At 39.1% G+C, this 119,316-nt stretch overlaps 10 protein-coding genes across 10 annotated transcripts; 7 read left to right on the forward strand and 3 right to left on the reverse strand.

Annotated features, from left to right (window-relative positions):
• Nucleotides 1-7,853: 7,853 nt before the first annotated feature.
• Nucleotides 7,854-10,926, forward strand: grk1b (G protein-coupled receptor kinase 1 b). Its single transcript, XM_085363634.1, has 7 exons — nucleotides 7,854-8,552; nucleotides 9,021-9,148; nucleotides 9,324-9,481; nucleotides 9,734-9,817; nucleotides 10,118-10,242; nucleotides 10,331-10,532; nucleotides 10,643-10,926. The coding sequence occupies exons 1-7, from the start codon at nucleotides 7,854-7,856 to the stop codon at nucleotides 10,924-10,926; spliced, it is 1,680 nt and encodes a 559-aa protein (XP_085219760.1).
• A 4,292-nt stretch (nucleotides 10,927-15,218) lies between these two features.
• LOC146624047 (claudin-15-like) lies at nucleotides 15,219-19,073 on the forward strand. The gene is made up of 5 exons (XM_085363635.1): nucleotides 15,219-15,441; nucleotides 17,714-17,878; nucleotides 18,578-18,659; nucleotides 18,774-18,884; nucleotides 18,980-19,073. Exons 1-5 carry the CDS (start codon nucleotides 15,225-15,227, stop codon nucleotides 19,071-19,073), a joined length of 669 nt encoding a protein of 222 aa, XP_085219761.1. The 5' UTR covers nucleotides 15,219-15,224.
• A 995-nt stretch (nucleotides 19,074-20,068) lies between these two features.
• On the reverse strand, nucleotides 20,069-29,427 carry LOC146624048 (thialysine N-epsilon-acetyltransferase-like). Its single transcript, XM_085363636.1, has 6 exons — nucleotides 29,311-29,427; nucleotides 29,099-29,150; nucleotides 25,241-25,324; nucleotides 24,662-24,763; nucleotides 21,572-21,612; nucleotides 20,069-21,403 (listed from the first exon to the last, which is right to left on the reverse strand). Exons 1-6 carry the CDS (start codon nucleotides 29,371-29,373, stop codon nucleotides 21,224-21,226), a joined length of 522 nt encoding a protein of 173 aa, XP_085219762.1. The 5' UTR covers nucleotides 29,374-29,427; the 3' UTR covers nucleotides 20,069-21,223.
• A 2,029-nt stretch (nucleotides 29,428-31,456) lies between these two features.
• Nucleotides 31,457-41,129, reverse strand: taf6 (TAF6 RNA polymerase II, TATA box binding protein (TBP)-associated factor). The gene is made up of 15 exons (XM_085363638.1): nucleotides 40,944-41,129; nucleotides 38,835-38,992; nucleotides 38,616-38,702; nucleotides 38,350-38,503; nucleotides 38,208-38,264; nucleotides 37,993-38,112; nucleotides 37,753-37,874; nucleotides 35,378-35,455; nucleotides 35,171-35,272; nucleotides 34,876-35,058; nucleotides 33,788-33,862; nucleotides 33,577-33,702; nucleotides 33,281-33,454; nucleotides 32,182-32,373; nucleotides 31,457-31,933 (listed from the first exon to the last, which is right to left on the reverse strand). Exons 2-15 carry the CDS (start codon nucleotides 38,988-38,990, stop codon nucleotides 31,643-31,645), a joined length of 1,917 nt encoding a protein of 638 aa, XP_085219764.1. The 5' UTR covers nucleotides 38,991-38,992; nucleotides 40,944-41,129; the 3' UTR covers nucleotides 31,457-31,642.
• A 271-nt stretch (nucleotides 41,130-41,400) lies between these two features.
• On the forward strand, nucleotides 41,401-44,882 carry mrps31 (mitochondrial ribosomal protein S31). The gene is made up of 7 exons (XM_085363639.1): nucleotides 41,401-41,558; nucleotides 42,163-42,597; nucleotides 43,238-43,390; nucleotides 43,502-43,645; nucleotides 43,742-43,818; nucleotides 44,229-44,369; nucleotides 44,462-44,882. The coding sequence occupies exons 1-7, from the start codon at nucleotides 41,455-41,457 to the stop codon at nucleotides 44,695-44,697; spliced, it is 1,290 nt and encodes a 429-aa protein (XP_085219765.1). The 5' UTR covers nucleotides 41,401-41,454; the 3' UTR covers nucleotides 44,698-44,882.
• A 1,468-nt stretch (nucleotides 44,883-46,350) lies between these two features.
• LOC146624051 (forkhead box protein O1-A-like) lies at nucleotides 46,351-62,159 on the forward strand. The gene is made up of 4 exons (XM_085363640.1): nucleotides 46,351-47,090; nucleotides 58,929-59,120; nucleotides 59,238-60,407; nucleotides 60,534-62,159. The coding sequence occupies exons 1-3, from the start codon at nucleotides 46,491-46,493 to the stop codon at nucleotides 60,393-60,395; spliced, it is 1,950 nt and encodes a 649-aa protein (XP_085219766.1). The 5' UTR covers nucleotides 46,351-46,490; the 3' UTR covers nucleotides 60,396-60,407; nucleotides 60,534-62,159.
• Nucleotides 62,160-74,708: 12,549 nt separating this feature from the next.
• LOC146624052 (uncharacterized) lies at nucleotides 74,709-76,918 on the reverse strand. Its single transcript, XM_085363641.1, has 3 exons — nucleotides 76,846-76,918; nucleotides 74,891-75,238; nucleotides 74,709-74,815 (listed from the first exon to the last, which is right to left on the reverse strand). Exons 1-3 carry the CDS (start codon nucleotides 76,916-76,918, stop codon nucleotides 74,709-74,711), a joined length of 528 nt encoding a protein of 175 aa, XP_085219767.1.
• A 3,278-nt stretch (nucleotides 76,919-80,196) lies between these two features.
• thy1 (Thy-1 cell surface antigen) lies at nucleotides 80,197-81,422 on the forward strand. Its single transcript, XM_085363642.1, has 4 exons — nucleotides 80,197-80,210; nucleotides 80,727-80,770; nucleotides 80,856-81,179; nucleotides 81,316-81,422. Exons 1-4 carry the CDS (start codon nucleotides 80,197-80,199, stop codon nucleotides 81,420-81,422), a joined length of 489 nt encoding a protein of 162 aa, XP_085219768.1.
• Nucleotides 81,423-84,568: 3,146 nt separating this feature from the next.
• On the forward strand, nucleotides 84,569-93,196 carry f11r.1 (F11 receptor, tandem duplicate 1). The gene is made up of 10 exons (XM_085363643.1): nucleotides 84,569-84,961; nucleotides 88,973-89,032; nucleotides 89,378-89,494; nucleotides 90,059-90,208; nucleotides 90,302-90,504; nucleotides 90,595-90,697; nucleotides 90,816-90,923; nucleotides 91,086-91,098; nucleotides 91,230-91,287; nucleotides 91,652-93,196. Exons 1-10 carry the CDS (start codon nucleotides 84,910-84,912, stop codon nucleotides 91,685-91,687), a joined length of 900 nt encoding a protein of 299 aa, XP_085219769.1. The 5' UTR covers nucleotides 84,569-84,909; the 3' UTR covers nucleotides 91,688-93,196.
• Nucleotides 93,197-95,190: 1,994 nt separating this feature from the next.
• Nucleotides 95,191-114,633, forward strand: ubash3ba (ubiquitin associated and SH3 domain containing Ba). Its single transcript, XM_085364442.1, has 14 exons — nucleotides 95,191-95,877; nucleotides 108,496-108,549; nucleotides 108,798-108,984; nucleotides 109,811-110,009; nucleotides 110,712-110,881; nucleotides 110,997-111,205; nucleotides 111,295-111,439; nucleotides 111,592-111,712; nucleotides 111,810-111,932; nucleotides 112,081-112,173; nucleotides 112,477-112,621; nucleotides 112,715-112,821; nucleotides 113,092-113,201; nucleotides 113,310-114,633. The coding sequence occupies exons 1-14, from the start codon at nucleotides 95,750-95,752 to the stop codon at nucleotides 113,445-113,447; spliced, it is 1,929 nt and encodes a 642-aa protein (XP_085220568.1). The 5' UTR covers nucleotides 95,191-95,749; the 3' UTR covers nucleotides 113,448-114,633.
• The last annotated feature ends 4,683 nt before the right edge of the window (nucleotides 114,634-119,316 follow it).

Raw genomic sequence — 119,316 nt, forward strand, 5'->3', positions numbered from 1 at the left:
GGTTTATCATACTATAGTATGTCAGATACACCAAACTGAAAGCTGTTTCCCTGAACAGCTACCCTGAGGTACCCCTGAGCAAGGTACCGTCCCTACACACTGCTCCCTGGGCGCCCAGTGGCTGCCCACTGCTTCACTGAGTGAATAGGTTAAATGCAGAGAGGAATTTCCCCACGGGGATCAATAAAGTATAAAAAAAAAACAACTACAAGAAAGGTTTCCATCCATTCTAAATGTACTCTATATTTCCAAAAGTACTTGCTTGTCTGCCTTCACATGCATATAAACTTGAGTGGCATCCCATTGTTAATCTATAGGTTCTATAGGGTTTAATAAGATGTGCCCCACTCTTTGCAGGCATAACAGCTTCAAGTCTTTCTTTCACAAGGTTTAGGAGTGTGTTTATGGGAATTTTTCTGGGAGCATGAAATTATCCAAAATGTCTTGTGAAAGAGTTCCTTTCACTAAAACTAAGGGGCTGAGCCCAACTCCTGAAAAACAATCCTACACCATAATCTCCCCTCCACCAAACTTTACACTCGGCATAATGCATTCTGACAAGTACCGTTCTTATTGCAAACGCTAAACACAGACCTATCCATCAGATTGCTAGACGAAGAAGCATGATTAATCACTCCAGAGAACACATCTCCACTGCTCTAGAGGCCTTTGGCGGCATGCTTTACACCACTGCATCTGAAACGTTGCATTGTGCTTGGTGATATAGCTGCTTCACTATATCACCAGATCTCTTAGATCAGGGGTGTCAAACTCAAACACACATTGGGCCAAAATTCAAAACTGGAACAAAGTCGCGGGCTAACGTTAATATTTATTGAAATATATTTATTCCTCCAGATATGAGAATGAATCTTTTCTTATGGACTCAAACAAGTTTTGCTGAAAATGTGAATATGGAACAAGCAAAGCTTAATACTAAACAATATATATATATATTAGCTGTATAATACCAGTAGGCCAGCTCTAATAGTAATTTGTTATGGCTTTGCGGGCCAAATGTAATTAGGCTGCGGGCCAAATTTGGCCCGCGGGCCAGAGTTTGACACCTATGTCTTAGATCAAGAGATCTTTTGCTTTTAGCCATACCAAGGTCGAGGCTGGTTCATAGGGGCGATCGAGCATTTGCAGTTGTAGCGCCTAAGCTGTGCAATAGTTTACCCCTACACGTCAGACAGGCTCCTACTGTCAATCTTTTTAAATCTTATCTTAATTTGTATTTACTGGCTTTTAATACAGCATCGGAGTTATTTGTTAATTCATATTTGATGTTTGGTATCAATATTATAGGTTATTTTACTAGGTATTTTTTATTCTTGTACAGCACTTTGGTCAACGTTCCTGTTGTAATTAAATGTGCTATATAAATAAATAAATACGGTACTAATGGAAACAGACTCCATGAAGCTCTCTATGCACTGTTCTTGAGCTCATCTGAAGGTTACATAAAGTTTGAAGGTCTGTAGTGATTGACTCTTCAGATAGTTAGTGACTTCTACACAGTATGCACCTCAGCATTCACTGATCCTGCACTGTGATTTTACATGGCCTACCACTTTGTGGCTGAGTTGATGTTTATGCCGATCACATCCACTTTGTTATACCACTAACAGTTGACTGTGGAATATTTAGTAGTGAGGAAATTTTACAACTGGACTTGTTGGACATGTGGCATCCTGTCATGGTATCCCCGCTGGAATTCACTGAGGTCCTGAGAGTGACCCATTTTTTTTAACAAATGCTTTCAGGAGCAGTCTGCACGCCTACGTGACTGATGGAAGGGATTGGAACTCCTGAATTCAATGATTTGGATGGCTGAGTGAACACTTTAGGCAACATATTTAATGACATTAAAGGATGTAAATCCTCTTTTGACTTATATGTTTACATTTTAGAATTTTTGCAGCAAACACAGATTTACCTTTCTGTTAAGGACACTGACCTCACTGTAAAATGTGTGTCATTGAGTTAAAGTTAGAAACACCAGGTAACCAGGGCAGCTCCGCTGAGCTCAATTAGAGATTACTGCGTGAGATAGAACAGTGACTTCCACTGCTGTTTTTAATCACATCTCTGTTTAATCAGATGAAGAACACTTACTGCTCAGCTGCGTGAGGATCACGAATATTCTAACAGCTCCAAAGTGTGTGCACTGCAAATATAATGAGATCTTAACACAAAATTAATTAAATGGTCTTAGTGTAGTATTGAATATTGAATATATAGTAGTTGATCAAATTGTCTCGTGACAGGACAATGGAAGATTGAGCATAAAACCCGGATAAGACGGATGTTTTTCCAGACGATTATCATTTCTGTGACATCAACTTTGATTTCACAGATGAAAACATAGTGGTCAGATCCTCTAGACTGTCACGGTCTTTGGACTAATTTGATTAACCTCCCCGTCTGGGTCGGTGAGTTTGTTTGTTTTTCATCACAGAGCTGGATTAGACGTGACAGTAAAAACGGTTTCACCTCAAACCCTTTTAAATAGGATTTGTGCCGAGGGCGTTTTGATGCACACAGTGAGACTTAAAACAGCCAAACAGGCCCAGAATTTCTGTTATTACTGTTATTTCTTTATCGAGCCACTATATAGTCGTACAGAACTAGTGCTGTGGTGACTGCACTATGCCACCACATCAGATCGTGAACTGTAAAAATTCCTCTCTGCTTATCTCATCAAATAAAGGGATAAAGGGCCATTCCCATATAATGCAAAAAATTAACAATTAAAAAATTAAGCTTTTGGAAGGCTGAATGCATTTATTTGTTCTTGGCACAAAGATCAATAGGATAACAGTTTTTATATTGATATTAAATACTTTTGTAATAAAAGAAATGCAACTGCTTGCAGTCCCATAATGTAGTGAATGTGTAGTTAAGTCAACATTACAAGAATAGTATTACAACACACTAACTTTTCTGCTCAATCAAAGGCGATATTCCCAACAGCTACACTGTGCAAGCAACTCATTTATTTATTCTGTCCTCTTTAGGTGATCTAAATCCTTCTTCTCCATTTCCTCAACAACCTGCCAAATCCTATCACCTGCCATGTGCCCACATAATCTCTTTCTCACCTGTTCGAGCGCATTAAAATGCTTCTGCAAAGATCTGAATTCACATACATAATGAGTATAAATCCCGCTTACTGATGAAGCTAAGGTCATACAGAAATAACATTCCTCAAAGTTTGTACTAACAAATGCTGCGGTGTTTTGCTCTCGCATACACCCCGAGGAGATAATCCATTTTATTTCTCTCCAGCCTGCTTCTTCTGCCAATCAATACACCGTGTTGTTGTTGTGAAATTTGTAATGATGCTATTCACTAATTCTCATTGGTATGATTCACATATGAAAATGTACCTTGGACAAGGAAAACAGGACAGTTATAAATAACAATATAGTCTGAAATGCTCACCCCAATACTCACCAGTGGCTTCTGCCAAGTTGCTCACTCCAATAATGTCAGGGTGTAATCCTCACCAGGAAGGAGGATTTCAGGTGCAAAGTAAACCTTAACCTGAAACACTGACCTGTCCAACACATCACACAGTGACGAGAGGAGGAGAGAGCAGGTTTATTCAAGACACCGACAGGCCAGAGCTGTACATTAGTGCTTATATTCTAATTAATAGAAGGCAAACAGGTAAAATAGTAGGAAAATATAAGTTGGATGGCGTTCAATTGGATTTAATTTGTTGGCCTCAAGCTCTGATTTAATTTGCTGCTTTAAAACAAGGTAAGTTGGAGTTCATCATGTACCTAGGTATAAAGTAAAATCTTTTTTTTAATTAACCATTGTGCATTTTTTGATTGTGACAATAGCCTAATGAGATTTGTTCAACTGTCACATGATACATTAAAATTACTTTCTTCCAGTTTTTTTCTTCTACAAGCTAAGTTGCGGCGTACATCTGTGTCGTTTCAAGAAATTTACCAGGTAAGCACCAAATATTTGTAACATCAATTCAACTTTTGACCAAATTTGAAATACTGTCATGACTTCCTCTCCCGTCTCTGAGTTATCGTGTTAATACATTTGCTTTTGCAGTACATTAAAAAGTCAGTGCTGGTGACACTGAAGCATAAAAATAATTAAAACCTGAAAAGTAATTATAAATAGCACTGAAAGAGCTACATTCAAAATTAAATGGGCCAGAAATATTATTCAGTGGCTGTACAGAATCATCAGATAAAAGTTTGTATTGGCACCATCGGGGTTTCTTCCTCATATGCATAGCTACATACATTTACTTAACAGAACTGTTTAAGAGCAAGGAGGTCATGCATAAGTAAATCCCCTGTATCAACAACCAAGATTAAGGAGGCAGACATCTGATACACCCGGGGCTTAGCCCTAAAGGGTAGTATGTGGGATTGGGATTGGGATTGGGGGGGTTAGAAATGACAAAGATTAATAGGCTCTGTTTTGAGTTTTGTTCAATAGGGAAAAATATATATCACATGTGCAGGACACCTTAAACTACGTAGTTTTTTAATTAAGCAGCAAGGCAGAACAAGGTCAGGGCTGTATCAAGACACGAGGACTACACACCAATTCAACCAGACCCAGAACTGATCCGGAATTAAAACAGGACTACAACAGTTCAAAATCAGGACTACCTAGGACTTAACCAAGACAGAATCAGAAACAGAACTAGATGATAGTAGCACTAAAAATCATCATAGACCTGCACTACACTTATTGTTTAATTCTACCAAAGTCCACTATTTAGATTGAGAAAAGTTTATATAATTATTTAGCCTTGTTGTGCAAACAAGCCTGCAAAACTTAATAAATATAGAATTTGAAAAATAACAAACCTAAAAAGAAACACTAGGTATGAGATACATGAGTACCTATGATACGGTGATACTTTTGGTAAACAACCATTTGACTAACATGTGTGTCTCACCTGCTCTTGTTCCCACTCAGTTCTGTCCTCATTCTCCTCTCTCTGTTTCTCTCTTTTGATGTTGTACAGTAAAAAAAATGTTTTTTGTTTTCCATAAAGTGTATGTAAGTATCTGGTTTAAACTGTGACTATACTGCTGTATACTGAAATTTCTCTTGTTTTGCATAGGAATATACTGAACAACATACAAAGCATAATATATAAAATAACATCTACCAGAGTTATTTATTTGAAAGAAGCACCTCATGTCCATTCTTGTATATCAGTGCATTACTGAAACCGATTTATTTAGCCGTGGAGGGTAACAACTGAAAATATGAAATAAACACACATGTAAGCTAAGACTTTCTAAAGAAACAGCATTGTTGTTGTTCGGCTTTTCATTTCGCCATTTGTTGATTCACTTGAAGAGCAAGTAACGTAATATGGGTCAAGTGATCAGTTTGATATCAATCTTTTGTGATGCACCGTCATATTTACATTATTTGTACAGTACGAATGATTTTCTTTGGTACCTGGTCAAACTTTTGTTTTATACAGTTGTCAGCCAGGCATCTAACTATGAAAAAATTACACCCCAAAAGACCCCGGGCTTCTGAAAAAGCAACCCGGGCTTAAGCCCAGTAAGCCCCCCCCCGCTCCGCCACTGCTGTAGAGTAAATACATCTAATGCATTTAGAGCTCAATTTATTAACAAGCTGATATTACTGATTGATGTTAGTTATCTGCCGCCGATGTACTGTTATCAGCATTTATGATAGCCGTTAAATAAAAAATAATAAAGGAAGAAAGGCCCTGCGACAGACTGGCGACCTGTCCAGGGTGTACCCCGCCTCTCGCCCTATGACTGCTGGGATAGGCTCCAGCACCCCCCCCCCCCCCCGTGACCCTGGAAAGGATAGGCGAAAGCAAATGGATGGATGGATGAAAGGAAGAAAGGGAAGAAGAAACATGCTTCAACCGTGTTATGAGTGTTGATGTTTTATAGTTTGTCCACCAGAGGGCATAAATGTTTGCACCGCCACAAACATAAGAATGAGTTAATCTGAGCAGCCAGTCAGAGCATATATGAGTAAATAAATAAGAACCCATACCAAATGTTAGCAAAATCTGTTTTTGCTTCATGTGTGTGAAAGAAAACCGGTGTAGAAAATTGGATTTTTAAATCACCAAATATCTGTGTCGTTCTCAAAACTCTTATTTCAGTTGGGCATAGATTTATTCATTGATAGAGTAAAAAATCTATTGAATGTTTGGAATAATAATGTCATACTTTTAATATGACATTTTAATATCTGCATCCATAAAGCATATTTTGCAGTTCATGTTACCCCTAACATAAATCTACACCATCTACATCACTCTATAATATATAGAGATTTATGTCTATATAAAATGCAGGTCCCCGAAATCCTTTGCCTGTGTGACTGTATCGTCATGCAGCTGTAGCGCCCCAAGTTTAGCACTGTCAGAAGTCCTCATCATTCACTTTTGTCATTTGAACAGCAGGGAGCAGCATATAACAGCATTTTAATATTTTCACCATCAATGATTCTTACCTACATACAACATACCTAAATTGATATAGAAACAGATAATACATTTTTAGGATCATTGTTTAGCGTTTACTTAAATTTAAGATGGCACACAGCTACTCCGACACTACCCCGGCAGCTTACAAAGGAATAAGATAACTTATTCTGATTCGCTTCAACCTTATCGTGATGAGTTAGGACGAGAACAACAAAATGCTGAAGCATTAAGTGGTAGTAAAAAGAAACAGCTGACTAAACACTGAAAAACTAATTAGGTTAACTGGCAACAGGTCAGTAACTTGATTGGATATAAAAAGTACATCTTAGGCAGAGTTTTTCAGAAGTAAATATGGGCATAGGTTCCAAGATTTGCAAGAGACTACAGATTGTGTATCAATTTCAGAATAATGTTCGTCAATGAAAAATTGTGAAGATTCAAAATCTAGAGATATGTCTGTATGCCAGGAACAAGGCCAAAAACAAATATTGGATTACTGTGATCTGCAGGCCCATAGCAGCATAGCATTAAAAAAAGGCATTACCACTGACTGGGTTTAGAAACACTTTCAGAAATCACTGTCTGTGAACACACTTCAAGTTAAAGCTCCATCACTCAAAAAAGAAGCCATTTGTGAACATGATCCAGAAAAGTAACCTTCTTCTCTGAGCCAATGCTCATTTAAAATGGACCAAGGAAAATGCAAAACTGTTCTGTGGTCAGAGAAATTTAAATTTGAAATGATCTTTTGGAAAACATGGATGTCACATTCTCTGGTGTGAACAGGGGAGGCACCATCCAGCTTGTATTCAGCTCTCAGTTTAAAGGCGAGCACTTCTGATGGTCTGGGGTGCATTAGTGCTTATGGAATTAACAGCTTGAAAATGTGGAAAGGCACCACAAATGCTTCCATCCAAACGGTGTCCTTTCAGGGGAAGGTCTTGCATATTTCAGTAGGACAGTCCTAAACTGCATACTGCATCTATTACAGCGTTACAATAGAGGTGTGCCATCAAATCTATATCTGCCTCAGTTTTGTTTTCTTAAACTGTACATTTTCTCAGTTTAAACATTTGATGTTTTATTTGGTCTATTGTGAATGCATATTGGTTTATGAATGTATGAAAATCATTGCATTGTTTTATTTGTATTTTAAACATTGTTGCAACTTGCAATATGGGTTCTATTTTTTGTTAGAATATTTATTTAAAATTGTGCAGAATTGTAATATAGTCTAGTGAATGATATGAGAGTTTTCAAGACAGTGTTACAAAAGAGACTGATCTTCATTAGCTACCCCTTTAATGTAGTAAAATCTTATTATCAGCACTTTTAATGACATTTTTGGTTTCATTTGCCAGACAAAGGTGTAGCCATGGACATCGGTGGCTTGGAGACTGTAGTGGCAAACTCTGCCTATGTGTCAGCCCGTGGCAGCATGGATGGAACTTCAGCAGCTGCGCTGCGTGACAAAAAGATGCGTGCCAGACTGAAACTCCCACATATCAGAAATTGTGAACACATGAAAGCAACACTAGACACCACCTTTGACAGCATGTGTGTCAAGCAACCCATCGGCAAGCGTCTCTTCCAGCAATATCTGGAGAGTGATGCAACCCATAAAAATGCTGGAGAGCTGTGGAAAGACATTGAAGAATATGTCGTGTGCCAAGAGAAGGACAGACTGCAGAAGGCTCCAGTGATAGTCAATAAATACTATCAATCAGCTTCAAAGAATTTTTGCACTTTCCTAGAGGAAAAGGCCATCATTCGAGTTAAAGAAGACCTCAAGAATGTCCGTGGTGACTTATTTAAGGAGAGTGAACAACAGCTGCTCAAGCACTTGGAAAAAGCGGCCGTGGATGGCTTTAAGAACAGCATGTACTTCCTGCGTTTTGCTCAATTAAAATGGATGGAGAGCCAGCCGTTTGATGAAGAGTGGTTCATGGACTTCCGGGTACTGGGTAAAGGAGGTTTTGGCGAAGTGTTTGCTTGTCAGGCAAAGGCAACAGGCAAAATGTATGCGAACAAGAAGCTAGACAAAAAGAGGCTGAAGAAACGCAAAGGCTATGAGGTAAAATGCTAAGACTTCACAAAGCGGCTCATTATTTCAAGAAAGCATTCAGAGTTGTAATGAACATATACAGCTAAACAGTTGTTTTCAGCAATGGTTGATTTGCTCTCAGCACAGGCTGCACATGCACATAGCTTTATGTACTTTACCTGCAATGTGTCAAGAAATCAGAATCCGAAAGTTAACCTTCAAAGCGTCCTTTGAAGTGTACAAAAGCCATTATGAATAGTATTTGTTGCTTCTTAGGTTTCCTGCAGTAGTAAGACAGAATGTCATATACGGAGAAAAAAGGGCAATGAATCTCTCTGGCTTACATGGACCTGTGTATAACAACCTATTATTAATTTATAGAAGTAAAATAATACAAATTATCTGTTTGGCTTGACATTAGATGTAGGGCCTCCTGACATTGCACATTCTTGGTTTTGTTGCGTTAATCATGTTTGCTAATGTTTAATTTCTCTTTAGGGAGCAATTGTGGAGAAGCGCATCCTTGCAAAAGTTCACAGTCGGTTCATTGTGACGCTGGCTTATGCCTTCCAGACCAAGACAGACCTTTGCCTGGTTATGACCATCATGAATGGTGGTGATTTAAGGTGCTAGATCAAAATCAGTTACAGCAAAAATATGCACACATCAACCTAAACACTATGACTTGCTAGACTATGACGTGCTAGTTCCTGTAGTTAACACGGGTGAAGGATCCACTCCCCTCATCTCGACAAATAAGTTTGTAAAAAAAAAAAGTCAATATTATTTCCTTTCTTGCAGGTTTCACATGTACAACGTCGATGAAAAAAATCCTGGTTTTGATGAGAAGAGAGCATGTTTCTATACAGCTCAGATCATCTGTGGGCTGGAACACCTTCATCAGCACAGAATCGTATACAGAGATCTGAAGCCAGAAAATGTACTTCTTGATGATGCAGGTAAGGAATTAAGACTGTAACACTTAATCTGTTTTCCATTTGTCTGTTTATATTGTCAGTTCACTGCCAAAATCTTTTAGTCTCTGTCCAAACCTGTCCTGAGATTAAAAAACAAAACAACAAAAAAAACAACCCTAAAGAGAAATCACATGCAGGTAGCGCCCAATCACAAAGCCCTAAATGACCAGTAGGTAAATGATGTCCAAACTTGTGTCCATATGCTACTGCTGTAATCAAAGCCTTTTTACTTAGGACATGTCCGCCTGTCAGATTTGGGTCTGGCTGTTGAACTTCCACCAGGAAAAGATACAACTTCTGGATATGCTGGGACTCCAGGTAAGTCATTTAACTCCTGTTATACCTGAAGATAAAGTTGCACTTATCAGCCTCCTTAGATAAACCTTTGATATCAATTTTAAAATCTTATGTTCCCTTGTTCTCGGGTTTGTGCATTCACAAACTTGGGTGAATGCCCATCTGCCCACATAAGCCTTTCAGGGCTGAGGGGTAAAAACTATCATATTGGAGAAAAACGTGTAGCCTTCAGGTTAATGCTGCCAGCTCAAACCTCTTTACCAACACGTAGATTGCATTTCTGGACTATTGTGTGTGAAACTGTGTTACATGTTAATACAGGTTTCATGGCACCAGAGCTGCTTCAGAAGAAGCAGTATGATTACTCTGTGGACTACTTTACTCTGGGAGTCACGGTGTATGAGATGATTGCTGCCAAAGGACCTTTTAGAGTACGAGGAGAAAAGGTGCTTTACATACATCCTCTCTTCTCCTGCTTGTCCTTCTTGACGGTTCTCTGTGCCTAATAAAATGTATATAATGTTGTTTCTTCAGGTCGAGAATGAAGAGGTAGCTCGCAGAATTCTAAATGATCCAGTTTCTTACACACCAAAATTCAGCAAAGAATGCAAAGACATCTGCGAGGGCCTGATGGAGAAGGACCCGAGTAAACGACTGGGCTTCAAAAATAACGAGTGCGCAGAGCTCAAGAATCAACCATTTTTCAAAGACATTAACTGGGGACGTCTAGAAGCAGGTGATGAAAAAATATCATCGACAAGCGCACGTATTTCCTAATTACATGTCTATTGAAAACGATGCAACAAAAAGATGCTCATTTGTTTATCTCTTGTGTTTCATCTAAAGGAATGCTACCTCCACCATTTGTCCCCGATCCTAAAATGGTCTATGCCAAAGATATTGATGATGTGGGTGCCTTCAGCACAATCAAAGGTGTGGTCCTGGATGACAAGGACGCTGAGTTCTACAATGACTTTGCGTCCGGCAACGTCCCAATACCCTGGCAGGAGGAAATGATTGAGACTGGTGTGTTTGGAGAGCTGAATATCTGGGGAGAGAAGGGGAAGTTGCCCAATGACCTTGACCCTAATTATGTGGAAGCCAAAGGGGGGGGATGTGTAATGCTTTGAATTTAGATGGATGCAAAACAGATATACTTCTAATTTTTAAGATCAGTCATTTGTACAACAATCTGTTGTTGATGTATTTAATTTATATTGTATTGTTATTATTTATGTAGAATTTGCATGCAAATATTTTATCTACTTATGATGTAATATCTATAGTATTTATAGAATATATAGAAAAGTACAGCATGGTGAAATAACACATAGCTGAAATATAAAGTTGTCAAAACATATGTTGCACTAATTGCATTGGTAAGATTTTTATTCAGTAATTATAGAAAAGCTAACTGTATAGAAATCACATGCAATGTAATCTGTATTGACACTGTAGTAATATGTTTTTATTCTTTATGTATTTATTATTAAGAAACAGGATTTAAGTAATTATTACAGGAAACATTTTAGATAGAAGAGTTAAAAGCAATCAATAAAACCTTCGGAAGGGCAAGAGTTGGTTCTTTTCATTTGTAACTTTCTGGCCTGCATTTGAATTTATATGAATATACATGGTGATAAAATATATAGCAAATGTCCAGCTTGTGCTTATGACAAAATGTGGAAGAGCCAAAAAAATTACTTTGTTTGCCAATGTGAATGCAACACCAAATCTTGTCTTTGGACTGTGGGAGGGAAGCCAGAGCATCCAGAGTGAACCCATCTAGTCAGAGGTAGAAGGTGCAAACTCCACATAGAAAGGCCCCAGCCTGCAATCAAACCCAGGACCTTCCTCCTCTAAGGTTACATTGTTAACCAACACAACAGTACTGACGAGACCAAATCAGCAGATTAAATTTCATTGCACGTTTACCAGCTGCAGCAAAACTGTGTTGACATTTCACTGATTATTTATTCACTTCTACAAAGAGGCGGCTTGTTCTTACTGAGAAAAGAAAGACAAGGATTTTCTAGAATAGTTGAAAAAAGTGAATGACTCACTGTTGGTCAGAACAGTATGTTATTGAAGGACATTTATCTTGTTTGTCTCGAGTTGAACACGTTTCTTACTGATACTGACCTTAATTACACCATTCTGCGTAATTATTGAAATAAATTATTAACCATCTGATAATGATGAAAATCATGACATGATGACGTGTTCCCCGAACAAACCTGCAATAAATCTGTTTTCTTTTTGATGTTTTAATCAAACCCTACAGCAACAGATTATCAATTATTTTATCTACATTTCTGAAACTCAAATGCTTTTTTCCTGTTGCATTTACCTTGATTAACGCAGGATACGAATAATTGATTTTCCTTCTAATGAAAATCCATGCTTATCCATCCAATTAACCAAACTCGCATGTTTTCGGTCAAGAGGACACCGATGAAGATGAAGAAGAAAAAAACAAAACACAAAACAGAGAGAGAACATGCAAAAGCTAACAGTTAATGCAGCTTACCATTTATTGAGGACAAGTAACTATCAAAAATGTAAAAAAAACAAAACAATTGTTTGTGAACAATTCAATATAAAAGAGAAAGACCAGAAGTACTCAGAGAGTGCAGATCTCCACTAGAGCCGCTCATTGTCTGGGCAGTACTTTTAAGGCAATAGTACTGTATTTGTATCTCAGTTTTTCTTTGTTCTTTATAAACTATTTAACTATGTTACTTTAAAATTTCACAACTGGAACATTCTATTCTTTTGTACAAAATTAAAAACTATGGTATTGAGAAGGTATATTTTAAAAACCGCTGCCATAACTTTCCTTTCTAATTAAGCCTCGTGAAAAGTTCTTGTTTCATTAAAAAACAAAAACAAACAAACAAACAAACAGGTATGTTCTGCTTTTGATTACTTCAACTATGTGATATTTTACAAGATAATTGGAAATTCATGTATTATTAATTGTTGTTCTATCTTGCAATGTAATGCTCCTGAAATGGATTGCGTGTTACCTTAACATGCAAATTTTCCACAATTTTTGCTATAAGTTTTGGAATATACGTATTTCAGAGGCAATTTAACCTTGTACAGAGAAAGAAATTTAAAATCAATCACCCTGTAACTTTAATTTTACATAGCAAATGTTGCTTGACAGGACGATGAACCTACCACTATGTTGGAAGTTTTGTGCTGTCATAAGTTTAGCAATTAATCAACAAACAAGTGCACCCACACGCAGACACACATGCTGTCTGGTTATGGTGATTGCCTGTGGAAAAAAAAAAAAATGTGCGAGAGAGAAAGAGAAAGAGAGGGATGGGGAAATGTCGAGTACCGTACTAGTAAAACCAGTACTGACGCAGTTACTTCATCAAATTTCTGCTACCTTCAACCTGACCGAGGTTTAAATATGCTGCATTGTTAAATGGCTTTTGCTGAATTTACTACATTACCAAACCACATATGAATCATCCTCTAAAATTGAAACAGGGGATATTTTCAAAAGTTTTCTTCAGTTAAGTAATATTTTCAATTATGAAAGTCATTTAAATAGACAATCAAAGAAAATCAGATAGTCTCAAGCGAATTTTGTGCAGAAGCTACTGTTACAGTCACATCTTCTATGCAAAATTTCTTTATAAATGAATTTACTTCCTTACCTACTAGTTTACTTGAAGCAAAGCAAACCGTTTCAGAGCAGATTCATCCATATGTCAGTATATTACTAATAGTAGATGGTGGCTGGCGCGGCTAGCTATGGAGAAGCATGGAACAATCTGTGCAATGCAGCTTATTAATTACAGGTCAATTAATCATTAGATAACCACAATGTACCAGATATAAATCACCACACACCCATACACAAGTCAGAAACAATGACTATGCTTTGATTTTTGCTATATTTAGATGTAAAATAATCATCCAGAAATAAAGTTAAGGAATGTCTCGTTTACACCTTATCAGTAGTTTTGTCATTAACTGAATGGTTGTGCTGCTCCTCATTGACTACTTCTTTATGACATTTGGAGCAGAGTTGAAAGCCAGGGGTACAAAAGCGTGGCACATATCCAGTAATTACAGCTGAAACGTGAAAGGGATATGCAACGCTTGCAGTAAATTAACTTGCTATAACTAGGTGAAATTTAACACCTTCACTTAAAATCGTTGAAATAATAAAAATAAAATTGTATCTTGAATTATTTTGTCTTGAATAAGAAAATGAAGGGATTAGAGTTAGGGTTGATTTTAAACATCAAGTCCGGCTACTTGTCTAATTCAGTTCAATTTTCCCTTTAAGCAAAGAGGTCAGTGCGGACACAAGTAAATCAGTATTTAAATTTATAGAGAGGAGGGCAGGGAGATAAAAGATTAACAAAACATTAAAAGTGTAATTCCTCTTCAGTACTGTAAGTATATGACAGTACTTTGAACTATGCTTTTGATTGCTGGCAGCAAAAGAGAATTCCCATTTGATAAGATACAGACTTTAAGGGGTGATTTGAAGTTTCTTAGAAACTAAGAATTGCTTGAGTCAAAGATGGTAAACACATCACCATTCATTCTGAGGGACAGTCGGGGAGATTTGCACGTGCAAAAAATTAATTTAAAACAAACATACATTTCATATATATTGTACAGTATAGATAAATTCTGGACTTTTTTACATTTCCATACATTTTTTCTCATGTGTAGACACTAATGAATTACAAGGTTGAGTTGTAGCAGTCAGGCCTTTGTGCAGATTCTTTTAGGTGACAGCTCTGCACTTTTTCAAGCTAATCTTTCAACAGAACAGACATTGTTGGATCGATATGCTGTATCACTTAAAAAAAGTATTTACAAATGTTAGGAATTTAAACAGGTCTTTTTTCCTGCTGCAAAATTGTTAATGTTTAACTAGTGCCGCAAAAAGATACTTTTCTGTCCTTTATAAATCACCTAAGCAGCTTCAAGTGTTTGCTTTACTGTTAATTCAGCATTTCCCCCCTAAGTATTTGCCCATGGAACTTGAAATAGCCTCATTAAAATTGAAAGTTACCAACTCCTCAGAAACAGGACACAGACAGAAAGACAAGATTCAGAGATTAACAAAAAACTGGAACTGCTGCAAAACATTCTTAATAATACAAACAGTTAATGTTTTATGAACATGCTCCTTGTTTACTCACATTTCTATGGCAACTTGCCTACCATGTGTAATGTCATGTATTTTGGGCGGGATTAGCACACTTATATTGTAGCTACAGGCTATAAAGCAATGCGGATATTAGTCCAGGTACCAGTGCATGAGGAAAAAAAATCCTGAGTCAGTTCTCACATTCCCAAAATGTGTATCAGATACTGAAGTCGCAACTAGAGCTCCTCCAATTATTATTACTTCTACTAATTATTAATAAAAATTACTGCCAAGATGAACACGCTCATTGAAGTCGTAGCACTTTTTCTAGGTTTTGTTAGTTGGATATTGACTCTTATAACACTAGAAGATCAGCACTGGAGGGAATCCAGTCAAGACGGCAGTGTTATATTAACTTCTAATCTCTATGAGAACCTATGGATGTCTTGTGCAAGTGATTCAACGGGGAACTATAACTGTCGTGACTTTCCATCCCTTTTTGCTCTTCCAGGTAAGTAAAGTTTTAATTTTTTACATAATATTTTTTTCATCTTCCAAAATACGCCGTTTACAATAATTTAATTAGGTAACTAATATAAAAGTACTTGGGATTATATGCATAGCTTGCATATTCTCATATATGTATTTTTATTCTCTTGATGATTTAGCAAATTTTACAGTCATACTGAAAGAAATGCTTTAAACTTAATATGAAATAATAATCAAATAATCTTCATAAAAGCCAAAAATAAATAAATAAATACAATATCTGCCACAGGCTGTAATCTGAAGGGGTGACAGAAAAAATAAACAGCATCTGTTCAATCTAAACAAACCTTTTGCCAAATTTCTCATGTAAGTTTATTTTTGTCATGTGTGTAAACGCAATGTTCAAAACCATTTTAGGGTTGGTGGTACTTCACTCCATTACAGAACGAGTAAAACTTTTTTTTAGCAATGCTCAGAGATAACATGTTCATTTTAGGCAATTTAGTTTAAAACTGTTTGGAAGAGAGTACATTTTGAAGTTAAATGCTTCTTTTATTCATTACCAAATGCTGGGATCCTAAAAGACTAATAATGAATCTGTCTGATTTGCAGACAGGCAAGCAGACTCGACTTAGGGTCATAATGCAACTATGCATCCTCATCACCTATTACCACAGCTGTTACCATCATCCCTTGTAGAGAGAGTGAAATGAGGAGCCAAAGCATGGCTTGAATCCCATCAATAAATAGTTAATAACATTGGCACAGGACTTAAAGCAAATGGCAAAAGGTGACATGTAGCTTTAAATCTATAGACATTGGTAAGCACCTCTCTGTGGCCCCGTAAGTTGGGTAACATTTTGAGTCTTTGAAAAGTTTGAATAGAACTCAGAATAAAGGGAATGTTGAGTGGGTGAGCTGGAATTAATTATTAATTTGTACTTTTTGTAGTATCTTAGCAGGAAAATTTTCTGACACATTGAGGCTCAGTGGCTAACAACTTCAAGATTGTGTGGGAACATAGTTTGGAGATGAACGTTTACGTCTATTTTTCGTTATAAACCCAATAGTGGAAGCTTTTGCTTCATTTCTGGGCTTTCACAGTTGGATAATGATCAGGGTCGCCCTTCCAAATCGATACTGGAAGGAATTTACAGTTGATGGTAATGTTATCTCACCCCATCAACAATGAAAACCTCTGGATGTCCTGCGCAACTGACTCTACAGGAGTTAATTATTGCCGTGATTTCCCATCTTTGCTTGGTATGTGGTCAACACATAAATGTTCTTGTTTTGTTTTTTAGTTTTATTAAGTTAAGTACTTATTAATTAATCAATTAAGGATTCATCTGGCTTAGCTACTCAAGCCCAAGACTTTCCAAGTAAGATTTTATCTGAAACCATCTTAAACTATGTTGTAAAAATCAGCTCTTATAACAGAGGACTTTAAAAAAATCCTTAATAACAAATAATTAAACAGTCTTTACAACGGTAAAAAAGGTTGATCCTTTTTATGAATGTTTTCATCAACATTTTACTTGTTCAGGGTGTGTCGGTTGTTTACTTGTCTGGAAATTTCTACTGTACTAAGTACTGGTGAACAGAGTAACTGCAATAGAAAATCCAGAAAAAAACAAATGCAATAAAAACTTTGACTGAATTATAATTAATCAATGCCCATTTAGCAATTAGCATCTACTTTGGTTTGTATTTCTTAAGTTACTGTTTAAGAATCAAGTTATGCGAAGTGACATATAAATATTCACCATATCAAAGTGATCCAAAGAGAAAGAGTTTTGTAGTACTCAAACAGTTATCAGTCTTGCCTACAATCCTGAGGCACACATTTCTATACTATGTATTCTGGTTGATTGGTACTAAAAAAAGACCCAAGATGGGCTGTACAGCCCGGTCACAAGATCTGCCTAGACCTGAAAGGATAAACATTTCCTGTTCTCTGAAACAACAGATACTTTTACAATTTGCTGACTATTTTATCAGTTGTGAAATGTGGAATAATTTGAAAATATTTGTGGTCTGCCTGAACTTAATCAACTCATATCATTGTGTCTGTCCTGTGAGATTCAAGGTGGAGCCTCTCACTGAAATGTGAAACAAATGAAAATCTGAGGGCAAGAATTTTTTATATGAAGCTTAATAGAAACAAACAAAAAAAGTTTTTTCTAAAGTTCTTACCAACTTACTGCTTAAATCTTTGTTACTTATTTAGATATAACCATACGGTACACAAACGTATAAATCAATATGTTATTCTGTCTTTTATTTGCACACAGGCTACATTCAGGCCTCTCGAGCACTGATGATTGCTTCAATTGTGTTTGGGTCGTTTGGCCTGGTGGCTACGCTTGTAGGAATGAAGTGCTCGAAAATAGGTGGAGAAAACTATGTTCTAAAGGGGAAGATTGCTGCAGTTGGAGGAGTGTTTTTTTTACTGCAAGGTAAAGACTTGGGGGTGGATGAAAGATCTATGAAAAAAAGGAATGAAAAAAAAACTTTCATTTAAAACAAGCATTTTAGTGTTTACATGTGAAATTTTTGCCTGATTATTTGAACCAGACTTACAATTTGAGAAATGCAACCTAGCCTCCATAAAGTCATGTGACAGATTTAAGACAGTTCACACTCCCAAATGAATGTTTGCACAGAACACCTGGTTAAATATAAGCATGCCTGGTTCGATTTCTACTTTTCACAAGACATGCTATCATATCACCATTATATAATGGTTTACTAGTTCAAAAGGTTATCCTTACGCTAACAAACCTGCTGATATAGGACCGTCATTAATAAGAGTTTATGCATTTCAACAGCACTATTGGTTACCCCATTTAAAAAAACAGTGTGTGAACCCAGTTATAGGATCATCTCATTGACCAAAAAGTATTTTCCCCTGTATTTGAAAAAGCTATATTTGATATATACATTTTTCATTTAACAACATATTTTTAATTTACATAATTAATATGATTTACTGAACTACAACTTGTAAAGTTTTTAAAAAGGAATATAAAAAATCTTATGCAACATTTAGATAGCATTTTTGTTGCACAACTGGCCTAATGTTTTTAAACTTGACTTTTTTTTAATAAAGATATGTGCACTACTCTGTGAATTTAACTTGTTTTTGCATTTTGTAGGGCTTTGCACCATGATTGCCGTGTCTTGGTACGCAGCAAACATCACCCAGCAGTTCTTTGACATTCTTTACCAAGGGACAAAGTAAGTCAATATAATCTGCATCAGCTGAAAGCACATAACATAGATTAAAAATTGTTAATATTAAATAAATATCACAATCAAAATGTCATATAAATAAATCTTATTGTCTTGCAGGTATGAGCTTGGAGAGGCGCTTTATATTGGCTGGGCTTCAGGCACGCTTGCCATTTGTGGAGGCTCGTGCCTGCTGTGTTCCTGCGGAATTATGACTGACAGTGAAAAAATGTAACTGTTGCTGAAAAGTTTAATTCGCCAGATATTATACATATAACAGGTGTATAATTAATATAATAAAATTAAACGTGCCTTTTGTATTTTAGACCGTATCCACTCCAACCATCCTCCAGAGGACACGTGCGATCAACTGTGGCACCCTCTCAGTCTGTCAACTATGACAGAAACGCATATGTCTAAGAAGTTAATGTGTAGACGGAAAAGTAAGAATCTTTTCAGAATCTTTCTGAAAGAGACAATGAGTAAAAAAAATAAATCTGGTATTATTCTGTCCCTCCTGTTATTTCTAAGGCATGTTTTTTATAAGTTTGTTATATGGCGGGTCATAATCATTCGTTCTGTAATTAACTGTTGCAACATGTCAGAAAATATGTTTATTCCTGATCTTGTCTGGGCAAAGCCTGCCATCTAGTGGGTTGACAGGGTAGCACCATGTTAGAGCGCAAGCAGTGGTTTTCTCCCAGCGCTCGACAGGGAAGGTCCATTTGGCTGTGTCTCTGTAAATTCCTGCATCTGACGCCCTTGAAAAGGCATAATCTGTAAGTGTGGCAAAACGGTTTATTGTTCCCACTTATTAGTACCTTGTTCAGCAAAGTAATGAGCTTCTTGTGTGTTTAGCGAGTTTGTTACATTACTAGCACAAGCTAGCTGTTAGCCCTTTGTTTAGCCTGCTAACATGAAGCATACCAGCATGTGGTGTTAGCTGTATCTCTTACCATCTCTGTATCTCTTGATTGTGTAGTGACTGTTTACATAAGTCAACAATATTTAATGTAATCTTTGTGTATTTGTATGGAGAGTGAATACACTGTATTCTGTTTCTGTTATTACAGTTTTACAAAAAAGGAAAATAAGGATCAGTAAAGCTCCGAAGAATGGCACGCGGTCTCCTGAGTGTTTACTGAAGCCATTTTATGTTTAGCTCACTGCATAAGCTGGATAGAGACATTCAGCTGAGGGCAGAAGAGGTATCATTTATAGGGGACATAATGAAAACTGTGACAGTATAATATCAATTACGGTCATAGGTTCCAGGACAAAATCTGTTACAGTAAGTAAATTTTGATGCAAAAGTCACACTTCCAACTAAGCACACAGTTGGTATATTTTGTTTTCTAATGGTCCCATACACGTGTGGTTTCAGCCAGTGCGGTTTTTGTTTGTTTTGGGTTTTTTATTTTTTCTGCAGGAGCCACTTGAGTAAAAAGAATGAAACAATCATAAGCACAGAGTATATTTACATGTCACTTTGTTGATTTTATACATTTCTCAAGATTTTTGCATGGTTTTTTACTATATATTTACCAGTTATTTACCATTTCACAGTAATCGAATGCCCTAAATTATGAGAATGTTAACACGTTTATGATTTCTGCTAGTGATGCTCAGCGGTGTTTAGCACAGGTGACATTGTTGTTGTCATTATTAACTACTTTGCACAGTCAAATAAAAAAGGACATTCACAGAACTTGCTTGCACAGCAGCTTTTCATTTGAATGTTTAAATCAACAACAACAACAACAAAAAAAAGCTCAGAGCTCAAATCTTGTCATATAACCCACTTAACAACAGTACTTTCTCAGGGCCCACTTTATTCTTTAATGCCCATTTTAGTTTGGTGACACATTGTGTTTTACATTCTCACATAATACAGATTCAACACTTTAAAAATGCCATCTTCCAGGAACAAAAAATCACCTTTGGAGTATCTCACAGTTGCAACCTGCTGGAAAGCTGTGATGTCACATCTGGGATTTGGTTTACCCAATGAGAGTCAAGAAACATTTTGCTGATTGGTGATAAATAATTTAAATGTAAGGAAGAGTTTAAAATATAACATTTAAAGCATAAAGTCATGTACAGCACTTTAAAAATTCGCATTCTTAACATTCTTAAAAGCCTCATTCTTAACAGGTTGTTTTAATATCTCTTCCTTTTCATTACTTAATTGGTCACAGTAGCTGCATCACTGTAAGAGTGAAAGTAATACACTGGGTTTTCAGTTCCTCAGAAACGTACATGAAAACATAAAAATGTACCGAACCACTGATTTATGCTACTCAGTGTTTTATTTAGCAGGGGTCTGTGTTTATGGGACTTTGAGCGATACTATTTCAAGTCTATAGAAGAAGAAATCAAAAGGGATAGCCGTATCACATCAAAAATACTAAATTCATATGTATTTCACATCCTTCGCCCCCTGTAAATTAATTTGTTAAATCAAGGACACACACAAGATATAATTAAGGCTGTTTTATGGAGAAAAATACCAAAAACGTTTTAAAACAAGCACCATTTTGCACAGAAGGGTAAAGAGCATAGTTTTCTTGTCAATCTTTAGGTGCTTCATTTGCTAAATTGTCCAGGTTCTGTCCATCAAAGCGGATAGCGTGCCAGCCTTCAGTGACAGTGAGGTCCTGAGCTCCTTTAGCAGCATAAAAGTCTCGAGAGGGAGTGTTCCAATTTAGCACAGACAACTGCAGCCGCACACACTGCTTCTTTTTCCCAATCTGAACAAATAAAAAAATTGTCCTGCTCTTAATCATGCACTATTACCTCGCTATAACACAAAACAGCTGATATTAACCAAAACAGAAGAAAAAAATCAAAAGCGTCCAAATGCAACAAATCAAATTAAAAAAAATAGGTTTTCCATACAACAACAAAAACAGTCTTACCTCTGCAACTTTGCTCAATAAGGCTGTACCAATGCCATTTCCTACAGGGGAAACCATTATAAACATGATAAAGTAACAAATACATCTAGATTGAGATATGTATATATATATATATATATATATATATATATATATATAGAGCTATATATATATATATATATATATATATATATATTAGGGGTGCAACGATATTCGTATCGATATTGAACCGTTCGATACAGTGCTTTCGGTTCGGTACGCGTATGTATCGAACAATACAACATTTGTAATTTATTTTATCAACTTTCCTTCTGACGATGCTGTCTGTGTTGAGCGCTCAGTGAATCTGCGTTCGACTACTCCGCCTAGGCTGCACTGTCGAGCGCAGATCCACTGAGCGCTCAACACAGACAGCATAGTCAGAAGGAAGAGCGCAGGGCAAGCTAGCAAGACAGAAGTTGCAACATGGACCTCCCCCACCCTCATTCAGATCTGGCGTTTGGAATTATTTTGGTTTTCATGTGACGTATGACCCTGAAGGTAAGCGAGTCATGGACTAAAGTAAAACAGTATGTTGGATGTGCCATGCAATGCTCAATTCCATGGGTGGGAACTAGTGTGTTAGCGCAGTTAGCTCGTTAACGTGTTGGCCGTCTAGCCCCATGCACGGGGCGATCGGCGGTAGCTCGTTAACGGAGATTTGCCGTGTTGTGGCGTAGGGCTGCTCAATTAATCGAATTTTAATCACGATTACGATCTGGGCTTTCAACGATCATTAAAAATGACTGAGCCGATTATTAGCCCCTCCCTCATTTATCCGCGACACCTTAAAGGCCGGTCCGTGAAAATATTGTCGGGCATAAACCGTCCGTGGCGCAAAAAAGGTTGGAGACCGCTGATTAAGAGGACCCGAGGGAAGCTCGGAAAGCTAAGCAGAAGTTATTTGGAGAGGAGAGTGACTGCTGTTGGTTGAAAAGAGAGGTAAAAAAACTTCAGTGGTGTTGCACACTATTTTATATTATTTTTTAAAGTCATTGTTAACCCTTTAAATCCGGTCAGAGCAGCACGCTCCGTGTTGTGTAACTATTTTTAAATCCCTGTAGAACCTGAACCGTGTAAGCTAGCGCAATAATTTGTTTTGCATATGAAACTGGAGGAGTTGTACTTACAACTTATGCCATCAGCTTGTCCTCGGTCACGGTTTCCTTCCACATATAGCTTTGCAAAAACTGCATAAAAAGCGCTTGCAGGAACAAAAACATAATACTCCAGAAACACGCTTTGCCGATCCATCAGCTGTTCGTAACACTTCCCACAGTGAAATGATGCACCTGCTGTTTTCTTTGCAAATTTGCATCATAGGATTGTTTTTTGTTTTTCCTGCAGTATATAAAAACTGTATCTCCAAAATAAAACTATGAAGACACTCAAAATAAATTTCCTGTTGTTGTAAACTATTTTTTGCAACTTTATTGTATTTAAAGTTTTGAGGGATAAACCTCTTAAATTTCTCCAAGTAGAAATATATGTAAACAAAACAAAAGCGATTTTCAATTTTTTTTGTAGTTTATTGCACTTTTTTGCAATTTATGTAATTACTATGGACTTAATGCATACATATTATTAAAATATGGGCTATAACAGTTGTATTGATGTATAGCAACTTGAAATGCTCCCACAAATGGCACTACAACATGTAAAAAAAATAATATAAGCTCTGGTGGACTTGGTTCTATAGTAGGTCTTAAAGGGTTAAATAAATATCGTCAAATAATCGTGATCTCAATTTCAGTGAAAATAATCGTGATTATCATTTTTGCCATAATCGAGCAGCCCTATTGTGGCGTTAAGGTCATTTCAACGAGATTAACCTGAAAGCACTAGTGGGAACACAACGAATATGACTGCACATTTACGCCGACATCATCCTAGTGCAAAGACAAAAACAACAAGCATGCATGCTACAAACTTTAGCCGAGTCATTTAGACAGCTGTTAGCACATGATTCTCCTTATGCTGCTGAGAATATAGCCCAGAAGAAGCGGATAGTATAGCTTTTATTTTGGAAAGAGACATTTCTCTGTAATAAACTCTCTTTTCCAAAGATGAGTGATTCATCAATCAGATACAGGGCTTGCAATATCGCTAGCCCGACGTCCTGGGGCTAGCGATTTTTCCAGTCGGGCTACCAAAATCTATCTCTGCCCTGCCCGTCGGGCTATTGTAGGAAGGAAAGATATATGTCAATGCTTTTGCATTCTTTCGGAAATGTAGCTGGGTAATTATGTCATTGGCATCGGTGAGCCCCTGTCAATATGTGACATATTGAAATCGCGTTTGAATTTGCGCTTGTTTTTTTGCTTTCACTTTGCAATCGCGTGAACTGTGTATAGAGAGCGACAGCACTGATTGGTGAGTGATGATAATTTGTGCACCAATTCCTCTGACATAATCTTATCAATCGTTAGCTTACTATGCAAACATGACAAGTGAAATCTCCCGCAGCAAGCTTAAACATGTGAGAGGTTGATCGCGCAGAGAATCGCTGAGCTTATGTGAGTGCCTGTGTAAAAGCAGCAGGATATATATTTTAGTTCTGCTGAGCCAAATACTGTAAGACGGGTCAGGGTGAAGAAGTGACAGCCAAAGAAAAGCTTACCACAAAACGGAAAAGTTATGACAAATCAGACTATAAAGCAAAAAGAAAGTGCAGCTTTATGGTTTCATGGACAAAATAATTTCTGTGGCTGCAATATGACGAGCTAAATAACCAGGGGTGCACATAAGTGGTCCGCAGGTGCGCATTCGCTGTCAAAATAAAAAACACGCACAAGGGTTAGGGTTAAATTTAAAAACTGTACTTTTGAGTTAAAATATATATTTATAATTTTAATAAATGACAAATTAAAAAGGCATGAACATTTTATTTTGTATCGAAAAAATATCGAACCGTGACACCAAAGTATCGAACCGAACCGTGAATTTTGTATCGTTGCACCCCTAATATATAAGTGTATATATATATATATATATATATATATATATATATATATATATACACACACACACATACATACATACACACACACACACACACAAAAAATATTGTACCTCTGAATTTTGGCATCACATACAGGTCCTCCAAATATACTGCCCGTCCCTTCCATGTACTGTAAGTGTAAAAGTAAAGGGCGTACCCGATAACTGTGAATCCTATATGAACAAAAAGAGGCAAATATTTCAAAGGGAAGTAAACATTACGACAAATATCATGGAAAAACCTCTCTCTTCCTTATACTAAACTACACTTTTATGTGGACTGCTAATGTAAAAGACCGCTATTGCTAATAAGGACTAAAGATATTAAATTTAAACTAAAATAATCTAATGCTGACTGTGCAGCTGTGGTGACGTGAGCTGGGAAGTTCCTAATTACTTAGCAGCATTGCTTTGTCTGAGCAAGGTTTATGTTTGTTTCTAACACGTGAAAGAACAATGCTTATCTTAATTTTAGGAAGAATAGCCTCATGTGCCACTGTTGATTTATGAGGTAACACTTGTTCAGTCACAATTTGTCAGACATGTATATCTAAACAGCAAGGCCAGAAGCCTTTTATTATACTGATAAGATCAAGTGTGGCAGACAAGGAAGACTACAATAAAAACAAAAGGCCATGATTGAACATTTACCCTCATTAGACTTATGCTCTTCTGGTACTTCTGCAACGAGGCATTCAAAGAGGGGGTTCTGGCAGAAACCATCGCGCTCTAACTCTAAATTGCACAAGAAAAAGTTATTCATATAGACATGTTTAATCTCTATTTTAACAGCAATAAAAAGCTCTCAAACAAGAAGAAACATCAAAAACATACATTTGAGAAACTGAATTCTCTTTAAAATTGTCTCTTCATTAATAGTAAGTAGTGACAATAACATTTTCTGAGTAGGAGAAGCATCAGGGTCTCTATTAAGCCAGTTGTGAATGACAGTCCTCTACTGTAAATTTTTCCAAAGGTATTAGCAGGCTTTTACTTAAAAGGATGCTTTTGTGTCAAGCTTGGGATCACAGTGTGTCGTCAACTTCTGAGCACAATAGAAAAACACAAGATATCAAAACAATCTGGTTGTATTTGTTTTTTAAAGACACTTAGTAATCCAGCTATCTTTATCTTATAATAAAAGAGAGATTGGATGTATTTCAAAAGAAGCTGCATGACAGTTGATAGGGAAAAGTACACGAAGAATTGCAGTTGACCGTATACACCTATATCTAAGGGACCTAATCCTAATCTTATTCAGTTAATCATTGTTGGACTAATTACCACTCGTTCTCACTGAGCTGCAGTTATTGTTTCAGCTAATAACTGCATCTAATATATGAATTTTATAGTTATATATAAATTCATCCTTCAAGGCAGCACATTTTAAATACCAACTTAACTAAAGGTAAAGAAGCTCATTTCTTTATTTTTTTTACATTATTTAACAGCAAAAAAAGAAGAAAAAAAAGAATGTTGTACCCATGAATAAATACTGTTTAGTGTGTTATTACATCTTCTAACGAACTAATGTTTTCTGGAAGATTAATTCCAAGTTCAATTCTAAACCTGGAATTCATCAGCTAAAAATACATCAGAACAGGCATCAGGTTTGGTGAAGCCACCATGCTGCCCGGCCATCTTGAATACAGTGACTGGCCAGGAAATTCTTTGAGGCCAGCCTCTGTTTATCAGAGGGAAAGTGTTCTTTTTAGGACACTCTAACCTAACGTTAGCTGGTAGAATGTTAGTTTTTTTTGTTTGTTTGTTTGTTTTTAGATGTTCACCTGCTGTGGAGGCAAGTTTCAAAATCAAGATATGATGGATCATACCTATAGTTTTTTCATCAGAGAAAGGAAAGAGACACCACTACAGCAGCATCAACTGCTCTACAACTCAACTCTCACTGTCATCGGACAAATGTTTCACTCACTCATTGACTCATCTTAAACTCCTTTCACCAAGTTCTACAACCTTCTCCAGCATAAATAAATGTGGAAACATATTGACAGTTGAGGTAACAACAGAGATGAACTACAGCAGAACTACAGCAAGAGTTGTTTGTCCTACAGCGACCACCATAGCTAGGATTTTTCACTTGAACTGAGCAGCATATGAAAACAACTCAACTGATGAAGTCTGCTATCTATTGACATCAGGGCCCTGTGCTTCGTACGTCGCTTACTACATCCAAGATCAAATGAAACATCCAAGACCAAATCATCGCGCTAACTCTGAGCTCGCTATTCCGGTTCCCCGAACACACCTGTTGTTGACGATTAGTATAGCTGGATGAAGTAATGTGAGATCACTGGGTGGCCCAACAGGGGCTACGCATCGATAGTAGAAACATTGATCGGCAACCCTTTGATTGGTCGGCGAAAATGTCGAAGGAGCGCGCTCGGTATTTTTCGGCAGCAGAGCAAGAACTCTTGAGTGAGGGATTTCAGGAGTTTCAGAGTTTAATTAAAACGCAAGGGAACACTGCAAAGGCTGCAAAAGCAAGGAGAGAGGGCTGGCAGAAAGTTGCTGACAAATCAAACTCGTAAGTAATTCAATAATAATAATAATAATGGAGTGGATTTATATAGCGCTTTTCAAGGCACCCAAAGCGCTTTACAATGCCACTATTCATTCACTCTCACATTCACACACTGGTGGAGGCAGCTACGGTTGTAGCCACAGCTGCCCTGGGGCAGACTGACAGAAGCCAGGCTGCCATATTGCGCCATCGGCCCCTCTGGCCAACACCAGTAGGCGGTAGGGTAGATTTATCATATCACACCATATTATCCAATATTATATTACATTATATTATATTATAATATGTTATATTATATCCCCTTTCACATTAGAGCCACAACAGGACCCACTAGAACATGGGAACAAGTAAAAGTGAAATATAAGAATATTCTACAGAATGGTAATATTTATCACTTATATTGCTTTTAGTCTCTTGGAAAGAGACCCTGGAATACTCTGTTTGTTTGTTCATAACAGCAACCAAGAAAAGGGCAGAGCAAAAACAAAGACAGGTGGTGGTCCTGCACCCCCTCGTCAACAAGTTGGTTAAGTGAATAATACCCTCACGGGAAAATCGATATCTCTCTATGAGCACACTGTCGCGCTGAGCTAAAGGATCCTGTCTGTCCCGCAATATACGCTGAATTCTGAGGACTCTCCTTATCAATCTTGCACCGTCCGCAATGGGTTGCTCGCGTAAACGGACAGGACATGGCTGCGACAGACTTCCCAAATCCACCTTCGCTTTTATAGCCGTGGTCTCTCATCTTGATTACACGAAGTAATTTACAATTACTACTCTGAAATATGAATTACATCTGTAATAATCACATACATGTAATAGAATGTTAATAGTACATTTCCCTTTTTTAGGGAATGACCTGTATGTATCTGTGTGAAATCAATAAAAGGATCAAGTGCTGCATTATCTTTAGTTACATTGATGTTATTTATTTATGGTGAAACAGTGGTGGAATATCGCTGTTGCTTTCGTATGAATGACGCGGACATACCTGCGTGGCCACGATCTAATCCTGTTTACATAAAGTAAACCTGCTCCCCAGCAGGTTTACGCTTACGGCTCTGTTGCTATGACAGCAAGTCCCGGATGGGCTTCGGGGAACCGAACGATCCAGGATCACGCGAAATCGTCAACAATCTCATCCAGCTAACTCACTTAGCGCGGTACGAAGAACAGGCCCCTAGTGGTTAGCTGTACCTTTAAAACATTAAATTCTGCCAGGTTCTATGTCATTAATCTCTCTGGCTTCATGAGAAAAGTAAAATGGGACACAGACACTGTGAAAATAATTAAATTCACCCAAGTTATTTGTGCTGGAAAGGTCTGTTTGGAGCTGGGAATGTTTATACCTTATTCCATTTCTTTCATATAACATAAACATGACTTGTGACAGTTACTGTCATTTGCATTATTGTTGTGTGTCCCTAAACTGTTGAGGCAACAAATGAAAATAAAAGTTTTCTCTACAACAATCTCAGAAAACCTTCTTTCATATTCTGCCATAAACAATTTAACTGTTCTCTCTCTTTTTGTTATTTGTGTTGTTTGATGTGTGGACATACTGCAAATCGATTTCCCATTGGGGGCAATGAAGTTACCACTGACTATATAATTATAAAAAGAATAAATACACAACTTTGATATTTATGTTTAATGATTTTAAAGTGCTTACTTTTTAATAGTGGGGTTTATAATGATGATTGAGTATGACAATCTGATTGTTGGGAGTTTAACCCTTGCTAGTTACTTATTAAGTGTAAACATGGCTGCACTCGATTTAAGGACTGTGGTCTGACTGCCAGTCATTATATAACAAAATTATATAACAATGGTTCATCATATTATACATATGCTTTTGCAGTCGGTTTAAAAAGTCATCATTAAAAGTTATACAGAAAAAAACGGTATGCTTTTAGACAAATAAATCTTTACTTTCCGTAACATTTAACTAATGGGAGAATTACCTTCATGCGAAATCTTCACTTGGTCAGGCATCTTTTCATAAATCGCCAAATCCTGAAAAATGCCGTTTTACCGTTATGTCAACTGAGAAACACACTCTGGAGAATTATTAGGAAACAAAATCTAACATTTCAGATATTGAGCTAACGTTTAACAGAGCCCTATCAAAGTACTGCGAAGTGGGAAAAACAGAGATAAGTTAACTATAATTCACCATTATCATCCTCGATATGTCTTTGCAGTCTTCCTTCGCAGCACGCCGTATTTTGAAATTCATGTCTACAGTAATTGCAGAGTTTCAGGGTTTTTTTTTTGCCAGTTTTCAGCTCTAAAAAAGCTACGCGGTAAAAAAAAAAAAAAAAAGTCTGTACACGCCTTGATACTTCCGCCTTCAAAATAAAGGTCAAAATAATTTTGGAACTTTAAAAAATGTATTATTTATTTATTGATTGATTGATTGATTTTTATTATTATTACCGTTTTGTATGCCTTTCGATTTGGATAAGGCAATAAGTCTTTATATGAGCCCCATTTTACAACTACCAACAACAAAATTTCGCACAATTAGGAGCACTTACGTGCATTTAAAATAGTACAAGTACAAAAATATCCGCCTGCTCCTTTTCAAACAAACCGCACACAAAGACAGTAAAAAGTAAACCTCCAAAGTTGCAGTAAGTGTTGAACCACATAAATGAGCAAATTGCTTAAATATGAACAAATTTCATAAGTTCGTACTTATACTTTTGTTTGTTTGTTTTTAGGGTGCTTAGTCATTTTTCTTGAATATCATTTTTAAAAAGTTAAACTACTGGTTTTTCTTGTTCTTTAGTTGACAGATATTGGATTTTTAACCTGTCAACTTATATGACACGTCAGAACACAACAGGCTTTATGGGGCCCTAAAAAAACAAACAAACAAAAAAAAAAACCCTAAAATTAAAAGTTTGTGAAAACAGCTAATGGGAGTGAGCTCCCACTATTTTTTCTATATACACTGAGCCCCCTTTAAAGGCTCAACAAAAAGGTTATGGATAACCCATGGACAATTACAACCATTCAGCCATACATGGCTTTCCAACTAAAACAACAAATGTTAATGTTCTTATTTTATTTATGGTACAGTTAAAAGCTTCAAGAAATTTAAATATTGAAATTTTTTCTCCTATTGTGATAATAGTCACCCGAAGTGACAAGTGAGCTCAGTCAAAAACATAAAAAAAAAAAAACAACCCCAAAAACAAACAAAAAAAGATTATGTATATGTACACGTGAATCACAACCCTCATCACACAACACAGGAGACTAGCTGTGTGAAAGTAATAGAAAGATATGAAAAGTGTCCAGTATTTAAACTACTGTATTTGCTTGTGTATGTGGTTCAGCTCTTAAATTTACTGAAAGAATTCCAATAGGTGCAGCTTTTACTTTGGGGGTGAACTGCCTCAACGTTTCATTTTCACTGTATTTGAAAACTTTAACAGCTGCAAAAGAATTGTACTTCTTTCACCGTTTTTACTTTCAAAGGTCTAATAAAAGTAAAACAACGCAGTTGTGGCCTCTATTTTTCTTTATTGACTTAAGCAAAGAAAAGCCTTTAAAATTCATATTTACCACAAAGTAACACTATATGTCATCTCTATAAATATTGCAGTATATAAAACAAAAGGCATTATTCTGCAGTTTTCACTTGCTGACAGAAATCATTCTGCATTCAGTGACCTTTCGCTCAACATTTCAAATGCAGGATTGAATCTTTTTTTAAAAACTTTTTTATGGGTACTTTGAATTCAAACTAAGTTTTGTTGAGGCTGAGTCTTTTTTTGCAGGTTATCTTATAACCTTTGGGCTTAAAGCTGCCTTTCATTACACATTAGACCCATTTACACACAACAATGTAGCAGCAAACTTGATTTATACAAATTCATACATATTTTCCTCAAATTTAATGCAAGTTTGGAGTTATATATTTAAATTTCATCTGAAAATATAAAGAGTACAAAAAAATTGGCAAGCTGTAATTAAAATAGCCAAGTTTTTATGTGACTAGAGCAGAATCCCTCTACTGTAGCATTTCTGTTGTTTGTCCTCACTGTACTGCACCTTTTTCATTTATTGCACTGACTTGGTGCCCATGTGGATTGTTTTGCAAGCTCAGATATTGGATGTTGGCAGCAATTTACAAACTCTGAGAGCCATCCATACCAAAAATGACAATACCAAAGAATCACTTAAAATGACAACAGAAATGTAAAAATCACATACAGTTGAAAGATTTCATAAAAAATCATTTATTTTAGGGTAAAAAAGAAACATGAAATCAATTTGAATATAAGCTGAAACAGTGAAGATGTCACAGATTGGTCGGTTTTCATCGGGCATCAACATATTTACCTCTGGTCACATTTTCTCTCAATCAGTCAAGAGTTCAGATATTGCCCCCTCATATCACCTCAGAGGTTGCCCCATTAAGTTCAGCCCAAACAAATCTCCTTGTGTGCTCAGGTGCTCCAACTTGATAGGAATCTCCACTACTCATACAAGTCTCAGTGTGGCGACTGTGTGCTTGCTCCAGGAGACTCGGACCGTTCCAGCTTCATCCCTCCATCTAGTGAACTTGAGGAGATTGAGGTGGGTAGCACAGAGCTCTTAGTCTCCAAAGACGACGAGGCAGACGAGGGAAGAGACACGACTATGTACTTCTGCAGAGGTCGTGAAGCTGTCAGTCCAGGGCCACTGCCAGGCTCCAGTTTTACCAAAGGCTGCAAGGTAGATGTAGCACTGGGAACAGTACTAGTTACTGGTGAAGCTGACTGTGAAGAGCTGAGAGTTATGACCTGACGATAGACAAAAAACATGCAAGCAGTTGTAGATTTTATTAGAAGTCACAATCATCAACAGCAATCTTTATTCAGTAAGTTTTGTCACTGCGTTTCCATTTTGTAACACTAAGCATTTATAAAATGTCAAATCTGGCACATTATCATGCCAATATGAAGGTCAAGTATATGAGAAAGGCTTTGTGCCTTTATGGAAAAACAGTTTATAAAGATTTCCTGTAGTGGTGGTAAAAAACTAAAATCACCTGCTGAGTTGAGGCAGCTCCTGCACTGGTTGCCATAACAATGTACTTAGTAGCTGGAGGAGATGGCTGTGATGGGGTACCAGGTCGTGGCGACATCAGTGTGAGGGAGCTTGGGACCTTAATGATGCTGGGAGTGCGAGGACCTGATGACCCACTTAGCCCGCTTTGTGAGACTGAAAGGGTGGGACGCGGCTGAAAGAAAGTGTCATTGTTCATTATTAAACGAAGGCAAACGTACTAGTTACCAATAGCACTTGTAATAATCTTAATATGCCATTTTAATTTTGAATTCTCTTATTACAGATAAGTATTTTTAAATATACATTCATTTACATTTTAACAGCCACGTAAATGGAGTGGTGAAAATCTTCATTCTATTACCTCAGACGTCTGTCAAAGCTTAAGCCTTTTTTTCCCCAGGCATGACTTGGAAACTGCCATTATGCTTTTATAACCTCACCCTTGGTTTACTCTAACTCCCTTTTAATAAAGGTTAGCCAGGGAACTCTGGTGCAACTGGTGCAAAATGCTGCCGCACGGATTTTAACTGGTGAAAGAAAATTTGAGCATTTTACTCCAGTTCTGGCCTCCTTACACTGGCTTCCAATTGAATTTAGAATCCATTTTAAAACCCTTTTACTGTTTTTTTTTAATCCTTAAATGGTCTGGCGCCCGTATATGTGTCCAACCTGCCGAAGCCCTATGTCCCCCCTCGTTCACGCCGGTTAGCCTGAGCAGCTGTTGCTCTCAGTCTTGGCTGAAACTTAGAGGAGACTGAGCATTCTCTATTGTTGCCCCGAAGCTTTGGAATCATCTTCCTCTTCACATCAGGCAATCTTCTTCAGTGGTGGTCTTTAAATCCAGAATCAAAACTTATTTTCATTCCCTCACTTTTGAATTAGCGGGTAACTGACACTGTTATTTTGTTGTTAATTGTAAATTAAAAATAATAATAATTATTCATATAGTTTTACTTATATACTTTTAGTATTTCTGCTGTACAGCACTTTGGTCGGCCGTGTGTTGTTTTTAAATTGCTATATAAATAAATGATGGTATGGTATAGGATACTTTGGTGATAACTGGGTGTAAGTTATACCTGAGTGATTGTTAATGTCGTTCTGTTGACTTGCTGAGCTTGCAGTGCTGCTTGAGTCCTGGCCTTCATTACATGGGAGCAAAGCATGGGTCCGAGATAACCATATTCTGTGCGATACTGCTCCACGTTGTCAGGCGGAGATCGCAATTTGGCAATAACACTGGCACAATGTTTCTTTGTAAAAAGGAGAAGGGAAAACAAAACACTTTAATAACAATCTCAGGGTTTATGTAATCTGTTTGGACTGCTCTAGTTTACAAACTAATGTATGAGACTCAGAAAAGTTCATATATTACCAGTAGGAGGCTTTGAACATGTTCAGCTCCTATCTTATCGATATTAGAGATCACAGGTCCTTCCATCACTGCTTTGATCCGAGCACCTTCTACAGCAAGCCGAGGAATTATCAATGTCTTTATCACCTACAGAGGATAAAAGATAAAAACAGCAGGTTGGTTTCACTGCAACAGACAGAACAAGAAGAAGAGGAAACAAAACCCCACTCACATCTGGTCCCAGTTCTGCAAGTCCAGCGATGCAGCCGTACCGTGTCGTCCACTGCGTTTTATCATCCAGCCAACTCTGGAAGAAGAAAAAAAAGTGGATTCATGTGTTTTGCTGTGTTTTCCTACTTGGTGTTTGACTGCCTGTTCTGAATCAGTCCAAAAAAGCTACAAAGCCTCCCTGTGAATCACATGAGAATTTTCAACTGTTGTGTCCTGGACTAGAGGATACATTTGTGAGGTAAAGGTTTATTATCGAACTGTTACTACGTAAGAATGCAAAGCACAAAGAAAAGCTTCAGAGCGCTTCAGTCGCAACAGGAGATTACCAAGTTCACACCTGCTTAAACAACGCTCACAAAACAGGGCCAGTAAGATTCCATCAGACTAAAGAGCAAAAGGGTAGATACACTCTTAAACAACATTAAAATACAACTAGAATTTGTTTGTTTTTTTACAAATTGGCAATGACATATTTGGTTACTGATTATTATTATTAATAATTTTAAGACATACTTGCACAACACAGCTTGATGCATACCTGCATTTTTACACTGTCATCAATTAGATTTTGAGAAACTGTGAAGCTATTTAGTTTAACTTCTGACAGACAAATTAACACCGCCTACACTACACCATGTGCACTTCACAGTACTATTTGGGAAAATGAAAGAGAAAAAGAACAGAGATAAATGGAATGGTTGCTGAAAGAAGAGAATTATTTTGTCATTTTAAAAGTATTACAGCCAAAATTATGAAATACATCCAGAGAGCCTGTTTAATACTTGATAGAGAGTTAAACAAATTTATACTCTGCATGATTCCCTCCATCCCCCCTTTTCCACATATCCAATTTAGTCTCTTATGAAGTCTATTCCAGCCATCATAAGATACAAGTTGGTGCTCATTCTGGACAGGTTGCAAATCTCTCGTAAGGATAAGAGAGCAACAGACACCCATTCACACCTATAGCCAATTTATTACTGCCAATCACCCTAACCCTAACTGCTCTGTGCATTTCACTATATATATAAAATATCAAAACATCTTCAATATGGGAACAACATATTTATTACCAAAGAAAAACTTCACCTTGGTAAAAGTCTTGGTAATACGAGACTGAATGTTGTTGGTTGTTGTACTGAAGGTTTTACAACTTTGGGCCATAAGACGAGCAGCAAAGTCCCGTAAAGCCCAGTGGTTGTCAACATCCGGTCGCAAACACAGCTGCTTACTCACAATACAGGTTACCACAGCCGGGATGAGCTCATGGAGCTGTAGATGGAGAGAAAAAGAGAAAAAAAAAATTGAATATCACATTGAAAGTATGTTTTGGGTTACAAGCTTCATAAAATAATACAACATTGTATTTGTTTCCATCACTTACGTATTTTTCCAGATACAGGGTGGGGTTGTCCATCAGAGCTTTGACCATCCGCATCAGATAAATCAGGAGAGCCAAGTTGTTTTGCACCACGTTTACACGCACCTTTGAAGAGAGCCTAAGGTCAGCACTTTGAACACAAATATGCTCAGGGCTTTTTTGTGAGGTAAAGAAATGGTTGAGAAGACAAGATGTTGGAAATGTGCTTACGCCCTCAGAAATAAATGTGCTGAATCTTGGAAGCATCTGATAAAGTCCAGGATCGGTAGCAATACTCTGTAAGGCTTCCTGTGCGAAATATATACAAACATTTTTAAAAAGAGAAGTCAGGTGACAAACTGGCCTGAAATAACTTTTTGATAGTATGACAGAATTAGACTGCACTACTATTTTACTTTATAACAACAACAACCCGTTTTAGAATAAGTAACACAAACAACTAAATAAAAAAAAAAAAATCCCAGATGACATTTTTTTTTAATGCTTTTAGAAATCCATGACTCTGTAGGACTCAACTATCACCATGTTAGTAGTTTAATGTGGGGCCACAGTCTGTACACACACACACACACACACACACACACACACACACAAAGTGCACAGAGGCTGCGCCATTAGATTTTCTAGGCATCCAAAACAGCAGCACATGTTTCTGTGCTTACCATTAAAAGCTTCACTGGGAAAAGTTAGCTTTAGTCCTTCATCAAACCACCTGATCAACAAGCTCCAACATGAAGAAAAGAGAGCTCTGTAGTAGGGCTGGGCCATATTATACCGTTCACGGTAATACCGGTATAATGTTAGGCAACGATAGGAAAATGAAATATCGCGATAGAATGGGAGTAAAACGCGCATGCGCAGTGCCTTTGTTTTCATACGCACATGGCCGATTGTTGAGGAACCAGAATTGGTTTGTAAAAATGGTGCAACTTCCGTGATGTGGAACTGGTTTGGTGTTTGTCCGTCAGATACACAACAAAGCACATTTTTTTGCAGAACATGCAAGCGGCCGTTGTTATTGTCGTATTTGTCGGACTAAGATGCTCTTAAATCTGGGAGTAATCTGGGTCCCAAACTCCGTATATTTGACTTCAGGTCAAACAACACTGCAGCATCACTGAGAGTTGAAAACTGTCTAAATTATTTCATCTTTAATAAAACGATCAGCATTGCTGCTTTACCAGGTGTAACTATGAAGTTTAACTTCCAGGCATCCATGAAAACAAAAGTTATTACATTTAACGGAGTTAGAAGCTAGCAGGAAGCTAGCGGAAGTTAGCTCGCTAGTTTCGCTAGTTACCTAAGCATGATATAGCACGTTCTGACTGAGAGATTTCTGAAAAAATTCAAACGTACAGCTCTGCTATCACTTCCAACATAAATGAAGACAGGAAACTAAACAGCAGTGATGTTTGTAGGGTTACTGAAGTTGGGCTAGCTGGTATATAATGATGTGCTACGTGATCGCTAGCGACACAGCTATGTTAGCATAACATAACAGTGAAGCTGGAGGACGAACACTAACACTTTTCCACTTATAAAAGTTAACGTGAAGGTTCCTCATGGTTAGAGACAAATGCAATCGCATGGCAGGATGCTGTAAACGGACCAAACTTCAGTCAGGAGAACAACTGAGATAATCCATCCACAATACGAGGTTAGTCATTAATATACTGCAACAACATGGGAATAGATCAGCTGCCAGAGAATTCAACATTAATGAATCAATGGTACAGAAGTGGAGGAAGCAAGAAGAATGAGTTTAATAAAGTTTGATTTATCTGACTGCTTTGTTTCGCTTAATGTGCCTTATAATCCCGTGCACCTTATGGTCCGAAAAATGCGTACTGCACACTGCAGTTTAATGTTGCAAAGCACCTCTTTTTAACTTCAGTGGATATTATACATGGTTATGCTCAGGATATGTCAGCCCATTTCTACTGGAAATGCCTTTGGGTTAAACTTTCAGCAAGGAATTTGCATTTGCACTGATACATTTTTATAAAGCTTTAATGTACATAAAAACCAGCTTCTTGTTTACGTGAAAATAAATGGAAGGTTGTCTTTTTGCGCTAGTAATGTTGTGGAGTTGTATTTTGTCTCGCATCAATTATATCGTCAGTTATATCGTTATCGCAAATTTTCAAATATATATCGTGATAAATATTTTTGGCCATATCGCCCTGCTCTACTCTGTAGCTGCTCCATCCACCGCTGTCAGTTTTGGACAGCGAATTGTAAATAAACTCGAATGTGTGCAGATGACCTGTTAACTTAGTCTGGCATGAAGAATTAGGCAGTTTGCTGAAAGCTGACAGCAGAGAATGTGGATATGTTCGCTTTTCTTCTTTGCAATCGCCAGATACTCATTTAAACTCACTTAAACTCAGACAGAACTCTTTTTTTTGGCCTTCCAAGAAAAAACAGTGAAGGGCATTTTGTTTTATGCACAAGTTTAAGTTATATTATATTTTTATATATATATTTATTGTATAATACATTTGTAGTTTTCATTAATAAAACAAAACCATTACTAAAATGTTCAATAATACAAAATACTAATATAAAGTAGAGGCAGAACTTACAGCTCTCTTAGCTTCACAGGATCCAACACATGCTTCTGTGATTTCCTTGTAGTAGAGCTGCTGTTCAACAGAAAGCTCATGAGTGCTGCGTGGTTTCAACCTTATTAGACCCTTTTCCTTTCCTGAACAAGACGGATACAGATAAACATTATCAACAAGCATTGTGAAGGCAAAACTGAAATGAACTAAAGCAGGGAAATGTAAGAGAAAAAAAAGTTAAATAGAAAACAAGACACTGACCTTTACCGTCAGGAGTTGTTGTGCCCTGACCCTTGCCTTGAATCGTACCTTCCTCCTCCTGACCAGGTTTGACTACTTTGAGAGGCTCTGTAGATTCAACTTTCTGTTGCTCTTTTGTTGCTAAAAAGGAAACAAAATATATCTAATGTGTCTACGTTTCTTCTCCAGATATTTAACTTTGTACTTTAATAGAAAAAAATCTGGTCAGAGCTAACCTGGTGGTGGATTTTCTGGAATAGCTGGTTGCATCCCCTCAATACTTAACCAGTGAGCTGGTGATGAACAAACAAGCACAGAGTACAAGTTAAATATACTACTGGACAAAAATATACAAAAAAAAATTGACTCTCTGAATACCTTTAAGAGACACATCTAGTGGGACTCTGGGAAGAGGCGTGTTTATAATGTCACTGAGGTCAACTTCCTTTTCCTCGTAGAAATGAAGCTCTCTTCCACCGCCACTCGCAAAACGAAAAGGGATAAACTCTTGCGACTGGAAGCCATACAGGGGCTGTACCGAAAGGAATTAATTGAGACTTGCTTGCCTTCCAACTGCATCCATCAAATCACTTAATAAGCCAGCAAAAAGTACTTAATTTAAAAACACACAAGTTCTCACTTACTTCCACATTTTTTAATTTGAGAGCATTGTCTATATCGCTGGTGGTTAATTTACGTCTCTTCCCATGGTGCATAAATTTCAAAGCATCCTATGTAAAAGGAGAAAAAAAACCACCAAAGAGGATTTAAATATAAATCTGGATTTTCCAGTAACTCTTTTTTGAGCATTTTTCTTCCACATAAATAAAAGGCAATATTTTCTCTGATAATTCATACTTTACCTGTGCAATTTCTTTTATTCTGTAGCTGACCTCTTCACTTAGAGCTACACAGCTGTCCTCCTGTAACTGCCCCACTCCCACAGACTCTGCCATGGCCTTCATTGACTCTGTAGGCAGGACGACCGAACAGTGCTTCTGCCGACGTTCTTCCGCCATGGCTGACATAAGAAAGCACACAGGTCTGTAAATATAACCTCTCGTAGACACACACACAAAGTCAAGATCACACTTAGAACTAAAACACAAAATTCTAATAGTTCATAGCCAATTGTAGATACTCAAATGGACTTAAAGTAACAATCACAGTGTGATACTATGTTGTTGACAGAGTTCTGATTATAAATAGCTTATAATCAAGTCTTAAAAGCTTCCTTTGAAGGCAAGTGGACTTGTTCTTGTAGGGTCTTGGGAGACATTTCAGCTCTCATTGAAAAGGCTTCTTCAGTTCTAAAGGCTGATGAGGATTCCCAGGTATTTAACTTCTAATGTGTTGCCACCTTGAAGGTGGTCCTGAATGTCACTGACCCACTCTGTCTTCGTGTCATCAGGGTCACAAGTTTCAGGGTGTGACACACTAAGGTCACATGCCATGCTGTGAATTCTCTGTAACATGTCAGCTAAGCCTGCCCATCATGTGAGCCATTAAGATGACATGGGTCAAGGTGTGAGTGCGAATTGATCTCAAGAATGCATTATAGCTGACTGTTATATAGTCCACCACCTCAGTTGCTATAGGTGCACATAGGAAGCATCCTTTACTCATATTTCAAACTTTGTGGCTTCTCTATCCAAAATGTGAACATTAGTATCTTCAAAAGAGTGTACTTTTTCCTTTAAGTGCAGGTGTACAGCTGAGTCTTGTTCTGATAACCCAGCTCCCTTACATTGGTTTTATGTGTGATTACTGTGGCTATTGTTGGGCCTGAAGTATATTGGGAATGTTAGAGGTGCTTAGTGAATATTCCTCAGAATACCTGCACAGATCTAAGTACAATGTTCTTTCCTCTTTGTTTACATACCCACCAAACCAGGACATTTAGGCTAAATTCACTTACTATAGATATTTCCTTTTGTAGATCATTTTTGTAGTGCTTTTAGTTTCCGAGACTCAATGCAATAACTACACAGATTGTCCCATTGCGTTTCACCATAAAAAAAACCCTCACAGCTACACATCTCCAAGGAGACCCTCATCCAAAACCCTTTTCATTAATGATGGGCAGTCCCTACGACAAAACCATTAAGGTGGATAATCACACAAAAGGAACCCCTTCAAGACACTGCATACAATAACGGCTTATTATATAGTAGAGATGTGCAACAATGACCCAAACACTGATCTAAAATCTCGTCTGGTGATTGGCAGGGGTTATAAGAGAATCTCAAATACATGAAAAACTATTTGGAGGTTTGCTGAAACAACAGTAACTTTCTGGTCAGCAACAAATGTTAAAGCACAACAAAACTTATTCATAATAGATCCTGTGGTAGCAACAGCATATTTGCTGTCAGACACATTCTCTAAGTTTCGCATGTATTTGTTAACGTAAATGCAACGATAACAGACCGAACAAAACCTCAACAGGAGAGAAGTCGTGTTTTAAAACTACACCAATTACGTCTTTGGAGCTTGTTCTTAAGATGATATACAACGTTATCATGAAAACAAGTCCACGGTATTTCACAGGACTGGAGGTATTGCAAAGCTAGCGCGTTGTAATTACACCCATCAAATAAAATCTAAAATCTTAAATAAAAAGACTGTGAAACTTAATGTGGAGGCGAAGACTACACATTTAATATAATGTTAAGTGATTTAAAGATTGTCCAAGTTCCTCTTTTCCAAATACTTTGTAGGTAAACAAACACACTGAGCTCCAAGGAGCGGGTTTGTTCACACTGACGGAACAACAGCGAACTACAACATGTAACACACAAGCCACACTTTATATATATTCACTGGAACCTAAGATCAGTGAAAAATAAAGAAATTATGGTAACTTTACGCTTCTGAATAAATATATACTTATTTCACACTAACTTGCGGTAAGCTAATTTTTAAGCATGTTAGCTTGCATGCTAATAACTTAGCTTCCGTTGACGTTTTACCTGTGTGAAGTTGCTTTCTCCTCTCTGAATATAAGCAGGAACTTATGCGAATAAAAACAATCAATGTTTACAAAAATGCTGATTTTGCGAAGCTATTTCTTCTCTCTGAATATCCATCTCTTGATGCAAATAAGAAACTAATTCGCGGACTGCAGCTGAGACCTCAGTTCGTGAATGAGCGGTTGTGTTTCGTCGCCATTTTGACTCACGTTCCGGTTGCGGTCTCGCGAGACTATACTACTGACAGTAACCGCCTAAAGTTTATTTAAAAATCAAATCAACTAAAATGTTAAAGAAATTAATTAAATTTACTTTAATATTGAGATTGCCAATGTTACAAATAAATCCAGACTAAATTAAAACTCGGCACTCTTACGTTGAAGAGCAAACATCGAGTCTTTGCACATCCTGGAACGGAACTGTCATTCTCTTAAAGTTTACAGGGGTGACCTTATGTGGTAACAACGGAGGTAAACGACAGGAGCGTGGAAGGACATCACAACAAGCCACAATGTACAGAATTATATTTCGGACTTTGTTGGCGCCTCGAAGTTCTTCAGTCAATGTCTACGACTCGTGTGTTTTAGCAGCTAAATGTGACAAGACGGTTTTCAGGTGAGGTAACCATGTGACTGTTAGCTGTGATTGAACGGGCCACACTGTGAAACAGAGTAACTAATGACCGTGAGACTCAGCTGCCGAGCTTCTTAATGTCAAAGAACAGGTTGCCACAGTACAAACGAAATATGCTGAGTTTTGCTTGTTTCGTTAAACAAGAGTAGCATGTGGCTAGCAACTAGCTTATTCTAGCCTAAAGAGGGGGATGGACGTCTTGACTGACAGCTCTTCAGGCGGTTGTTTCCATGGTAATGTGTATGTGAAGTTAATCGCACGGACCTGAAAAAAAAGTTTGATTCACGTATAGATGCGCAGACTAATATGTATATTATATAAGATATATGCAAAGCATCACAAGTTGTCATGTTGTCTTTAAGCGGTATGCTTGTAAATGGTGTAGATTAAAACTGCATGGAATTGCATACAAATCTATAATGTATAATAATGTTATTTTTTCCAGACACTGTTGCCCCCTCCTTTGCATTTATTACGTTCAATATTGATGATATTGTGTTAATGTAATAATTATCAAAAGTCTGAATCGTGACCTTTTCAGATTTGGCTCCTTCTGATGCACAAATCTGTTTATCTCTCGACACAGGGTTACAAATAAATGTGGGGTAAAAACCTTCAGCACAAGTTCAAGCTCGCTCTGTGAAAAGAAGAATAACCAAGACCAGAAAACACAGGCAGTTAAAGAGGGTGACCAAGCGGAGGTGGTCGAATTGAAGGAGGAGCCAGCGGTGTTAAAGGCAGATGATGGAGACGCCACACAGCAGCAGACAGATGTTAAAACTGAACAGGTTGCATCAAAGCAGCCAGCGAAAACGAAGAATGATGCAGCTAAGAGTGGGAAGGAGAGTCTCCTGAATCTTCTTGGAGCCATGAAAGTAGAAGTCACCAACAAAAGGAAGCTCAAAAACCTGAAGGCAAAGCAAAGTTATGAGTCTGTTACACAATATAAGCCGAAGGCGGCACCTATGGAGAGCACCATCAGTATGTATCAGAAGGCTACAGGGGATGATTCATCACAGAGGTGAGAGAAGTTGGAGAAGGGTTGTATTGCCTTATTGAAGTTTTTTGTGTTATTCACACCATTGGCCAATAAAGTTGTAAGATGACAACAGCAGTCACTCCACATGATTCTCTTTCAAGTTTATTTCATCTATAGTTACTTACATCACATGGAAAGTACTGGGCTACCTAGATGTTAGACCTACACAAGCTGCTCAACTATGGAAACCTATGCCATCCAGCACCCAGCACACAGTTTTTGTGCTGATTGTAATGGTTTAGTCTGTGCTATGCACTGTGCGCCTCAGTACTTGGTGACTCAGCTCATGGCTAAGTTGCTGTAGTTCCAAAATGTTTCTCCCTTGCAACAATACCACATACAGCTGAGTGTGGAATCTCTAGAAGGGAAGAAACTCCACTAATGTGACTTGTTGCATATTATTACAGCTACTTGATTTCAATGAACTCCTTAGAATGACTCATTCATTCACAAATGTTTGTAAAGGTATACTGCATGGATCAGTGGTTGATTGGAGATGAAAACACCTGAATTCAGAGTAGCCCAATACTTATGTCCATACAATTAAAAACCAAACCTTAGGAGCTATACTTTTGTCACATTTCATTCACTCATTTTGTGCCCCCCTGGGTTGTGTTTTTAGTGAGACTTTGGATCCTGATCTGGTTGCTGCAGCATCTTCTGCTGCCTCCACTCTGCCTAACCACAGCCAGGCTGAATCTGAGCTGCTCAGGCAGCTGAGGCAGCACGAGGCAATCGCTGAGGCTCAGAAGAAAGGCGACATTAACAACCTCGGGTATGTCCCCAATAACTGTAGTTAATGAGATTGTTACTCTCCCCCCCCCCCCCCGTTTTTCTTTTCTGAAAAGCTTATTTAACAAAAAATAATCAAACAATATTTTCTCAGAGTGATTATCGCTGAAATGAAAGTAGGCAAGAATCCTAACCGGCAGAATGCCTGGCCAGCCGATCAGATCCGGTTTGATGACGACGGGCGAGGATATACACATTACAGAGGAATCACTTCCGAGCTGTCCAGTGTTCGGAAACGGTAATATTTTTATCAGCTCTTCACACTAATTTTGTTGTGTTTTTTTTTGTTGTTGTTTTTAATGGATCTTGTGTCTAATGTCTTTCTTTTTTTAAGGAGGAATTTGTTGCTAGGGAAAAGACTTAACATCTTCACCTCCTCTGCTGATGAAGATGGAATTGAACCAGCAGCAGGTATTGATGGATTTAGATTTTCTTTTCTTTCTTTTTTTTCAATTTGAAGCTTACTGTTCATTTCATATGTTTGCTCACAGAGGCCACTTTTTGGTGTTACTTGTCTCATTGTTAACGCCTAAAAATAAACATTTTTAAAGTTTGTCTTCAAAATGTATGCACCACACCAGAAGATCACTGACTTAACAGTGGTCTTCCTCATGAAGACTTCTAGTAAGCAAGTCATGAGTGACAGTTGATTTTTCAAGCTTAAACTGATGAAACATGACACAGTATCAAACATGTTAAGCATGGTGCTTTAATAATGCTTGTCAAGACTGTGATGCTTTTAATGCCTGTCACTCCGTAAACATATTTCATGTCACATTGCAAAATCTTTTGCTTTTAACGTCATTGTATCATATTTTCAGCTAAGCCGACTCTGTGGGACATGGACTTTGCAAATCAGTTGTCTCTATCGACCAATCAGATGCTTCGAAATGGGTTTGAGGAAATGATCCAGTGGACCAAAGAAGGGAAACTATGGCAGTACCCAGTAAACAATGAAGCTGGTGAGTAACGAAGGTTGACTTCATTATTTTTAAAAGAGGGGAAAATACATTTTTCTGAGAGAGAAACTGACTGTTCATTCTTGCTGTGTTAGGCCTCGAAGAGGAAGCCAAGGTCCCATTCCATGAGCACATCTTCTTAGAGAAGCACTTGGAGGAGGGCTTCCCTCGTGAGGGGCCAGTGCGTCACTTCATGGAGCTAGTAGTGACCGGCCTGTCCAGAAACCCCTATCTGACTGTGCAGCAGAAGAAGGAGCATATATCCTGGTTCAGGGACTACTTCCATCAAAAAGAGGAAGTGCTTAAGGAGGCTGATGTTTACCTTGAATAAACTTAACACGGTTTAATATGTCTGCATTTGCTCTTTGTGGTCACATAAAACCAACACTTTAAAGCGAGACTTTGCCACCGTGATCATTACTCATACAGTTTATGCGGCAGTCAAAACCTTCCTGGTTTCTTGACTCTTGTAGGAGAGAACTTAGTGGAGATATTGGATGTCATGCTATTGAGAAAAATGCCCTGAAAGGAAGTGAAATGTTGCTGCACACATAGTCAATGCAATATTTTTGTGATTCACAAGTGGTATTAAGTGATGTAAATAAAATGGTTGTGTTGATTTATTCTTGTTACACTGAAATATTGTTATAAAAGGTCATTAGAGTAACTTACTTTAAAAACAAGTAACACTTTAGCTGAATGGATTGTTAATGACCTTTGTGTGACAAAGAAAATGTGCAGATGAAAATATTTTTGTATTCTTTAAGTGTCACAGGTCATACAAACACCTTGCAGTCATGAGTGATTGTGTTTTCCCAGACCGGTTGCAAGAACTATAACCTGTGAGCGGTATTGAGGATCTGAGATCAAGTTTACAGTAGAAAACACATTCAGACCGTGAACCCTGTACCCCTTCTCAGAGGAAGTGCTTTTAAAGTTAAACAACCTGTTTAACAACGTGCCACACGGATCCTTTCTGGTCTAAAAACACCCTGCTCGATCTATTGTCTGAGAAAGTGGAAACTGACAGGTTGATGTTTCAAAGTGCCCCACTTCCACATTTTGTTCACTTTTCCTTAAACAGAGTGATTGGCATGATAAGATGTTGGCAACACTTCCTGGTTTCTGTTTGTCTGGGCCATACAGTGCAGTAGGGGGGAGAGACACTCATGTAGAGTTGTTAAGGCTTGGCCACTAGATGGCGCTACTGAACGTTGTGGTTGTGCATTACATTAGGATTCCCCACAGTTTTAAAGATGGCATCCAGATACTTCAACTAAAAAAAGTTTAGGAGTACATTAACATTTTTTGCTATATTTGTATGGAAGTAATAAAAAAAAAACCTGTACAAATGGCCCTAATATATTTCTTTTTTTAAGCTTAGGGCAGTGTTTTGAATCAGCTGAGCCCCCCCTCAGAACGTTTTGAAACTAAAAACATGCCCTCTCAGCTTGTATGGTGCATTCAAGTCCCGCCAAAATGTGTTTGAATGACAAGCGAACTGAAAGAGATAGCTGACTAACCAACCCTTTCACTACATATTTTTAAAACTGGTATTGAGTAACGACAACTTTTTATTTTTGTCGAGATGACTGTCACTCATAGCACCAAGCACAGAAAATCGTGGAATAAGATTTTAAACTCAAGTGCACCAACAAATACATAGATACGATGCTATGAGAAAGTGTGCCCAAACTATTAACTGTAGCATCAAATAGGCAGTTAAATCACCCTTGATGTGGATTTGCAAATTTGAGGGTCCATTTGGCGTGATTTGTCAACAGGACAGCACTTGAACGCACCTTCAAGTTGCAAAGCTCGGAGGATGGAGCCTGTGAGTAAGCCGTGAAGGCAGCACCGGAGTGTGGTACTGTCTACCACTTGTTAGAGCGGCAGACTTGAGAGTTGCTGCTAACTGACACAGTATGGTGTGAACTTCAGTTTTAGATATCTCTTTATTTTACATTACAAACGACTCTTTCTCTTTTAGGGTTTGTTTTCGGTCTTGATGACTCATTATTAGCCTCTCGATGTTTATGTCACCGTTTTATATTTTTTACTAACAATTTGGCGAATTCTTTTTAAGTGAACATCTATGTGACAGAGGATCGGTGTTACCCTGACATGGCTGAGTTACTGCCACAACAGCCGCAGCCGGGCGATATAGACCCGGACTTCGAGCCTCTCTCTCGCCCGCGGTCCTGCACCTGGCCGCTGCCCCGGCCGGAGCTCATCGACCCGGCCAGCTCCAACACATCCTCCCCAGCACCGTCTGTGCAGCAGGAGCCAGCAGCAAACGCCGAGTTCATCAGAAACCTCGACCTGGTGGAGGAGGACTATAAAGAATACTCAGAGCAGAAGCCGCTTTGCAATGCTTTTCAGTGCCGGGATAGCAACTGTGTGCATCATTACCCCCACCAACATCATCATCAACACCATCATCATCAGCTCCAACAGCAGCACCAGGTCCCGGGTCCACAGCTGTCGTCCCAGCAACAGGTGCCAAATCCTGGGGTCCCACCTTTGGGTGGACCCGGGCAAAGGAAGAGCAGCTCGTCCCGGCGAAACGCCTGGGGGAACATGTCCTACGCAGACCTGATCACCAAAGCCATAGACAGCTCACCTGAGAAGCGGCTGACCCTTTCTCAGATTTACGACTGGATGGTTAAGAGCGTGCCTTACTTCAAAGACAAAGGAGACAGCACCAGCTCCGCGGGCTGGAAGGTGAGTGTGTGCGTGCACGTGAACATTCGCTGTCAGTAGGATGTGTGCGCGTGAGCTGAGATGCATATATGCGCTGTAACCATCTTTACCACCACAGCACAGCAAGCAGCACCAATGAAAAAAGAGCCGCCAGCAGCAAAGCTGGACAAAATCATGATACCAAGAAAAGTTAGGGAGTGACATTTGAACGTGCTAGACTTTATATGCAGACAGTGGAAACTTGCACAAAACATATCAAGGCCACATCCTCATTAGCGTCTTATTGCACCGATTGCCACTGTAAGGCGTTTTGCACAATCTGCTGAGCAGGAAATGCAAAGGTTTGATGTGCAATTAATTGCCTTTGTAGTTAAAAAAAAAAAAAAACCCAGCCCTGTTTCACTCGCATTTAGAGACGTCGTGGCAGGATATTTACACCTTAAATTCTTAAACCTGTGATTTTATTTTATCTAGAAAACTTGGTTTGCTTCAGGAAAGTGACAGTATTCACTTTCACTGTGTGCACATAGTGCAACGCATTTGGTTTAGTATATTCACTCAGCACTCACATTTGTGCTATGCAAAGCAACCCATCGCATTTTTTAAATATGATTATAACTTTTAATTCAGGATTTATTAGCAGTTAAGTAATAACAGGAGTAACCCATTCCTTTTCTCTTTTAACACCATGGTGGGATTTCAAACCTGTCCGATGGTGGTTAGCTTTTAGAGGGGCTGCTGACTTCTGGCTTCTGAGTAACCTTTGAAGTTTTGGAGTGGTTTCCTCTGTCAGTGGTAGCACATGCCTCTCTGCTTTGTCACTGAGGACACATGCAGCTCTAAAGCAGCAGAGGACAAACCAGCTGGTCTGACTGTAAACATCCCATAGATGCCACCAAGACTGCTTTTCTCTATATAAAGCAGAAACAAACTTCAGGTTTGTTTGAGAAAAACACCTGACTGAGCGATGTGAAATTGGGTTTTGACTGAGGATAAAGATGTGTAGGTATGCTCTGTGGATTCCCCCACCCCCACCCGCAAACACACCTATGTGGGAGCCAACCTGTATTATCACAAAACACATTGACTTGCGCAGCATTTCCACAGTCATGGAAACCCTGCTACCTCCCTGAAAACTGCAATTTGAATGTGCAGACCTGGAAATATTAAGTACAGGGGACGAGCTGTGAAAACATTTGCCTAATGCCTGCACAAACATGCTGATCCGGCCAGTGAGGATGTCACTCCACTCGTGATGGACAGAAGCCCGCAGACAAAGCCAAAGGTGGACCAACAGAAGACGCCAATTAAAGCCCGCACACGCCCAACAAAACGTACTCTGCTTGAGTTTTCAGTGTCGCAGCCTTTTCTGTAACCCCCTGCATTCTCTTGAGAGGTGATTTGAAAGTTGTCAGGAAATGCCTTTGGGAAACCTCAGTCATATATAGCTCCCATTGTTTTAACCCCCCACCACCACCCTACTTGAAAAGCTTTGTCACAGATTATTATATATACAGACTTTGTTAAACCTACTTCTTTTAAAAATCTGCACACTCTTGAATGTACAGGCACTGACGAATCGGCCTGTTTTTGTTTGAAATAACTGGAAGCTACATAAACAGCTCAATCAGTGCTGGGGAGTGTTTTCGAGGGGAAGGGACTGGCAGAAGGGGATGCTGGGAACTACGTCAAACATCCTCCATTCCTGAGTTGTGTGCTCATATCTTTGTGTCCCTGTCTTCTAGAGTTTCCTTAGCGGATGCTACGGCCTGGAGAAAGGGATCGCTGCTCTTCATCCTATCTCTTTCTTCTGCTCTCTCTCTCTCTCTTTGGGTTTCTGCTCACAGGGTTTGTGCTTGTTCAATAGGACCTTGAGATTTCTTTTACTAAAGGCCTTTGCTTTTTTTGTTTTGGGGGGGGGGGGGGGGGGGGGGTCTTTAAGACACAAATTCGGGAGATAAATAATTGTATTGGTGCACTTTGGCTTTATGAAGAATGTCTTTCCCTTCCTTAGTCATAGAGATAAAGAGAAAGAACAAAGAGAAAGGTTCTGTTACCCTTCAGCGAGGCAGCGAACGCTTCTCAGTTCTCTATCAAGAGCAAAAGCTCATGATCATTCACATATTTTACGTATAATCAACACATCTTTGCTTCAGCCTCGCCATTCCTGAATGCTGGCATGCCCACCAGGCCTTGGAACTGCCGGCTTATAGTTATTTTTACACTTTCCTGTTAAAAAAACACGGCGGTTCCCCCACAATGAACTATGATGCATTTCCTGCCCGGTGGATGGAAAACAGTGCCATGTGTTAACATCCCCACCCTGCAAAACATGAGGGTCAGGGCAGGGGGGAAAAAAGAGGATGAATCAATAAGAGATCATATACACAGCATTTGTGTGAATCCAAGTCTATGCAAAATCACTTTTATATCATTTCAACATTTGTGCCACTTAAAAACGTAATTGCTGGTCTACTTGTTATGATTGTGCTTTTTGACATTTTTATTAACAAAGCAGTTTCGTCTCTTGCTGTAGTGATGCACAAAGATAAGCCAGGGATCTAATAGTGGGTGGAGGGCATTGCGCTTGATTGTAGCAGTACACCTAAAAAAGTATAGATAGGTGGAGCGCAGGGCAAGGGGAAAGGCACTGCCTCAGCAGCTTTCTGTCTACTGTATGTCATGGAGATTCTTTTGGTTTCCCCTCTAAATATTGTGTGGCAGCTCAGTGATCATGATGCCTTTGGGACAACAGAGGGCCCCTCCGTTAACTCGGGGAGGACTGGTTTCCCCTGGGATACTGGTGGGTCTGTGAGTAGCAGTGAACAGCTTGCAACGTACTTTTAGCGTTTTACTGGCAGTGCCACTGTTTTTCTCAATGAACTGTGACATTAGATAATGGAACAGGAAGTGACGCTCTTGAGTTTAACTGCCGCTGAAGTTCCGAGGTGTCACCCAAAAACATGTTGATTACAAAAAAGCGTTTCCCCCCCTCCGTTTTTTGAAGTTTTTGAAAACATTGCCCTGCAAATGAAAGAATATTTCGTTGGGTTGCTTTGGTGATAGCCTGCAGAGTTGAGTCTAGTGACTGTCTCCTGTGAAGAGGTTTATCGCACTATGTTATCTAGCGCGGGGGTCAAAAGGTCACCAAGCCTACAGATCTGCAATGTGTTGATTTGCCTGTCTCACGCCTGATGTATGCATATGACCATTCTGGAAACCAGTGACAAACAAGACTGAAGGTTTCAGGATGAGCCAAATGGCACAGTGGTAAAGGTCATCGTCCCTCAACTTACAGCCGATAAGAGCCAATAGCGGGACTGGAGTGATGGCAAAACCCAAACCAAAGTTCTTGGCAGGTTTTGCGGTGACCCATACACTTGCTTGAGTGCTATAACAAGATTTGTTCGATTTGTTTCCCAGTTTGAGTAGTGAATCTCCTTTTTCCAGCTTCTGTGACTAGAACTGTCCTGAATGAAAAGCTAGAGCCACGTTAATTTAAGACATTTTTTTAGACATTATAAATTTAAATCTCTTCCCCACTGGCTTCAGTTTTTAACCAAGTTTGTAATATTCTCCATTAGTGGATCACATAGTAAGGCCACAAAAATGTCTGTGTAGTAAAACCTTTTTACATTTATTGTAGAGATTAAAACAAAAAGAAATGGAAATTTTCATCCAGAACAAACATTGGTTGGTTTTGTCCACGACAGAATCTACTGGATGGGTTGCTATGAGAGATTTGACTCTGTGAGTGATAACAGGAGGTTTACATTTGTGGTTTTGAGTGAAATGTTTATTGAACTATTGGATGGAAATGCTGTGGTCAGCGGGCATTCACAGTTCTGCAGTTAAGAAAAAACATCCCTGATGGCCCCAAATATTATTTCTTCATATACAAACATTAAAGATTAAAATGTTGCTAAACACTGAGATATGAAACCTGGAACTGCAAACAACATCCTTTGTAAGTGAAACTGAGTAGAAACTTTCACCTGCTGCTTAAAACAACCCAATACTGCTTTCATAGGAATCAGGAGGAAAAGTAGCAGCCAGGTTCTGATAATCAGTGAATTTGACTAACTGAGCATCAGCAACTGTGAGCACTTCTGTAAAAGCAGTTGCTCTGACAGTTTGCTATTTGCATTCAGGTGTTTATAGCATGTCAGGAGTGGACGTCCCAGCAAATTCACACCAAGATCAGACTGTGCAATGCTCAGAGAAATTGCTCAAAACCCAGAGCTACATCTCAGACTCTACAGGCCTCAGTTAGAATGTTAAATGTTAAAACTCTCGACAGAAAAAGCCTCTTCTCTGTAAAATGAAAATAGCAACATACCTTAGTTTTGCAAAGTTGCATCTGATTAAACCACAAGACTTTTGGAATAAAGTCTTTAGGACAGAGGAGACCAAAGTGGACATGTTTGGCCATAATGCAGTACCACATGTGGCAAAAACCAAACACAGCATACCAGCACAAACACCTCATACGAACTGTCAAGCACAGTGGTGGAGGGGTGATGATTTGGACTAGTTTTGCAGCCACGGTGCCTAGGCACATTGTAGTCATGAAGTTGACCACAAAGTTCTCTGTATACCAAGTATTCTGAGGTCAAACGTGAGGGTGTCTGTCTGACAGTGGGTTCTGAAACAGTACTATGATCCCAAGCACAGCGGCAAATCTACAATAGAGTGACTAAAGAAAAAAAGGTAAGAATCAAGATGTTGTAATGTCCCAGTTAAAGTCCAGACCTCAACCTGACTAACATTCTGTGGTGAGATATTAATAGTGCTGTGCATAAACAAATGACCGCAAACCTGAAAGAACTGAAGCAACACTGTAAAGAAGAGTGAGCCAGAAATTCTCCACAGTGAGGTGAGAAGACTGACAAAGTCATACAGAAATTTTTACTTCCAGTTATTGCTGCCAAAGCTGGTTCCACAATCTACTAATGTTTGTGGGGTGTACTTAGTTTTACTTTCTTTTTCACATGACTCTATGTGGGCTGCACGAAAACAAACACAATCACAACAAGGAGCATTCACTGCATTAGATGCTAATGGATCATCTAATTTATTAATCAACCTTTGTTTCATTGTTGCCTTGTGAACTTTGTTAAGGACACTGACCTGAAAACTGGTAGCAACTATTAAAAGAAGCAAGAGAGAGAAAAAAAGAGTAACTGCCAGCTATTTGTCTCGGGATCACAAGGTTAAAAAGGGATGTCTGCCTCAAACTTAAGAGGCCCACTAAAAGCTTCAAGTAACCCCATGAAGAAAAGGAGGCTTGAGGCAGGGGCTTTCAAAGAGGAACGGCCATAGCTTAAGGGAAGGAGGGGAGCAATCAGCTGACTGGTTTGCTGGGGGCTGAGGCCTGTGTACTGTCTGCTGTCTACACGTGTGAGCCGCTGGAATCTGTGGCATGTGGATCTTTGCATTGTCCTCCAGCTTGTGCAGGATAATAATCAGCTCCAAATATATTATGTTCACAAAATGTACTTGGCCTCTAATCCATTATGCAAAATACAAAAGACGGGGTCAGAGGATGACAGAAATACATTTTTTTAAAAAGGTGACCTTTTCACCCGATGAAGTGTGCAAAGAATGCGGTTCATTCACAATAATTGGCTGAGATAGTCTTGTTATTTCTGAATATTCAAATATGATTGAAGTGCAGTGTTTGTGCTTAAATTATTGAATTGCAGATCTCTCCATTCGTCTTCATGATGCCATTGCAGAAACAGGTCACTTCCTTTGATGCTCACTGTTAATTAAGTAGTCTGCATACTGTATGTGGAGCTGTAAAGAGTTGCACTCTCTGCACCAGGCTCGCATGCTCTTCTTCTTCTGCAGGCTTTCTCACCTTTTTGCCGCCTTGTTAAAGCAAACCCAGGCCCTATGCTCACAGCTTTGTGCATCATAGGTCATAAGAGAAAGGGGGAGGGGTGCACAGGAAGGCAGCACAGGAAGACCGTAATCTCTGCAAGTGCTCGTTTTTCCTATTCTCTTATTTCTACCAGATAACTGCTTTGTAGTGGTAGTTACATGTTAGCAGAAAATCACTCTGATTTAGTCAAGTCTGGATTTTAATGTAAATTAAAGAAGCAGGGTGTTGGCCATGCTCATGAAGTCAAGCAGTATCAAATACATTTTCCAGTAACTTAACCTTTTAGCCTGTATTACCTAAAATCCTGCTTTGAAATTAAGTTTGACAGCAGTAAAATGGCTTTGCTGAGCTCTTTGTAGTCACTGGCAGCTACATAGATTAGCACACTTCCTAATTTCCCTGCTAATGTGATCTTGATTAATAGACAATTGTTCTTCCAGTTTCCTCATTCTCTACAACTTTGTTTGAAAACCTTTTGGCAGACACAGCACAAGCACTTTGTTTGAGTGCAGCGGAATCTATCACTGAGGTCAGTAAAATGTTGAAATGTATGCCTTAAAAAGACAAAAACACGAGGTACACCTTATGCTGATCCCCTCCCTTTTGCCTTCAAGCTTTTTATAGAATAGATTTAACAAGCTGTTGAAAACATTTCTTTAGAGATTTTGGTTCATATTGACATGTCAGCATCACACAATTGCTGCACATCCATAATGCGACACTCCCATCTTACCACAATTCAAAGGTGCTCCAGTGGATTGCTGTCTTGTGACTGTGTAGGTTATCTGAGAACAGCTGAGCTTCTGCTGGTATAACCAGTGTTGGTCAAGTTACTTGAAAAAAGTAATCAGTAACTAATTAATTCAATTCAATTCAATTTTATTTATATAGCGCCAAATCACAACATAAGTCGCCTCAAGGCGCTTCATAGATACAGAGAAAAAAAACCCAACAATCATATGACCCCCTATGAGCAGCACTTTGGCAACAGTGGGAAGGAAAAACTCCCTTTTAACAGGAAGAAACCTCCGGCAGAACCAGGCTCAGGGAGGGGCGGCCATCTGCTGCGACCGGTTGGGGTGAGAGAAGGAAGACAGGATAAAAGACATGCTGTGGAAGAGAGACAGAGGTTAATAACAGATATGATTCAATGCAGAGAGGTCTGTTAATACATAGTGAGTGAGAAAGGTGACTGGAAAGGAAAAACTCAATGCATCATGGGCATCCCCGGCAGCCTATGTCTATTGCAGCATAACTAAGGGAGGATTCAGGGTCACCTGGTCCAGCCTTAACTATATGCTTTAGCAAAAAGGAAAGTTTTAAGCCTAATCTTAAAAGTAGAGATAGTGTCTGTCTCCTGAATCCAAACTGGAAGCTGGTTCCACAGAAGAGGGGCCTGAAAACTGAAGGCTCTCCCTCCCATTCTACTTTTAAATACTCTAGGAACAACAAGTAGGCCTGCAGAGCAAGAGCGAAGTGCTCTAATAGGGTGATATGGTACTACAAGGTCATTGAGATAAGATGGGGCCTGATTATTTAAGACCTTGTATGTGAGGAGCAGGATTTTGAATTCAATTCTGGATTTAACAGGAAGCCAATGAAGGGAAGCCAAAACAGGAGAAATATGCTCTCTCTTTCTAGTCCTACTGATTACTTCCCCAAAAAAGTAATCCAGTTACTTTACTGATTACTTATTTTCAAAAGTAATTAATTACTTAGTTACGTGTTTTTTAAAAACACGATTTACAACCTGAATAGGTGATAAAGCGATAGATCTTTCAGCCCAATTCTACTTTTTCTACATAATCCATCATACAAAATTTTAAAAGTTTTAATGTTGTTTATCTTAAATTCTGACCAAATCATCCAAAAACTGAGACACATCAGACCAGGCAATGTTTTTTCAATCTTCTGTTGTTCAATTTTGCTCAACCTCTATAACTACTCTATAACAACTATAGCTTCAGACTCCTGTTCTTAGCTGAAAGGAGTGGTTTCTGATGTGGTCTTCTGCTGCTATAGCCTGTCTTCTTCAAGGTTCACTGTTGTCCATTTAGAGATGCTGTTCTGCATACCTTGATTGTAGCGAAAAATCATTGGAGCTACTATTCCCTTTCGATCAGATCAAAGCAAGCTGGCCTTTTTTCTGCTGCTCAGTGAATATTTTCTCTTTCTCTGACCATTCTCTGTAAACCCAAGAAATGGTTGTGTGGGAAAATCCCAGCAGAGCAGCATTTTATAAATCACTTCGACCAGCCTGTCTCGTACAAACAGCCATACAATTTTACTAAATCACTTAAATCAGCTTTCTTCCCCATGCTCAGTTTAGACTCAGCTGGTCATCTTGACCATATCGACATCACTAAATGCATTGAGTTGTGGCCATTTGATTAGCTGCTTAGTCAGTCGCATTAATGAGCAGTTGAACAGGTGTGACTAACAGCATTTATATTTGGTTGAATATATAAAAACAGTTGAATTTGTGAGCAACAAATTGCACCATTATTTACCTGGGCATTTTTGCAGCTTATCGTGGCTAGCGTTAGCGAATGTTAGCAAAGATTAGGACAGTACCTCTTGGCTCTCTTACTGGGAAATCAAGCAATCCAATGAGAAGGACTGAATAACTGTCAGCGATGAGCAAAAAACTGCACTATTTTCCATTTATAGGTTTTGCTGCTAACTGTGTAAAAGATAATGAAAAAATATAGCAGTGGCACAAATACAAATGCTTATCTACAGGGTTGCAATAGCTAAAGGTTGAAAACCTAAGCTAACATTTAGCATCAAAAGTCACAGTACACTTTAACTTTTAAAGCCTTCAAAGAAAAAAATTATATTTATATTTTCTCACGTTCTCCTGCCTGGGAAATTTACTGATGGGAAGACAAGGTCATTCTCCCTTCCCCCCTCCCCATCACTAACTACATGTAAGCTTTCATAATTGAGATAAAAACCAAGTTACTGATTTGAGAAGCAGCTGGTCTCCAGCAGTCAGCCTCCTGGGAGATCCTCTGTCCTGTCTGTGGTTGTAGCTGGCGCTGTATGTAAAATGCATAGACCAATTGCAACTGAGGCCACTTTCACTGAGGCCGCACCTGTTCTTGCAACCGAGCCCTGTTTGTTTACTTACCCTGCGACCGTTACTGCAAGCCTCATGCTTCACTACACAAGAAACAGCAGCTGCGTCAATTAGATTGTTTTGAAGTCCAGTAGGAGGAGTCATTTCATGCTGCATTATGGATGATGGTGATGGATGACTCTCCTTACTCCAGCTCAGGTGTTCTACCGGGTATCTCACCTGAGTTGTGGCAGGTGCTGTTTTCTCCTTTCATGTGGGAAGCCTAATGACCCATTTCTGAGGACGAACTGAAAGTAGATTTTGTCCCAACTCAGTCTTTCCTGATTTCAGGATTTCTTGCATAAGCTGTCTAATGTCTCTTCCGTGCTGCACCGGTTTGTTTCAGGGGCAGCACTACTAAATGTCCTCAAGTGTAGAGCAGAAAATGTTGCAGATTTCTTTGTAATACTCTTCTGCAGACTTGTGTGGCATCACTTCTCTAAGAGGATCTTTGCTCTTAAACATTTATGTCACTTAAGTTTCTCTTTAATCTGGACCTCGTCACTACCCTGGTTCCCAAAGCAGGGCAGCGGAGGAAAAAATAGATTTCTCATGAAATGTTTTGCAACCACAAAAGCACACATTTTACTACTACAAAATATGCCGTAACACAACAGAAAAAAAAAAGACTGGACCTTAGGCGGCTCTTTCAAAGAAATAATGATTGAGTGGGGCACCTCCTGAACTAAAAAGGAAGGGGAATTTTTGTTGTCTTTGAGTTGAGTTGAGGTTTGTCAAAGATAAGGCAGAGAAGAAAATTTCCCTTTCCACAGCACTGCCTTGCAGTGCACAATCTGTAGTAGGTGCTAATCAAAGGCTGTAGAGATTTGCATATCAACAGTGATCTCTGCCATGCGTGAGCGAGACTTCACATTTGGTTAGTGAAATAAATGTTGGTTTGCAGGCTTGAGTCTGTGCAGCACACTGCTAAGATGTCCGGTCCTGTCTTTAGTTACAGGAGATCATTTAAAAAAAGGAAAATGGGGAGAAAAGGGTCGTAAATCAAATGAGCATAAAATGCAATGATTGAATTGCATTTTGAAACCATACAACCTCAGGTCTCTTCAGTCTACATGTGCAGGATGTCCTCTGACACAGGAAGCCTCATTTAAAAGTCACTGGAGGAGAAGGGAGGAGTCTGGTTTTGGTGGTGGGGTGCAGTCCAAAGAAGCTGTTTTGGTGAGTCTCACGAAGCGGGTCTTACCCAGCGTGTCACATCTGATGATTCTCCTCCTCGCTCTTCCTTTGCCATCCAACCTGTTTGCATGTCCCCGTCAGCTCGTATGAGCAGCTCGTGTTTAGCACACAGTGAACTCATTGAGTTCACTCATTGAGTTCACTGCCGGCAATAACATCCTACAGTGTCGCCCTCCCCAACTTAGCTTCGAACTCTGTGACCTCCTCTTAGTTTCTGTTTAACAAAACAAAAAAAAAATCTAACTTGTGTACCGCTCTCTGTTTTCACTCTGTCAGTTTACAGTTTGAGGTTGAACTCATCTTTCAGCACCTTCTTATGACGACGGCACAAAAAAGAATACTTGAAAAGCGTCAAAGTTGTTCCAATTTTGCAGTTTTTTCTGGTTTTATTCCTTGAATCTACTTTGATAATTTCCACTTTGAAATAATACTTTCACTGAGAGTAGTTTTATAGATTAGAAGTAATATTCCTGCCAGAAGCTTAACTTTAACCCCAAAATGTCAGAGACACACTGAGACAATCCATCTATTGTTTTGGATGAGAACATCTTTATCTCAGTGCTTTGTATATCCCTGCTGAATCCTGCGGTTGGGAACATCTGGGTTTAATAACTGCAGGGAGCTGCTTTCTTATTCACATGGGTGTTTAGGGGGAAATTCCATACTTGCACGTATTGTGTTACACTTTAGTCTTTCATTGTCCCCCCCATCAAGCTCAGCAAGTTGCATATTAGTGTCACAGAAAGACCAGTCTGTACAGTGTGTCTGTGCCATGTCTAACTGTCTTCATGACCTCCCGACCGACACTGGTTTTCTTCCTGAGAGCATTACCACAGGAGGAGTCTACTGCATCCTTTTTGGGATACATAACATGGCATTAAAAATCTACTGAATAAGGCTTTAGGTGTGTGCATATTTGGACGAGGACAAATTTGACCACATACAAAAAAAGAGAGCAGCTCAGTGATCTCAATGAGCTCTTTCAGAGGTGTAATTTTCGATGATGGGCACAGGCAAGATTAAGCAGTGATGGGTTTTTTTCTGTAACGTGTCTTCCAAATTACCCTGTTTTTTGTTGTTGTTTTTCTCCTTGTTTTTTCACTGTTGTTTTTCACTTTGGATCCAAAGCGAACGGTGTTGTTGCTGCTGCTGCTGGGCTGCGCTGATTAAAGTCAGTGGAAATCACAGGAAACATGATTATAGTCCGCAGTGAGGAAAGATGGACACCCTAGTAAGCTCTCTCGTGGGCCTTCAAAACAATACAAGCAGTTAAAGCATGAGAAAAACTGATGAATACAACGTAAAAGTCAGAATGTATTCAGAAAACAGGAAAAATGTAAGGAAAAAAAAAAAAGCAGACCGAGTGAAGAAACTAACGAGAAATGTTTCTTTGGTCAAATTTTGCACTATTATACTATAGTGTAATATGAATTGTCATCTATCTTTGTCACACTTGTGTCCAACATTTATCACCGCTTCCCTCTTTCATTGAATAGGTCCTGTATTTCTGGAGAAAAGAGTCTCTTAAGTTATGTTGCTGACGATACTTTATTTTGTTCAGTATCATATTCAGTGACAGGCACTGATTTATTAAACTGACCATGATATTTGTGTGAGGGAAAACTTACAAATGAATCACTTTTCTCCCATTCAGAACTCCATCAGACACAACCTGTCCCTGCACAGTCGCTTTGTGCGCATACAGAACGAGGGAACAGGAAAAAGCTCCTGGTGGATGCTGAACCCAGAGGGAGGAAAGAATGGAAAGTCACCTCGACGCAGAGCTACCTCCATGGACAACAGCAATAAGTTTGTCAAGAGTAGAGGAAGAGCCGCAAAGAAAAAGGTCTCTGCTCCTGAACTGAACCTTCATAGATATTTCAGCCAAATGTTTTTTTGTTTTTTTAATTCTGTTGAATCTAGATTACATGTACTCAGTGTTCTTGTGTTCTACTATCTCTAGATGGCTCTACAGGAAGGGCTTGAAGGAGGAGCAGGCAGCCCCAGTTCCCAGTACTCTACCTGGCTTGGAAGTCCAAACTCCCACAGCAACGAAGATTTTGACAACTGGAAAACCTTTAGGACGCGTACCAGCTCTGATGCCAGTACTCTGAGTGGTCGCCGTTCACCTTTCCCTTCTGAACAGGATGATGTGGGCGAGTCCGATGGCCACATAATGTATCCTGGAGTTGCTGGTGCTAAGATAACCTCTACCCTGCCCAGCCTGTCTGAGGTGTCTGGATCCATGGGCCAGCATCGCTCAGAAAAGGTCATGGATCTGCTGGATAACCTTAACTTGCTGTCTCCTAAACCCTCCCAGCTCAGCTCTGACTCCTCACACTCCCCGCGCTCCTCAAACGCCAGCATGCTTCAGAGTAGCCCCTATAACTCCACTGGACTGACCCCACACCAGCAGCAAGACTACCAGAAGTGCTTGTATAGTCAGGTGAGAATGCACTCCCTGTCCCCTGCTCCTATGCAGACACTTCCAGAGACTAAGCCCAGCTTTGGGGCTTACGAGAACCAGTATATCTTCCCTTCTGGGCTGCTGACAGGAGAACCAGACACCAGAAGGGACATGATGCACTCTGAAGTTGGGAGGGCAAGTTGTCCAATACCTACTTATAGCAGCCAAAGCCATGTGGGTGGTCATAATGGAGTAAAAATGATGAATCCCTCTCAGAGTCACCCACTTCCTCGTGTAAATCCACATACTCTGCATAGCCAGGGTCCAGCTGCCTCACAAGACTTGAATAGCTGTAACATGATACGCCTGACTAGCCATTCAGGGCCCTCTCTTCGAATGGCTGGTCCAAGGACGTGCATGCAGCTCCCCCTCGGACTCCCTCCACACACTAATGATGCCTCAGTGACCTACGGCAGCAGCAACAGCTACAGAGAACTCAACTCTGTACACCCACACAGTCATCATCATCAAGAGCACCTACCCAGTGATCTGGACAGTGTGCCTACTGAAAGGTTTGAATGTGACTTGGAGTCCGTCCTCCATGACACACTCATGGATGGTGGGGGGCTGGACTTTAATTTTGATCCAGCAGCTGGGCCTCATGGGTTTTCCCAGAGGGTGAAGACGACCACACACAACTGGGTGTCAGGGTAGCATCGCAGAGAGGTGAGACTGATCATTAGTCTGCCCTTAATTTCTTATACATATTACATTTTATTACAGATAACAAACATAAACACCCTCAGAGTGTTTGTCATCCCTGAACATTTTCCATTTCATTCACCCCCGCAGGTTTTTCTCCACATCACTCTACTGCTCACCTTCATTCAGAGAGTGGAATCCAAAGAAGCTTTCACCATCATTATCCACAGATCAGAAGAGGTTTATCAGTCATGTCCTGACGCAGAAATAAGACGCAACCATCACTGCAGTGAATATAAAACAGAGAGACAAGCCTGCATAAGTGAACTACTTGTGAACTTGCTCTCAGCTACCTATCAAAAACTGTATGTATGTTCAAAAGTATGTATGTTATAATACATAAGAAGGAACCAGCGTAACACGAATTTGTCTTTGTGCTACAATCACACACGGGGAAACAATGACTGCAGAATGCAGAATGACCAAGATTACTGCAACTGTGTACAACGAATGCGTGAATAAGTTCAAGTTTGAATTTGTTGCTTCAGAGACAGGCACCAGGTCTGCAACCACTTGCAGCCAATAGCCGTAAATGGCAATAAGATGGAGTCAGTTTGCTATCAGGTTGGAGGAGGTCAAGCTGGCAATTACATGCAATTTGTCTGCGAGAATATGGTAATTAACTGTGATAAATCTGTTGCTGTCTACATTAAACAGATTTTTACACAAACTACTTACATTCAGAGTCAAGCCAGAAGCTCGTAGATTTGAAACAGAAATTGTGATGTAGCTGCTGCAATTTAATTGCGAAATGACATAGGTGCTTGTCAACTTTGCTGTTATATAGGAACATAACAAGACTAGAACCAGTTGGGTTTAGTCCTCTTTTGCAAAGAAACTGATTTGTGTCTCATCAGTGCAGACTGACTCAAACTGATTATGATATGTTGTCAGTGTGTCTGCATTTATAAATCAGATAACAATTATTTGCAAACCTTCTGCAATCCGTGAGAGTAATAGCAGTTAGAGTCCGACAATGGTTGTTTGGTGACAGATTTCCTCCCACCAGGCAAACTGCAAGCACCGAGAGGTTGAGTGCTGAACCTCTGAGCAGCCACTTAGTTACCACAAGTACTTGCAATTGGTTTTCAACAGTAAAAAAAAAAATCTGTGTGATCACCAGGTAATTACCATTCCTTTCTAGTTGCAATGAGGTTGCAGTCTTATTTTTACTCTAGCATGATTAGTGTAAAAGCTGTTTAGAGGCATTTTGTTAAAAGGTACACTGGGAACACAATAATTCTATTTTCCAACACACATTACTTTGTAGATCTTGAAAGATGATTTAAAAATAGTTCTTCACTTGCTACCCTGTGGTGCAAGGAGACAGCATCATGTAGGGTAACTATGAAGGCAAGACAGACAAAGAGGCATCTTCACCAAGATGAATCTTTCCACATTGAAAATAAGTTACATTATCAAGTAGTGGCATTTGATCAATTTTTTGAAATTAGAAGAACAATTTGGAAAATTAGCACCAGATTCTTCAAAAGAGGACTTGATAGCATGTAATCAGTATAGTATATGATTATGACCCAAATTAGTAAAGTATTTCAGCTTTTAGGGATTATATTTAGAAATGTGTTTTAGGAACCAGCCATCAACAGCAAAACAATTACACTGTCAACCAGGAGAAATCATTACAGTTAACTGATAATCAATAGATAAAGTAGTGTATCGTCTGATCAGTGATACCAATTACATTATAGAGGAAAATCTGTGTATTGGAAAAAAGTGTATATCCACAAAAATATACCTCTGCATAATCACCACATACAAGTTTATGAATCAAATGATGTTGTGATACACTTCTGTCAAAACAGTATCAGCTATATGTTCTCACTATCAGATGTGATTAGACCTTGAAACATGAGCTACACCAAAATTGTTGCAGACCTACATTTTAGTAGTTGACGAATCTGCAAATTTTATTTTTTTTTGATTAGTCAGCAATTATTTCAATAACTCTCAACTTCACTTCAAGTCTGCCCACCCTGTTGCCTCTACCCAAAGAAAATGAAAGTAATGACACAGAAAACATATGAATATGATAATAATCCAATTTATTTTTAACATTACTCAGTAGGACAGAATAAAAATGAAGTAAATAAAAATAAAGCAATACAAATTAAAGTGCTAGTAGTATTTAAACAAACAAACAAAAAAAAACAATGCGCAAACTAAAAACGTCTCTCCGTAAGTTCAAATAAAGCTTCAAATTAAATCAAAAAGATTTTATTTTCCAGTCCAAAATAACATCTAGAAGAGGTTTACTATTCGAAATAAACGCTAATATTAATGTTAAAGAAAAAAGGGAGAGTGTTGCTACTCCAGTTTAATGTTTTTACCATCGTATTTCACTCATTAGCTAACACAACTGAAATGGTGTTTGCTTAGCAAGCATCTTCCATGAGAAATTTCCGACAGGCAAGCTAACACAAACATTAACATAAACATAAACGAGGTATCAACGCGACGCACTAACGTAACTCTCTAAAACTGACCCGTTCAGAGTTAACGTCACCGCACCAGGGTGCTGACGGACATGCTCTTGTGCTGCAGTAGTGCTGTCGTGAAAGGTTTTGCACAGTCTGCAATTAACTTTCACATTTTTTTGCATTTTCTCCCCTCTTCCCCACGCCAGCTGTTTTACTTTTCGCGCTACGTTCTTCTTCGTTAGTACTAAATGCCGTATTGGCAGCCCATATAGGCGACACTGCCCCCATAGCTTCCTATAGTGTATTGCAGTTGCAAAAACATATTTACGTGGTTCTAGAATATGACCGTCGACGAATTTTTAAAGTCGATGTTATCGATTATGTCATCGTTGTAGCCCCACCTGAAACTATAAATAGGAAATTTATATACTGCATGTTTTGCTCTTTATTGTAATCTGTTAATTCTCGATTTTGAACTTTGTGAATCATATGTTTTGTATAATATCCTGTATGTATTGTATTGAGATGGCTGCAGTTTCTTAATCTAAATCTAAGAGAAGGCTCATATATAGATCTCCACCAATGCAAATGTTCTATTTTATGTTAATGTTGTTTTAAAGCAGTTTTTAACAGCATTAAAACAATTCTAGAGAATTTTAGTGTTTGGAAATACCTCTAAATACTAATGCTTCTTAAGTTTATTTGGCCTCTTGGGGGGAAAGGTTATCAGTGTAACAATCACTGCAACATATATTCAGTTTTTTACAGGATTACATGGACACTGTAAATTCTACCATGCGTTAAACATTTCTGTAAAAACTGTACTGGATAATTTAAAGAGTGAAATGTGTTTTTCATGACTTTCTCAGATCAAAAGGATATTTTTGGGAATGTGAGGTCGATTAAAAGGCCGGTAGTAGTGAAATCCTAAAATAGCTGGAAATATGTAATGGTTGATGAAACTTAACCAACATAGGCAAGTGTTTGCTGCTTACTTCCAGGCAGCTTCATATGTCACCAAAGACACATTGTAAAAAAAAGTGCCAATTTATTGTGTTAACATCATCTCGCAAACTTCTGTTGTACATATTTTATTTAGTATTACTTTTTTTTTTTGTATTTTGACCTCTTAATTGTTGTAGTACTGAACCCTTATACAGCATGTATGATTGTGTTAGACAAGGTTGTTTACATATCACAGTGCAAACAATATCAGTGGCTATATGAACACTCATACCTCAAAATTTTACCTCTGAAGTGTTGAAGGAACATTTCCTTCCAATTTTCTTCACTGAGTATTGTGTATTTGATTTGTCTTCATCTCAAAGTTTTGATTTTGTACATATTTTTTCATATTTCATTATTTCTGCAACAAGTTATATAAATGGGGACCTCTTTACGGATCTCTCTATATAACATCAGGATTAATTAAACCTAAGTCATTTGAAAGATTTATCATTGACAAAACTCGCTGAAAAGTATTCTATCACATTAATTTAATTATGTTGTTGATTAAGAGGTCTCTTATCATTTTTCTGTCATATCAAAATAAGTATGTCCCAGGACTAGTTTAACATAGTTTAAATAGTTTAACATTACCTTATGAAGATTTTTTGTAGAAATGTTTTGAGCCTGCTATATTTAATTAGGAAAAGGGTATTATTTCTTTTTATGTGTAACACAAATTAATGTGCACATTTCTGTGCAAATGTGTTTTTTTGAGGATAAATAAAATGCAGCATTATTTTTTCATTGATTGATTTAGTTGTTGTGTTAGTTCAAACATGTAAATAGAAATATCTTATAGAAATATAAACATATATGGATATCTTTGGTATTCATGTCCAGATATTTTTCAAAGAATGCTGTTTTTTTCTATGTAATCCATTAAATGCATACATCGCCAAAGGCAGGACTGAAATGATGTGTCTTTTTTTTTTTTGCTTTAGTGCGTCACTTGATTCTTAAGTGTGAATGTTTGTTATTTTATACATCCAATGAGTAGATTTAATGGGGTCAACCATCCAAAGGAATGGGCAGCATGCAAAAGAGGTGAAGAAGAGAGTGCAGTGGATGGAAATGAGTGCCCAGGTGGCTTGTGACAGAATGACAGCAGCAAGAGTAAAAGACAAAAAGACAGGAGGAGGAGCTGGAGTTCACACAAGTAAAGATGCTAAGATCTTCACTGGGACGGACCAAAATGGACAGAAAAAAAATAAGTAAATCAGAGGGACAGCTCAGGTTGGGCAGTTTTGAGACAGAGTGTTGCAGAGTGTTTGTGTGACAGACCAGGATGCTAGAGACAGGGCAAGATGATGACAGTGAGAGATAGATGATCTGCTGAGGTGTCCCCTTAAAAAGAGCAGCCAAAAGAGTAAGATTTGTCATTTCATAGATGTATTAGATTATTTCACTTATTATTATTATTATCACTCCTGCCATTGTTACGCCCCTCTGCAGCCTCTATTCTCTTTGCAGTGGCAGTGCAAAGAGTTGTCAATTGAGTCTTCAATTGCCAATTGACCACACATGGCATGTGGATAAAGGCATGCTTGAGGCAGGCTGTGGAGGCACACCAGTTTTGGTTTTATGATCTTCATGGTACCAACTGTTTGGCTTTTGAGGCGGGTCATAAAATAAATGGGGGCTCGTCCGGGATATTTTGGACTCTATTTTGGATATTTTTGTGGAGACTAAACATCAGAGGGTTTTTTTAGTGGGTGAGTGATGGTTAAGGTGTTTACTCTGATTGAGTTAACTCTCTTTAGTACGTTTCAGCAGGGTGGCTGTGCTGCCCCACATCTCTTGTCTGCTGCCCGCTCTCGAGTTTGCGTTTAAAGTTGCCTCGAGCCTAGCATGTCACCGAAGACAAGGTAGGTAAACTTAGGTTTCTCTTGTTAGTATATGATGCTGGGAGTTGCTCAAAGTAAACCAGTGGCACCGAAATCTACAGGAAATTGAGATCAGGTTGAGACCATTGATTGGTTATGGTTTTATGTTTGAAGCAGGTAAGCCTTTTGTTGAATTGGCGTATAATGTATAGTCATAGCTGTGTGTACATCTAGTAGATCTATGTTTATTGGTGCCAGATGATGAGGTTCCTGTTGTTTTCATCAAGATTCATAAGAACATGCAACATTTTCCTCCTCTAGTCTAGTTTAGTCTTGTGTTTAGTCTTTTGTCTAGTTTTTGTGAGCCTGTGTCATTTGTAGCCTCAGTTTGCTGTTCTTAGCTTAAAGCAATGGTACCTGGTGTGGTCTTCTGCGGCTGTAGCCCATCTGCTTCAAGGTTGTGCGTTGTGCATTCAGAGGTGCTGAAATATTCAGACCAGTCTTTCTGGAACCAGCAACCATGCCACGTTAAAAGCAAACCCACTTAAGTCACACTTTCTTTCCCAGTGGATGCTCAGTTTAAACTTCAGCAAACAAACTCAAAGTGTAAAGTATGGGCAACTGTTCTTCCTTTTCAATTTAAAGCTACAGAAAATGAAATAGCTCATTCGATACTGAGCTGCAAACCAGGAGAATATCGACATGAAACAAAAAAATGAACTGTGTGGTATTTGGGGCTGAAACCCAAAATATACTGTCTGGGGGACATGTAAGACCAATATGAACATGTGCTAAACTGGTACAAAATGGGACCTTTAATGCTCTCATTTTCTGTGATAGCTTTCTTCACATTCATTTTTAATCTTAGTTTATGCTGCTGTCTATAGACGGCTCTTACTGTGGTATGAAACCTTTGTAGTTTATTCAGAAAATCAAACTGTAACTTTACTACCTTAAAAAGTCTTTAGAAAGAAGTGAGGTATCTATGAGTCATACAATTAGTTTGTCTCTCAGGAAATTAAATACACTTAGTTTTAACCATACTTCACTTCTGCCAAAGAAAAGCTAATTTGGGGCTGATAATTATTTTGATTCTTTGAAGTAGTGAGTAATATTTGACTTTTATTACTTAAAGTGTGCGAGTCCACATATCTTCCTGTAATACCAGCAAACCTTTGAGTCGTGTACTCAGAAAAGATGGTGTGGGGTGATAAAGATATCTATGGTTTTATATGAGTATGCCACATAGAATAAGATGGAAAGCATACTGATTTATAAATATTTTCACTTTGCTTTTGAGAAAATGGAAAAAGTCAGTGGCCTCTGAGAAGTAGTTTGTCTCGCAGGAAATTAAGTACACTTACAGCCATATGTCACTTCTGACAAAGAAAAGCTAATTTGGAGCTGATGATTGTTTTGATTCTTTGAACTAGTGAGTAATATTTCACTTTTATTACTTTAAAAAGTGTGTATGTCCATATATCTTCCTGTAACACCAGCAGACCTTTGAGTCATGTACTCAGAAAAGATGTTGAGTATTTACTCATGGAAAGTGCAATAAATGGTATTGTTGCTCTCGTCATACTAGCTAACAAAAGCATAGTGTAAGCAAAATAGTTTCAAGGTGACAAACTCGGGGCATGGCTTCACTTTAAAGATCTTTGGTTTTTCCAAAACTTTTGATCACAATCAGGGAATATAAGTAGGTAACTAAAAATTTCCCAGATATCATTAGTTTGTACAAACCGAAACTCCCCCAAGGCCTCAGCATGCCACAAATGCACTCTGTACAACATGGAGTCTCATACAACAGTTTATAATATCCAAGATCTGTGGACAAGCTTTCTGTGAAGGCACTCACAGTGTTGTAGAAGCTGTTATGTGAAAACTGATAAAGTTTCAAACTGGCACTCTTTCTCACTTCCACACACATAGTAGTAATGACTACTAGACTGTCGGTTTCAGAAAGTTGTTGACTGTAGCTCCCCATATCCAGTGCTGACCAGGCAGGTACTTCCTCTGACTCATACCGAGGCTTTTACAGTCCTCTCACTCTCTGTGGGAACTGTGTTTGGTTGGCTTTACAGCTCGCACTGTGTGATGAGTGACTGGAATGGCAAACATTTTGCCAGCTTTAAGAACAAGAGGGAACTATAAATATAGAAGCTAAATAGTTCTGAAAAGAGATGTATGTAGACACCAGAGGTGTTTACATTGTTATACATTACTTTGTGTATGTATAGAATACACCTAACAGGGCATTTCTGCCTGGAAACTGATAAGAGAGACCATATATATATCCAGGCCCAGTTAAAAGTTTCTTATAAAAATATCTATAGTTTCATATGAGTTTGGCAAATACTGATATACAAATATTTTCACTTTGACTTTTCCATTTTCTCCAAAGCAAAGTGGCCTGTGAGAGGTGCTGTTTGCTGGCGTCTCCAGCTTGAATGATCTGTTTAAATGTAGCAGAGTCACTAAAAATCAGTAATGAAGCTGTTTTGTTTATTTCTCACAAATGCACATATATTCACCGGCCACTTTGTTAGGTACGCCTGTTCAATCGCTTGTTAATGCAAACATCTTATTAGCCAATCACATTGCAGCAACTCAGTGCACTTAGGCATGCAGACATGGTCATGATGACTTGTTGAAATTCAAACAGATGGAGAATAAATGAGGAAGAAAGGTGATTTGGTTGACTGAATGTGGCATTGGGTTTTTTGTGCCGTACAGACTGGTCTGAGTATTTCAGAAACTGGCCATCTGCTGGGATTTTCCCACACAAGCATTTTTTAGTTAAGAGAATAGTCTGGAAAAACAACATATCCAGTAAGTGGGAATTCTCTAGGTAACAATGCCAGAATGCTTTGAGCTGATAGGAAGGCACAATAACTCAAATGACAATTTGTTACAACAAAGTTACTGTGTGCCTGTATACCTTTGACGGAGAAGATGTATGCCACATAACTTTCAAGTCTTCTATGTTTGTGGCTGAAATCACAGACAAAACTGTAGCTTGTTCGCTACATCTTATTGGAACATTGCAGGCGCCCATAAGAATGTCATCCTGGCTGAAGATTGAGCCCTGAGGTACAGGTAACCACAGGCGTGCTTTACACTTATGTGATCCAACTGATTTCCATTGTGCCCTCTTTAAACGTTATGTGATGGGACTGATCAGCAGGCAGCTACCAGGTTAATCTCATCATGAATTAATATTTATTTTGGCCTCCTCCCGAGAGATCTCGACATGCGCTGCGTCTCTGACGCTGGGTGTGCGTGTGCATATTGTGTTTTATATTAGCCGAAGTCCCAAATCCCAAACCACCTAATTTCCTGGCTTTGTGCCTGCACTGCACAGATAAATTAGCCAAGCCCCAGCCCCCTGTGTCGCCCCTCCATGCCACCCACTCCCCCCTTTGAGAGAAACTATCACCAAAGGTCCATCTTATTTTTACAGGCAAGGGAGGAATAAACTCTATCAGCTCTGAGGTACATTATATAAACATTCATCTTCCACTCGGTGCAGATATTAATAGAAGTTGTACTGCTTTTTCAATGAGGCAATTACCAACCTCAACCGGGAGAAGTCGGGGGTAGTGGAACACATCTGTGTCATGAGATAAATCTGGTTTGTGATGTGTTGTGCTGCAGCCTTTACAAAGGTTTGTATTTAGGCTTCTCACTGACTAAGAGTCCTGTACTGCAGGATGAGGGTGGTGGCTGGGAATTCATTATGTGTATACTTATCTTATTTAACCCATGAGTACTCAGTGTCAGTGAGATCTACAAACCTGTCCTTCATTTTAAACATAACTATATGACCTCATGTTAAACATGATATTATACAACAAAAGGCCTAGGAGCTATGCTGGAGATACTAGTTAAAATTTCCCTTTGGATATTCCTCACTTTGGATAATAGTCTGTTGAAATAGCCCAGCATATTACATTGCCTTGAGAAACTGGTATGTGTAATATGTGTAAACCGGTATGTAGCTTCATATGTTTTAACATTACGCTCAACAAATCTACAAACTAAACCTACCAGAAAAAGTCAGATTTGTGTTGGGCTGATTATTTGTTGCAAAAAAGCTACTTGATAATAAATATTATACTGTTGCAAAGCCTTTTTATTTCCTCTTAAATGGAACCACATTTGTAAGAAAAATTGCATTTTTGGGTTGAGCAGCAGAGTTGAGTCTGTGGGTCATGCCCATGAAAAACTTGACAAATCGTCTGAGCCAATGCCAAACCGCTAATGTATAACAAACACAACCACACTGACTGAAATGCTGGTTGAAGAAATGGGAAGCCACCCCACAGCAGAGTGTGACCAGGCTGCTGATCAACATGAGGAGGAGCTGCTAGACTGTTGTGGCTGTGTATGGCTCCTCCACATGCTGCTCAGGCCCCTGTTTGTCAATGAATAAATTGTTAAATTGCCAATAGGTCTTGTTTCTCCTCCGTATTATTGTAGGGTCTTTATTTTACAATATAACGGCCTGATGGCAAATTTTGTTGTGATTTGGTGCAATATAAACAAAGTTTCCTAAAACTTCACCCCATTCAATAAACTACACCAAACAGTTAATAGCAGAATCAGCTGTTTGGCATTTGCAAGGAAGATATGGCAAGTTTTTCATGGTTGTAACCCTCAGACTCAACTCTGCTGCTCAACCCACAAATGCATTTTCCTTAAAATGTGGCTCCATTGAAAGGTAAATAAACAAGCTGTCCAACAGTATAACAATTTCCACTAGCATTGTTACAACAAAGAAATAAACCAAACACAAATCTTCTTACTTTTTGTGCAAAGTTTAAAAGAGGAGCTAACAGTTTGTCTTTAAAAGTGTTGTCAATGTTGGTTCTGTCATGGTTGGCTGTGTGGCAGGCGGGCAAGCAGAAGTGGTGGATCCAAAATGCAGGACTCAGACACAGAAATTCAACTTAAAGCGCAGCTTTAATGCTGGAAAACCTCTTACTAACTAAACTCACCAAAAGACAAACAAAAACGCTGGTGGACTAAAACACTGAAGCACAAAACACTGAACTGGAAACAAAACACTGGCAACACGGAGGCAAAACACACACAGCTTGTTGAGGGTACGACGCAACACTGACTCAGAGAAACACAGGGACTAAATACACTGGGAAGTAACGAGGAGAATGAGACACAGAAGGAGAGCACAGCTGGGGGAAATTAGAACTGACGAGACAAGCAAAGCAGGACACATTCACATAAGACACGGACCTTCAAAGTAAAACAGGAAGGATCACACAGAGACGCGAACTTGACACAGTGGAGACAGCAACTAAGAAACACAGAGACATAAACCATAAGGCAGAGGACTCTAAGAACCGAGAGACACAGAGGGGAAATCAAACATGCAGACACAGACTTACACAGAACAGAGGGGACATAGAGAAACATGAAGGGCAAGGGATCGAAACTAGAAACTCACACCAAGTACAATAATACAAAAATCACAAAGAACTAAAACGCTGGGTCAGGAGACCCAGGACCCTGACAGGTTCTCACTGTAAATTGGAAGTCTTTCTTCCACTACACTAAGAACCCATGCCCTTTCTAGACAGAAGACATTTCCTCTGGTTTTTCTGATCTATGTTTATTATTACAGGAAGTGACATCACCTTTACCGTCATTCTTTACTATTAGTGCGTCTGCACCAAAGTTTTGAGGCTTTGCAAAGGGCTTAGCTTTAGGCCTGTGTGAACAATCACAACGAGAAGATTACTCAATTATGACCTTTTTGAATGCTGAAACATCAGATAACCACCTATCGTCAACCACACTTTCAGTTGATTTGGAGGTGTCTAATGGAAAAAATGACGAAAGACTCAGTGCTGCACAGCTGAATTGCCTTTTTGCACAGCTAGGGCTGTGCCCAAACCTGCAGTTTCCTGAGCGGCCACTTTAGGGTGGCTCCAAAAATGAGTCAATCCCAATATACTCACATGTGAATATACCAACTTATAGCGTGTTACAAAAAATGTCTTTGGTCTTTATATCTAAAATACCCAACTGGCCCTTTTGAACTCTATCGAGGCCTTTAGCCAGCTGCCAGTCAAAGCTCTGTTGGTGTCTCACTAAGAAATAACATGGCTTGCTGTCCTGTTAATGAACAGACTGTCCAAGAATGCTCTGCTCCAGTTTTAGCAAGTAAAGTTCTCCTTTTTTAGTGTGTTATTTGTGTGTTATCACTAATTATAGTAGGTATCTGTTTCTGGGTGAGGCACAATCAGTGGATGCAGTATTTCTCTCATCTAATTATGGGCACTTCTGGCTCCAAAAATAACACGGCAGATGTGAACATATTAGTTGAATCATAACATTACCACTTTAAAATGGGGTCTCACTGTGACAGCCAAGAAAAAAAATCATGCATATGACTCTGACTAAATAGAATAAAATAGAATTCAACTTTATTGTCATTGCACATGTCACTAGTACAAGGCAACGAAATGCAGTTTGCATCCATCCAGAAAGTGCTTAGCAATAATATAGACATATTACAAAATATATATTACCAATAATATAGATATATAGCTATATTACAAATATGGGTCTATTATAGGTATGTTACAATGTACACGGTATGAAGGTATGTTATGAATATGCTATAACTATAAGTATGTACAGGCTGTAGTGAGTGTACAAGTTATGTACAGGCTATGAAGAGGATATAAATATGAAAACTATACAGAAATATGAAATATATTGATATATATGAACTATACAAGTTATAAACAGTTGTAGAACTATAATTATTGTATTATGATCTATTATGTAAATCTATTATGTTCCACCAACTCGTAATCACACTAATTATAATCAGGATGCATGACACAAAAGATCTGGGCCCCCAAAAAACTAATGTTGATAATATTAATAATTACACCTGAGATTTCCTGTAATATAGCCGTGTGTAGTGCCGGTGACAAAGACCCACAGGCAATACAATATGAGACAAGTTTATTTTTACAGCACCTTTCAATACCAAGACAATGAATGTGCTTTACATACATTAAGTCATAAAAGGCATTTTATGTATAGGTCTTTATGGATACTATACTACACATATAATGGCTTTCTATATATTGCAAAAGTGCTCTCTCTACTGGACAGAAATAGTAAGGTAGCAAAACCAAAAAGAATCAGAATCAATATGGCTAACTTGTTTTGGTAGTGTTTAGACATGTGTACACGTGTTCTTCTATCCTAACCTGAAACGAGTGCGAGATAAGACTCACCTCTTGTCCTCCAACTATATTTTAATTTGTTTCATACATTTCATTTCTGTGAAATGAGTCGGCACAGGGCCAAGCAATAAAAACAAACCATAACACAATAAATTAAAAAACACATTCTTTCAAAATAGTGACTTGTGCCGAGAAAATGCAGGTAACGTTCATAATTCATTATCTTTATTTTTCAATATAGTTTAGCAAACCTTAGTACACCTTTAGTGTTACAGTAAAACAATCAAAAATGATGACTAGAAGAAAAATATCAGGCCGTCTTCCAAGAATCATTTTCTAAATAATACTGAAAAAAGGTGCCTTGAAAATAGTTAAACGGAGAAAAACTGCAGACACAATTATTCGTACACTGTGATCATTAAAACTAAGAAATGCATAAATACAGCCTAGCAGGGCCCCAAACGTTGGTGTTGGATAGTATGGAAGGTGAGTACATTTTAAAGATAACATAATAAAATTGAAACACTCTAATATTACTTTCATATTTTGCCAATACTATGCACATTAATGTTTTAAGCAATAGCTCGTTTAAACACCCAAGGTGTGCTGCAGCGATTACTTGAAATGCAAAAAGTTACACTTCCAATATCTATTGCTTATGTTTCATATCTTGGAGATGTGTTTCTGCTGGACTGCTGCTATTTAAGTTTTTATTTAATCAATGCAAAGCTGCAAAAGTCGAAACAGCTACACCAACTCCGTGTCTTTTTGAGCTTTGGGGTGGAATGATGATGATAATAACATGAGAAATCCTTTAAAGTAAAGACTGAAACGCGGTGGAGTGACTGCAAGATCTTCTCCGAGATCTTCGAGGGAAGGAGCGATCGTCCCAGCTATGTTATTGCTCTCCAAAAAAAGGTTTTATTTGAGTGATTTTCTTATTATCAGGTGGGCCGTCTGTGCAGATCCAGTGTCCAGGTTTAATTTAAATGAGCTAAAGGTCAAAGAGGTCCAGTGCTAGCAGGAAAGGCAGTGTTAGTGCAGTTATGTATTACTGTCATTCAAATGTCATAGCGGCCACATGAATACATCTTTAGGTTTACAGACCGTATGAGCTCTTGCGCACTCTCTATTCTTTTATAGATATGTCTCTATGATAGAAGAACAAAAGCCCTCAGAGATGACCTCCACTCTTAATATAGGCATATATAGACTTCTTCTGTCAGCTTCTCTAATATGATAAAACGTATTTGTAATAAATTTCATTAACAAAATATTTGTATATCCCAAAACTTATTTACAAGAGAGACCTAATAAAGACAGACAAACAAACGGAACCGATTACGTACTCCCACCATTTGGGGTGAGGAAAAAAAATCTGATTTAAAACAAATCATAAAAGATTTGTTAGGGAAGAAATCTTTTATCATAAAAGAGAACGAACACCCTTTAGCGCTGCATTCATTTGCCGTGTTTGCCATTTCCACTTGTCATGAATTCTTTTCCCTTGTGAAACAAAGGTGATCAAGGTACTGAGGTGACAGTGAGGTCTAATACATACAATCTCTTACACATCAGCGGTACATTTTTGAAGAGTAGTCCAATGCTAAGGGAGAGGTTATTTAAAAATTTTTATTCAGTCTTCATTTAGAGAGCTTCTACTCTCTGCCTATAACTTGATTTAATGCACAACCATCATGCCAGAGAGAGAAATAAATCGTGTACTAAAAAAGGCCCACTGAGTTGCTATCCTGTGAAAGCAAGAGATCAAGGACTCAGAAGACCCACAGCCACAGGAAGTGAAAACACCAGCGATAAAAGCCAAGGTGCTGATTTGAACATAACACTGATTGCAGAGCAGATTGGAAGAAGCCCTGTAAAGGAGAAAAGCTTAAGTTTAGTTTCCACCGGTGTTTGTGGGAAACAGATAATGAGTAAACGCTACTCACTGTGATGAACGGCCATGCTGTTCTCCTTCCAAGTGCTCCCCTGATAAACCCTGCAGGTGTAGGTGTACGGCTTCTCATCGGCCATCGGCGCCCAGGTGAGGCGGCACAGATTAGGGTGGACCAGGCTTACGTTGCTCCTTCTACGGTCGTCTATGGACACGTAGATGACCTGGTTGGGGAAGGTGGTCCCCACCAGCCGGCTGTCCTGCCGATACTCGCAGTAGGGGCCGGGGACCTCGTAGGTCTCCGGGAACTCACAGTCCACCCTGACATTTCGCTCCAGGTAGGTGAGACATGGAAACATCTGGGGCCCACGTGGAGCAAACAGGAATGTAGTCACCGGGTTCACTGAAACAGAAGCAGCCAGGATGTTTGCTCTGTGATGGAAATTTTTAAGATAAGACGATAAGATTTCAAATTTAAGACAAGAACACACAGAGAGCGCAATTACCCTGAAAGTCAAAGGTTATACTAAAACTTTGATATTTTATGCTAAGGTCAGCAGTGGTAATACGGACCGAGCGTAGTATATTAATCTTTTGGTGTCATTGTGAAGTTATATAATGTTGTATTGAAAAAATAATAATTAGTGCTCAGACAAAGAATGTGCTTATCTCCCCCAATATTACTTTTAAAATTTGGAGATAGTCTAACGGAAATAAAAGCTTTTTCTTAATTTGTTTAACCTTATGGTTTCTTCTTTTTTTCAAGGTCACCTTTGATCTCAGGCGCTAATATATTGCGGTGAAGTTTGAAGACGATCCATGAATACAAAGTTTTTACCGGTTTTCACATTTGGTGTGATCTTGATCATTAAATCAGTGAGTTCAAGCTGTTATTAACAAATTATTATGAAATAGAATTTCATTACCCTTAGTGTTATAACATTACAACTGAAGTAGAATGTTTTTCACTTCAAGATACAGAGGCCATCATTCACAAGGCTACTCACTGAGCTAGCTAACAAGCTAATTTAGCATGTAAACATAAAATATGACCCCGCAAATGTTTTTATTCACATTCCAGTTCATTCACACAACAGTGTTGTGCGTCTTTCTCAGATGAAGAGATTAAAAGTAACCCTCAAATATCTGTAACTCTGAATAATAAATGAATGTCAGCTGCTATCGAACAAAGTGCTCATGTGCCAAGATATTCAACAAGCTAGCTGGCATGTGTATTGTTGTTGGGCCAAAGTAATTGTAATTATTTGATAATTTACATTCTTTATTTTGTATTAGTTTATTTTGAAGAAATAGCTTTGCTGTTCACACTAACTTAAGAGAGCTGCGGGCTTCTTGACTGGTTGAAAAGAGAAATGGCAGGGACAGCAAAAGTGTCATTGGGAAATAAAGCCAAATTTATTACAGCTTTGCTTGAAAAATATAGTTTATGTACAGCCTATTCATTAACTAATTATAATATTAGACAAAGACAACAAATAAATACAAAATAGAGTTTTTAAATGATTATTTTATTAAGTGCCGTTTTTATTTTGAACATTGCTCTCTCTTTCTCTCTGTATATATCTAACTATATCTATTCATGTGTGCCTGTGTGTTCTCCTGTCCACTCAGGTCAAAAGTTATAACAAATAATTTGTGATAAAAGACTCTTTCCTTGTATATTACATAATCTATATGAATCTTTACTGATCTCTGTGGTGAAACTGAGCAACAACATCTTCACTGCAGTAACACAGAAAGATTTTTGACTCGATCACAAGGACTGTGGAGCTTAAATTTCAGTAACGGTTTTATATATATATATATATAGATATATAGATATATAGATATATCTATATATCTATATAGATATATAGATATATCTATATAGATATATAGATAGATAATATCTTTCGTGTTATCAGCATTCTCGTCCTAGTAATAAATTCCACTTAAAACGGGGCTGGATGCCAATGGATGGTAACAAGAAGAGTAATTAAAGAGACATACTGTGAGTCGTCTGATGCGTTATCATTATGTTGCCAAAGAGGAGACAGCCTATGACGGACAGGTGCAGCTCCATGGCGATAGACAGGCTATCTGTCGGATCAGATCAACCTTCACACCAGCCGGAGCCTGGCAAAGTTCATCATGGGACAAAACGTTAAAGTTACGCTGCCGCAGAATGCCACCACAAGATATGTCAGACAAACACATATACGAGCATGCAACCTAAAGGTGGGATAACCTTCAAATCGCACCTATTAGCCTCCTGTAGCCTCTAATAGCGTAATTCTAACAGGCCTGGATGTGGGACTCTGTCTGCAGCCCGAATGCCGGTAGGACTACGCCCCTGCGGTGTCCGTGCACTGCAGCAGACTGCTGAGCGGTCCACGTTTCAGGCGGGTAAAACTGAATTCTTGCCGCAAAACAAGAGTTCCCCCTGCAGGTCAAAAAGTAGAAGCACAACCGAGAAATACAGCAGTCACTTCTCTGCAAGTACACGCGGGGAAGCATGCTGAATCCAAACTCAGGGGAGCTTTAAGCATACTGATAGCTGACATCATTTCACTTCAGTAGTCTTAAAAAACATTTTACCCACGGACAAGTAAATGTGTAGAGGTGGTGTTTGTTATTGCACTGTACTGTATATATTTGCTTCCCCTAAATACTGACTTCCTTATATTTTTAAGGACTAAATGTCAAATCAGGCAGTGAACCCTAATAAGTGGCAGAAGAAGCCTTTAAATTCTTAGGACAAGTAAAATGAGTTTGGCATTTCAGTAAAATAGAGTACCTATAGTATTAATATCCCTTCATGCTCTAGTCTGGTGTGATCAGTGTTTGTTGGTAAAACTATATAAAACATCTAAACTAAAGAGAAAGACATTCTAGCAACTGAAGACGCTGATATAGAGCTATATTTTATTAAACTTTAAGACATACATATGACAAATATATATAAACAATAACCTTTATTATAGGTATATCTTGTAATACTGGGCTGGACCTTCTTATACCTTCAGAGCTGTCTTAAATCTTAAAGTCATAAATTCAGCAAACATTCCTCAGAGATTTTGGTCCATGTTGTCAAGATGGACTGTAGTGTTTAAACGGTGCTCAGTTGGTAGTGAAGGACCCAAAGTGTCCCTTGAGCAGTGTTCTTAGCTGACAGCAGTGGCATCTGGTGTGTTCTTCTGCTGCTTCAGAGATGGCATTCTGCATACCTTGGCTGAAAGGAGTTTTTGTTGCCTTCCTATCAGTAGTCTAGCCATTCTGACCTCTGACACCATCAAGAGTTAATCACACTGGGGCTTCCCCCCCCCCAGTCTGTGAGCTGGTTCTCTGAGAAAATCCCAGTAGATCAGCAACCTGTCTATCACCAAGGAGCATGGCATGTTGAAAGTCACTAAAATCTGCTTTTTTCCCCCCATTCTGATGCTCAGTTTGAACTTCAGCAGGGCATCCTGACAATGTCTACATATATTAAATGCACTGAGCATCTGCCATTTGATTGGCTGATTAGATGTTTGTGTTAACAAGAATTAGAACAGGTGTACCTAATGAAGTGACTGGTGAGCATATACAAAACATTTAAAAATAAAAAAGGAAAACGAGGTAGTTTTTCATATATGGACATTACATTTTTAGATATAAATGTGACATTTAACAGAGACAGATGTATGTAGCCTATCCACTGTCACACACCTGCATTCAAAGTTTACTTTGGGGTCGCTGTAGCTCAGGAGGCAGAGCAGGTTATCCACTATTTGTAAGGCTGAATAGAAAGCACTTAAGCATAGAAAGTGTTTGTATGAATAAGTGTGAATGGGTGAATTAGGCATGTTGTATAAAGTCCTTTGAGTTCTATATAAGAGCCAGTTCATTTACCATTTTAGTTTCTTCCTTTCTTTCCTTGGAAAGGATAACACACAATACACATTTGACCCAGGAGGCATACCTCTGTACACCAAGAACAATAATGCTAAGTTTCCTAAAGTGGAAGAGAGATACCAGAAGCATGTATCATATTCTGCATAACATAAAACTGTTATTTAGTAACAATTTCTTGATGATAATATAATACTAGCTATATGGTATGGCAACAGTAAAGGAGGAAAATACTTATTGGAAAAGAACAGGCGAGGGCTCGTCTTTCATCTGCAGTGTATTAGCAGCAGAGGACCAGCAGGGTTCACAGCTACAGAGTCTCTAATGAATACTTTTGGCATGCGGGGATCATCACAGCCTGCACTCTCAGCTATTTATATTCGAAAAGGAGAAGACAATAAGAAAATGCAAGAAAACATAGCATCAGAATATTAAAAGGGAGGAGAGTAGCAGGCATCCTCTGCTATCAGAGACTGCTGAGGGTTGTGCCTTTCAGAGACTTCTGCAACACTTCTGTCAGGGAGACTGCTTCAGCATGGCAGCTGTTCAGGAAGGATCTTGATGAAGTGGATAAGCAGTGTGATGAGGATGCAGGGCACACTGTGGGTTTGGCTCTGGGAACTTTAACAAAATCTGGACGGTGTTGAGGATTTTAGACAGTATAAGATGATGTTGGACGTTAGATACAATTTTTACAACCCCCCACCTGATTAAAGTGTTACCATTAAAAGTGTTTTGAAAAAGTAGGTGTGTAGTATCATATTTATGGCAGCAATTCAGCTTTACATGATATGGGTCTTTACCAGATTTAACTTAGTCCACAGTGCGGTTGTAGGAGTGGAAGCTGTGGTCTCTTGTTTGGTTTTTAAAAGCTTCTTCTTTCCACTTCCAATAATGTTTGCAGATTTATCCTCCCACATGATTCGCTATCAGGTTAATTAAATGACTGCTGATAAAGTATCAGCAGAAAGCTACTATATGATCCTGTCATCAGCCTCGTGATCTCGTGGTTTCTGTCTCCTTTTCTTCGTAAACGAATCTCCACATCTCTGTGTTTAAAATTCATGTTGGTGAAAGTAGCAGAGAAACTGCTGACACACATAGCGCTTGCACATATTGAGTAGATCAGCTGCGGAGGTGTGCCAGCTAATCAAATCCTTGTCACCACGTATCCCTTCTCATTCATCTGCCTCCTTCATTCTTTTCAGAATGAAACCAGAGGTTTGTGTACTGACACATGATCCTCCGTCCTCTGGTAAAACAGCCTGAAAATCAATAGAAAACCGTACACAGTCCTAAGAAATGTCCCCAAAGTCCACCGGAGCAGCATTTTCTCCCCCTCCCCTCTCTGTGTCCCCCCCTCCACTCCCTTCCTCGCGCCCTCCCTCTCTCCCCTGCTTCTTCTATAAGCCGACCTCTACTGTATCTACCCCCAGCATCACACTGCAGAGCACTGAGGAAGACTCAAAAATGCATCAGAGAAGGTGAGAGGGATTCATGCGCTATGTTTGTGCATGCTGTTTAATCTGAATGGCAAAATATCGAACCGTGCCATGCACAATGCATTTCTGTCATTCGGTTATTCTGGATGAAGTATATGGTCCAGCTGCTCTAAAGCAAATGTTTGAATGCAGGAAAGGGTTGGTTTGCATCAAGCAAATAAAATGAAGTGCTTAGTCTATTCTTTCTACATATCGAGGACGTGAATAATTAGCTGGTATCCTCTAAAGAGGTTAAGCACGGAAATGTGTCAGTAAAGTTTGTACTTCGATTCTTTGCATTGTGAACCGTGAGGCTGGATTGTGATCGATTGTGTAGCGTTAAGGGTACAGCGACTTTTCTGTGGTTTAGCACAGAGCAGCAGAAGTGTGATGTTCATGTCTCCGAAGTGACTTGACTCCACTCTTTACAGCTGACTCAGATTTATTTGGAATCCAGCTAATGTCGAGACAAACACAATAAAAAACTCTTAACTTCCTCTTTTTTGTTTTGTTTTTTAGGAACCTCGGGAGAATGTCTTTGTTTACCACCATATTACTCTTTGGTAAGACACGCATCCTCACGTGAGCAACCCCAAATGTATACGTTTGTGTTCTTAATTCGGATCATCTCTTCCTGCTTCATTATAGGCTTTGCATCTGCTCAGAAGGTGATTCAGTTGTCCTACTGCTCTATAGACGAGGACCACCTCAGGATGGACTGCAAATACTCACTTCCTTCTGAGTCATCAGAAGTCTTTTGCAAGTACACGCACGGTGAACGCCTCTTCGACACCACTGACCCATCGGAGGAGCAGCACGCCCCCTTCAAGAAACGTGCCAAAGCCCGCATCTTCCCAGGCAACATCTGTCGCCTGCTGTATAAGAACCTGCCCAACGGCAAGTCCACCTTCACCTGCAACATCAAAGTGGGCGACTCGGCCCCTGTGACCAAAACTTCGGTAGTCGAGAAGAGTAAGATGCTTATCCTCATGCTCGTTTGACCCATATGTGCACTTCCTGTTATTTTTACAAATAAGAATAGAACATGTGAGCTTGACAAACAAAACGCGCGTCCTTGTGAACCTGTGTTGCTTTTTTCTTATCGCAGAGCTCCTCCTCCCCTGTTCTGCATGGAGTGTCCTATTACAAAGCTGCAGTGGCCTACTGTTGACCTTGATGACCTTTCCCATGCTGCTGGAAATTCACTGGCTGTGAAGAAGGCGCCAAACTGCTGCATATCTTAACACTGCAACCATAACCATCTGGTCACTGATGCTGTACTCCCCCGAAGTTGCGTGTATGCACAAAGTGCAATAAGTTAAACTGAATGTACTCACAGTATATATTTGGTATGTCACACACTTGCACACTTGGCATTATGCACTCAATACTAAGCACACATACTGCTGCATATACACTATACTCTAAACTAATATTAGCTCTAAGCTATAAGTTACCTGTTGTATCTGGCAGACTTTCAGTAGGGTTAATGAGAAAAAAAGCATGATTTAAAATTGAAATCCTAGATTCTGCAGTGCTCACTATCTAGATTCTATCATTGTAGCAGATGTAGTCAAAGATATTGACAGATTGCTTCTTTAATAAGACAAAAACTGTCTGATTTAGAGGGTTTTTAAGAAGGGATGGAAACTAGTTTTGCTGTTCCATCTAATGAGTGAAATCTTCACAGCTCTAAAGTGCAACGCTGCACTCTCCAATGTGAATTATTGCTGAGTCACGTCGCTCGTTAAGGTAAGCAATCTATTTTGCCTGACTGAAATCTGTCCCTAGTGTCTCCTCCTGGCTGTCAAAAAATGACAGCAGATGGCAGTGACCTTGTGCTGCACAGGCCCACTAACGGGAGACCGTGCTGTGTATTTGTCAATAGAAATTGGATGGAGCAATGAAGATAGCTGACAGGGTTTTAATGTAAGCTTCAAATGATGTTTTGACTTACTATTGCATGCAATCAAGTTTCTCTATTCTATCGTGTTCTATTCTATTCTGAGGAGAGGATCAATAGTCTGTATCAAGTCCCTCAACTACAGTTGCAAAGACACCCAAACACAGTTTTTTTTAAAATTTTGCCTTTCACGTGTGCCTAAAACACATAAGCCATGTTTGGCTGAGGCTTATTTAGTACATGTTTGAAACTATAAGCTAAGTCAGATACTCAGTCTTTATGAATTTATGAATTTACATTAAAAATTCTTTCACTGGTGCAGTGTTTTCTCCTGAGGTCAGCCTGTTCTGATGGCTGTTTCCAGCAGGATAACGCACCATGTCACAAAGCTCAGATCATCTCAGTCTGGCTCCTTTAACATGACAATGAGTTTACAGGATTCAAATGACCTCCACAGTCATCAGATCTCAGTGTCATCGGCAGCTGTGGGATGTGGTGGAGCAAGAGAGTTGCATCATGGATGTTCAGCCAGCAGTTTGTGCCAATACGGACCAAAATCTCAGAGGAACGTTTCCAGCACCTTGTTGAATCTGTGACATTAAGAACTGAAGCGATTCTGGAAACAAAAGGGGGTCCAGTCAAGTAGTAGAAAGGTGTATCTAATTAAGTAGCCAGTGAGTGTATACAGTGTCTGGTATTTCATACTATACTAAAGGCGCATATCCTTTGGCTGAGCCAAGTGAGTCAAATTGTATTTGAAGGTGTTGAAAAGCAACAGTGAAAGAGAAGGAAAAGAATATCTCGTTTCTATAAAAATCTGTGACTGACAGGATCTGTTTTGAAATTGCATCCTTTAACTGAAAATGAATGAATAATAAAATGAATGAATAAAATTCACACTTGAGTTCAGCTTCTGGAAAGTAGTCCTTGTAAACAAGAAATACAGTCCAACTACCATTTGAAAAAAATTATTTTACTGATTGTTTGTATTCTGCCAAAACAGGAAGATGATTAGTCTATAGTACTGGTACCCTGTATACAGAATAAAGAAATAATATGGATTTTCTTTTATAAAATACATTTTTTTATAAAGTTGTATCATTAAACTCTCTTTTAAATAGAAATAACGTTGTTAAAATGCACATATACATTTCATGATCACAAGTATGTGGTGTCTGTATGCCCACATACCTTTGGCTGCATGATGTCATTGTACACCGACAGGCAATTTTAAAAATGCGTCTTCCTACGATTGAGCAGAAGATCTGATAATATGTTATCGGCATGCGGTTAAACAGCAACATTTCCACTGAAGTGCCAAACGAACCGAGTAACTCCTGTCATCGTGTTGCCCAATCCCGTGTGCCTGTGAGCATTATTTGAACAATTACTCAGTAACATGCTGGCGTTGCGTAACAAAGCACGGTGTCATCTCGGGGTCCAAAGTACCGAATCATGTACTGATGAATCATTTGCACAGTTTTACTTTCCAGCACTTCTTGTGAACTTTATCTTACAAATAACAAGTGATAATATGACAAAGTTTTGAATATTATGATGCAAGAAACAGTCCATATCAGCCAGATGTGGGCTATATTTAAATCATGAATTAAATATTACTAATTGATTAAACATAAATTCCAATACAATTACTCATGCAGGGGAACTTGCCTTTAAAATGAGAGGAAATAAGAGACACACAAGCTAAAAATACAATCTGATTCATAGATTTTGAAAGGTGAAAACAGATGGCAGACAGAAAGTCAGGCAGCAGTTTGACTCTCATTGTTTGTCCAGATTGCAAAAGCAGTAAAACCAGGCTTACTGGAGGTGGTTTCATTGTTTGTTTGGTTCACATTTATCCACTTTTTTCTGTTTCTGTTTCAATAAGGATTCATTAGTTAATGTACCTAAAATAAACATGCATTTAAACACACATGCTTAAATATGTATTTTTTATATTGGTGTGTTTATTAGCAATTCTCTTTTTAATCTCTGTACATATGTTTAATAAGACAGATTGCTCTCTTAGGACTGAATTGTGCTGCATACAGCTCGGCTGTACCTTTAGTATAATGACAGCAAAGCTTGCGATTATAATGTTAAGCTATATCCCGATTAAAATGAAATGTAATGGTGCTAATAATAAACTTTATTTATGCAGGACTTTTCTTAACAAAGTTAAAACGTACTTCACATAAATGCATTAAGAAAAAAGGGGCCAAGAAGCACACACAAACATTAAAACAAGGTAAAAAAAATATAAGAATCTGTACGAATCTATTCAAACAGTGCCATCGAAAGTCTACTCTGTTCCTCACTTCTGACTCAGCTGGAAAACACCACGGCAGGACCTAACTGCAAGCGCTTGCATGGCCTACAAACACGCACATCAGTTTCACGCAGAACCCACACAGCTGAGAATGTGTGAGGGTTAAAAGACTGGAAATGTCTACAGTATTGACAAACTAGCCATTGCACATGCTTTCCTATCGGGGAGATGTAGTTTCTATTGGGCGTGTTCTAGTCAAACCTGTTTTTCTCCATCAGCCTCTGGGCGGCACCTGACAGGATCTTATTACCGGAAGTTAGGTGTTTGTAGTCACCTGCGCTGATTCTTTAGGTAACAAGAGGTGTTTACTCGAGCTGGAAACGTCGAAATAAGAGAAATAGGAGTCGGTGAAACGGAGACCATTCGTTCTTTATTCGACACAAAGAAGATTTTTGCGTACTTTCGGCTTGTTTTACTCGAGAATTTTTAAAGGAGAACGCCGTCGAATAATAAACAAGAAACCCGACATGACTGTGAGAGGAGTCCTTTGGCTGCTTTTGTTCTCTGGCGCAGCAATAGGTGAGAAAACTTGGGATTTCTTTTTAGTTATCTATTAATTTTTTTAAAATGTTTATTTATGTGCTGTTCTTTTAGTCTTTGTAGCCATTCAACAGTTGAAGCTCCGTGTTTTTTTTTTTTGTTTTTTTTTTTTTGTTTTTGTTTGTTTTTTCATTTTTAAAGAAGATAGTAATCTTGTTTTGCAGTAGTTTTTGCCAAACCGTAATTATAAGCTTAACGGTTCTTTAAAAATATGGGCAGGTTCAGTTACAACGCCCTAGTCTTGAGCAGAACCATGAAAGGCCATTTTGAATTATTACATGACTGGAATTGTCCTACTCTTAAAACATCTTAACCTTCCGTTTCCACACCACCATTACTTTTACACAAATGTAAAGATGTTTAGCGAGGCCATATTCAATCAAATGTAATTCATCAAAAGAGCTGCTATTTACTTTGGTAAGTTCTTAAGTTTCCTGTCACATGCCCACTTTAAAGGGGTCAGTAGGTATCGGTCAGTATCGTTTGTCCTGTTGTAATTCTCTGTGAGGTGCAGTGTGTTTTATATACAGCTCGGCTTTTTGATAATCATCTCTGCAGAAAAACAAACAAACAAAAAAGGTGAATCTTCATGAAAAAAAAGCTCTTTATGGAAAAGATAGGTTAATCGTAAAAATAAGAAAACTGTGATCAGGGACAAAAATCAGTTTAGTTTAGCGATTCATCCAGATACACCCCCAGACCTGAACAATATCTGTAATATTATTCGTACTTCCGCCTTAATTTAAATGTCATCTCCTCGTTATTCTGTATTTTCCTTCCAAGTTTCCTTGTGCTGCTTGATGGTCATTTGTGTAATAGTGTAGTTATCAGTTTTAAGTTTGTGTTGTTTGCTGCTTTTTTTTTTTTTTTTTTTTTTTTTAAAAGGTTAATATGGAGCTGCTGCTGCTTTTGTTGTTGTGATTGTCTTGCATACAGTTTCACATTTGTCATTATACACATGTTGAGTGGCTTTTTATCCTTTATACTGTCTCAGATTTTCTGAATTGCTTGCAAGATGTCAAGTATTTTCACATTAATTTTTCTGGATTGGTATTAACAGTTAGTAAACTCAAAGTCTGTTCAGGTTATCACGTGTGTATGTTATGTACAAAAATAAAACAACTCTCCCACAAACTTGTAACGAAGTGAGGATTTTCATCCCCTACCATTCCTCTGCAATACAATAAGCACACTCTGCTGTATGAATCAAACTCTGGCTTGTCAGAAGAGTTCCTTTAAAACTTGTTCCACTTCTCAGGTACATTTGCTGTCAGGACTTCTCAGTATGTATGTACACCGAAACTCTAAAAGTATGCAAACAAGGAAGTCATGGTGTGTTCTTTCAGTTTGCACTCCTACCTTATTTTTCCATCAAACTTATCTCGGTTGAGATTGCCTATAAGAAATGCACACAGGCTTTAGGTTGGTCTGCTATGAAAACACATGCCAGCAGTGTATTTGTATCAATGTTAATCTGAAGTTTAGCTTTATTTTTATCAGCACCTTGAAAAAAAACGTGATGAATGCTCACAGAATGAATTTGCACTGAGTTAATAATTATCTGCCTTCTGCTGTAGTTGAAGCTTCTCTGTGCTACCTAAGCTTAGCAGACAGGGCAGTGGTTAATCATGTAACTCTAAAGTAATGGCAGCTGTGCAGTGTAATGTGGAGTGGGGCAACAGATGGACATGTGGTGTGACAGAGAAGCTTTTTACTGGCTGCATTAATGATTTAGTGTCCCCGAAGCTCCGCTGACGTGCCTGAAAAGACCCAGTTTCACCCAGAGAGCTGATAGTTTCACCGGAAGCTTCCTGGTTCAGCAGACAGGAATGAGCCACTTTTGTTTTGATGTTTTGCTTGACCACTCCCTGAAAGCTTCTGAGCATGCTCCAAGTGTTTAGGCAAAGGGTGTGTTTTTCAATCCTCAGTGCTGTATGCCTGATTATTTACATAATGGAAGATTGTGGTCTACTGGGAATACCTTATAATTTTCCTGGTAATACAGAGGGAGGACTTGGGTTTTCTGATCGTGGCCGTCAGCCTAGAATGATTATTTTAGTTTATTTAAATGAATGAAAACCTTCGATTGATTTTTAGACACCATTAGGTCTCTTTTGTTAAACAAAGTACAAAAAAAAATTAACTTTGAAATGATGTTACCTTTTGAAGCCTGAGTAATAAAATCTCCTCCTGGCGTCTCTTCACCTATTCCTGCATGCCATGTTTGTGGAGTGTTAAAACTGGGTTTATTAAAACCCAATTTTCAAAGCAGCTTAAGCAGAGCACTATCTGTGCATGTGTGTAGGGGTTTTTTTCTTTTCTTTTTTTAATCTGCTTTTTGTGTTCAGCAAATGGTTGGCACAAACTTCCTACTCACGCCATGCTTCACTTTTCAGACAGGTTAGACCAGCGGTCCCCAACCCCCAGGCCTCGGACCGGTATCGGTCCATGAGTCATTTGGTACCGGGCCGAGAGTTGACGATCAGGTGTGAAATGTATGGTTTTCAGGGTTTTTATCGGTTTTCAGCGTTATTTTGTTATCATTTTTATCGTTTACTCGGTTTTCCTGGGTCTTTTCACGTGTGTTATAAATAAATCTTCTTTTTTTCGGTACCAGTACTAGTTTTATTGTGTTGTGTTTATCCGCAACACCTTAAAGGCCGGTCCGTGAAAATATTGTCGGGCATAAACCGGTCCGTGGTGCAAAAAAGGTTGGGGACCGCTGGGTTAGATTACACAGAGTACATTGAGTACACAATGAGTATTTTTAAACCCAAAAGGTTCCTATCCTGCAGGGCCTATTGTTAGTGTGTGTTATCAATAAGCTTTTTTTAATTTTTCTTTTATAAACCATTATGGGGTCTGTGTGTGTCCAAGTAAATGGTAAGGATATTGCTTATAGGTTTATTCAGTAAGCTTATTGTATTTTATACACTGGCTTATTTTAATATTATGTTGTTGTCTCTTTTGGTCATGTATATATGTATTTTTTTTATTTACACTGACAGTGCACATGTAATGAAACGTGTATAAATTACATTTGCGTTTCAAGAGTGCTTGGCCCGTATGCAGCCATACACACAAGCAGCATATAGACAAAAGTATAGAGCCACCTGTATATTACGCATACAAGAGCTGCTTAGTTGTGGAAACCTATGCTGTAAAGCTCCTGGTGCACATTTTTTTTGTGTGTGTGCTGATATTAATGCTAGAGGTGGTTTGGATCGCTGGTGACTCAGTAACTGCTTCCACACAGTAATAATAGCACTTACAGCTGATCATGGAACCAGGGGCACCTCCAGAATGTTTTCATAGGCGTGGCCATATGGGGGCCACTAAAAATATTCGGGTGACACAACAAAAAACAGAATTTCCGGTTTTATTATGCTTTGGTCAAATATAGGTTACCTGGAAAATATAGCAAAAAAAAAGAGAGAAAATAAGTTGATATCACTAAAAATATGAAAACCAAACAAGATTTGATGACTATCATCCTTAGGCCCCCAAGTTATTGTTTCTGTTACGAGTTAGTAACATTAGTTTATGTTAGTTAACTATTGGCTGCGACCGACCAACCAACCTGATGATGAAATGTTCCGTGCTGACAGAAGATGACGCTAAACATGTTTTTAAAAATTTTACTTTAACCACTTCTTTCTTAAATAAGCTTCACAGACAGAGTTGCATCCATGTCAGCTTTTATGAACAGGGCTCCATGAAGTAAATTAGTCATGTATCGCTACATGTCCACTTCAACACTTGTACCGATCACTCATATCAAACCTTCCATTACACAAGTTATGCTTTCCCTGTTTTGTAGTTTATTTCAGAGACAAAGAATGGTAGCTCTATCATGACCGTGCATTCACTTGCATTATATTCCTTTAGGCTACAAGCCGGTTCGCTTAAAGGAAGTGAGTATTTTGGACTTGACACTTGATGCTGAGTGTTCTATTTATTTACTTGTTTTATTTTAATCTGTGTGTCTAGGTGTAAGTGGATATTCGGTCACTACTTCAAAGGCAAATGTACGAGCGGAAGAGAACACAGGTGAGTTTTAAAACAAAATTTTGAATACCATACCACCTTTATTTATAAAGCACTTTAAAATAAACCAGGGTTCACAAAGTGCTGTTCATGTAAAAAAATAGCATAAACAGAAAATGAAATCAAACATGTTAAAAATAGAGAATTTAAAAAAACAAAACAAAAAATGGGATTGTGAATGATTACCCAGGAAAATTGCAAACTGTCTATGATGTGTCTGCTAAAATCACAGATTCAGAGGTTTTCAAGATGAAGTCATATAATAAGACAAAACTGCATTTAAATAATAGACTGCAGAATTATGCAGGTTAATGGTGTCACCACACAAATTTCCCTCTCTCTTTCCAGATGTGGATTTGACATGCTCATTTTCAGGAGACTTTGGTTCAAACATTTTACTTAGATGGAAGTTTAAGGACCGAAAAGGCTCTCAGGTGTTTGTGGTTCACGATGGGAAACCAACAGGTAAGTTTGACGTTTCTTTCTTTTAACTGACACTTTAATTAGTTTAACTAAAAAACAAAAACACATGATGCATGTGAAATAAAACCACAATTTTCCAAAAATTCTATTTTGATGTCACTGTTGACAAAATTCGGTGAATGTAATATCATCAATATCAGTCACGGTGATCACATTGGTGCCTGTCATGGTCCGTTTTATTTGACAGATCCAGATTTAGATTAAAAGAAAAAACTAGTTCTGTCAGCATTAATCTCGTTAAAATGACGTTAACGCCAAAACTGCATTAACGCGGAAAATCTCTGTTAGTGAGTTACCGCGGATCGCCCCATGCGTGGGGCTGCACGGCGTTAACGAGCTAACTGCACTAACACGTTGATGAGCTAACGGCGCTCGCCGAGTTAATGCAGTTATGGCGTTAACGTCATTTTAATTAGATTAACACTGACAACACTAGAAAAAACCTTTTTCTGTGACCAACCAAATAACCTGTCCTGAAACCCATCTGCTGAATGTGGTGTCTGAATACTTCCATGCTGGTTACGTAATGCTGCGTTTCTTCCACAGCGCCGTATGCTGACCGTTTGAATGTGTATGGTGGTAGCAATCTGAGATTCTCCAAAGTCACTCGTAAAGATACTGGAGTGTACACCTGTGAGATAACCAGCGCTGACAAAACCCAAGTTGGGGAAACAGAAGTGACTCTGACTGTTCTGGGTAAGACTATGTATCACATTTACTTGCTGTAATGAAGACATATGTTGCCATTTATAAGTGGTCCAGATAAAAACTAAACATTTTGTCCTACAGTGCCTCCATCTGTGCCATTTTGTAAAGTCCCCTCATCGGTAACAACGGGCAGCACAGCCATCCTGTATTGCATTGATGAAAGTGCTTCACCGCGCCCCACATACAAGTGGTACAAAAACAACGTTCTTCTGCCTGATAACCCTAGTAACGTTGCTGGCTTCAAAAACGCCACCTACAAGTTGAATTCAACCAGTGGCGAACTGGTAAGCTTTAGCTAGTTACATGTGTAACCTTTACTATGACTGATATGGTGTGTTGGCCTTTAAGTTTAAAATATACCTGTGTGGCCACAGAAATTTCCTGCTGCAGCCAAGACGGATACAGCTGACTACTACTGTGAGTCTGTCAATGATGCTGGCCCTGCTCAGAAATGTAGAGCTATGAAGATGGAAGTTCGTAAGTTCCTTTCACACTTTAAACTCCACAAAATGCTTTCGCCTGAGCCATTTCTTCCTTACCTCACAAAGAAAGTGTGCTGGTTCACCTTTTTATGTTTCCCTGTGTTTTCTTCAAGGCGACCTAAACACCGGAGGAATTGTCGCTGGTGTAATAGTGGCTCTGCTGCTTGTGGCCCTACTGATATTTGCCGTTTGGTTTGCCAAAAAGAAAGGATATCTGCCTGGTTAGTTTTCCACATTATATTCAAATCAGACTTTTACCGTCCTCGTTGTTCTGACGATGATCAGCGAAAAGTTAGTTTGTTGATTCAGGCAGGCAGAGGTCTAAAAAGTGTATCTGAAAGAAGTACTCTGTGCTGATGTTGTTTCCTTTCTTCCTATTACAGCAAAGAAAGAAAGGTAAGTGCATATTTCTATGCATTTAAATGTTACTTAACATTAGTGCCTTTGGTTTAATAATGTAAAAATGATAGCGATCTATATTTGGTGATGTCAATACTGGGTTTTTCCCCCCCTCATTTTTCTTGCAGCAGTTCAAAGATGAACCAGTCTTACCAAGCAGCACCTAGTGGTGGTGGTGGTGATGATGTAAGTACAACGTTGCCTTTTATTCCACTAGCGGATTCATTGTTATAATAAGTACTTTTAGCTCTCGTTATAATGAAGTGTGCTTGGTATATTTGAACTTTGAAATTGCCAGAAAATTGAATTTTTTTAAAAAATTGGAGTGTTACTTGAACCTTCTAAGCTAAACTAAATATCAGTTTGCTTTATCGAAGGTTAAATTTTACATCTGGTATTTTTTTTTTTTTTGTGCAACTAGTCGGCATAAACTAACTCATGTGTCACATGTGATACACTTTGCATACAGGGCTAAAACATGGTATCTGTGCAAAAATGGATGAAGCAGAGCTTTATTTTGATTGTGTTGTTTGATATGCTTGTTTCTCAGGCGGATTTCACACAGAAGTCATCATTTGTGGTATAGTGTACGAGCAGCAGTGGCGACAGCAAGCGCTCTGAGCGAGATGTCTCTTAAGTGTGTGGTTTTCCAGGAGTTTGAAAGTTTGTACAATGCAGTTTTTATAGACCATTGCAATATATATATATTTTTTAACCTGAGCCAGCTACAGTAGTCTGTCAAATGCATCAACACGTGAGGTTCATGCAGCAACACCCTACAGGAAATAAGGAAATAGATAACTAATGAACCTTGTACTGTATCTATCTTTACTGAAATGAACTGTGGCCACTAGTGACCTATTTTCAGCAGAGACCAATTTTCTGCTCATCACCGATGTGTGCTTTTCTGTGTGCTTTTTATCTTCTGTCTTATGAAGAACAAGATTTTAAAGATATGCGCTTAGTTGTGAAAACAAGGTTAATTAGAGTACCCCTACACCACTACCAGCAGCAGTAAATGAATAAATATATTTATTTGTTATCTTTACATTGAGGACAGACGTATATTGCTGCATTTATTATATTTGCTGTCCCATCACATTCATTTCCGCTAGCACAACTCTCTTATCGGTCTTTGTGGGTTAGCTGAAATGTTAACAGAGCCTCAATATCACAGCCACGTTTTTAAAGGTGTTTCATTTTTTTGTTTTTCCTGCTTTTGTTTTTTTTTGTTTTTTTAATTTCTTCTTTTTCCAACCACAGATCTGATGTAATGTACATGATAATTTTTTTCTCTTTCTTTGTAAATAAAACTAATTTTAAAATTTGGATAGCTTCTTGGGATTAAATGGTCACTCTTATACCCCTTTCACTGCAGGAAAATGGTTCAATACTGTTTCCAAATTCACATAATGACTTCAGTTTATTTTAGAGGGTATGTGTCTGCGTCTGTGCGCCTTTGGCAACTAAAGTCATGAACTGCTACATTCCTTGTGATGTTTGTGTGTGTGTGTGTGCGTGTGAGTGTGAGTGTGAGAGAATATGCCTTTCCTGCTTAGTAAAAAGGCTTCCACTTATTTGGCATAGAGCCTGTTTAGGAAGGGTGAGACTTAATGCTGAGAGTGCGCAACCCTGAAGCAGTATTAGCAGTAAGCTAGCACACCCACCGATTTCACCATGATTCACACTGGAAAAACTTAACATCCATTTTATTCCAACAAGGGACCGACTGTCAGGTCCCAACCAGTTTATTTTTGGCTAGAATGCTCTGAAGGCTTCAAGATTAGGTGTACAGCCAGTACTGAACCGGTTTCCTGTTAGTGGAAAAGGGGTAAAAGTTTACTTTGTGAATAGGATTCATGGAGAAGGTTGTATGAAGTCAATGCCTTGGATCTACTTGCTTCTTACACATTCAATTTTCACACAACATATCTTAATGAAATGCTGTATACCTCTGGACGCTAACATTTAGATAGTGGTGTGATGAGATCCAAGTATATATTGATGGCATTCGATATTTAAGTGGATGTTGTTTTGTCCTTTTTGTATAAGTGTATAATTTTTCTGTGTGCTTATTTATAATAAACTCTTTTAAAATAGGTCTACATTTGTCTCGGAAGGGTAATATTTAGCTTTTGTGTCATCTACAGACTGACTGTTTGACTAGCCAACCCTCACTGACCCTATAAATACTGCTCTTTTTATAAAAATTAGTTGTACTTGCAAATACATGCTGATCCAATAAAGTTAAAGCACATGTACATCAATTCCTTATAAGCCTATTGCCGCATGTTAGATTTTTTTTTGTCTGCCATGTATAGACTAAAATGACAGTGGAACAGCACTTTTATTTTTGAAACTGGGGAAAGTTCATTATACCCTTCTCAAAAAATAAATAAAGGAACACTTTATATCATATGTGTGGGGGAAAATCATGCTGGATTTCTATTTTAATATAGATTGGGTAATGTGTTAGGAACGAAAGGATCAACCTACAGAGGGCTGGATTCAAAGATACTCTTAAAATTAAAAGTACATTTTACTAAAATTTCACTGTAGCAACTTAGAATTGTACTCAGGAGTTAGACTGGACAGTCTAAGGTGCAACCTGGTGGCATTAGATAGACAGAAACGTAATGTCCCAGAGGAGTTCAGCTGGATTTAGATCAGGTGAACATGGGACCTGTCAATGTATTAATTCTTTCATCCTCCAGCAACTGCCTGCATACTCTCACCACATAAGGCCCAGCATTGTTGTGGACTCAGGAGGAACCCAGGAACAACTGAACCAACGTAGGGTCTTACAGTGGGTCCACAGATTTCAACCCGATACTTACTGGTAATCAGGGTGCCGTTGCCTAATCTGTAGCGGCCTTTGCTTCCATCCATGGACATTCCTCTCAAGACCATCACTGACCTACCACAAAACCGGTCGTGCTGAGCGATGGTGCAGGCAGCATAGCATTTTCCACAGCTTGTCCAGACCCTTTCATGTCTGTCACCTCTTCCCATGTGTGAAAAGCACAAGGCAAAAGTGTTGTACTTTCAATTTCTGGTATTCTATGGCAAATGCCAATCAGGCTCCAAGGGGCTCAGCAGTGAGCACAGGGCCACCTAGAGGACATAGGACTAACTAAGAACCCTCTCTGTTATTTCCCTGACCACATACAGTATGTTTAACTAATTTAATCCAACACTTTGATTAAAAAGTGTTCCTTTTGGTTTTTGAGTAGCGTCCATCCACCAAGCAACAATCCAAAGCAAATGCTGCCCGTCAGCTTTGAGTATGGAGCGAGGAATCCAGGTCATCGTAAAACATTTTTGTTATAATTCTGAAGTTTTAACTGTTGTTTCAATTCATAACTATTGGGATGTATGGAAAAATATGCCTACTGCTAAGTATGTGTGATGGACACGATGGGCAGTGGACTGAATAAGAAGTAAACATTTTTGTCCATTGAGCTGTATGAGACATGTCGCCCTTCATTTTCAATACATGGCCACACGTGCACAAATATATAATCATAGTCATGCAGATGAGTTTAAAAATTAATGCTTCGTTTCAAACACGATGGGGTGCTACTTATTATCATGATTATCTATTTTTATTGCAGTTCTTTGCTCTATTTTCTCCTTTAAAAGTGTATCTCACACACAAGCTGAAATGCTACAGCTGTCAATATGAAAGAAAATAAAGCTACCATTAAAAAAAGTTGTGCTATTCTCTACACAGATACATTTTAAAATGACAAAAATCATTCACTTAACTGCAGGAGGAATTCACACATCACCGCGATCCGTAAGAGTTAGAAGTACCTATATTTCACGTAGTAATGTAGGGCAAATTGAGCGGGTTACTGTGGCAACTGATGGTGCTCGGATCCCCTTTGGAGTGCACTGCGCATGCGGAGTAGTGTCGACACAGACTTTCGCAGACAGGAAGTGTGACCAACTTTTTCCACCATCCAGCCGTACCTCGGCTCTTTACATCACCCTTTCTCAAGTAATCTCATTACTTTCATCGCACACGTATATAAGCAGAGGAGTGGGCTTTACTTTTAGTTTCACCCTGGTTCCGTTTATAACAGCTTTCCTGTCCTCTCACAAACAAGCGTATGCCCCTTTAACTGAGAGAGAGGGGCCGCGCAGTCAGACCTGCGACCGTTTACAGGCTGAGCCTTCCCCTCGCTCCGGGATTCATTCATAAATAAGACATCGTTTCGGCGTGGAAAGGCTGACTTTCTCACTCGAGAGCACCGGATGCGAACAGCGAGCGGGAGTCAGACACTTTCGCCTCCGCGCTCGGCGAATGTGGATCGGGGGCACGGCTGACAGCGCAGAAGTGACTTTCCATGGCTGAGCCCCCTGCTGTTGAGTTCGTGTGCGAGTCCGTCAGGAGGCAGCTTGACAAGCTAAGTGCGTTTAGACCAAGTCTCACCATGCTCGCTTCCCCGCACTGTTTCGTGATTTCTACGCGCTTCCTCTTCAGCCGGGCAGCCTGCTTTAAATAGCTCGCCTCTTCCTTTCTTCTTCTGGTTTACTCTCTACACCCATCGGTCTATCTATATCTATACACATCTATTACTTCCAACAAATGACAGTACATCGGAGGAGGGGTGGACCTGACGTACCGATGGAGCAGTGAGTTATGGCAGCTAAAGAGGAACTGTATGCCAAAGTGACCCCGCGGAGACAGCGCCAGAACCGGCCGAACACCATCAAACATGGGTCCACTCTGGACGTACTGCTGTCCATGGGCTTCCCCAAGACCAGGGCGTGAGTATACGCAGCTTCACACACTGCTCACACCATTAAACACTGTAGAGCTGACCATCAGCAGCCTGTCAACGTTTTCCTTTATCTGCCTTTCGGCGTCAACATCAGCAGCTGATCAGCAGCATCTCTGCAGCTGGAAGGAGAGGCAGCGAGTCTGCTCAGCTGTGCGTGTTTATTGATACATATTATCGCCCGTGGGGTCTTCTCAGATGACTCCCGTAAAGAAAAATGCTACAGCAGCTTTACACAGTAGGATTTCGGCTTATCTATTGTGCCATGCGTTACTTTTTTTCTTTTCTTTCTGCGGTGCTGCAGAAAGTATTTAGTCCAACAATATGAACGCAAGCTACTCAATCTCAGCTAAAAAAGACAGCAACAATGACTTAAGCTCAAGTGTTGCCTCCCCAGCAAACCAAAGTACCTCAGTGCTGCTGTGCACGCACCTGTCCGTGTGTTGTTAGGTCTTCTTCCCACTGCTAGGGTAATAAAAAAATGACAGGAGATGTTTAGTGCTGTCTGAGGCAGTCTTTTTTTTTTTGCTTTTGTTTTTTTTTTAATGAGAAGCTGACCCCCTGGGCCTCTCCTGGATGTGCCTCTCAATACTTCTTTTCATTCATCCCTGAGCAAAGAAGTTGCCAGGAAACAAGCAGTACTGGCTTGTGATTGTAGTCTGTGGATTATGTAATTATACTGGAAAATGACAATGTGTGATCTGCTTACTATTATTGCACCCCCGCCCTCCCCCCCTCAAAAAAAAAATCATATAAATAACACATTTTCTTATAAAAAAATGAGGGTTAATCAACAGAAGGATGTGTTTATTGAAACCAGGAAAGAAGAGAAGTTTTAAAAATGGATGCGCAGCTTTGTTAGTGAGTAAAGTTATGAACATTTCTGTCGCTGAGCCTTTTATTTCACTCGAGCCTGTGGGCAAAGGAGCGTTTTATCAAACATGATGTGGTTTGTGTAACCCGACATACTGAAGAGGTGTCAAATTTGAAGTTCTGCACAGAGCTCGGTTTTTACATCCTCTCGCTGCGCAAACTCCACATAATCACATAATCTGCAATCATAGTGTCTCTCATTGCTCGCTCTGCCGTTGACTCCCACATTACATATATTTCAGCAGCCTCATCTTCTCACACAAAAGCCTTTCTGTATGTTCAGCCTCTCCCCAGGTATCAAAAGAAAGCTGAAATTACTGCCACAGCAGACAAAAGTGAATTACCTGAGAGCGCCGCGATTAACGTCGAGCTCTGATGCTTGTTTTGCCGTCTGGATCGTACAGATAGAAAACTGTCTGACCATTTAGAACAAGGAGTCAGAATTTAGCAGTGACAGTTGGCAGAGTTTTGCAAGTAGGCCGAAAGTGTTGAACAGTCTTTCGCTTTTGTTTAAGATGCAGCGTCTCCAAAATTAAGCCTTTTTATCGTCTGCAAAACTGGCTGAGGTCATCCCGGCTTTGATCGCTCCAGGCTGAAGCTCTCACTCGTTCTGCACAAAGAACCGATGCAGACAGAGCAACCTGTTTGCCAGGGCTCGCTTCTATTATTGATGATAGACTGATACACTTTGATTTGATTGAGGCTATTACATTCATAATGGAGCAGGATTATTAGGAGCCACTGCCTTCAAGGCTGTCTGGCCTCTCTGGCCTATTTATGATATTAGAAAACAAACATAAAAGGTGTTTTGTGCAACACTAGAAAGCCTCATGAAGTGTGAGGCTCCTTTTTTACTTATATGACTAGTGATACCAAAATATAACATGACATTTTTATATTTTTGGAGCCTAATTACATGTGTGACTGCTTGCGGTTCTTTATCCCATTTTATTTTTAGGGAATCAAATATGCACAGGTTTTACTAACCATTTTCTGGTCTTGAAATAACTGCACACAAAGCTATTTGTTTTTTTCTCTAAGTGGAACATTAAAGACGTAAAAGATGAGGCGATAATGTCGCTCTGTATCTGATCGATGTGTAAACAGGCAACTGCTTTCGGACACGCTTGTCACGTCTGCTTTATCAAGCGATAATGCAATACGTCCCAGTGTTGTCTCTGTACCACAGACAGCTTTGCAGTAACCCTCTCTAAATGAAATACTCGTGTCAGAAACGGAGAAATCCACGATTAAGACATTTGGGGGCTGTAGTTCGATTCACTTAAAAGTTATCTGTGTTCTGCAGATGTGTTTCAAACGGTCAGAATCTACTCTGACGACCACGCCAGACACGTTGCTGTAAAATATCAAAAATAAACATCTGCTTATTAGGTTTTGTTGTCAGCTTCTCTCCCAGTTGGTATTGTGAGAGGGAGAGGTACTAATAGGAAAATCAGTTATCAGTCATGGCTCAAGCGAACAGCAGCTTCATTGTGCTAGAGTTCTTTTTTTTTTTCAGGGAGTAGGGAGCATGAATCATGTACACACACGCATACACGAACACGGAGAATTGGGCTTTCTGTTTTAATTGGGCAGCGAGGGGTCTGCTGAGTCATCCAGGAACTGGCTTGTGTAATCAGATAGGACATGGACGGACAGTGGTCTCTCTTTCTCTGCGATAATGGTGTCAGATGGTTGGAAGATGGTTGGAAAACTGAGCCTTACAACACAGACTTGCCATAATAAAAGACCGAGGACATGATATAGAGTTAAGCTCCTTTTATTTGGATACTTTTTCTTTTCTAGAAAATAAAAATGGCAAATATAATTTTATTTTAAATAAAATCTATGCCATAGTGAGCAATGTAAAGGGGCTGGACCTCTACTGAAGACAACTGGTGTATGATCACAGCATCTTTTCTATGGTAAAGAAAAGTGCTGAAACTCTCCATTATGTAGGCTCATCATTAACTAATCCCTCTGCAAAGAGAAGACTTCAAGAGAGAAAAACGTAGAGATTTCAAGGCGCAAAACACTCATCAGCCTCAAGAACAGAAAGGTCATTACAGAGCCGAAAATGGCCAAGCCGATCACTTGACTGACTTGGCCAGTCGAGCATGCATTCCACGTACTGAATGCAAAAATGAAGGCAGAAGTACAAATAAAGAACAGCTACACACAGCTGCAGCAAAGGCCTGCAAAGCATGACAAAGAAAGAATCTTTGCTGAGGTCCACAGACTCCAGACATCGTGCAAAGGATCCTCAACAAGATCTTAAACTGAGTCTTTTTACATTATAGTGTGGGGGGAGGAAGTGCGTGCAAAAATAGCTGTAAATGCAATATCTTTGTTTACCACGTCAACACCTTAAGGGTAAACAAATTCTGCACATGAAACAGAAATTTGTGTCCAAAAATATGGAGCAACTGTGAGTATCGGGCTAGAACTACCGTTTTGTTTTTGAAGCTACACCGAGCCATCTTCTGGACTTTTGGTGATCTTTTGTTGTGATGTTATATCTAAGCTTCTGGCCACTTCCAGATATGGTCTGTATAATTACAGATATTTTGTAAACAATATGTTCTGGGAAATTCCTTGATAAAACATTTGCTTGCATTACTGCCACCGTAGTTAAATATTAACTTTTGCCATGAGTTTATATCCCCAGTATTCTCCGGCCTGCTATACTTTATCAGTAAGGCAGTTGCTCTGTCTTCCTTCCTCTGTCCTGACTTGGATCCTGACTTTTCTCTGACCTCCAATTATCAATAAGTGTGTAACGTCAGAGCAGTGTATTACCTGAGGCTAAATTTGACATAACTATGGTATCGGCTGACTGTAGGTACCTGTGCCGATGGCAGATTTAGGCGCAGTTTTACAGCTCGTGAGAAAGTCAAGAGAGGAATTAAGCTCTTGATTTAAACAAATGATGAACTATGTTAAGAGAAACTACGAGAAACAGACAGCGTGTCTGCGGCTTCTTCATGTCAGCCATGCATGAAGCACAGACCTGCCTTGAAGCAGCTGTAAGAAAAAAAATGTGACTGAAATAGAAACAAATTAGGATATGAGCCAGCATACTAATTCGTTAAAATGCCTTACCTCAGTGTTTAATGTGGCAGTTTGGAGCAACTGAAGCGTGAAGCTGATGACCACATTGCAGCAGAACAAGAACCGCAGGAACAAAGAGCAAAGCGGGGAATTAAAAGAGTAAATAAAATATTTAGACACCCTTTTGCTCACTTTTACTTTCATGCTAACAGGATGTAGACAAACTAGAAGCGGTGAAGGCTTTTGTAATGAATTATGCAGCATGACCACTTCTCAGTCAGAAGGTCTGTGCTTCATCCCAAAAGTCACATAAACTCTCGTGCATCCAGGATTGTCACACAGAATCCAAAATCTGAAATAAAAATATATGTTATGGGGTAATCAGGTGATCAGGTTTTAATAAGTGGCGTATTAGAAAATATAACATCATAACTAAACACAAGTTCTAAGAAAATTGCTGCTTTTGAAAGGCTGGGTCTGTCTAATATCTGGCAGTTTAGCATAATAAATGCCATAAATGTGCCCTTCATTTGTTTATTTGGCCTAAATCTGGTGTTGATTGTGAAATAGAATGCAGCCCTTCTGAGCTCCAGTATAAACCCTGACAAATGCTGACCAAAAGCCTCTGTTTTGTATTCCTTAACACGTGCAATTATCTTCAGGCACTGCCATGTCTGTTGGTTTCCGACAGTGTGTCTAAAGTGAAGAGGGCGATGGCACTGCGGTTGCTGCGCTCTAACGTATCTATGCTCAGATAGCATAATATGTGGTAAATTTGTCGTTTCTGTCTTTGTTTCTGTTCTTTCTGTCTGTAAAGGCTTTTGTTTGTTTAAGAGGAAGTCGGTGTGGGACAATGTTCTCTTGCCTGCATCGGTTTCATAACTCCCGCCTCAACCATAGCAGCTACATGCATTAACTTTACTCCCGTGTAACACGCACCAAAGGCATCAATGAGGAACCGTTTAAGTTTAACTGAGGAAATCTTACAGCAGTCACTCAGTGTAGCTCACGAGTACATCAGACGTGTTAGTGGCTGCTTGCAGTAACAAACTCTGAGCTTGCATTGCAGACGGCCAAGAGGAAGTCGCCCATTTCCGGAAGTGGTTTGTGACCTTTAGAGTGTGCTCGTTTGAGGGTTGAAGGGTGGCTGACGCAGGGGATTCGCACGTCTCTTCTGCATTGTAAAAGCCTTTTATACCTCTTGAGTTGCTGTACTTTTTTTCTCAGTAGACAAATGCAAAACTTTAGGAAATGTAAACAGTTAAAAACTCTATTTAGATTAAGCTTGTATTTGTTAACCTGTCGACAGGCCAATTTTAATCTGACCTTTGAGACCTGGAAACAAAATTTTCAGGTGTAATTTAACCCCAAAAAACCCCCAAACTAGAATAAAGATCCTGATTTTAGCTTTCAGAAAGCATCCATGTGCGTGCCAACTGCAACTCTTGAACATTTGCTGTTTTGCTTTGCTTTGCATGACACATCCGCGGACTTTTGATGAATGCTGTGCTATGCGTCACAATTTTGGCACCGAGCCTCACATATTCTTAGTGAAACATTTGCCCTGTGCACTCATTTCACTGACGTCACGGGGCACTAAAAATAGCATGCTAAAACAGCACACTTTGTTTTAGTTGTTTTAGAAGCATTTCTGATCAATTGCTCAAACGGCAAAGCTCGGCGAGCGACTAAACATTAACTTTAGTAACACAAACGGCTCACAGTTCATTAACTGGTGTCAATCTCTGACTTTCTCCGTCAGATCTTGTGGATTTGATGTGTCGATTGTGTGGAAATAATGAAGAGTAGAGGCCCATGTCACGGGCCGTACACTGCTTGCTTTGTATGGCAAGCAGTGTACGGTTAGAGGGGTGATACTGAAATGTTGCTTTGATAGCTCTAAAGAAAGCTCTGAATGTACAACACCAAGAGATCAAAGTATATATATTTATGTATTCTCTAAATTTATTTCTTAATTTTTTTCAGTATTGAGTTTTTGTTTTAATTCAGTTTAGTTTCACTTAGTTTCCTTATTGCACTTCAGTTTTTATTATTTGAAAAAGCTAGTTTTTGTTTAGTTTTCAATATTTTTAGTTTTTGTGTTTGTCTTTTTAATTACTTAAATATTGAGAGTATTTGTAAGGGGCAAGATTTAGGAAAATCTGAATTGGTATTTTAATAAACTGCTCAAAAAAATCATCAGATCTCAGTGGGAAAGTGATCATGCTGGATATCTATACTGATATGAACTACGTAATGTTTTAGGAACACGTTTGATGGAAACGAAAATGATCAACTTAGAGAGGACTGAATTCAAAGACGCCCTGAAAAAAAAGTGAGGTTAGGCGGGTTAGGGGCGACCGTGGTTCAGGGGGTTGGGAAGCTCATCTTGTAACCGGTTCAATCACCAGCTCCCTCTGTCTTGGTCGTTGTGTCCTTGGGCAAGACCCTTCACCTGCCACCTACTGGTGTTGGCCAGAGGGGCCGATGGCGCAATATGGCAGCCTCGCTTCTGTCAGTCTGTCCCAGGGCAGCTGTGGCTACAACTGTAGCTTGCCTCCACCAGTGTGTGAATGTGAGAGTGAATGAATAGTGGAATTGTAAAGCGCTTTGAGGGTCTCGAAAAGCGCTGTATAAATGCAATCTATTATTATTATTATTATTATTTTGCTGAAATGTAATTGCTGCAATTCAAAACCTAATGGCTGCCACGGTGCCGTTGCCTAGCCTGTAGAGGTCTGTGACCCACCACCAAACCAGTCATGTGATGTTAGAGGCAGTATAATTTTCTACATGGCTTTTCCAGATCCTGTACATGTGCTCAGGGTGAACCTGCTCTCATCTTTGAAAAGCACAGGGTGCAAGTGGACCTGCCAATCCTGGCATTTCATGACAAACGCCAGTTGGACTCCACGGTGCTGGGCAGTGAGGACAGGGCCCGCTAGAGGACGCTGAGTCCTCGGGCCACCCTCATGAAGTCTGTTTCTGATTGTATGGTCAGATACATTCACACTAGCGGTTCCTAGCAGATTGCTGCGGTCACCTCTAGTTTGCAAACACAAACACTACAAACACTCACAAGCTGAGATGCCGTAAAACTAAAGAAAGTGTCATTAAAACTTGAAATATCATTTGTCATATATAACCTGGCTTCTACACAATATATTATGTTGAGAACCAGTTAGCTACCAATATATCTTTATGTCATGTTATAATGTCATCATGTTGCCTAACAACTGCCTAGCAATGGCTTAAAATATTTATTTGTTGCGGTTATGCACCTACAGCACCTTATAAAAGCATCATATTGTTTTCATTTCAAGCCATTTCAACAGAACAAACAGGCCAAACAACACTGATGCACGGGCATCTACTAGTAGATTAAACAGACAAGATAAAACAAATTAGCTGTAGAGGTGTTAGCAGGCAAATGTCTAAACATTAGTGTGCTTACAACTTTGCGCTGCTTCCACTTTTTGTGCAAAGCAAATTGACCTCAAAGATGTGGCTAGTTTAATAGTGGGATTTTCAAACTTTTCAGGGTCAGAGATGGATCTCTTGATAGAAAATTTTGCAAGGACCTTTTTATAATCCTACCACAGATAGCTGGCTTAGTGTCACTAACTCTAAGGAAACAAAATGCCATAAAGCATCTCTTTCAACATATACAATAAACCTACATAATGGAAATGTTAAGTCGGTGAGCATTATTGCTTTGTTGGCATGAATGCATCAGCCTTGTTGTGTATAAGGATACTTGTAGGCAATGTATCGTGAACTATAATGATGAATCAGCTGTTCCGGCCTCATGTCTGGCGTGGGCTTACCACCCATTTGCATAGTCTGCTAGATTGGCCGAAGGGGAGCCCCTTTCCTCTCCTGATGGGGGCTTTCCTCAGGCTGCAGTCTGGTTTTAGCAGCATCAGTCCTCTCAGCCCTGTGGCTGTAATAAGTGGCAAAAACTGTGTGGCTTGTAAACAGGAAATGTTCATTTGCCTATTGAGTGAAGTCAGGAGGGGGCCCCTGGGAGCATTTAACACATTTGTGTGTGTCCTAAGATGTGTTGATATGCTTCTTTTTTTAACTTCTGTTCTTCATTTGTGGTTTGCTACTTCTTTGGAAATTTATGTAGCTAACCTGCATGGAAAAATATCCAGTTCAGCTGTAATAAATAGTCCGCTGTATGTTTACACGTGTGAAAAACCAGAAACACTGCTGTTTTAACATGCAACACAACACTTTATCTGAAGTGGGCTTAACTGTGGAAACAGGAACTAAACACAGTTGCCATGTGTGGCTGCCATGAAAAGCTGTTTTCTGTGTTGCGTGCAGCCGTGGTGCATGTGCAAATTAAGTTAAAGCTCCATTCAATAATAGTCACTTTCTCTTATACTTCGGCGTGACAGAAACTATTACTAATCCAGAGTGCGTTCACTAACAAATATATATACTGGAACGACATAGAAAAACCATTTGAAACATGGAATTAATTCATGGTAAAAGAAAACGCATCGACCACTATAGTCAAAAAGTCTTTGCCTTTTTTGGCATTTAACATTTTTAGTAAGTGAAGGCTGGAATAACTGGTTCAACTATTTTGTTTTCTGTACTTATGGCAGTGTTGTCTTTATTTATCATTCTACTCTAAAGTGGTTAAGGTGCGTATATTTATTTTTAATGAAAAAAATAGACAATATTCTGTCTGTCAAGACTCTACATCTTGTCCTCACTTGGTCTTAAAATTAGTTAAATGTAACCATTATATTATTTATTTAACTTATAGATTCGCCTTTAGCACCAATCCAGTCGTTAAGTCTGACGTCACTAGCCGTGTCTGGGCCTAAACTCCGCTGCAGGTCCATATATCAAACGATCACTATGGCATTACTGAGAGTTGAAAAACTGTCTAAAGTCTTTCATCTTTAATAAAATGATCAGCGTTCTGCTCTCCCAGGTGAGTTTAACATCTAGGCATCCATGAAAACGGAATTTATGACATTCAACGGAGTTAGAAGTTAGAAGCTAGCGAGCTAACTCCCTGCTATCTAAATACAATATAGCATGTCCTGACTACCGGGTTTTGGAAACAAATTAAAATTATCACTTCCAACATAAATGAAGACAGAAAACTAAACAGCAGTGACGTTTGTAGGGTTACTGAAGTTTGGCTAGCTGGTATATAATGATGTGCTACGTGACCGCTAGCGACACAGCTATTTTAGGCCGGGAAATAGGATTCATCATGTCATCACTTAACGACCGGATAACTGTATGACTGTCTCAGTCTCTCACATTGTTGTGGAGGATGTTTGACCCACTCTTCTTTCCAGCGTCGCTTTAGTTCAGCTGACTCTGTAACATTTTGCCATACAGACGACTTCGTGGTCGACTCAACGGCTGCGAGGTGCTAAGGTCCTTTTACTGAAAAACAAGCTGAAATCATCACACCTACACCACTGTGCTTGACAACCAGTATGAGGTGTTTGTCCTTATTAGAAAACCTTCGAAATGTACTCTCTTTTTACCAAGACTGCATCCAAATATCTACACTGATATGATCTACATGGGTTGTGCGACGCCTAGTTCTTGTTATCAGTCATAACCACTCTGTAAAGTAGGCACTCGTCTGAGGTTAGATTATGAAATGCAGACAGGCATGTAGGAATTTGCGGTGGCGAAAGTATACATGACACCTTTAAGCATGTCTGTTGGTGTACTACGACTTCCTTGTGGTCCCGCATGTCAGTCAAAATCAGACCATGAAAGTAAGGCTTTAAAAAAGTTAAAGATATTTCTGAAAACGGCCTCACCACAGCTTGGAAATGATTGCAAGAAATACCAAGAACAACGCATACTTAAATCAGCTCATTTCTTTTTCCAAAACTATTAGAAATGTGGGAAAGTTTAATAAAGAAGGCACCAAATTTGAAAGTGGGGTTTTGAAAAAAGTATTGCTACATTTATAATTTAGTATGAGGATATTTCATTTTCAAAATGTGGAGCAGTTGATTATAATATTCCAATATGAGCGTTAAAAATTGTGGAAAGATTACCTTCTTTATTAAACTTCTGGCGAAGGAATACATCACATGCATGTGATTTCTTGCTTAATCAGTATCTTAATATAAAGATATTCTTTTCTAAGGGAACTATGCATGGAAGAGCTCATCGTGAGAACATTACACTTACAAGTTCCACCAGAGGAGTCACACTAGAGGTTTGAGTGTGAATACTCTGGCCACCTGTATAACGATTCCAAAGTGAGCCATCAAGCACAATCATGAAGAAAAATGGTAGCAAAAAAAAAAAAAAAACACAGCACAAACCACAGTGAAACATGCTGCAACGAAGCAAGCCTGGTGGTATTTAGCACGGCTTCCTCACAGGAAGAGGCTCCTCTGTTTCTCCAGGCATGAAAAAACCTGCTCGGTTACTGTTACCTACTTCAGTCGAGGACACTCTCACAAAAGACATTCGGAAATCTCAAGAATTTTATTTATGGATTTAATAAAGGAGGAAAAATCGACAAGTTTCAGGCAGACATATTTCTGAATCGGCTGTTAGCTGAAACGTATGATTTGATCAAACGTGTCAGCATCGATGTTTTTACTTTGAAGTGTTGCCAGAGTCGGTAATGATGTCCTTTTCACGTGGACTGATCCACGAAAAGCTTAAGCTTAAACTCCAATCTTGTGCGTTACATTTTCAAAATACACACATACAAAAAAATCTTTTGTTTAAAACATTGCCCTTTTTAAAAATCTGTGCCACACAGATGAATAAAAAACGGCAACACCATCCTGCTTGATGTTGTGTTATTGTTTATACATGGATCGGGGGTTCTTCTCCTTTGAAAAGCTTTAAAAAAAAAGGAAGATTAAATTCAAGTGCCATTGCATCAGTTTGCTCTGTGACTCCGCACTAAGAGCATTACTATTATTTAATATCGCAAGGGTTCACTCTCATAAAATACCAAGGAGATAAGAAGCAAGAATCCAATGTTCCAGCCTGGATTGGATTTTGTGACGTCTCAGTCACATCTGCATGTAATCCCATCATGCCTTCTGAGAGAAAATCCCCTTCTTTTCCTCCTCCACACAGAACCAGGTGGAATCTTTTGAAAAGGACAACTGACTCTCTTTCTTAAAACCTCCTCCTTACAGTGGTGGTGTAGTGCTAAAATAGCATAAATAATAGATTAACCATAGACTAACCAAATTTTTTGACTCTCACTGTAGCTGATATATAACTCAAGTCTTTATGTAGATCTGTGTGAGCCATCTGTTAGGATCCTGTAGGCTTGACGCTCTCAGCGTGCACGCTGTGCTCTTTCAGTGCGCACTGCCCCAGGGTTGGGGGATTTCGCCGTATCTAGGACCCTCTCACTGGGACAAATTTAAAAATAGCTCATTGAGTTCGAACATCAGGGCGGCACAATGAACTCTGTCCGCATCACGCTATAAATTCAGTCAAATGGTGACCATACAATGATGCAGAATACGACCCCTTGTTCAGTTTTATGGCTCATTAGAACTGCCATTAAGAGTACCAACAAGCAAAGCTCTCTTATGTGAGAATAGAGATATCATTTAGAAAAATGTGACATTATTTTGAAGGTTTTGCTTTTAGGGTTATCCGTTGCAATGAATGAGAGCTAAACAGACTCAGAGTTCTGCTTTATTTTCAAGCACCCTACAAAGCTCAAAGGAGATGGAGTTGGGTGGCTTGTAGCTGAGCTTTAAAGCTTAAATGCTACAAAGCAACGTGCAGTTACTTAACATGAATTCCCTGTTGTTTAAACATGAAACTGTCTACTTCCTTTCTTTACTCGTTTATCAGGAATCCAGCTCTTACAGGCTGTAATACCAAGCATAAGATATATTCGACAAAACAGCAAAGTTTATGCTACAGTGCACCAAAGATTTGCAGTGCGTGTATGCTCTGAACCTTCTAAATTACCGTCTCTTGCAGATATAATCTGTGTTAGTCCTCTAAGAGCTGAAGAAACCTCCTTGAATCAGCAAATCCCTTCAGAGGCAGCCTGCGATAACAGAGCTTTTATAAAAAGATGCTAATTAGATTTTGAACACTCGAGAGTAATCATTCAATCAGCTCTCTGTTTCAGGAAAAAAAGAAAGAAATTAGAGTATAAAATGACACAGATAAATCTTGTGGTAGGAACCGTTCATTTTATATCATTTTAGAACCAAAGGCGTTATTTTATCTGTCATTTATAGCAGATCTTGGTATCGTGACACAGGGGTTTTGTTGGCCTACATTTTTAAGCAATGAGACGAGTGATTTGAATGTGTTGTTACCGTACTCGAGTGTGCTCGGCTTCAAGTTCGACCTCAGTTAACACTAACACAGGGAGATGCATCTCCCTGTAGGTGGCCACACCTAACTGATGATAGAACCAGACTGTCCTAGTGCATTCTTAGTTCTTAGCAAAGAAGCTAGCTGCTTCAAGTCAGAGTGTTTCATGAACCTCTGGTATGAATAATGAAAGAATCATTGTGTGCTTTCTGTCTTTTTACTGGTCTCTCTGGATGTTTGTTCTTTGTTCACAGTCACACGGAGACGCAGCAGTCTCTTCCTAATAAATACAGTCCGGAAGAGAAAGTATTGATTTGTGTGGCTGTGCTTTGATCTCCCCCTCTTGCTTTCTCTTCCTGTTTTGCAGCCTAAAAGCTCTGGTTTCGACAGGAGGGAAAAACGTCCAGGCGGCTTGTGACTGGTGAGAGCAACACATGCGCACACTCATATTTACGCTCCCTGTTGTTATTGCTTAACAGGAAATCAAATGGATATTCTTGACATGGCAAAAATATACTGACCTAATGTAACATTTTATTGACACATCAGATTGCATTTACAACCATCGCTGCCCTCTGCTGGACATTAGCTGCTCCTTCCTTTTTATCTTCCATTATCACAGCTTTTTTTTCTCCCTCTTTCCACTTGACGTGATCTTGGTCACTCCAGGCTCTTTTCCCATGTCGATGACCCCTTCCTGGATGACCCTCTACCCAGAGAGTATGTGTTATATCTGCGACCAAGTGGGCCACTGCTCCAGCAGCTCACGCACTTCTGGAAGCAGTCCCGCCTGTCTTGTGGCAAGAACAAGGCACACAACATCTTTCCCCACATTACCCTCTGCCAGTTCTTCATGGTCAGTCTCAACTTCCTGTGTGTGTGTGTGTGTGTGTGTGTGTGTGTGTGTGTGTTTAAATTATTTGTGCTCACCCAGAGGAAGTTGTTTTCAGTTTCTGCGAATGTACAGTAAACATTTAATGTATGCTGTCACATTTCCGCGTGAAGCTTGCTGCAGAGAACGCAGTGAACAGTTTAGAACTGAAAGAAGTGCTTGCAAATACAACATGTTAGATTTGAGTTTGCTGGATTGGTTAACCTCCTGTAACCTCTTTGTGGTCTTCAAATTTAAAATCTGTCCCTCAGTTGTTAGCTAACTTATGACCCAAGTTCCTCTTTGTTAAAGCATTACGTCTATGTGTAGAATTTCAGCCCAATTTCTCCCAGTTCAAAGCCTTGCATGCATAGACGTGCATTGTGAGACAGGATTTGAAAGTGGTGAGTGTCACAGATGTCAAGGTGCGGAGCTGAGCAACTGAAAACTCTACTGTAAACATCATGGTAGTCAAAGGGACTGTGAGAAGAAGACCTTTGGGGCCAGTCAGGAGAAAGTCAGAGTTGCAAGCAAAGCAGATTTCCTGGAGGTGTCACAAGTGGGAGAGTGGTGTTAGGTTTGGTAGACAGGTAGAGCTGGATGTCATCAGGATAACAGTAGAAGCTTATATTAAAAAGTTGATTAAACTTACAGAAAATATATTCAGTGGAAATAAATAAGTATGTATGTAAGTATATTTGCACTAAACTCTATATTTGCCCATGTACAGATTGTTTCTGAGATCACTAGCAATGACAGAGTGTTCAGTATATCACTGAGTTTCCTGTGTTGTTATCTCCTTTACACTCAGTGTACTGATGCGAAGGTGGAGGCTCTGTCCGATGCTCTCCAGACCACCATGGCCAAGTGGAAGGGTCGCATACCTATGCCCCTCCCCCTGGAGCTCTATGTCTCCTCAACCTTCATTGGTCTCTTCGTGGAGGAACAGATGGCAGAAGTTCTGAAGAGTTTTGCTGCTGACTTTGCCACTGAAGCCGCATCAAAAGCAGGTTCAAGTCCTCTTTTTCCCTTTGGTTAAGAGGTTATACATGAACGCTGTCTTGCAGACGCAGTGTTGGATACTAATGCTCCCAGGCTCTCTGCAGCAATGATTTAGTTCAAAGGAGTAGACAGACATTTGCATGCCTAATTGCTTTCTGACTAAGAGTTTTATGAAAGGATCAATACAATTCTCTCTTGCTTATCCCATGTATTAGAATTATTTGGGCAGAACTGCTTAATGTATTATTATTTGGGGCTTGGTTCGCTAGTTGATACCATATCCTGGAAGTTCCTTTGCCTGGTTAAGAGAGTCCATCATGTAGCCATTGACGAAAAACTACAACCATGGAACTGTATCATGGTACAGAGCCAGGCTAGCTAATAGTAACATGAGAGATAGGCTGTATGCTATCGTCAAGGTTAAAGGTCAGAAGTGGTACTAGTATTTTCTATATTTTCAACTGGTGCATCCCAAGAAACCCTTAACTTTTGCATGGAAAAGGCACATATTAGAGTTAGGCTTAATATGGTTGGGCTGAATTGGGGGTACTTGTAGGCTTTGGAAAGATGCTGAAGGCCAGGATCCAGGTTTTCCCACATAAATATACCACTGTGACACGATCTGTAGTGTTAATTACTTTACCTGCCAGTGCTTTTATTATTGTGGATAACTGGTGTGTATATGCTGTTCTTTTTTATCCTTAATCCAGATGTTCATGTTGAGCCCCATAAGAAACAGCTTCATGTCACGTTGGCTTACCACTTTCAAGCCAGTAGCCTTCCGGCTTTGGAGAAGCTAGCCAAAAATGTTGACGTGTCTGCAGGGTGTGACTGGCTGGCCGTGCTCTTCTCCAGGGATATTCGGTTTGCTAATCACGAGGTACACTCTCATTTAGTGCCATCTCTTAACAAGCATGTTTCCGCTCCTCAGTTGTAGCTCGGGCACTTGAAATTGCTGCCGTCTTAATGGCTCTTAATCATCTGGCCCCCCGCAGACACTGCAAGTCATGTACCCGTACATGCCTCAGAACGATGACGAGCTGGAGCTGTTGCAAGGAGACTTTATTTTCATGTCTCCGATGGAGCAGAGCACCGCTAGCGAAGGCTGGGTGTTTGGCAGTTCGCTGAGTACAGGGCTGTCCGGCCTCCTGCCTGAGAACTACGTCAACCGTGCCGATGAGTCTGATACATGGGTCGTCCATGGGTAAGGAAGGGAAACAGGGTTGCTGTGCCCTTTTTAAAACTATTAACAATTTAAATCATTTGTGTTTTGTTTTTTGTTTCATTCTCTAGGTCTTTCTCCTTTCTTAACTGTGCCTCTCCATCGAACTCTAGCAGCACTGTTGGTGGGCTATTTTTTGATGGACAGCAAAATGACAGTTTACTTGACAGTCTTGTGGATCCTCCCAGCCTTCCAGGCCTCTGTCTTCCTATGCAGGTACAGCCCGTGTTAAAGTAAAAAAAACAAAAACAAAAAAACACCACAAAGAGTTTGTTAATGACAATAATTACTGCGTGGGCTCCTAGCAGAGGCTCCAGATTAGTGCATGTTGTCTTTAATGACTCAGTTTCAAACAATTCTAATCGTAGGTGTCAAGACCAGCTAGTCAGCCGTCCCTGTCCAAGATGAGGCTATTTGTGTGTCGCCATGGAGAGAGGATGGATGTGGTGTTTGGCAAACACTGGGTCACTCAGTGCTTTGACTCCAAAGGTAAGGGTTTAATAGGGGGATGACCATGTTTTTTACACATCAGTATGGCATTAAATACGTTTAACTTGATTTATTATATTTTATTTGTGTTGTGCAGGCAGATACATTCGCTCTAATCTCAACATGCCAACCAGTCTCCCAGCTCGAAGTGGTGGGCACCGGGACTTTGATAAGGATTGCCCAATTACTGTCTTTGGCGCCACACAGGCCCGTCTTGTTGGTTGGTATATTTTACTTTTATATCATTTACCAGTGTAAAGCTATCTGAGATTCTGAAGAATTGAGCTTTTTAAGACTGAAATGTTTTATTTCCCATACTACATGACATTCTTGCCTGTGGAATCACACTGTATTTTGTCCTATCTCAGGGGAAGCCCTGTTAGAAAGCCATACAACAATAGACTTTGTTTACTGCTCTCCTTCTCTTCGATGCATTCAGACTACTCAGCACATTCTTCAAGGTAGGACCTCATCTTCACAGGCGTCAGTGTACTGACACCAGCACCTACTCAGCTTCTTTCTACTGTGTGATATTTTCAATGTTAGCTTTGAGTCATAAATCTTTAGTTCAGGTCTTATCACAGTGAGGCTTTTCTAGGTCCATTTTATAAAGTGTAACGGGACCTTCGTAGTATTTAGACACATCAATATGTCTGCTTTAAAAAGGCAAATCCTTTTTAAAGGTTACCTCGTTTGCACATATTTATACATTTCCTTTACATTTTACTCCAAAAAGAGTAAGTCTCAGTTCAACTCTCTGCCAGGTCTCCAGCAGGACGGAAAGACAAAAATCCGTGTGGAGCCAGGATTGTTTGAATGGACCAAGTGGGTTTCAGGTACATGTTTACCTTCCTGGATCCCTCCAGCTGAGCTGGCTGCTGCTAATCTGAGTGTGGACACAACATATAGGTACACAGCAACACTAACACTATGGAGGTTGTGCTGTTTTCTCTGATCCTACAATCTACTTCACCCCTAGTATCTATTTCGTTTTTCTCCTAGACCTCATATTCCCATAAGTAAATTGACAGTTTCAGAGTCCTATGACACCTACATCAGCAGGAGCTTCCAGGTGACCCGAGAGATCCTGACTGAGTGCAAAAACTTGGGTAAAGTATAATAATTAACATGTATCCAGGATTTTTAAGTAATTGCTTAGTAAGCATTAAATGTTGCCAACATTCACAGGTTAAAACAGCCACTTTATGTAGATAAAACTGTAGTTTTCAGTGTTGTACTTTTAAACTTCTTAGCTAGACTTTTTAGCTCGTAAAACACGCGTATCCAAGAAACTAAACATCATCAATGGCTTAGTTTGGGACAGAAAGCTTATGGTATCTGAGGAATGTGACTCTATGTTCTCTACCTCTTTCACACAGGAAACACGGTCCTGTTTGTGGCCCATGCTTCCTCCCTGGAGGCCTGCACTCGCCAGATACAAGGCCTCAACCCCCAAAACTCCAAGGACTTTGTCCAAGTTGTCCGAAAGGTCAGTGTAGCGTTTCAGTTTCGGCGCTTCTTTGATTTCCTTTGTAACTTCTCCCTTTCCCAATGCTTTTTTTGGACAACATGCACATCTGTGTCTTCTTTTGTCCAGATTCCTTACTTGGGATTTTGCAGTTGCGAAGAAATGGGAGAGACTGGGGTGTGGCAGCTGGTCGACCCACCGATTCTGCCTCTGACACACGGGCCCAATCACAGTTTCAACTGGAGGGAAATGCTAATGCAAGATTGAAGGATTTGCTCTTTGGCTCTCTTATCTTGAACTGCTGAACAAAAAGTGGCTTCCATCAAAAGACATCATGCAAAAAACAAAAAGAAAAAACAAAAAAGAAGCGCATAAATGAAGGCAAATGTATTCAAACACACTGCTCAGGAACGGGAATGTACAGTTTGTGTGGAGATTACAGAAAAATGTGTTACAGTTTGGGCGGGACTTTGCTGCATTATCCTCAGCGATATACTTGTTAACCCAAAATGTAGAGGTGCTGCGAGGAATGCAGATGGCTGTTTGATTTGTTGATGGTTGCCGATGAATCAGGTTTTATGTCACGAGAGGGTGCCTCATTAAACTGTGTCTGCGGGCCCCTCTTTGGCAGAGAGGGGAGTGGGTGACGACTTTGTGTTCTGCTGCCTTCTCACACACTGTGACCAGAATTAGTTGAGAAAGACTTGTGTATCAGAAAAACTATATTGCCGTGGGTCAAAAATAACTATTTAACTTGTAGCTGTGACCCTCTGGTGAAAAAAAACAAACACAAAAAGCACAAAAGAAATGTTGACAATCAGACAGGGAGGAACTGATCTTCATCGTTTTTTGGTGCTCAGGTGGGTAGCTTGTTATAGGTTTGATTCCTGTAAAAAGTCATATCATTTTCTTCTGTGTTGACATTTACATGGCCACATGACTCATTTAATCTTGCTGTAAGCCATGGCCTATGGGATTTGTCTGGAGACAACCAAGTCAATATGACCAAGAAAATTTATATGATAATATACAGAATGTTGCTGTGTTGTTGTTTTTTATCGACTGAACCTTCTGCTTGCTTTCTCTGACCACGACAGTACTTTTTCGACAACGTGATGAATTTTACTTTTTCTGGATTACATAAGATATCAGTTATTTGCTGCATGAATCTGAAAATCCACCGATACTCTAAAAATTAATAAAACAAGGTTGTGGAGCTACGAAGGCCAGCATATATCAGCCCTCCATGTCTTCTGTAAAGACCTTACTCCCTCTTCTCGTGCAGCAAGAAAACGAGCATAAGTGGACACTGCAGTGCAGTAGAGCAGTGCTGCCAATATCCCCTTACTGTAAACTGTCTGCACAAATGCATATCAAATAAGTTTAGTTGCTTTAGGGTTTATTCTGTACCAGTTGCAACATCTGATTTGTTTTTAAAACAGTAATGAATACAGGGACATCAAACTCATTTTACACTTTGATATTAAATCTCTGAGCACAGGTTTAATGTATTTGTATTTTATGTTATGTATGTGTGGTGCTTTTGCACCACTATATTTTGGATACAATGTACTCAACACCATTTATTTGAAGGCTTTAGGTTTTTCTTGTGTTGCAGATAAATTGCATTTTATTAGAGCAAGCTATTCAGCAACATATAAGTAATTAAAATTATTAAAGAGACATACACATGAATGTATAATTATGACAATATGTATAATAATAATATGTATGAGTCTGAAAATTGCCATTCTACATAATTAGTACAGGTACTATTTGAGGTACCTGTACTATATATGTACTTCAGGTATTTTAATGTTTGATTATACAAACTGAGTACTGTTAGGCTACCAAGTAAGGTTGTAATTTTTACTAAAGTAAAAAGTCTGAATGCTTTTTTCCACTTTAAAACAACTGTCCACCGCAGAGTTATATTTAAAGTCTTGTGCAGAACCCCTGCGCATGAATCTGAAAATAATTCTTTTCTATGATAACTTTATTTCTGATTAAATATCTGGATTTCCTGGAGCCCCCTGTGCCACCCTATTTTTTTTTAAACCCAGTGGCATACATCTCTGATTAAAAACACTTGTGCAAGTCATAAACGAAAAGGAACTAGTTTTTTGCAGATACTTAGACCATTCACACATTTTATTTTCAGACATCATGCTGCCAGTTGTGGTTTATAACATTTCAGACTTCCGTTTCTTTCAATTGCCTACTATGAACCTTGCACTGCCTGCAAAGAGGATTTCTTGCTTAATGTGTGAAATTTATCAACATTTTATGAATCTGAAATATTAATTTAGGACATAGTATTATTTGTGAGTTTATATAATTCTTCTATGCTAGCTAAAAGTAATTGCGCTAACCTGTTCACCTGAATTTCCTCCTAATTGTTCGAGGCGCTTAGTATAATGCACTTTTAATAGTGACGAAACTTTCAAAACTACATTTTATTTTAAATCCGTGGGACCACTAACAATATCTTAAACTCACTACAGGTTAAAGCGCACAGGTGAAAAGCACCTGGGACATGAATAACTACTGTATTAGCATGGTAGCCCCACAAATGAAACTTTCTAGCTAATACAGGCTCTTCCACGTGATATGAGAAGCTGAGGAGGATATAAGGTACGTTTGATTTATGGCCTACTGCTCATTGCATAGTCTAGTTGTCAGAGTAGTTAAAGCCGATATAGTGTATAGCAAATATTACATTAACAGTATATCTTGTAGTATGTTAAGAGGATTGAAGATTCAAGAGTCAGTTGCTACAGGTGGCGCAAAAAAAGAGACTTAACATAAACATACTGACATAGTATAAATAGAAATACAATAATTAAACACAATTTACTGACATGTAGTAAAAAGTAGAAAGTGTGTGTATACACACACATATATACACATATGTTTATGTCTACGCTATTTACAGGCTGTGCGCATGTCTATGTAAAACGTATTCAAGAGGGTTGTAATTGTGTGAAGCTGAGCAGTATAAAGTGCACTTTACATGAGTTATTTAGCACATTATAAAATGTATATAAAGAAATATGTCAGATTGAAGCAACATAGCTCAATCCGCCTTACAGTGTTTTAGATACTGTCATATGAAGTGCCTTTAGTTTCAATTCTTGCTGTAAATATGTAGCCTCAAACCTTTTTTTGTTATTACTGGCTTTTTTGACAACTGTAGGGATTATCTAAGGATATGCATCTTGTTCTAAACTGTATAAAAAACGGAATTATTACAGAATTTTAAATATAAATTATCACTAGGAGTAAATTGAGTGCTTCTAAAATCTTTGTCTGCGTTGCCCGCATTTCACTCACACTTAAACTCTTGGCATGCAACACAGTGCCTTCTAGCACTCACGCTAGATGGCGCTGTTAAACCAATCTCAGAGTCCCGCGTAGTCAGTTACTCACAGGCTCACGAACACTATGAGCCAGCAATTTCTAAATTCTGCCCCGGGTAACATGTAGATTAACACTGATCCTGGTGTTTGATTTGTTTTGCCTCAGAGAGCTGTGTGTTGGGCCTGAGTGGCATTTAAACTAATTCAGTTGTAGGTTCCCTGCACTAAAATCTAAGAAGAAAAATAGGACTTTATCTAAAATTGTCAAATGTAGTTTTTTGACAGTGAAAATTTTTATTTTTTTAAATTGGGAATCGGAAAAACATGGATTGTTTTACTTAGCAGCGATTACTTAACAATTGCTTTTGATTGTTATTAATAATACATTACGAAGTAGTGTAAAAGACTAATGTTTAATGATAGCTGATCAACACATCATAAAGAAAACATCTACACAAAAACAGCACAGTAGATATTTTTTTAAGGCTTACTGGTTCGGTTATGATGGTTTACATTTCATGTATACATTCTTTGGTAAGGCGCTGAGGGTAGTCGCAATCTTGACCAACATCCCTTTAAGTATTCTGCAGGTGTTCATAACTTAATCACACATGGAAATAATCTCAGTCTATTAGTTAATTAATTTAGACAAATTAATGTTCAATTCAGCACAAAGAAATGCTTTAACAAAAGTCTGTAAACACAGTTCTATCCTCTCCGTTGGTGCAGAGGTCAAGCACAGGCAAAGAAAGAAACCATGCAGAAACTGAGCAGATATTTTTGTTCAGAGGTGCGCGATTAGGCCTTGGCCCAGTATGCATTCTCCTTCGTCGAGTTATGCAGCCGCTGTGCTACACTTAAGATTGAATAACTAACTAATTGGGGTTAGGGTTTGGAAGACCTTAATTTTTAATGCTGAACAATGAATTGGTATTTTTAAAAAGGATTTCTTCCTTTATGCATGTATTTTCTATCAAATGAGTCTTGAAACATCAGTATGATTTTTTAAAACTTATTGTGTTATTACTACTTAGATAATCTCTTAACTATATGAGCTGTTTTTATACATCGAATTTTTAAGTCTGTCCTTCTTTCCTGTGAAAGCGCATTAAAGTTTTGGGTTTTTGGGGGGAACTTTGGGCATGGATTGCAGTGTAGAAACTGGAATATTAATTTAGTCGTTACGGTGATTATAATGTGAAACAGTTACCTGTTTGCACATCTGTCTGGCTTTCATTTTGCAGTTGTGTCAAATTAAACTCAACTCACTCTTGTGTGAGATATCCTGCTCTTCAGTTGCTAAATGCTCCACTGTGTTCACAAGCTGTTTTCCTGCTTTGACTGTGTGCTGTTTGAGCAGACCACTTAAAGTGTTTTCCAGAGCTTTTTGACTAAAAAAAGGGTTTTTGGGTGGGAGCAGTGAATCAAAACTGTGGAGCTGCCAGCTTTAAAACCCAAACGGTAAGCTGAAAAATGCTAAAACGAAGTTAAAAACAGAGGTTTGTGACTTCTTCCATTAGAGATAAGTGCTATGAAGACTTTCACAGTCCAATATTAAGGTGATCTTTAAATAATAGAAGAAGATTGTCGTTGATGAATATTTATGGGCTTGATTATAATGTAGATTTTACTCTGGGTTACATGTGCCACAATTACATTGCTGGTCTTTTTTTATTTGTGTCCTCCGTCTAAACTTTTTGGAATTCAGAGTCATTGTGAGAGGTGTCTCTTGGCAACTTTGAAGGTCTTCAGACACATTGCAGAACAGCATTGGCAGTTTGCAAGTGGCTGTCATAAGTCCTTGGGCCTTCGTGTTGGCAATAACATGAACCAGATTACTGGGGGTCCTGACATATAGCTAAGTCAGTTTGGAAAAGAGTCAAAATTCTTGCTCTGTGTAGCGCCCTGGCTAGTTTATGACAAAACCAAGAATTATAAAAAAAACATTTTTATTTCAGTCATTTTTATTTCAGTCATGCTTGACAGCATGACATCAAATGTGAAGTCATTGGCTTGTCACTCGAGCAAAGCAGCTCTAGCAAATAAACATGAAAATGTCAATTTTTCACAGAAGCACAAGCTTAGGATTAGGCAACCAGTTCCTGCAGAGCTAGTCATTCTGACCAGCGATAAGGTTGGACACAGCTGTCACGAGTTAAGTGAGGCCATAACACATCATCACGATGAGCTGAAGTGCCTGCAGAGTACAAGAACAGAAAAACATGGATATACTGTACTGTTACAGATTGACGGATGTCTTAGTGTTAGTGCTTCTCAGTGTGGGGTACAGTTATTAATCGACTTTGGATATGTGGATGGACTTAAGCGCAAACATCATCAATCATAGTGGTAGCAAATGAACAAACATTTTTGAGAGCTAGCAGAAGCTATTTGAAAGCAGCATCCCTCCGAACAAAAACTTTTCCAGGAGCCTTCACCTTTACTGATTTATTAAAACAGGTTTCACCATCATCATGGCGAGCATTCGCATCTGCTCTACTGAGCACACAATGCAAGCCGTTACTATAGTATAACTATACTATAGTCTAACTAACTAGTCAGTCGTACTGAAAATTCGTAAGAAAGGTCAGTTAATGTGAGAGATTTCTAGCTGTTTGCCAGGATTAATGCAGCATGTGAAATATATGACATATGGCCATGCTTATAGGTCTTTGATTATACAGATATTTTTCATTCATGTATCTCTGTGACGAGTCACCTGAAATTGTGTCAAAGGATCATGAAATCTGGGCTATTTAAAGTAGAGCAGCTAAAGG

Source organism: Diplotaxodon limnothrissa, linkage group LG10 (assembly GCF_057381915.1).
Source record: "Diplotaxodon limnothrissa isolate DT_005_m linkage group LG10, D_limnothrissa_male_GT1.1, whole genome shotgun sequence".
In the NCBI taxonomy this organism is placed as follows: Eukaryota; Metazoa; Chordata; class Actinopteri; order Cichliformes; family Cichlidae; genus Diplotaxodon; species Diplotaxodon limnothrissa.

Excerpts from the sequence above, each read along its gene's own strand:
- grk1b (XM_085363634.1), top strand. The coding sequence starts at position 7,854 with ATGGACATCGGTGGCTTGGAGACTGTAGTGGCAAACTCTGCCTATGTG. Across the intron at positions 9,818-10,117 it reads TGGATATGCTGGGACTCCAG|GTTTCATGGCACCAGAGCTG; the intron begins GTAAGTCATTTA and ends ATGTTAATACAG. Across the intron at positions 10,243-10,330 it reads TTAGAGTACGAGGAGAAAAG|GTCGAGAATGAAGAGGTAGC; the intron begins GTGCTTTACATA and ends TTGTTTCTTCAG.
- LOC146624047 (XM_085363635.1), top strand. The coding sequence starts at position 15,225 with ATGAACACGCTCATTGAAGTCGTAGCACTTTTTCTAGGTTTTGTTAGT. Across the intron at positions 18,660-18,773 it reads ATTCTTTACCAAGGGACAAA|GTATGAGCTTGGAGAGGCGC; the intron begins GTAAGTCAATAT and ends ATTGTCTTGCAG. Across the intron at positions 18,885-18,979 it reads ATGACTGACAGTGAAAAAAT|ACCGTATCCACTCCAACCAT; the intron begins GTAACTGTTGCT and ends TTTGTATTTTAG.
- LOC146624048 (XM_085363636.1), bottom strand. The coding sequence starts at position 29,373 with ATGAATTTCAAAATACGGCGTGCTGCGAAGGAAGACTGCAAAGACATA. Across the intron at positions 29,151-29,310 it reads ACATATCGAGGATGATAATG|GATTTGGCGATTTATGAAAA; the intron begins GTGAATTATAGT and ends GGCATTTTTCAG. Across the intron at positions 21,404-21,571 it reads TATTGAGCAAAGTTGCAGAG|ATTGGGAAAAAGAAGCAGTG; the intron begins GTAAGACTGTTT and ends TTATTTGTTCAG.
- taf6 (XM_085363638.1), bottom strand. The coding sequence starts at position 38,990 with ATGGCGGAAGAACGTCGGCAGAAGCACTGTTCGGTCGTCCTGCCTACA. Across the intron at positions 38,703-38,834 it reads GAATAAAAGAAATTGCACAG|GATGCTTTGAAATTTATGCA; the intron begins GTAAAGTATGAA and ends CCTTTTACATAG. Across the intron at positions 33,703-33,787 it reads TTGCAGAACTGGGACCAGAT|GTGATAAAGACATTGATAAT; the intron begins GTGAGTGGGGTT and ends TATCCTCTGTAG.
- mrps31 (XM_085363639.1), top strand. The coding sequence starts at position 41,455 with ATGTACAGAATTATATTTCGGACTTTGTTGGCGCCTCGAAGTTCTTCA. Across the intron at positions 41,559-42,162 it reads TGTGACAAGACGGTTTTCAG|GGTTACAAATAAATGTGGGG; the intron begins GTGAGGTAACCA and ends CTCTCGACACAG. Across the intron at positions 44,370-44,461 it reads CCCAGTAAACAATGAAGCTG|GCCTCGAAGAGGAAGCCAAG; the intron begins GTGAGTAACGAA and ends TTGCTGTGTTAG.
- LOC146624051 (XM_085363640.1), top strand. The coding sequence starts at position 46,491 with ATGGCTGAGTTACTGCCACAACAGCCGCAGCCGGGCGATATAGACCCG. Across the intron at positions 47,091-58,928 it reads CCAGCTCCGCGGGCTGGAAG|AACTCCATCAGACACAACCT; the intron begins GTGAGTGTGTGC and ends TCTCCCATTCAG. Across the intron at positions 59,121-59,237 it reads GAAGAGCCGCAAAGAAAAAG|ATGGCTCTACAGGAAGGGCT; the intron begins GTCTCTGCTCCT and ends TACTATCTCTAG.
- LOC146624052 (XM_085363641.1), bottom strand. The coding sequence starts at position 76,918 with ATGGAGCTGCACCTGTCCGTCATAGGCTGTCTCCTCTTTGGCAACATA. Across the intron at positions 75,239-76,845 it reads AACGCATCAGACGACTCACA|TGAACCCGGTGACTACATTC; the intron begins GTATGTCTCTTT and ends CTTCTGTTTCAG. Across the intron at positions 74,816-74,890 it reads CAGCATGGCCGTTCATCACA|GGCTTCTTCCAATCTGCTCT; the intron begins GTGAGTAGCGTT and ends TCTCCTTTACAG.
- thy1 (XM_085363642.1), top strand. Across the intron at positions 80,771-80,855 it reads TACCACCATATTACTCTTTG|GCTTTGCATCTGCTCAGAAG; the intron begins GTAAGACACGCA and ends GCTTCATTATAG. Across the intron at positions 81,180-81,315 it reads AACTTCGGTAGTCGAGAAGA|AGCTCCTCCTCCCCTGTTCT; the intron begins GTAAGATGCTTA and ends TTCTTATCGCAG.
- f11r.1 (XM_085363643.1), top strand. The coding sequence starts at position 84,910 with ATGACTGTGAGAGGAGTCCTTTGGCTGCTTTTGTTCTCTGGCGCAGCA. Across the intron at positions 84,962-88,972 it reads GTTCTCTGGCGCAGCAATAG|GTGTAAGTGGATATTCGGTC; the intron begins GTGAGAAAACTT and ends CTGTGTGTCTAG. Across the intron at positions 90,209-90,301 it reads AGTGACTCTGACTGTTCTGG|TGCCTCCATCTGTGCCATTT; the intron begins GTAAGACTATGT and ends TTTGTCCTACAG.
- ubash3ba (XM_085364442.1), top strand. The coding sequence starts at position 95,750 with ATGGCAGCTAAAGAGGAACTGTATGCCAAAGTGACCCCGCGGAGACAG. Across the intron at positions 95,878-108,495 it reads GGCTTCCCCAAGACCAGGGC|CCTAAAAGCTCTGGTTTCGA; the intron begins GTGAGTATACGC and ends CCTGTTTTGCAG. Across the intron at positions 111,206-111,294 it reads GATACATGGGTCGTCCATGG|GTCTTTCTCCTTTCTTAACT; the intron begins GTAAGGAAGGGA and ends TTCATTCTCTAG.